Source organism: Tympanuchus pallidicinctus, unplaced genomic scaffold (assembly GCF_026119805.1).
Source record: "Tympanuchus pallidicinctus isolate F22 unplaced genomic scaffold, pur_lepc_1.0 scaffold8, whole genome shotgun sequence".
Classification (NCBI taxonomy): domain Eukaryota; kingdom Metazoa; phylum Chordata; class Aves; order Galliformes; family Phasianidae; genus Tympanuchus; species Tympanuchus pallidicinctus.
This window is the reverse complement of record NW_026294802.1, coordinates 9686693-9830054: the sequence shown is the minus strand read 5'-3', so window position 1 is coordinate 9830054 and position 143362 is coordinate 9686693. Positions and strand designations below refer to the sequence as shown.

At 42.5% G+C, this 143362-nt stretch overlaps 2 protein-coding genes and 1 long non-coding RNA gene across 4 annotated transcripts; 1 reads left to right on the top strand and 2 right to left on the bottom strand.

Moving 5' to 3' along the window:
• Positions 1–26059: 26059 nt before the first annotated feature.
• NT5DC3 (5'-nucleotidase domain containing 3) lies at positions 26060–49037 on the top strand. Of its 2 annotated transcripts, none has more exons than XM_052668775.1 (14): positions 26060–26279; positions 29933–30117; positions 34170–34244; positions 34743–34798; positions 37736–37826; positions 39523–39660; positions 41132–41192; positions 41426–41528; positions 41668–41769; positions 42763–42844; positions 43192–43278; positions 44684–44824; positions 45159–45223; positions 45918–49037. In XM_052668775.1, exons 1-14 carry the CDS (start codon positions 26087–26089, stop codon positions 46177–46179), a joined length of 1641 nt encoding a protein of 546 aa, XP_052524735.1. In that variant the 5' UTR covers positions 26060–26086; the 3' UTR covers positions 46180–49037. The 2 variants fall into 2 exon arrangements, with proteins under 2 accessions (XP_052524735.1, XP_052524736.1); XM_052668776.1 differs by lacking the exon at positions 26060–26279 and adding an exon at positions 27936–28437.
• Positions 27876–28183, bottom strand: LOC128073666 (uncharacterized). The gene is made up of 2 exons (XR_008202799.1): positions 28083–28183; positions 27876–28049 (listed from the first exon to the last, which is right to left on the bottom strand). It is a non-coding gene; the product is annotated as an uncharacterized LOC128073666 (long non-coding RNA).
• Positions 49038–49838: 801 nt separating the features above from the next.
• STAB2 (stabilin 2) lies at positions 49839–127417 on the bottom strand. Its single transcript, XM_052668772.1, has 69 exons — positions 127081–127417; positions 123415–123548; positions 122549–122664; positions 118289–118374; positions 117025–117094; positions 114719–114814; positions 114334–114459; positions 112191–112387; positions 111042–111175; positions 106564–106697; positions 104583–104665; positions 103937–104086; positions 102536–102679; positions 101727–101789; positions 101514–101633; positions 100795–100848; positions 99462–99542; positions 98390–98542; positions 96053–96115; positions 95299–95382; positions 94549–94635; positions 93918–94029; positions 92071–92251; positions 90969–91062; positions 90040–90198; positions 89583–89678; positions 88780–88875; positions 88005–88052; positions 85464–85600; positions 84972–85086; positions 83979–84056; positions 83689–83781; positions 83475–83582; positions 81782–81913; positions 80613–80738; positions 79567–79623; positions 78126–78221; positions 77389–77584; positions 76747–76842; positions 75774–75819; positions 75105–75181; positions 73495–73620; positions 72889–72962; positions 71327–71398; positions 69204–69323; positions 68603–68650; positions 67894–67977; positions 67669–67815; positions 67163–67294; positions 66750–66809; positions 65747–65923; positions 65574–65663; positions 64626–64772; positions 63482–63538; positions 62976–63099; positions 62515–62664; positions 60587–60691; positions 60083–60190; positions 59455–59648; positions 58315–58456; positions 57833–57966; positions 56726–56891; positions 56484–56590; positions 56075–56194; positions 55074–55232; positions 53946–54053; positions 52526–52654; positions 51350–51469; positions 49839–50444 (listed from the first exon to the last, which is right to left on the bottom strand). Exons 1-69 carry the CDS (start codon positions 127162–127164, stop codon positions 50394–50396), a joined length of 7653 nt encoding a protein of 2550 aa, XP_052524732.1. The 5' UTR covers positions 127165–127417; the 3' UTR covers positions 49839–50393.
• Positions 127418–143362: the final 15945 nt, after the last annotated feature.

Sequence of the window (143362 nt, the reverse complement as noted above, 5' to 3'; positions counted from 1 at the left end):
TGGTCTTCAGCTCAGCTGCAAGCTGCTGTTTGCATGGGCTCTGCAGGGACTTGGAGCATTCCGTAGTGCTAAGTATGGGGCAGCCTCAGTGAGCGCAATGGGCTCTTAGGACGTACAAAGCTTATATTCATCTTATATTGCAGTGCAGTTGTATGATTTAATTTCAAATTAATTCAGACAAACAAATGGCCCACCTAGAATAATCCTGTTTTTTAGTTGAATTTTCCATGTACTTCTTCATGTTTGGGAGGTGTTGGAAATATCCAAATAATTTATCAGGATGCTAACTCTGATAGAGCAGATTTTATTTGCAATTGCAATGGCGGGCCTCCTGCAAGCTGGAGAGCACGCAGAAAACACTGTTACATCTTGATGCCCAATTCCTGAAGGTATATGGAAGCACATTCAGAGAAGAGGTGTTACGTCTGCTCTGAGCCATCAGTGCTATTCCAGAGTTGGTGTTTGTGAATGGAGGATGGTATGTAACCTGTGAATGAGCCCTGCTCACGAAATGCAGTCCAAACTACGACCACTGGGTTCATAAGCCAATGAGCTTAATCAGAAATGAGGTACATGTTTATTTAGGAAGAGATTGTGTGTCCGTAGAACAAGCGCCCTAGACAGTGCTGGATGTGGAGTCAGCAGAGGGATTCTTCCTGTTTCCTGCATCTTGCGCTGCCTGCCTCTCCTGCATGCTCAGGCACACTTCCCGGCGGGACTGGAAGAGGGTCCTCAGGTGCCTCTCCATTGAGTCTATGTCAGCCTCCATGTGGCGGAGCAGGTCACAAAAGGACACTGATGTCGTCCTTTCCCCGGTGCTCTGTTCTTCTGGAGGCTGAGGCTGTTGGTCCCGTTTCCTGGAAGTGATGGAGCATGGGCACAGTGAAAGGGATGCAGACTCATTTTGCAGAGCATTGCCCTGCAGGGCTGCGATTCCTGTGCAGCTTTTCCTGCCTCGCAGGACTGCCCCAAGCACGGGGCTCCCACCACCTCAGGCAGGCCCCGTGTAGCACAGGGCTTTCCTGTGGATGCTGGGTATCGATGAGCAGCTGCCCCTCAGGAAGCATCAGCTTCTTGTTGCCATTCCCAGACCTGACGGGACAGGTGGTTAAGCCAAACCAGCAGGGCAGGTTGGAGGTGCTGGTCTCAACTGGATGCTGCTGCTGCTGCTGAGCAACGTGTGGCTTTTTGTCCCAATTACAAATCCAGGCAAAACAGCTGGCTCAGATAATTTATCTAGGTGTTTCTGAGGCTGAAGGTGAACCCAGCAGGGCATGGTAACCAGGGACTTGCAGGGTAGTGGTCATCTGCCAGGATGTGGGCCCATTCTCCTCCTTCCTACTAGGGGTTCCTACTGGGAACATTGCAGCCGTGAGTTCAGGAGTCAGGAGAGGAAAGGCAGCCCTTTGTGCCTGAAGCAGCGGCCTCGCCACAGCACTCGCTTGCATTGCTGCCTTTTCTGAAGTCCTTCCATTGAACGAGCGCTCTAGGCAGTGCTGCATGTGGAGTGCACAGAAGGATTCTTCCTCTTTCCACTATCTTGTGCTGCCTGCCTCTACTGCAGGCTCCCGCGCGCTTGCCGGTGGGACTGGACGATGGTCCTCAGATGCCTCTCCATGAAGTTGATTAAGCCTCCATGTTGCAGAGCAGGTCAGAAACACTGATGTCATCCTTTTCTCGATGCTCTGTTCTTATGGAGACTGAGGCTTTAGGTCCCGTTTCCTGGAAGTGATGGAGCATGGGCACAGAGAAAGGGATGCAGGCTCATTTTGCAGAGAGCATTGCTCTGCAGAGCTAGCCCCTGCAGGGCTACTCTCTCTGCACAATGCATGTTAGTAGCTCACCTGTCCCCATAGTCGTCTTAGTCTTCTCCAGAGGTCACGGGCAATGCTCAGCAGGCTCTAGATGCAGATGTGTTTCAAGACATCTGTGAGGATGCAGGTTACCCCTCTCTGCTCAAGGTTGTCCCAGAGGTGGCCCAGAGTATCGTGCAAGCTCAGGACTTTCTACTTGGGGCCCAGGGACTGCTGCTTTGGGTCCTCTGGTGTGACAACCTTGCTGACCCTGTAGTGATGCGTGTGGGGCATTCCAAAAGGCCCAGCTGGCGGGGCCAGTTGGAGGCACGGTGCTGGGCATTGATGAGCAGCTGCCCCTCAAGAACCACCAGCTACTTGTTGCCATTCCCAGAGCTGACAGGACACATGTTAAGCCAAACCAGCGGGGCCGGTTGGAGGACCTGGTCTCAACTGGATGCTCCTGCAGCTGAGGAAGGTCTGGCTTTTTGTCCCCGTTACAAATCCAGGCAAAATAGATGCAACAACCAGGACGGAATCCACCAAGTGGGGACACTGAGAATGCTGTGGTCAGGAAGAGAGTCAGGTGAGCTTCATCCTGATCTCTCCCGAAGATCAGTCTCAACACAGAAGCAGCTGTCACCCAGAGCACAGCTCCAGCAGTGATCACCAGCGGCTGCCCCAAATGGCTGTGCTGGGTGAGGCTGCCAATGTGACTTAACAGTTAAGACGGATGTTGTGCCGTGCCACAAAGCCTTGTACCTTAGCCTGGCCACAGGGTTCCCAGTGTGCCCTGGTGTATTCTCCAGTGGCCTTTTTAGATTAGGGTTTCATCAAGGCAGAGGGTCAGAGCTCAGAGAATTCGTCTAGGTGCTCTAGATGCCGAGGATGAACCCAGCAGAGCGTGGGCACCAGTGACTTGCAGGGTAGTGGTCATCTGCCAGGATGTGGGCCCATTCTCCTCCCTGGGAACATTGCAGCTGTGAGTACAGGAGTCAGGATAGGAAAGGCAGCCCTTTGTGCCTGAAGCAGCGGCCTTGCCACAGCACTCGCTTGTACTGCTGCCTTTTCTGAAGTCCTTCCATTGAACAAGCGCTCTAGGCAGTGCTGCATGTGGAGTGTGCAAAAGGATTCTTCCTCTTTCCACTATCTTGTGCTGCCTGTCTCTACTGCAGGCTCCCGCGCGCTTGCCGGTGGGACTGGACGATGGTCCTCAGATGCCTCTCCATGAAGTTGATTTGAGCCTCCATGTTGCAGAGCAGGTCAGAAACACTGATGTCATCCTTTCCTCGATGCTCTGTTCTTATGGAGACTGAGGCTGTTGGTCCTGTTTCCTGGAAGTGACAGAGCATGGGCACAGAGAAAGGGATGCAGGCTCATTTTGCAGAGCATTGCCCTGCAGGGCTGCGATTCCTGTGCAGCTTTTCCTGCCTCGCAGGACTGCCCCAAGCACGGGGCTCCCACCACCTCAGGCAGGCCCCGTGTAGCACAGGGCTTTCCTGTGGATGCTGGGTATCGATGAGCAGCTGCCCCTCAGGAAGCATCAGCTTCTTGTTGCCATTCCCAGACCTGACGGGACAGGTGGTTAAGCCAAACCAGCAGGGCAGGTTGGAGGTGCTGGTCTCAACTGGATGCTGCTGCTGCTGCTGAGCAACGTGTGGCTTTTTGTCCCAATTACAAATCCAGGCAAAACAGCTGGCTCAGATAATTTATCTAGGTGTTTCTGAGGCTGAAGGTGAACCCAGCAGGGCATGGTAACCAGGGACTTGCAGGGTAGTGGTCATCTGCCAGGATGTGGGCCCATTCTCCTCCTTCCTACTAGGGGTTCCTACTGGGAACATTGCAGCCGTGAGTTCAGGAGTCAGGAGAGGAAAGGCAGCCCTTTGTGCCTGAAGCAGCGGCCTCGCCACAGCACTCGCTTGCATTGCTGCCTTTTCTGAAGTCCTTCCATTGAACGAGCGCTCTAGGCAGTGCTGCATGTGGAGTGCACAGAAGGATTCTTCCTCTTTCCACTATCTTGTGCTGCCTGCCTCTACTGCAGGCTCCCGCGCGCTTGCCGGTGGGACTGGACGATGGTCCTCAGATGCCTCTCCATGAAGTTGATTAAGCCTCCATGTTGCAGAGCAGGTCAGAAACACTGATGTCATCCTTTTCTCGATGCTCTGTTCTTATGGAGACTGAGGCTTTAGGTCCCGTTTCCTGGAAGTGATGGAGCATGGGCACAGAGAAAGGGATGCAGGCTCATTTTGCAGAGAGCATTGCTCTGCAGAGCTAGCCCCTGCAGGGCTACTCTCTCTGCACAATGCATGTTAGTAGCTCACCTGTCCCCATAGTCGTCTTAGTCTTCTCCAGAGGTCACGGGCAATGCTCAGCAGGCTCTAGATGCAGATGTGTTTCAAGACATCTGTGAGGATGCAGGTTACCCCTCTCTGCTCAAGGTTGTCCCAGAGGTGGCCCAGAGTATCGTGCAAGCTCAGGACTTTCTACTTGGGGCCCAGGGACTGCTGCTTTGGGTCCTCTGGTGTGACAACCTTGCTGACCCTGTAGTGATGCGTGTGGGGCATTCCGAAAGGCCCAGCTGGCGGGGCCAGTTGGAGGCACGGTGCTGGGCATTGATGAGCAGCTGCCCCTCAAGAACCACCAGCTACTTGTTGCCATTCCCAGAGCTGACAGGATACATGTTAAGCCAAACCAGCGGAGCCGGTTGGAGGACCTGGTCTCAACTGGTGCTCCTGCAGCTGAGGAAGGTCTGGCTTTTTGTCCCCGTTACAAATCCAGGCAAAATAGATGCAACAACCAGGACGGAATCCACCAAGTGGGGACACTGAGAATGCTGTGGTCAGGAAGAGAGTCAGGTGAGCTTCATCCTGATCTCTCCCGAAGATCAGTCTCAACACAGAAGCAGCTGTCACCCAGAGCACAGCTCCAGCAGTGATCACCAGCGGCTGCCCCAAATGGCTGTGCTGGGTGAGGCTGCCAATGTGACTTAACAGTTAAGACGGATGTTGTGCCGTGCCACAAAGCCTTGTACCTTAGCCTGGCCACAGGGTTCCCAGTGTGCCCTGGTGTATTCTCCAGTGGCCTTTTTAGATTAGGGTTTCATCAAGGCAGAGGGTCAGAGCTCAGAGAATTCGTCTAGGTGCTCTAGATGCCGAGGATGAACCCAGCAGAGCGTGGGCACCAGTGACTTGCAGGGTAGTGGTCATCTGCCAGGATGTGGGCCCATTCTCCTCCTTCCTACTAGGGGTTCCTACTGGGAACATTGCAGCCGTGAGTTCAGGAGTCAGGAGAGGAAAGGCAGCCCTTTGTGCCTGAAGCAGCGGCCTCGCCACAGCACTCGCTTGCATTGCTGCCTTTTCTGAAGTCCTTCCATTGAACGAGCGCTCTAGGCAGTGCTGCATGTGGAGTGTGCAGAAGGATTCTTCCTCTTTCCACTATCTTGTGCTGCCTGCCTCTACTGCAGGCTCCTGCACGCTTCCCGGCAGGAGTGGAAGAGGATCCTCAGGTGCCTCTCCATTGAGTCTATGTCAGTCTCCATGTTGCAGAGCAGGTCATATACACTGGGTATATACATAATAAAAGAACCTCTCTCCTCCTGTTTCGTAGGCTAAATCTGCCCTCTTGCAGTCTAAAGCCTTTTCCCCTCGTCCTGTTGCTACAGGCCCTTACTAAAGAGTCCCTCCCAATCTTTCCTGCAGGCCCCCTTCTGGTTCTGGGAGGTCACCATCAAACCATTTGCTTTTGTTTAATAGGTTTTGCGTGCCTCCCTGGGTGGAGGTAAGGAGTTACCTGAGCTTTTGAATACATGCACCTCCACCTCCCTTAGTGCAGGTGTTTCATTGTATTGCAAAATGAGTGACAACACTGACAGCATGAAAAGTGAAGAATGCATTATTTGATCTTTTAGCAAAGCATGGTGCTCGACTCTCTTTATCAGGTATGGATTGAGCACGACAGAACTGGTATAACTTGCAGGGTGTTTTGGACCATATTGGTGTTCTGCAAAGGAATGCTCCTACCCAAGCTGGAAAAGGAAAGTCGTTTATTTGTGCCGTACTCGGGGCTACTTTAAAAGCAGCCGTGGAGTTCCGAGGTGAAAAGCGTTCGGCAGAAACCCAAAGTATACAAGCACTGCAGGAATCGGTTTCAAGTAACGCAAGGATTGGTAAAAACTCTGCAGAATCAAATGGTGAACCTTGAGGAACAATTAGAAAGAGAGAAATGTAATTCGGCTTTGTTGCAAATGGCTTTTAAGGAACTGTAACCCCTAACCATCTGCAGTCAGGAAGCAGTATGGACGTGGGGGGAGGTTGTCCAAGAGTTAATTAACTATGGAAGAAAATATGGGCCGGTGATGTCTTCCTCCACTACAGAATCACAGAATCACCTGGGTTGGAAGGGACCTCAAGGATCATGTAGTTCCAGCCCCCCTGCCTAGCAGGGCCACCAAACATACACATTCAGATCAGGTTGCCCAGGACCCTGTCCAACCTGGCCTTGAACACGTCCAAGGACGGGGCATCCACAACCTCCCTGGGCAGCCCGTTCCAGGGCCTAACTCTCCTTGTGAAGAACTTCCCCCTAACATCCAACCTAAATCTTTCCTCCTTCAACTTGGATCCATTTCCCCTAGTCCTGCTGTTATCAGCCCTTCTGAAGAGTTTACTCCCCTCCTGGGTGTAGGTTCCCTTCAGGTATTGATAGGCTGCAATGAGGTCACCCCGCAGCCTTCTCTTCTCCAGGCTGAACAAGCCCAACTCCCTCAGCCTGTCCTCATAGGGGAGGTGCTCCAGCCCCCTGATCATCTTAGTCGCCCTCCTCTGGACCCTTTCCAAGATCTCTATGTCTTTCTTGTACTGAGGGCTCCACACCTGGACACGGTACTCCAGATGGGGCCTCACAAGAGCCGAGTAGAGAGGGACAATCACCTCCCTCTCCCTGCTGACCACCCCTCTCCTGATGGAGCCCAGGATCCCATTTGCCTTTCGAGCATACATTTGAGCCAAGGGAAGTAAGACTTGCAGCAGTCAGCCTTGCCCCCAGGCCTCCTAGCCCAAAGCTCAGTGGGACTGGAAGGGTCTCACTGTCAGTAAAAACAGGTAGGCAAAATATTGATCATAAACGTAATTGTCTCTGGATATTGGGCTGGCAAAAGGGTGTTCCACGAGATCTGACGAATGGATTACCCACTGTCAGGTTAGAGAAATTAGTTAACTGGTGGCCAGAACAAAAGCTCCAGAATCTTGAGGAGAGCAAAACCCCAGGTCCTAGGGCCTCTCCCAGGAAACCTGAGCGGCTATCCAAGCCATTACAAAACTGATGTCTTTGCCCCTCCCAAGTGAGCGGGGTAGAGGCGATGAAGGGCGGATGCGTTAGAAAGCTCACAACAAAGGGAAACAAGATCCTCTATTTAACACCTTCTGCCAAAGGCCTCACCACTCTTGCCAATTATCCCTGTGAGTCACAGTCCAGTGGCTGATAAGGCAGGGAAACACTCTTACCTCCCTGGCCAGACTGTGTCGATTGACTCAGCTAGCCTGTGGCCAGTTTCCCTAACCTTAACGGGATCCCTTAACAAATATCCTTGGAAGGCTAAAGACACCCTGAAAAAGGAATATGAAATCAACACTTGCTGGATTGTTTCCTCATTTTTTAACCACGTTAACAAAGCCCAGAAAGGGCAAGTTGGTGCCTTGTTTTATTTTACAGAAGATCACCGTGGGACCTTGACAGAACACAAAAAGGCTAATAGCTGATTTTACCCATTTGTATTTTGTGACAGAAATATTGAAGATTTGATCATGCTAGAATACTGAATGTACCTCTTGATTACGTTTTTTGGTTGCAGTAGCGTTATGTTTTGTGTTGTTGTGGGTGTGGGTGGTGATTGATATCAATCCTTGGATCTGTTAAACTTCACAGCTGGCTTCAGGGTTTTTACAGGTCATCTTGGCTTACTGGTACTCCCTGCACAGTGATACCATTTCTTTTGACCCCTTCTTTCACTCCTTTCTACCAAACTGATTATGATTTGCATGTAACTCCTCCACAGTGCTTCCAAATTCCTAACAAACTGGTAAGTGAATCAAGGGACCCATCTAATATCTGTTCGATGTGGTCACAAAAGAAATCTATCACAGAGCCTTTTGTACTGATGCTTTTCAGTGTCACACCAGTCCAGGAGTTCCATCCAAAACGTGGTTGTTGGAAAGTGCCTAAGGTTTAATAAGACATGTGTATGTTTCTGGGATTACCCCTCTCTGATGGTTTGTACTGTGGGGGTATCCTGCACACACTATCCTGCGAGAAGTTCTGTGGACTGTAACAACACTTGAAATGCCAAACTAATATTTATATCTCTCAGCATTTGAATTGCTTTGGAAATGCTCAAGTGGAAAGTTCTCCGGACACTAAATCACCTTAGAAAACATTACATGGCAAGTCCACCTACTGTCAAATTAGACTAGACACGTTTTTAGTGAATTAACTGAGGTGTAATATTGTATGGCTATTCATAAACACCACAACCTCTACTGAAGAACTCCCATCTGGTTTTCTAAAATTTGGCAGTTTGTGCAGCTGAATATTTGTGAATCTTTCTGAAAAGTCATCAAGGGTCCGTAGATCCTCTTCATATAGTGCTGTGGTTGTGACTGTCCCCGTGGTGTAGCAGTGCTGTAGATGACACAAGATATCCAGTGTCACATCTATCAGTTTTTGATGTGATAATGTATGTGTGTATACACTCTTTTCAGAGAGCAATAATCATCAGAGAGTGGTATGAAACACATCGTGGCGGTGCCACAGGTCATGAGCTGTAGCATCTTCATTACCCTAGAGGTGAATTATAATGGCTAAGAGAAAGGAGAACGCTCATCCTGATGAAAATTGTTACTGTATGTATCCATGAACCGATCAAACAGAAACAGTTTTGAGAAAAGCAGCATTTTCTCTGAGGTCTGGCAATGGACAGTGATGGGCTGTTGTCCAGAGTGTTGCTTTCTTGGCTGCAGCAGGGATCAGAGTCCTGGATCCAGTTGGGCATGAGCCCTCTGCTGGTGCCCTCCTCCCGGAGCATGGCAAAGTTTTCTGCAGATAGCAAAACTTGCTTCTCAATATAAAAATCACTCTTAATAATGACATTAAATCGGAATGTTTCTTAGTAATTGTTACAGTAATAGCAGTGTTCCCACTTTACATATTTTACTTCTGGCTTCTGCAGAAACAATACAAAAAAAGAAAACAAACACGCAAAAACACCCACTAAAACAGCATCAGATTAGATCCTAAGGAGTTATAGTATAACACTGTCATTTTATCTAAAGAATTGAGGAACCCTTTTATTTTTTTATTCGTCTCAATATTGCAACAAATCCTCTTTGTTTACTTATGAAAAGAGCCAATTGAGTGAGCAGCGAAACAGTGAGCTACAAAATGCAAACAGGAACTGTCTGGGCTCTTACTGACGGGTTTTCCTCTTGTCCTTTTATTTCTCCTAGACTTCTGCAGCTGGCTGCTGTTGAAGAGAAGATACCAGGCTGATCTGAGGTGGCCATTTCTGGGTACTATGGGCATTTGTAGATGCTTTGTTAACTTGATCAACTTGAAGTCTTAGGAGCCTGAATGCAATGGGTGTAAGATACACTTATAATGAAATCCGAAAAGGAGCCTTAGGTACCAAAATGATGGGTCAAATTAATCCCTCGTCACTCATCACTAAAAAAGCAGAATAACTGCTATGAAGCACTGCAGGTTGTTTGTGTTTTTCCAACTTTGCTTCCTTATCCCCACCATTTTGAGATCACTATTCACAGTGGTGAGAGATGGGAAGGTGAAGACCCTAGTTGAATTGAAATCTCCCTCAGCTTGGATTAATATTTCAATCACTGATTTGCTGGATGAAAGCCCGGTAAATGCTAGGCATACAGCTGTTTTTTGAAGCAAGGCAGCAGACTCCCCCTTTTTTGAAGCCTAATCTGTGACATGCTCTCAGCCTCCTTTCTGGACTGAGATCTGTCAGGTATGAAAGAGAGAGTTGTTTGCTCTGAGGAGGTCAGGAGTGAGCTAGGCTTGTCGTTACTTGATGCAGTAAGTTTTAACAATACTAGAGATTTTCAGTGCTTGGGGGCTTCAGAATGAAAGCCAAGATGCTTAGGTGGCTTTAAGGGCAAACAGTTGTTTTTCAGAAGCAGCAGTTATGGAGCTGTTATGCCTGAAGAGGGCACTGGAGACAAATTGTGGTTTTCTGTGGATTCAAGCTCCAGGAGCTTCCAGGAGAGCTCTGACATTTCAAGCACTGAACGTGCAGCTCGAGCACTGAATGTGCAGGAGAGGTGTTCGTACTGCTACGCAAGTCCTGTGAGTCTGAAAAAAGATTGGCTGACACTAGGCAGGCTGCTCACCTGTTCTGAGGTGGAATTAAGGATTTAAAGGACTGGGGTCCAAGTCATTCCTTTAGCAAGCAGTTTTGGTAAAAGTGTTTATTTCAACGTAACACCATCAAAATGATATTAGAAAGAGTCCTCCATCTGTATCTTCCACCGCTTTATGGTTTCAGTATGAAACTATAAAAGACAAATAATGTCTTAAAATTCAGTCTCATACTTCCACAACTTTTAATTTGTATTTTTGCCTTGCTCTGAGTTAGGTAGAAAGTGTTTGTTCTTTTATGGGAACTGCTGAGTCACAGCCTGAACCTCTGATTGATCACCTGAGGCGAGCCATGAGTCAGCCAGAGGAGCACAGCTGAAGGCAATTCACCTGTGCTGCCTGGCTCCACCCCTCCTAGACCTATTTAAGAGCTGGCTCCCAGTGGGGAAGGATCTCTTCTGGAGATTGCCTCTGCTGCTGTTTTGTGAGTGAGCCCAGGATAGGGGTAAGCCATCTATTTATCTTCTTGTTGTCATAGTCTGCTTTGTCAAACTCTCTTGTTTATTTCTTAATTAAAACATCTTAATATTCATTGATTATACAGCTTTTCAAGTACAAGTATCATTTGAACAATTCTCCTCTAGAGAAAATGATTCCAGGGCAGATCCCAGGATTTGCAGCATCTCCCTATTATGAGCTGGCGCTTATTGTTGAAGAATGGGGTCCCTTACACGTTATGGGCAATATTTCCCCATATTGCATAGCAGATTACTTTCAGGGACTTAGCAAGGGTGTGCTGATCGCTATAGAAGGACAACTGGCTACCTCTACGGTGGCATAGCCGCTATTAAGTGCCTTAAATCATATGGAAGTAAGAGGTAATATTTTAGAGAATGAAGATCAACTTTTGAAAGACCGTACTGAAAAACTAGAGCAAGAACTTGGCTTATCAACAGGGAAGAAGCCAGTTCTACATCTTCCCTTAGGTCAAGTTCGTAACATTTCAATAAACAGTGACCAGACTCCTGAATCAACAGTCTTCGTTGATCAGGAAAATAAATAATCCAAATTAGATCTTGAATATCCAATTCTGAACGATCCACTAGAAGTCTGTCCTGTCATAACTCAGAAAACAAAAAAGTGCAGTACAGACCAGCAGGGGTGCCGCCTGATCAGTGGCCCCCTGCCCAGACTCATTTACATGTAACAGCCCGGCCATACACGGCAACAGGACTGATGGATTTAGTACAGCGATTTTGGCAGAAGCCTAGAGAAAGTGTGCCAGCTTGGTTATTAAGACTGTGGGATTCTGGGGCAGAAAGTGTTTTGGTGAATGGCCCAGAAATAGCCAAGTTGGCCACCATGACTGTCCAACCTGCTCTCAGCTAGAGGCTATATGCGGGTAATCAATACCTTGATGAAAACCATTCTATAATACAATGGTTAATGGCGGCCTGCTGTATGGTATGGCCGAATAAATCTGATATACTGCTACATACAGGGATGTGGTTCTCCATGGAGGACCTCCAGAATTATATCCGTGAACTGGGTGTAAGAGAGGCTATCTATGAAGGCACGCTTGATGGCCCTGATATGGTCAAATTTTCAGCAGGGATGAGAGACTTGATTTTACAGCAAGCTCCCTCTCATCTCTATGGTGCCCTAGTCTCTGTATTAAATCCCCTGGTGGCCTTGGAAGCTGTAGTCCAGCAGGCTGCCCAGTTACTGGCCGTCCTGGGAGAAACAGAACGCCTGCAGACTAGGCGCAACACTCGAATGTTGAAAGAAGCAGAGGTCCTGCTGGTAAGTAAAACCAAAATGCCAGCTACTCGAGCTCCTCAATCGGGACCCATAAGGGTCTCCTGAAAACAAATGTTTAGTGATTTAATTTGGGCTGGGGTTCAATTTGCTAAGATTGACCGCCAGCCCAACCATGTTCTTCTCCAGCTAAAGGACTAAAGGACAATCAAAAAATTCCAGAACTACCCTAAGAAATCAAGGGTAAGGGTTATAGAGAGAGTACCAAGAATGACATGGAACCTAGAACATTCTGTTGTTCCAAATAGGAAAAAAAAAAAAAGTCGCCTCAGGTGTCTTGGGCCACAGTGCCTGAGCCACTGGAAGCAAAAGAATTGGCCACACACTCATGGTGTGACAAGGGATGTTAGTCCCCCTAGGGCCTCCAGATGGGACCAGAGGCCCTATGTAGAATTAATGATTTATTGGTCCCGAAAAAATATTCAGAGACTTGTGGCGTTAGTGGACACCGGAGCAGAAACATCAACTATCTATGGAGATCCGAGGAAATTTGATGGGGACAGAGTGATGATTGGTGGCTTTGGGGGACAGACTATTCCTGTCACCCGAACATGGTTAAAACTGGGGGGGTTGGGCATCTCCCACCCCGAGAGTACAAGGTTTCTATTGCCCCAGTCCAAGAATACATCCTGGGCATAGATATTCTATGGGGTCTGGCTCTCCAGACAACCGTGGGAGAGTTCAGACTTCGACAGAGATGTATCGGTATCCGGGCGGTGCAGGCAATATTAAGAGGCCATGCAAAACATGGGCCTGTTTGCCTGCCGAAACCGCGCCGGATTACTAATGTGAGACAATATAGACTCCTGGGTGGGCAAGATGAAATATCAAGAACGGTGCAGGAATTAGAGAAAGTGGGCAGTATAAGACCTGCACACAGCCCATATAACTCCCCCATATGGCCAGTGCGAAAGTCGGATGGCACATGGAGGATGACAGTAGATTACAGAGAGTTAAATAAGGTCACGCCGCCTATTCATGCAGCCGTACCCAATATTGCCTCCCTAATGGACGCATTGAGTAGGGAGATAAAAAACCTATCATTGTGTCCTCGATCTAGCAAATGCATTCTTCAGTATCCCAATTGCTGAGGAATCGCAAGATCAGTTTGCATTTATGTGGGGAGGTAGGCAGTGGACCTTTCAGGTCCTGCTGCAGGGGTATGTGCATTCACCAACGTATTGTCACAATCTAGTGGTGCGTAATCTGGCTGATTGGAGAAAACCTGATGATGTTAATCTATATCATTATATTGATGATCTCCTGATGACATCCGACTCACTGGAGGCAGTAGGACAGGCAGCAGATTCATTAACCGCCTATTTACAACAGAGGGGATGGGCTATAAATCCCCGAAAGGTGCAAGGTCCGGGCCTGTCTGTAAAATTCCTGGGGGTGGTTTGGTCAGGAAAGACCAAAGTACTACCCAGTGCTGTTATAGATAAGGTTCAGGCTTTCCCAGTCCCTACAACATCGAAGCAGCTGGAAGAGTTTCTAGGTATATTGGGTTACTGGCATTCCTTTATACCTCACCTAGTGCAGCTGCTAAGGCCACTAGATAGACTCACAAAAAAAGGAGCAGCTATGGGACTGGGGGAAAACCAAACAGGATGCTTTCCAACAAGCAAAACTGGCAGTTAAACAAGCCCAGGCATTGGGTATATTTGATCCTACCCTCCCACCTGAATTGGACACTCATGTTAGTCAAGATGGCTTCAGTTGGGCCTGTGGCAATGCCAGAGTTCTGTTCAGACCCCCATAGGTTTGTGGTCTCAGGTTTGACACGGAGCAGAAGAAAGATACAGCATGATTGGAAAACAGTTATTGGCTGCCTATTTGGCGTTACAGGCAGCAGAGCCAATAACTCAAGCAGCTGCAGTTATAGTCAAGACCACTCTGCCGATTCAGGGGTGGGTGAAAGATCTGACCCACCTTCCTAAGACAGGGGTGGCCCAAGCACAAACAGTGGCATGATGGGTCACCTATCTCAGTCAAAGGAGCAGTCTGTCTTCATCACCCTTGAAAGAAGAACTCCAGAAGATCCTAGGCCCAGTGACTTATCACAGTGATGCACCAAAAGAAATACTGGTTGCTCCACCAGAGAAGAGTCCCATTCAGGAGGGAGCATATCCTATCCCTTAAGATGCCTGATACACAGATGGGTCTAGCAAGGGCAACCCGAGCAAGTGGAGAGCAATAGCGTACCATCCTTCCACTGAGACAATCTGGTTCAACAAGGGGGATGGTCAGAGCAGCCAATGGGCAGAACTGCAAGCTGTGTGGATGGTTATAACCAAGGAACCCGATGATGGTATCCTGAACATCTGCCCAGATAGTTGGGCTGTGTACTGGGGGCTCACTCTTTGGATTGCACAGTGGGCCACCCAGGAATGGACTATCCACGCCTGACCGATCTGGGGCAAAGACATGTGGTTAGATATATGGAATACGGTCAAACACAGGACTGTATGTGTCTACCATGTTTCTGGTCATCAGCCCCCACAGTCACCGGGAAACGATGAAGCTGACACACTGGCCCGAGTTCGATGGATTGAGAATTCACCATCTGAGAACATCGCCCGCTGGTTACATCAGAAGCTATGGCATGCTGGACAAAAGACAATGTGGGCAGCTGCTAAAGCATGGGGACTGCCCATACAACTATCTGATATCGTCCAGGCATGCCAGGATTGTGACGCTTGCTCCAAGATGAGACCGAGATCGTTGCCTGAAACAACAGCCCATCTTGCTAGAGGACACAGTCCTCTCCAGCGATGGCAGGCCGATTACATTGGGCCCCTTCCTCGCTCTGAGGGGGCAATATATGTCCTGACCTGCATTGACAGTGCGAGTGGGCTACTGCAGGCCTATCCAGAACCAAGAGCAAACCAGGCATATACCATCAAGGCACTCACTAAACTGATGTCTGCTTAAGGGACACCTCAAGTCATCAAGAGTGACCAAGGGACTCATTTTACTGGTGCAACGATACAGCGCTGGGCAGAAGAAAATAACATTGAATGGCGATTCCACCTGCCATATGATCCAATGGGGGCAGGCCTCATTGAATGTTATAACGGTATTCTTAAGGCTGCCCTGAAGACAGACTCCCAGTCCTTGCAGGGGTGGCCTAAAGACTGTATGAAACCCTGCGGGACCTGAATGAAAGACCTTGAGATGGCAGACCCAGTGCTCTGAGAATGTTGCAGATGACATGGGCCACCCCGCTTAGGATCCGAATTACAGGCACTGATCATCAGGTAAGACCCCAGATTGGTAATGAAAATAATATTCTGCTCCCTGCCCCTGAGAATTTAGATCTGGGTACACATAAAATGAAATGGCCCTGGAAGGTGCAGGTAGGACCCAAGAGGTGTGGCCTACTTGCACCTTGGGGGAGATTATTGGAGATGGGAGGCTCAGTAGTCCCTCCAGTAATAGTTACATGGCCTACTGATATTGTGGTCAACACTCCAATCTTTATTGCTAAAGGGACCCCCATCGTGTCCCTGTGGCAGATCAGGACACCTCCTTTGGTGCCTGATATCATAATGCAGCTTCAGACATCCATCCAGAAGGTGTGGTACAGGCGGCCAGGACGTGCCCCAGTACAAGTAGAAGTGTTGACCCAGGATAGAAATACGGCCTGTATCTTGCCCTGGAGGGCAGACCTTCCCCTCCTGGTACCTCTGAAACATCAGTATTACTCCCCGTGAGTCTGAGAGCCTTCAGGATCACCAGAAGGAACAAAATGCCATCAAGCGTTCCAGTGTTGCTGTCAGATCGCGTACAACACCCGGTGATGGTCTGCATGGGACAGATGGAACGTAGAACGGACCTGCACCTCAGTACCTCATGCCTCCAGTCACATCATCGAGCACTGGCCCATTGAAGAGTATGGGCATCCACTGATCATCACTGGTCTTGAATTGTACCAACATGCGTCGCGATGAAAATTGCATAACTGTTGCAATATAGCGGATCTCTGTATTAGGGAGAGCTTACCCTTTAGTTAACCTGATCGTTGGTTCACTCTGTGAAGGGGTGGAGTGTATGGGAACTGCTGAGTCACGGCCTGAACCTCTGATTGATCACCTGAGGTAAGCCATGAGTCAGCCAGAGGAGCACAGGTGAAGGCAATTCACCTGTGCTGCAGGAAGGGGTGGAGCCAGGCTGCACCCCTCCTAGACCTATTTAAGAGCTGGCTACCAGTAGGGAAGGATCTCTTCTGGAGATTGCCTCTGCTGCTGTTTTGTGAGTGAGCCCAGGATAGGGGTAAGCCTTCTATTTATCCTCTTATTGTTATCATAGTCTGCTTTGTCAAACTCTCTTGTTTATTTCATAATTATAACATCTTAATATTCATTGATTATACAGTTCTTCAAGTATCATTTGGCCTTTAGTCTGCTTTATGCCATTCCTCCTGAGATTGACAAAGACACTGCAGCTGGAACTGGTAGTGAAAAGGCAGTAACCTGTATCTGCCCTTTGCCCTGAGTGTTTCTGAACTCTGCCAGCTGTCCTTTGAAGATTCACGTTGTATTCTTGTAGTATTTGGCAGAAGGAAATGGCTTTTATGCAGGGTTTTTTTTTTTTGCCCTTAGCATAAAAGGCAAAAACTATGGAGGTGAAGAATTGTAACTTGAAGATGGCCATACAGATAAAAGAACTATTTTGATCATTACAAAAACCTCCCAGGCTCTGCAGATGCTAAAACCTCTGCGAGTTTCAGTATCACTGGAAATCCACACCTGCAGTGATGTATTTCTGTGGCTAAGAATACAAAACCTAGCACAGGGAGCGCTGTTTCTATGGGAAGAGTTAAGCCTTCTTTGGATCTGTGACCACTGTTTTCCCACAGCAGAATAAAGACTTAAGGGTGGAGTGGTTCAGCACAGGTGCATGAGATGGAGTGTCTACTACATACTCCCTCTGCTTGGCAGAGGCTTCATCTAGGTGCTTTCTTCTGGGCGCTGTGTCCTTGAATTTTGGGTGTCAGCTCCAGCTGGGGGCATGCATTAAAAAGCCAGGAAAGCAGTCACATCTTTGAGGTGAAGCGCGTGCATTCGCACTGTGTGTGACAGAAGCTTTAGTATAGGGGAAGCGAGAAGGGAGAAAGCTGTCATGTTCTCGGTTTGCAGAGCAGAGCTAAAGAGAAAAATAAGGTGGGGAAGGATGCAAACATCAGGAATTCGGGCTCGATGTATTGGGCGAGAGCTCGCCCTAGCGGCCCTCGATTGTCATTTCCATGCCATGGCTTTACATCCAGACACCAAGCCTTGCTGCTGCCTCTTTTAAGAAATACTTTACCATCATGTTTTCCATGGGTTTGGGTTATCTGTGTGTGAACTGCTCATATCTGCCCTTTGGTTGTACAAGAGCTAAATAACTGAGAATTGTTTGTAGACAATTAAACATAAAACACCAGAGCACATTACCCTTGTGTGCTCATCCCCATGAGGATAAGGTTAAGACTGGAAAGAGCTGTTTCTCAGGCTTTTTTTTTTTTTCCCCCAAGTATTCTTTACATATGTTTATGTATCTTCATATGTTTTTAAAAAAGAAACTATTCCTCTGCCTCTTTTTAATTGGTAATTTTTATTTTTATTTATTTTCCCAGGTTAGACAGGTTGCCACCTCCTTGCAAAAATGTCATAACTTTTTGCTTCCCAGAAAGAGGGAAGCTGCCAGGGAAGGTAGCAGACAACGTTTATTTGTGTCAGAGAAAAAGTGCTCATTCCTCTATTTGGAGACAGCATAAATAAACTGTAATAGTCAGAGAAATCAACCTGTTGAATGCACAGCAAGGAGTTCTCAGCAAACAGCCAGAGACAAAATTTACCTATTATCTCTGCCTCTTATTATTACTTTTTTTTTGTTGGGTCAATCCTGGAAAAAGAATGCCAGTGCTGTGTGCTAGGTAGTGGACATGGATCCCTCCGGGGATCTGCTGGTCTTCAGCTCAGCTGCAAGCTGTTGTTTGCATGGGCTCTGCAGGGACTTGGAGCATTCCGTAGTGCTAAGTATGGGGCAGCCTCAGTGAGCGCAATGGGCTCTTAGGATGTACAAAGCTTATATTCATCTTATATTGCAGTGTAGTTGTATGATTTAATTTCAAATTAATTCAGAAAACAAACGGCCCACCTAGAATAATCCTCCTTTTGTAGTTGAGTTCTCCATGTACTTCCTGATGTTTGGGAGGTGATGGAAACACAATTGCGCTTCCTTGTACCGTCAAGACAGTTTCAACCACTGCCTTCTAAAATCCACAAATCAAACAATGCAGTTCTTCAACTTCCGCAAACACCCAGCACTCGCTCTCTCCAGTAGGGGACTCAATTATAAAACTGGTCCCCTTACTCCATTTATGTTCCTGGTTTCTTGTTCAATATTCCCCCTGGCTCGCCAGCAGTGTTTCTCCAGTGAGCCAAAACACAACCCAGGGGCTCTGCTCGGCATCACTTGAGACACCCCTTGCTGCCTAACAGCCACTTTCACAACATGGACATTGAACCATCACAAAGGCAGTGACAATAACCAGTACAATTTATCCTCAGGATCCTTCCTCTCTGCCTCCCTTCAGGGCCCACCCTTCCCTCTGTATTCCTTTCCCACACTTGCATAGCTGCCCACCTCCTTCTTCTCCAATAAACAACATGTCAACGATAAACATAATTTCCACCCGTGAGTAGAAATTAGGCCCTAGAAATTCATCTACTTGTTCTGCTACACTTATAGGATCCTCAGTTAAGGAATTTGTTTCCTTCATGAAACTCCTAACTTTTCTGCTAGTAAAAACAGCAGGCATTAGCATACCCTACTTCCCTTTGACCTAAGGAGACTGCCCTGAGTGGACAAAGTGAAGTATTAGTCAGGTTAGTGTTAGAGAAAGGAAAAACTCTCCAGGTCCCATCCACATTGCTCCCATTCCCTCCGTAATCGAGAGCGCATCCTCTCTGATGCATCTCAGTAGCTCATCTGTCCCCATAGTCGGCTTCCTCTTCTCCAGAGGCCAGGGGCAATGCTCTGCAGGCTCAGGATGCCAGTGTGCTTCAAGACATCCATGAGGATCCAGGTTACGTATCTTTGGGCAAGACTGTCCCAGAGGTGGCCCAGGGTGTGGTGCAAGCTGAAGACTTTCTGCTTGGGGCCGGGGGACTGCTGCTCTGGGTCCTTTGGAGTGACAACCTTGCTGACCCTGTACTGGATTCATCTGAGGTGTTCAGAAAGCCTCAGCTGGCCAGAAGGGCCAGTTGGCGGCACAGCACTGGGCATTAGTGCGCAGCTGCTGCTCATGGGATGCCGTCTTTTCTTCCCCATCCTCAGTAGTTACGTGGCAGGTAGGTACACCAAGTCAGTAGAGCCAGTTGAGGGCACGGTGCTGGGTATCCATGTGCAGCTGCTGCTTATGTGGCATGCCCTCGTTTTGTCCCCATCCACTGTTGTTACATGGCAGGTGGGTAGACCAAGCCAGCAGGGCCAGTTGAAGGCACGGTGCTGGGTATCAATGAGCAGCTGCACCTCAAGAACCGCCGGCATTTTGTTGCCATTCCCACACTGATGGGACAGCTGGTTAAGCCATACCAGCTGGGCCCGCTGGAGGTCCTGGTCTCAACTGGATGCTGCTGCTGAGGAAGGAGTGGCTTTTTGTCCTGATTACTGCAGACATGGCGGTAGCCAGAAGGTTTTGGAAATAAATATACATGTATATCTACTGTCTTGTCTTTGGAATATCTATAAATGGGTCAGGGGGCAGAACATTACCCTTCTAGACTTAACAATTCCTGGAGAGATCCCAGGATTTCTGGGATCTCCTTATTATGAGCTGGCAACCATCATTGAAAAATGGGGTTCCCTGCGTGCTATGGGAAATGTTTCTCCATTCCGCATGGCGGACTGTTTTCATGGACGAAGCAAAGACAGATTGGTTACAAAAGAACAGCAGTTAGCTGCCTCTGCGGTGGCGTGGCCACTGTGAAATGCTTTAGATCAGGCCTAGATGAGGGCCAGGACCTTAGAAAATGAAAATGAAGGATTGCACGACCGCATGGAAAAATTAGAGCAAGAACTCGGTATACTGACAGGGAAAAAAACAACCCTGAATTTTCCGCTAGGGCAGGTCTGTAACATTTCAGTAGATAATAAACAGGTTCCTGAATCAATGGACCCGGCTGATCCAGAAAATGAAAATTCTAAGTGGGATCTCAGTGCTCCGCTTGCAACAGATCCCTTGGAGATTTGTCCTATAATAACTGAGAAAGCAAAACAATACAAGACAGACCAGCAGGGGTGCCCTCCTGATCAGTGGCCCCCTGCCCAAACTCGCTTACATATGGCGGCCCGTCCATATACGGCAGCGGAATTAATGGACCTGGTAGAACGGTTCTGACAAAAGCCCAGAGAAAGTGTGCCAGCTTTGCTGTTAAGATGATGGGCTGGGGGAGAACGGAGCAGGACGCTTTCCACCAGGCAAAGCTGGCCGTGCAACAAGCCCAGGCATTGGATAAACTTGATCCTACCCTCCGAGCCGAGCTGGGCGTTCGTGTCACTCAGGATGGCTTTGGCTGGGGCCTGTGGCAACGCCAGAGTTCTGTTTGGACCCTCAAACAGATCTGGGTTCAGCTGAGGTGCCCTCCCTGCATGATGCATCTCACTGGCTCACCTGTCCCCATAGTCGTCTTAGTCTTCTCCAGAGGCCACAGGCAATGCTCAGCAGGCTCTGGATGCCGATGTGCTTCAAGACATCATGAGGATCCAGGTTACCCCTCTCTGTTCAAGGTTGTCCCAGAGGTGGCCCTGGGTGTCGTGCAAACTGAACACATTCTGTGTGTGGCCCAGGGACTGCTGCTTTGGTTCCCCTGGAGTGACAACCTTGCTGACCCTGTACCACATCCAGCCGGGGCGTTCCAAAAGGCCCAGCTGGCGGGGCCAGTTGGAGGCACGGCGCTGGGCATCTATGGACAGCTGCTGCCCTTGGGATGCTGTCTTTTGGTCACCATCCTCCGTTGCTACTTGGCAGGAGAATAGACCAAGCCAGCAGGACCAGCTGGAGGCATGGTGCTGGGTATCAATGAGCAGCTGCCCCTCAGGAAGCACCAGCTTCTTGTTGCCATTCCCAGACCTGACGGGACAGGTGGTTAAGCCAAACCAGCAGGGCAGGTTGGAGGTGCCGGTCTCAACTGGATGCTGCTGCTGCTGCTGAGCAACGTGTGGCTTTTTGTCCCAATTACCAATCCAGGCAAAACAGCTGGCTCAGATAACTTTTCCTCTAGGTTTTTCTGAGGCCGAAGATGAACCCAGCAGGGCATGGGCACCAGTGACTTGCAGGGTAGTGGTCATCTGCCAGGATATGGGCCCATTCTCCTCCTTCCTACTAGGGGTTCCTACTGGGAACATTGCAGCCGTGAGTTCAGGAGTCAGGAGAGGAAAGGCAGCCCTTTGTGCCTGAAGCAGCGGCCTCGCCACAGCACTCGCTTGCATTGCTGCCTTTTCTGAAGTCCTTCCATTGAACGAGCGCTCTAGCCAGTGCTGCATGTGGAGTGCGCAGAAGGATTCTTCCTCTTTCCACTATCTTGTGCTGCCTGCCTCAACTGCAGGCTCCTTCACGCTTGCCGGTGGGACTGGACGATGGTCCTCAGATGCCTCTCCATGAAGTTGAGCCTCCATGTTGCAGAGCAGGTCAGAAACACTGATGTCATCCTTTCCTCGATGCTCTGTTCTTATGGAGACTGAGGCTTTAGGTCCTGTTTCCTGGAAGTGATGGAGCATGGGCACAGTGAAAGGGATGCAGGCTCATTTTGCAGAGAGCATTGCTCTGCAGAGCAAGCCCCTGCAGGGCTACTCTCTCTGCACAATGCATGTTAGTAGCTCACCTTTCCCCATAGTCGTCTTAGTCTTCTCCAGAGGTCACGGGCAATGCTCAGCAGGCTCTGGATGCAGATGTGTTTCAAGACATTCTCTGCCTGCTTTATTTTCTGTATGCACGCGTTGCCTATTTTTTCTTTTACAGGTGTTAGCCCACATGATTAGAGCTGCCAATTAGGCTACCGCTGTCACTGGGAGCCTCCAAGCAGCTCTGTGGGTTTCTATGGCGCTATTCGCATTACGCGTTCCCAGTTCAGCACCGCTGACAGAACGGTTGTGGCTGCGCAGAGCCGCTCCCTGCCGCCGCGCCGCAGCTGCTCCGTGAGGCGCCAGCTCCTCCCGCTCTTTCTGAGGGGCGGGCAGACGGGGCGGCGGGAACAGGACGCTTTCCACCAGGCAAAGCTGGCCGTGCAACAAGCCCAGGCATTGGATAAACTTGATCCTACCCTCCGAGCCGAGCTGAGCATTCGTGTCACTCAGGATGGCTTTGGCTGGGGCCTGTGGCAACGCCAGAGTTCTGTTTGGACCCCCAAACAGATTTGGGTTCTGCTCTCGGGTCTGGCACGGAGCAGAAGAAAGATACGGTATGATTGAAAAACAGTTATTGGCTGCCTGCTCCGCATGTACAGGCGGTAGAGCCGATCACCCAAACGGCTGAAGTCGTAGTTAAGACCACCCTGCCGAGTCAGGGGTGGGTGAAGGATCTGACCCACCTTCCTAGGACGGCGGTGGCCCCGTCTTGATGTTACATGTCTGCACACTCAGAGATGAGATGTTATGTATGCTCGGGGCCTTCAGCGGTATTCCAGAGTTGGTGTTTGTGAACGGAGGATGGTATGTAGCCTCTGAATTATTCCTGCTCACAAAATTCAGCCCCATCTAAAACCACTTGGTTCATAAGCGTATGACCGAGATGAGACATGAAGTATAAGTTTTTATTTAGAAAGACATTGTGTGTCATTGAATGAGTGCTCAGCCAGTGCTGGATGTGGAGTCCGCAGAGGGATTATTCCTGTTCCCTGTACCATGAGCTGCCTGCCTCTCCTGCGTGCTCCTGCACGCTTCCTGGTGGGACTGGATGAGGGTCCTCATGTGCCTCTCCATTGAGTCTACGTTAGCCTCCGTGTGGCAGAGCAGGTCACAAAAGGACACTGATGTCGTCCTTTCCCCTGTGCTCTGTTCTTCTGGAGGCTGAGGCTGTTGGTCCCGTTTCCTGGAAGTGACAGAGCATGGGCACAGTGAAAGGGATGCAGGCTCATTTTGCAGAGCATTGCCCTGCAGGGCTGCGATTCCTGTGCAGCTTTTCCTGCCTCGCAGGACTGCCCCAAGCACGGGGCTCCCACCACCTCAGGCAGGCCCCGTGTAGCACAGGGGTTTCCAATTGGGTGTCAGACCCACGGCTGGGTAAGTCCCTGGGGAGAGCTAGCGGACCGCTGGGAGTCGGCTTTCCTCGGAAGACTTCACAGACAAGGGCTTTGTGGTTGCCTGCTCCCCACCTGAGGTGCCCTCCCTGCATGGTGCATCTCAGTAGCTCACCTGTCCCTGCAGTTGTCTCAGCCTTCTCCAGAGGCCACAGGCAATGCTCAACAGGCTCAGAATGCAGATGTGCTTGAAGACATCCGTGAGGATCCAGGTTACCCCTGTCTGCTCAAGGTTGTCCCAGAGGTGGCCCAGGGTATCCTGCAAGCTCTGGACTTTCTGCTTGGGGCCTGGGGACTGCTGCTTTGGGTCCCCTGGAGTGTCAACCTTGCTGACCCTGTACCACATCCTGCTGGGGCGTTCCAAAAGGCCTTGCTGACGGGGCCAGTTGGAGGCATGGCGCTGGGCATTAATGTGCAGCTGCTGCTCCTGAGATGCCGTCTTTTGGTCCCCATCCTCCATTGTCACATGGCACGTGGCTAAGCCAAACCAGCGAGGCTGGCTGCCGGTCCTGATCTCAACTGGATGCTCCTTCTGCTGAGGGTGGTCTGACCCCTTGTCTCCATTCCAAATCCAGGCAAAATAGCTGCAATAGCTGGAGCTGAATCCAGCAAGTGGGGACAGAGAGAGAGCTTTGTTCAGGAAGAGAATCTGGCTGAGCTTCATCCTGTTCTCACCCAAAGATCAATCTCAACCCAGAAGCGGCTGTCACCCAGAGCAGAGCTTCAGCAGTGAGCACCAGCGGCTGTCCCAAATGAGTGTGCTGGGGGAGGCTGCCAGTGTGGACATGTGGACAATGTGGACAATGTTGGACGTGACTTTAAGGAAAGATTTCATAATAATGAAAGAATTAATAATAGAGGGGAACAGTGTACTTCAGCTTCACTCCATTTTTGTTTCCCATTAGCAGTACTTTCGGTCTGGCAGACTGAAATACCAGAAGCATGCTTTTCTATTGGCCCACAAAAAAACTACAAATGGGACTGTTGTATAGATTTGGACCAACATGGCTCCTTGACACGCAGGAGTGCAGCCACGCACCCAGCTCGGGCTTGGGCCTCTACACCCAAATCCCAGCTCCACTTCCTCCCTTCCAGAGAGTCACTGTATGGTTAGGCTGGGAAGGGACCTTTAAGATGATGTATGTCCAAACCCCCAGCTATAGGCAGGGATGCCTCCATCTGGACCAGGCTGCTCCAGGCCCCATGCGGGCTGGCCTTGAATGCCTCAAGGCTGGGGGCATCCAGAACCTCACTGGGCAGCCCGTTGCAGTCTCACCAGCCTCATGGTAAAAGGAAAGAATTTCTTCCTGTTATCTAGACTAGATCTGCCCTCTTGCAGCTTAAAGCCATTTCCCCTCGTCCTGTCGCTGCGTGCCCTGATTAAAAACTCCCTCCCCAGCTTTCCTGCAGGCCCCCTTCAGGTCCTGGAAGGCCGCTAGCACGGGTGTGTGGGAGTACAAGGAGCACTGTACCGATCAGCAGCTGTGGAGCAAGACAAAGCATGAAAGGCAAGGGCACGTCTAGAAGAAAAGGAACAGCTCACGGCTCCGAGTGGATAAGCGCCCCGTGAACGGCTGGGGAGCGTCCGTAGAATGCTCTGTTGACATGTAAATGTAGCTGGGAAAGTGGTGGGGCCGGGTGGGACAGCTAGAGAAAGAAAACTTGGGAGGGTGTGTAAGCGATGTGAGAATTTGCAGTGAACGATGTGGATCGTTCCCTTCTGAGTGCGTGCATCAGACGCTGCAAATGGCGCCCACCACGTGGAGCAAACGAAGCGGAGGCTGAGCGAGCCCGGCCCGGCAGCGCCGCCCGACTCCAGTGCGGAGAGATTGTTTGACGCGCGGCCGCAGCGTTCTGCAGGCCAGAAGGTGAGCAGTCGGGAGCTACGGGGAGTTCGCTACCGACGGAGCAACAAGTAACTGCGGAAGCATTACGGCTAAAGCTTCAGAATCAGCCTTCAGCCGCTTCAGCATTAACTACCCTTCTTAAAGGGCTGAGCCAAACGTCCCCGAATTTCCGAGAACTGGGTTCTCTCTGCGCGGAGAGCTTTGGGACAAAGTCGGCACGGGGCTCTGGGAGGCTTCTATGACTAAAGACAGAACGGCTGCTAAGCTCGTGCCTGTTTGGCGCCACATAATGGAAGGGCTTAAGCAAATTGGACGAGGAAGAATTTCTTCCGACTGTTCCCCGTCGCCCTCCCTCCCACCCCCGCCGCTGCCCCTCGGTGCCGAAAGCAGCCTCTGCCCGGACCCGAGCCGCGACTCCGACTCCGCTCCCTTTGAAACACTGATGTCCTGAAACTTGGCTAGATGATGGACTGGGGGAGAACAGAACAGGACTCTTTCCACCAGGCAAAGCAGGCCATTAAACATGCCAACTCAGGCAGGCCCCGTGTAGCACAAGGGTTTCAATCGGGTTTCAGCCCCACGGCATGACAAGCCTACGTAAGTCTGTGTGGAGAGTTAGTGGACCTCTTGCCTTCCATGCCTTCCATATTTTTTCCTTTACATGTGTTAACACACATGATTAGAGCTGTAGGGTGTACCGGTATTAGTTGGAGTCTCGAAACATGTTTGTTGGTTCCTATGGCTTTATTCGCATTATGCGTTCCCAGTTCAGCACCGCTGACAAAATGGTTGCGGTTGCGGAGAGCCGCTCAGTGAGGCTGCAGCGCCTCCCGCTCCGCATGTGGGGCGGGTAGGCGGGGCGGCCGGCACTACCTGCCGCTGGGTCGGGTCCGCCTCCCGCCTTGGTACGGCCCCGGGGCGGAGCCCGAGGAAGTGACTTCAGCCGGCGGCGGCGGCGCGCCGCTTGGGGGTCATGGCTGTGGTGGCGCGGTCTGCGCTGGCGGTGGGGCGGGCGGGCTGCGGACGGCGGGGCCGGGGCCTGCCCGCTGTCGTCGCTGCTGCTCCGTATTGCACCGTAGCTCCGCAGCGGGAGCGGCGGCAGCCTCCCGCTGATATGAGGAGCTACTTGTGGTCGCGCTACAAGGAGGCCAAGCGGGTTACCAAGGGTGAGCGGGGCACGGGGACGGGGGCGCTCCGTGCAGAAGCGACTGAAACACGGCGGCTGGGCCGATGGTGAGCCGGCATCTGTCGTGCCGGGGTGTGCCCTCCGAGTAGGGCTGCTGCTGGCCGGTGCGTTGCTTGCCGGAAAGCGGCTTCAGGAAGGGAGTCCGGCAGCGTGAGGTGCCTGCTGCGGAAGGCTCGTCTCACGGAGAAGTTGTGACGCTGAGAAGTCTTAGCTGAGTTTTTTTCATTTTGCTTGCAGCTCCGTTAAAAGCACCGTGAAGTAGCATGCTAATGCTGTGTCAGTGACGAGCCAGGCGCTTGTTTGGAGTGTGAGGATGAATGTAAGGAAGCCCCTGCCCTGCTGGGCAGAAAGTTAGGGCTGTGCAAATGCCTCAGTTCCACAGAAATCCAGGGAATTCTGTGCCCGTGTGTTGGTGCCCTGCCCTAGGACCCACTGCTTGGTTGCTGTCTGGCAGGCTGCAGGAGCTGTCATACAAAGACAAAATTGGTTGTCATAGGTGCGGCCAGATCTGAAAGTACTGGAGGCTTGTCAGGGTTGTCCCAGAGGCGGCCCATGGTGTCGTGCAAACTGAATACTTTCTGCTTGGGACTGGAGGACTGCTGCTTTGGGTCCTTTGGAGTGCCCTGCTCTAGGACTCACTGCTTGATTGCTGACAGGCTGCAGAAGTCGTCGTACAAAGGCAAAATCAGGTGGCAAGGCACTGCACGGAGGAGCTGTGACTGCCCATCCCTGCAGGCACTCAAGGTTGGATGGGGCCCTAGGCAGCCTGAGCTGCTGGAGGGCAGCCCTGCTCATGGCAGGGGTTGGAACTGAGTGGGCTTTAAGGTTCCTTCCTAGCCTAACCACTCTATGATTCTCTGAAATATAGTTTGTTCCCATCCTTGTTCTGATGCTTAGTGTGATGGAGATGCTTGGACATTACCAAGAGGTAACTTGTTTCAGTGCTGGCAAGCAGGAAAGCTGTGCTTATCTGAATATTGCCGTATTCTTGCACATTTTGCCTTTTGCAGAAGGGAAACAAACAAAATTTGTAACGTAAGACAACCTGAGAATCCTGAGCCATGAGCTCTGGTGATGTCTTTGGTCTGGGTGCAAATAAAATGGGCAGCATTGCAGCAGTGGATTAAGACCAGTACTGCAGTTGTCTGAAAGGTACTGTAGGCTTGGGACAGTGGGATGAGGGAAAAGAGGAGGAGAGAGATTGCTTTTTATTTTGAGTCTTTCTTTTTTTCCTTTCCTGCTTTTGGAGTTATCTTTATTCCCCAACCCACACCCTGTAACACTTTAGAACTGGGGTCAGAGTGTAGGGCAGCATTAAGGGAAGAGAGGCAGGTGCTGGGTGGGTGTGGGTCAGCGGCAGAGAAGGTGAGTGCTTTTGGAGTCATTCAGAATACTTAGTTACTGCCTGAATTCTCAAATGCTTCAGGTGTCTGTCCTTTGTTTTGTTGGGATGACAAGATGACTAACCTGTCCTGACTTTTTTGATCTAAGTTCTATAGGTTCTGTCTGCAAGCTGAAATATGCAATAGCTGTTTGTGATGCATTTTTCAGGCAGCGGCTGGTTAATGGTGTGGTGTTTTGTTTTTTGGGTTGGTTTTTTTTTTTTTTTTTTTTTTTTGTTTTTTTTTGTTTTTTTTGTTTTTAGTTTGTGTGAAATATCTGCTTGAAATGCATCGTCTCACCAGGCTCCACAGTTGGTGTTTGGAAAAAGTACAACACGTGTTCCTACATTATGGTTTAAATGACATCACTTTGAAAGTTCACTTAAAACTCAAGTTAGGACTTCAAGGAATTGAATGATTCATGACCTCTTTGATAGGATGAGAGAGATTGTTTTAATAGTAGCATGTCAAATTGCACTTGGTTTTGTATTTTTTTTTCCTCACCTCAAGTGAACATGACAATTACTTACTGTTTTTTTCGTGAGAGGTGACCGGAGGCAGGAGGAGGTAATGTTTTGGTTGAGGCTTATTTTGTTAGATCCCCCCAGTGACTGTTTAGGAAGGATGTCGCTTTGCACGTCAGCTTGAGCGTGGCAAATTCCTGCTGTCCTACTCGGTGAATGAGATGCTGCACTTCATACGAAACTTGGAAGGAGACCTGGTGAAACTGCTGTTCTGTCTCAGTGAATAGCAGGTGTGTGTGTCTGAAGGATTTCAGATTACTGAAATACCGGCCATCTCTGAAGTGCTTGTAGCATCTGCCTGTTAGCTGTGCAGCGATCTAACGCATTGCTTTTATGAAAGAAGTGCTCTTTCCCTTCCTGTGGGTTGGTCAGATTTTTCAAAAAGAAGCGTGGTGCTTCTGAAAGATGTGCAATAGCCTTGCCTGCCTGTCTCACTGGTTTGGTTTCTTCTCATGGTGGAGCATGCAGTCTGTGTGTCCTCAGAGCTGGCGTCCCTCCTTCTACAGCTGTACCTAGAAAATAACCAGGCCTGTTTCCTTCAAAGTCACCCTTCCAAGTGCAGCTTTATAATGAAAGCCCACTTTTTTTCCCTGCTAGTAGTAAAGGCTGGATAATAAAGTTAGTATACAGGAAAGAAAGGAAAGGGAACTTGCTTCTAATGAGATAACAACCTCTGGAAGCTGTTCTTCCAGGGTTTTAAAGAAAAAATAAATGAAGAAATACAAACATCTTTAATGATGACTGTCGTGTTGACCTTAGAGTTGTGTCTCGGTGTAAAGGGTTCTTGCTCAATCTGCTTTTTGAGTAAACAACAAGAGGAATGTGCCCTTAAAAGCTGAAGCCGTTTACACACATCAAGTATGTGTGAAGAGAATAAGCAGAGTGTTTGGAGTTTCTGGCTTGCTGGAAGGTAAGCGTGCATTGCTATGCTTATTAAGCTGTTTTCAGAAAGCGTGGCATTCACTTACACTACACACGCATCGAATCCTGGAATCATTGATGTTAGGGAAGACCATTAAGATTAGCTAGTCCAGCCGCCAGCCCGTCCCCACCGTGCCCACTGACCTCAGTGCCACATCCACACGGTTGTGGAACACCTGCCTCCAGGGACAGAGACTCCACCACCTCCCTGGGCAGCCTGTGCCACTGCAGCACCACTTCTCCCCAGAAGAAATTGTTCCTATTATCCACCCAACACATCCGTATGGATAGGAATGCAGTAACGTGGTAGCCTTGATATGGCCAGGCAAAAATTTTAACAGCGTCTGGTTAAAACAGTGGTAATTCTGTTCTTGGGGCAGAGCCTGGACCAAATAATGAGAGAAGACAAAGCTCTCAGCGTGACAGTGATAACAACCCTCCATTCCTCAAACTCCGCCATGAATTTTCAGTGTAATTATTAAATAAAAATGAATTAATGGAGTTAGCAAAAACTTTGTGTATTGACTCTGGGGTTTTGTGTTAAGCATGATCTGGAAACACATATTCTGTTTTACTTGATCTGTTTGAGGAAAGCTTTCAAATAAAAACATTGAGTCAATGACAAAGTAGGGATAGCATTTTCAGTAACATAATTTTGCTGAAGGTTAGATGATATATTAGTGTGAATCAGTTTAATAGATTCCATTTTCATTTATATGAAATTTCTATATTTAGAAGTCGCTAATGGTTTTATTACCAAAACTGTGAGGCTGTTACAACTTTTTTCCCCTCTCCTCTGTTTGCAGAATTAGTTCCTTCAATTATGAGTAACATGCTGAACCCGGATGCTATTTTTTCAAACAATGAAATGAGCCTGTCAGACATTGAAATCTATGGCTTTGATTATGACTACACGTTGGTCTTTTATTCTAAGCATCTGCACACTTTGATCTTCAACGCTGCACGTGATCTTCTTATTAATGAGCATAGGGTAAGTAAAATTATTGGGATTACAATAATTTTAGTATTGAAGAGAGTAACAGATCATTTCTAGTTGAGGGAGGTATAACTCATCTTCTCATGCTTCAGCCCTGGCTTGGCTCCTTCGTTACACACTTCATACAACAGCTAACATACAAACCACGGAAGTCCTGATTTATTCTCAGCTGCAGTTTCGAGCGGAGTACAGTCTGGCAGCAGTCAGGGAACATTTTGTTTTCTTCTTTGTTTTGTTTTTTGATTGTTTTTATTTTTCAGTTGGTGGTAGCAATAGCTTTTCTTTTTTTTTTTTTTTTTTTTTTTTTTTTTTTTTTTTTTTTTTACCTGATTGTCAGTTATTGGTGTCACCCCAAAATATAAGAAACTTCCAAGTTGTTTTCAGTGTTTTATGCACCCTGTGATTGCAGCCATGAGTTTCCATGCAAAATATTTTCAGCCCGTCTTCTTATGAGGTCTGTGATTGTGCTGCGTGCCTCTCTATGCTTTCAGCATTTCAGCCCAGTTACCTAAAGGGGCAGTGTGTGCAGTGGCACTGTAACCAGAGCTTGGGTGTAAGAGACCCAAATAAGTGCTCAGCTCAGTAGTCCCCTAAGAGGGAGTGTGTATCTGCTGCTATCAAGCGGTGCATTTGTATCAGTCGCCTGTCAACATCCAGGCAGCTTAGAGGTGGGTTGGGCATGGGAGATGCTGCTGTATGTCAGGAAGCAGGGAAGGGGATACAGATAGGTTGCAGGGAAAACTGAAGGTGTTGGAGGGAAAAGGTCCAAAGCAAGTGTGGACTGGAGGAAGCATAAATAAATAAATAACTGCAGTATAGGAATTGCAGGAAAATAAAAGGAAGAATTCTACAGGCTAAATTAGTAAAACTGTGTGTATATTTTATACAAACTAAGCTTGAAAGTAGAATAACACCATCCATTCATGTTTCAATCCAAAGGTTAGGAGCTATATATAAATAATCTATAAATATCTCTGCAAGAACAAACAAAACTTCATGGGCACTAGAAGCATACACAATTTGATCCCCCTAAAATTTTGGCATGCTTTGGTAGCAATTTCTGTGGAATGAATAAATGCACTTTAGTAAAGTGACTTGGTTCTTGAAAGGGCCTTTATAGTAGCAGTAAGGGGACAATAAAAACATTACTCAAGTTTTTATCATTGGATTGGATTCAGATAGTAAAGTTGTTACTGTTTGTTGTTTCAGGAAGAATTTCTCACGCTGTAGTGAGTGAAACTCCAATTAGCTTCTGAGACAGCTTATTGAAATGTATAACCATAGAATCATAGAACGGCCTGGGTTGAAAAGGACCACAATGATCACCTAGTTTCAACCCTCCTGCTATGTGCAGGGTGGCCAACCACCAGACCATGCTGCCCAGAGCCACATCCACACAATCTTTTGGAGCTTGAGGGAAAGCACTTTTTGTTAATACCAATTCCTTAATGATTTTCTCAATATTATCTGGAAGTTTTTCCTAATGTTACATTGTTGATTATGATAGTGATAGCATGGAAGATGACCAATTTTGGCCATGACAGTGTAAGGTAATTATTCAAAAATTGCAAAATTTTTTTTTTTTGTGGAATGTGGAGATGTGGAATTTTCAAGTGTGCTTGAAAGAATAAATATGAATTTAATGCTCATCTCATGGTTGGCAGCAAGTGTGGCATGTAAGCTCTTGTTCTTGGGTTTGTGTATTCCCCAATGTATGGGCCTTGTGCCACCTTTTTCAGGCTGCTGTTCAGTCCATATAATATATATTACCTCAACCAAAAGCGGTGGTGAAGGGACAAGCAAACAGTGCTATTTTTATCATTATTTTGTTTGGCTTGTAAGGAGGCTTTAATTTGTGTGCCAGGTTAGGCTTAGTCTTTTGCTTGCACGTACTGCCACATGTGCAAAAGACAGCCTTCTGTCGGAATAAATTGAAGTCGTAAAGTCAAGCAGGCAGAAACTTCAGAAAGTCAAATTTCCTCGCTTATTCTTGGTGCGGCCACTTTAGGCCCATGCAGTACATTGTTGTCTTTAATTGATCACAGTCCATATCCTCTCCTGTGCTTTTTTCCCCTTCTCTTGTTTTGCTTCATGTTTCCTGGCTGATTCTGCATATCTTCAGAAACAGTCTTTAGGCTTTCAATTCTGTTTTGAAATCAGTGTTTTCTGGAACCAATAGTAGGGATGGCAGTTGAGAAGCCAAGAGAAAGATTGTGCTCATACCAAGCACAGGACTGTTTTCTTTAATTATAGGTGCCTATCTGCAGCAGTTGAAGAGCAAGTGCTCTTCTGCACAGATTAAAAATTTATTGGAAAAATTGGGATTTTACTGCTTTAAAAATAGCTTGCGCCTCTATTGAGGCTGCACAACTTCTGTGTTTTTTTTTTCCCCCTCAGACTTGTAAGCCAGCTGTATTATGTATGGAGGCTGTGTAGAAAAGTGGAGGGTGTGCCTGAGGTGCATCAAGTTCTCTGAGGTTTGTAGTGTGTGAAAAGGAAATGAAGAATCACCTTTCAGATGGTTAATCAAATAAATGAGGTTTTTTTTTCAAGCACTGGAAAAAATGACTGAAACATTTTACCTTTTGAAAACAAAAGGACATAACCCCTAGCCTAAGACACTTGCCTGACATTTAATTTTTTTCATGCTTATTCTATGTTTAAAGTATGATAAAATCACAATCAACTGAAAATGGGCCATTCTGATAGGTGGTGTGTTCTACCTATGCTCTTTATAAACAGCCTGAGGAAATAATGATTCAGAACCGAACTCTTCTGCATTAAAGAAAGTGAGCATATGTGAAAGCCCCCTCCAGGCTACTGATAATAATTGTTTTCCCATCTATGCTGTAGATAAGGAAGAGATGAGGAAACTTAGTAAAAATGGATGAGTACTGCTTATTTTTTTTATCAGTACATGGTTTTCTGGAAAAGCGAGTCTGTATCTGCAGTGAAGCAACCTGCAAGAGTAATACATTGGGTCACTGTGATGCTCTTCTAAAGTGACTCACTTGGATGGTGTTCAACACCATCCTTGCTTTGAGATCTGATGTGTGTTGTACCCTGAAAGGTACTGGCTCCACAGATGCAAGTCTGATGTTAATGCTGTCGATGTTCATGTGTATGTTTTTTAAGATGTAGCATGGTGAATGTTTGGAGAAGGTGATTGTAAGCCTTTGTTGAATTGTGCAGTTCTATTAAACCACTGACTGGCTGCCAAGTGTCTGTGGGCCTGGCATGTGGTGCTGATCAGCAGCTGTGTCTGGTAGTACCACATGCTCCTACATGAAATTCCTGGGGTCTGCACTCTTACCAACTTTGCTTTTATGAAGTCTGCTACTAGTGAAAAGGCATAACTAATGGTGGTTGCACTCTTAAAGCCTAGTAGTTTTAAGAGCCAGCAAACATTTGAGGAAGTCTGACATTATTGTACACTCCAATCCTGTGCCAGGGAAGAACAGTGCCATAGTTTGAAATTGCTGATCTCAAATATCTTCAGAAATTTTTGTTAAGATGAGATTGAGCATCTTGAATTCATAGACTGAGCTGTCTTCAGTTTGTCCTGCCAGAGTTCAGGGAGCACCTGGACAACACTCTCACATATACGGTCTGATTTTTGGGGTGTCCTGTGTGGACTGAGGGGTTGGACTCAATGTTCCTTATAGGTCCCTTCCAGCTTGAGGTATTCTGTGTTTCTAAGCTTATTTTGTGGGAAAAGTTCAGAGTACAAGGTAATTTAGCAGTTCAAATTTTAATTTAGTCTACTTTCATGGTTGCATCTATTAAAATCTCTTGATCAGAAGACTAATGTTCACAGTTAATTAAAAGGTGGATGTTCAAGTGCTGTGCGTGACTTGGGTTTAAAATATTGGCTTGTCTCATGCTGTGTGTATGTTCCTGTGAGTCTCATCAACTTACTTAAAAGCACTTCTGATGGCTAGCAGGAACGAGAAGCAGATAAACCACAGGCTTTTCAAATTACGCAGAAACAGTTTTTAGGTTTTCTTAAAATAATTTAAAATCAATTTTATTTTCTCTTCTCTTAGTATCCTGCAGAAATAAGGAAGTATGATTATGATCCGAATTTTGCAATAAGAGGACTTCATTATGATGTGCACCGGGTATGTATAAGTATCTTTGTTAAGAGTTACATAGTGTTGAAAACCCAGCCAAAGAACATGAACGAGTCTCTGAAGTCTTCTAATCTCTCATTCTGTGTTGTGTAAGGATTTTGTTAAATGTTTTCCTTTTGCTGTGAGCTTGATAATTTTTTTTTTTTTAATCTTATGTAAAAAGTGTGCTGGGTGTTTTGTGTGGGGAAGAGTACAGCAGGATGAAGTACGCTGCTGTTATTAGAAGAAGATACTTCTTCATGACTGAGTTCAGGACACTGGATGTTTGGTGACTTTTGCAGGCCCTATGTTGAAATCATTAAAGAAGTATTTTGAAATCATTGAGAAAGTATTTTGGAAGCAATAACAGTGGTTGAAAGGAAGGTGCTCAGTTGGTCTGGAAGCAGAATGGTTACAGATAAAATTGCTCTCTTTATTTTTTCTTTTAAGAGTTCAATTTCAGATGGTTGGCATGCAGTTAATGTTGACTTTTTTTTTTCTTGCAAGGCATTATTAATGAAGATTGATGCTTTTCATTATATACAGCTAGGAACAGTGTACAGGTAGGTAAAATTATTGCCTGTATTAATAAGAAACAAAGTATACTCTTGTTTTTGAAGCTTGTAGTTGCCTTTATTAATTCATGCCTTGACCCCTATCTGGAACAGCACAGGCATGAATGAGTACTGCAGCCTTACTGGAGGGGGCTTCTTTGCACCTCTGTGTATATACACAAACACTAGCACACACTTACAAGCTCAGTACAGTACAGCTGAGTTTCGCAGCCCAAAGCTGGTGATGCTGGCAAGCTAGTTGGTCACACTGCTGAGTCACTTTGTTTCCAGCTGTTAAATTGTACTGAAAGACATCTAAAAACACACTGACTTCTCCACTGGTGCTTTCAATGTAAACAGTTGCTGCCGGGTGCCTGTTAGCATGTCTTTAGTGTGGCTGCAGATGTGCACAGAGCTTTCAGATTTTGACAAATCGTTCTGCGAGTGTGATGTAGTCAAAGCACAAGCACGTTGTGTCCACACAGTGTGACACACACAGTGATGCTCAGTGAGTGTGCTGAGTTCAAGTCCCATTGGCAGTCACTGTGCTGTGCTTTCTTGTGTAGCACAGTCTTAGTGTGATTTTTGCTATAAGAGTCTTCAGCATGGCTTGCACTGATGAAGCAGTACATGCTTGATTAATGTGAATGCCACACTTAAATCAACAAGCCTGGGTACGTTTCTTAATTTCACTGGGCAAAAAGTTCTCCTTTGGGACCAGAAGACAATGCAGCCATGAGGTGATTTGCTATGTAAGTGTGTATGATTGTGTGAAGTGATGATGCACTCGTTACTTCTCGTTTTGCCAGCTGCACAGGTAGGTACACGATTCAGTCATAAAAAGGCAACAAGATGTCATGGTCCAGCATTAGGCTGATACTGACAGTGTAGTGGCTGTGTAAAGCTGCTAAACAATCTGTGTTCTGTGTGCATCGTCATTGTACTCGTAATGCAGCTTCACACCATTTGCTTGTGACCTATTCATGCTGTATATTTCAAACAGTCGACACCCGTTGCTGTTTCTGTTTTCTAAGCCCTACATTAACAATATCAGACTAGAGCCAGCACATAATGGCTTATAAAGAAGATTCCAAAGAGATGTTGAGATTTCCTGAAGAGTTCATGTGTTGCCTTTCGCACCCAAAGCAATTCTGGACAGACTTCTTAGCCACATGTATTGGTATTTGAGTCTTTGTGAGAGTGAGTGAAAACTATCATTTCAATCATATACTTTCTTAGTTTTAAAATAAGATTACCTTTCTCTTATGTACCAGCATACATAGACAGCAAATGACAGCAGCAAAGCTCTGTAGTTCTTTAGCTTTAACCTTGTATGTGTTCTGTGTATTTGTTGGCCAATTAAACTGCTGAAAATAGTAGGACTTGGCCAAGCGTGAGAACTTGCACTGAGAGCTTCTGAGCAATTCTGGTACTGTTTTAATAATGCCCATTTTCAAGGGCAGCAGTGGAAGCACTACTTTAGATGAGCCATGATGCTTTTAGTACTAGGTTTTGAGTGGAATAAAATAAACTTAGTTATACAGCTGGACTGTGAACTTTGTCAAGACTATGGATTTTTTTAGAAAAACTCATGTATTGCTTTACCAAATGTCTTTTCTCCTCTCTGGATTTTGCAAATTTTTGTCTTCTCTCTTGATTTGCACTTAAATGGTTCCCTTTTTTAAAAGAGTGCTTTTCTTAGCAGTACTTAAGAACTATTTGGCATAGTTGTCTGCAGAGTAGAACCTGAGTCAATCTGGTAGTATTGCTTGGTGTACATTTAACAATTTTGTTGCATTTTTTTCTGTTTCTTGATGTGGAGTAGATGACACTGAATAACTTTTTAGTATATATATTTTGTAATGTAGATAACTGCTTTGCTCTTGTACAATACTAACTTGAATGCTGCAGTTTTACCAGCAGTAGCGTGGAGCTACACGTAAGTCAACGTAGCGTTGAAAAGGGCAGTATGGGAGCTGGTTGACATGGACCTCTGCTACCACAGCAGCTTGTATGTCATGCCCTTCTTCTGCAAGCCTAATATGAATTATAATAATGGCAACACTGGCTTACACAGTTTTTTAAACACTTTGGGGTGACCAAGAAAAGGAGTCACTGAAATAAACTATCTTGCTTATAAGGCTGCAGGGGAAAAACAAAACAACCCACAAACATAAGTAGACTTGGAGTAAAGGACCAAATGATCTGACTTCTGTGTTCTTCAGTTTTAAGCAAAACCTCCCTGTCCTCATCCTCTACTTACTTTTCTTCTGGTGAGGATTACTGTATTTATTTAGTGTTCTAAGTGCTTAAATGCAAGACACTTGACACTCTAAATAATCAAAACCAACAGAAATACCAACTCAGTCCCTGAACGTGGAATCATTAGTAATTTAGTGTAGTTGGTAGAAAAACTCTGGTGATATGTCTTTGTTCTCTGTTTGTTATTCCTTTTCTGTACTTTAATTACTTGTCAGCAATCCTTCAAGTAATTTTAAATTTTGGAACCTAAATAGTTGATACAGCTTAAACTCTTACTTAGAGATTGTGTGTGTTCTTCAAGGTCATAATGTAGAAAAGTCTGGTTTACACACTATCACATCATCAGGGCTTTAAGAAACAAAAGCAGTGTGAGGAACTACTTTAAGAAGTTGGAAGCTCTAACTACTTTCTATAAACCCTTCAGGCAGAGTTGCAATGGCAACTAATTAGCCTTTGTTTCCTCTTAAGAAAGTAGGAGACTTAAATTTGGAATGCCTTTGGCATGCGTCAGCCTGTTAAAATGTTACTTCTGTAAGGAGAGATGCTGTTTCAACTTAGACTAATGTGTTCCTGTGACATTGGTATTTCAGTAAGCTCCAGATTTAAGTACTGATCTGATAGATTTTTATTCAGTAATTACTTCAGAATTTTAGTGTGACTTTTGAACCCTTTGTTGTTCTCCAGAGGCCTCAGTGTTGTCCCAGATGAAGAAGTCATTGCAATGTATGATGGTTCCCATGTTCCCTTGGAACAAATGAGTGACTTTTATGGAAAGGTAAAAATACTAACTGCTGCTGTTCACAAATGGAATTTTTTTTTTTTTTTTTTAATGGAGTGGGTAGGGTTTGCATTTTGTTCTTGCTCCTACTGTTATATTTTCCTGGTTGACTTATAGTGTTAGATAAGAAGCTTTCTCTCTCATGTGACAAATACCCATTTTCTATTACTTGCATTAATCTTTTTACTGTTCCCTTGCACAGTCATATGTACAGAAGTAGAATATTGAAAAGTCAAGTGACTTTCTCAGTTACACAGCAAGTCTGATAAAGGCTGGGAAGTGAACCATGTCTGATGCCTTACCTTCAACTTAAAATTTCCATGTAGTTCTCAATTATGGTCTCTGGAGCAGCTGCACCAGTTCTGAATATCAGCCTGGAAGTCCTTATAGAGTACCTTGCTCTTCAGCACTATTCTTCTGTTGATCTTGAAAAGGAGGGTGACAGGACAAAACAAGTGGTTCCCTCTGAACATCAGGAAATGCTTTTTCTCTTTTAAGTGTGAGTGTGACTGAGCACTGTTACGTGTTGCCCAGATAGATTATGGAGTCATTTCCTTGGGCATCTTCCTAAGCCTCTTGGCTGTGCTCTTTGGCAACCTGCTACAGCTGCCCCTGCTTGAGCAGAGGGTTGGACCAGGCGGCCTCCAGAGATCCATTCTAGCCTTGACTGTTCTATAGTCTTGACCAATGTGCTGTTTTGAACAAAGATACCTGGTTGTTTTACCCTCTTAAATATTTATTCCTGTACAGTGAGATCCTCTACTTAAATTAAAATTAACTATAGGTACAACTTTTGTGCAGTGGATGTCTGTTCTTTCACTATTGTAGATAGAGCATTCTATCTCTTTTCAGGAAGGCAAATTGTTTTGCAGTCACAGAATCATAGGGTTGGAAGGGACCTCCAGAGATCATCAAATCCAAACCCCCTGCCAAAGCAGACTCCCTGCACCAGGTCACACTAGTAGGTGTCCAGACGAGACTTGAACATCTCCAGAGAAGGAGACTCCACCACCTCCCTGTGCAGCCTGTTCCAGTGCTCCGTCACCCTCACCGTAAAGAAGTTCTTATGCACATTTGTGCGGAACTTCCTATGCTGCAGTTTCTGGCTGTTTCCCCTTGTCCTGTCTCCACACACTGCTGAAAAGAGCCTGGCATCACCACTCTGCCCCCCACACCTTAGATATTTATAGACTTGGATCAGGTCCCCTCTCGGTCTTCTTTCCTAAAGGCTAAACAGACCCAGTTCACTCAGCCTTTCTTCATAGCCTTTCTCTCCCAGTCCTAGTTAACATTTTGTCAAAGCCCAAACAAAAAAACCATTCCCTTCTCCCCTGCCCATAACAGTACTGCTTGCTTGTAGAATTGTAGACCTCCAACAAAGAGGTCTCTAAATACTTCTTTTGACTCATCTGTGAACACTCTTTTATGTGCTCCTGAGATAAAATATGGTTCTTAAAGCAGTGGTTCTTCATGGTAAATTTTCAGAATAAAGCCAATGCTTTCATCAGTTACTTTATTGAAAGTCTGTTTATTCAAAAGAATTCTAATATGGTGAGAAGAGTGGTAGCAAAGGCTGAGCATTTGCAGTTAATCTGAGTTTTTTTTTTTTTTATTAATGGAAGTGCTCCAATTTGAGAATCAATGTCTGACCATTTTTCTTTTTTTTTTTTTTTTTTTTCTTTTTCTTTTGTAGAGCTCACAAGGAAATACAATGAAGCAATTCATGGATATATTTTCCTTGCCAGAGATGACACTCCTTTCTTGTGTGAATGAGTATTTTCTGAAGAACAACATAGACTATGAGCCTGTTCATCTGTACAAAGATGTCAAGGTACTAACTTTCAAGATTTAGGTAAAACTGTACATTTGTGTGTCTTGTCTGTGAGCATCTCACAAGGCTCATCCTGCTGCATTAATTCCAGTGAAATACCTCAACTCTAGGTTTTGTGTAGAGTAGTTATTGCTATAAGACTATAAACTTCAGCACAATGATAGTAAGCATTGGGGGGAAAAATGCAGTAATTTGGCAATTTGTCTTAAAAATCATGTTCTGTGGTAGTTATTTTATCTATAGGTTTGGGGGTGGCTAAGAGGAAAGTGAAGAAGCTCTCATGTCAGTAAAGTTTCTTTTGCTTGTTATTGAAGGTATACTTTTCTTGCTAGCAGGAATTGTAAGAGGCTACGGGGAAATCCACGGAATGTCTGTCTGTGCTGCCTCTGTATCTTTATTAGCATGCAATCATTTTTTGTCTCTTGCTTTCAGCATATCTCTTCTTGCCTGTTTACTTCTTTTCCTCCTCCAAAAAAAGGATGGTAATAATGATTAGAACAACTTGACTGTCTTGATTCGTGAAGATGTACCCTACAGGGAAGCTAAAGTTGTGTTCTGAATATACTTAAGAATAGAAAAGGCCACTCCCAACTTGATGAATTTTTGACTATGTGAACTTGTCATCCAAATCCTTCTTGTAGCCTCTTCTTGATGCCTCTTCTGTGTAGTTAAGTGTATGTGACAGGCCTGAATGTTGAACTTCTAGCTTCTCCAATGGAGAAGTTCCTTCCATCTCCTCCTAATCTTTCCTCCTGCCTACAGTTATGTAGTCAGAAAGCTAGTTTTGGTGGCTCCTGCTGAAACATTTGTAGAAACTTCCATATATTTAACTGTTCAGCATTACCAGCTTCTTTGAAGCTGCCTAAGTGACTTCTTAAAGAATTTGTGGGCTATGCATAGTGCCAGTATGGCAGTGTCACTGTCCTAAACAAAGCATTCTGGTGCAGAGCCAGCTCAGTAGAGATGGCGCATAAATGCCCTCAGAGCTCCTTTTGGTCCTCTGCTTAAGCTTCATTTGCCTGTTCAGTTGTGGGGTTTTTTTTGTTTTTGTTTTTTTAAATCAGGGCATTAGGGAGTGATGATAATGTAAAGCCTGCATTACAGCTTCCCCTTGCCCAAGGAAAGGAATGTATTTTACTCCACAGGACATCAGAAAGCTGTGATTGATGCCTTGGCTTCTGCATAGGGCTTTCACCCCAACTCCCCCCACTTCCCTTACCCTTCTGAGCTCTCTGTCACAGTTGTTACAAGCCCATTTCATACTTCCTGAAAGTATGAAGGAGTTTTCTAGGAGAACAATCTTGCTTTGTCTAGTGGTAGTGTATGCGTAACGAATACCACGTGGCATTTCTGTGAAATTGAAAAGGTAATTCAGGGAATGCAATTGTTATAAAAGCAAATTATTACTATGCAGTTTTTCATACTTGAAAAGCTCTTGCAGTTCTTCAATGCTCTGTTGATTTCCTGACAGGATTCAATCAGGGATGTCCACATCAAAGGAATAATGTATAGAGCAATTGAAGCAGATATTGGTAAGTACTAATGACATCATTTGTCAAGGCTTTTTTTCCACTGATAAGGAAGCCAGAATGGTCAATACGTTATTTAAGATATTAAGTTTCTAAATTTTAAAGCTTGAAAGAGGTGTTACCACTTATCTAGAGTGCCTCTAGTAAGTATAGCTTTGCACTTGGAACCCTTGGTTGAACAGAAAACTGTTCTCTTGAGAAACTTGAGATTAACATTTTTTCCTTAATCCCCACAGAGAAATATATCTGTTATGCTGAACAAACTCGTGCAGTATTAGCTAAGCTGGCTGATCATGGCAAGAAGATGTTTCTTATCACAAACAGCCCCAGCAGCTTTGTGTAAGTGAAGTAATTTTCTGTTCGACTATCAATTTATAAAGGATGGGGAGAGTGAGATTGAGTGTAATTTATCACATTGCACTAATAACAGTTGCACTTCTGTTATATATGGCTGTTAATAACCCTCTGCCCTTTTTAGGGACAAAGGCATGAGGTTTATAGTTGGCAAGGACTGGAGGGATCTCTTTGATGTGGTCATTGTGCAGGCTGATAAGCCAAACTTCTTCAATGATAAGCGAAGGTGGGTATTTGGTAAAGGCAGTTTCAAGCAGCTTGTTGTCAAGCAGCAGTATAAGGCTATAAAGCATGTTATGTAGAATTTTGACTTGGGTATGATGTAAAATGAAGTTGCATTTCATGAAATCCTGTTTTAAGGTCATGACAAAATCCAGGAGCACCCCTTTTTGATGTCCAAATATTACCATTTCTTATCTGAGAAAGTTCCAATAGCTAATGGAGGTCTAATCTCCTGGACTGAGTTAGCCACAGAGGCTGTTTTTAACACCTTAATGTGTAGTTTGACTAAATGTTCCTCTAAACTTGGGAGCTGTTGGTACGTTTCAGAAGTTACATTCAATCTGGAAATGTTTTTGTTGCTTGTGGCTTTCTTTAGTCACATATGGTATTTAAAGGGCAGGCTGGCTGACAGGCTGTAATGTTTGGACTGCTTATTCACTTAGGTGAACGCATTTGTAATGTGTAAGCACTTCTGACACTTGAAAAAGATCTATTTCTTTATATGTACTTAGAATTTTGAAAATGAGATAGAAATGAGATTTTTTTTTCCATTACTCTGTTTTCCATTTAATTTAAAAGGCAGTATTGCTGTAGTTCCAGCCCTTAGTTCAGTGCTGCCTTCCTCAAGTCACTCAGTTGTACAAAGTGAGATACTGGGCAAGTTTTTAAGTATTTTCATTCTTTTTTGCATTCTTTGCTTAATGACAGATCACTGACACTTTCCCTCCTCTGTCTGGGGAGGCTGATTCCCTGCCTTAGTTCAACAGTTGTTCTCAAACTCTTATAGATGTCATCAGCATACTGCGTAGAAACATTCACCTGGCTAAAGCTGAAGTTTTACAGCTTTGCTTTTCCTCTTGCAAAATATTCAGTTGCTAGAAGGTGTGTTTTCCTTTTGAAAGATGAGCATTTTTCATACCAGCATACTTGCAGAAATCTTGTAGGAATTCTATCACGCTTCACAACAGTGTAATAAATGTGTATAATTCTATTCTAGACCATTTCGGAAAGTGAATGAAAGGGGAGTGTTGCTTTGGGACAAAATCCACAAACTGCAGAAAGGCCAGATCTACAAACAGGTACACTTTCAGTGACTTCCCTCACATTCAGTTCAGATTTAATACCAATTTCCTAGAGTCCCAAATGTCTTCAGCTATCACAAAGACTTGGAAATGGTTTTTAAGGTTATATTAATAATTTAAGTAGTTTGAGTTGATTGATTGTATCTTATTCTGCTGTTTACTTGCCTCTTAAAAATGGATATGAAAAGTATAAGTATTACTGAAATGGCATGTGAAATTTGGGATTCATGATCCATAAACTGAGGGGAGGCTTGATATAGAAATATTTTTAAGCGCATACTGAATTCTCTTGCCTGTGACAGTGCAAGTTGCATGCTGTCACAATGTCTGTGTTGTTTCTGTAGGGCAACTTGTACGAATTTCTGAAGCTGACTGGTTGGAGAGGCTCTAAGGTGCTCTACTTTGGTGATCACATCTACAGTGACTTGGCAGTAAGTAGCTTACTCTCATGAAACAGAATGAAGGCTGAGTCTGTTTGTGCTTCTTTCTTCTTCCACAATTATTCAGTAGAATGCTCTTTAACGACAAGTTCTGAATACAACAAAATCTGAGTTGGTAGTAAGCCATTTTGCTTTTCTTTCATTAAAGAAAACTGGTGCCATGGAAGGCTGATCTTGCTTTCCACCTGACTTGTAGCATTTAACTTGCGTGTAGCTCAGGGATTCGTAGAATGGCTTTGTTTGGAAGGGCCCACAAGGATCATTGAGTTCCAAACCTCCTGCCACAGGCAGGGCCACCAACCTCCATATCTAATACTAGACCAGGCTGCCCAGGGCCCCATCCAACCTGGTCTTGAATACCTCCAGGGCCAGGGCATCCAGAACCTCTCTGGCCAGCCTGTTCCAGCACCTCACCACTCTATCTGTGAAGAAATTCTCCCTGACATCCAATCTAGGTCTTCTTTCCTTGAGCTTAACCCCATTCCCCCTTGTCCTACCACTAAGGGGGATGGAGTTTATACTCGTGGTCCAGATACTGATTGTGTCAGATGTAGTAGAAAGTAAATGTGGACATCCAAATGTACAGAATGTAGCTGATCTGGATGACACTTGCTACCAAGTATAATAAGAACTGAATTAACTTCTGTCTTGAATGATAGGTGGCAATCCTTCTGTCACTAATGGTAAGCTGATATTCTTCCCAAGATCTTGAAAGGTTTGCAATCCTGTTCTCCAGGTGTCTTCTTACTACCTTACCAGTAAATATACTGCTTGCTGTCACATCAAAATAAGTTACCATCACTTAACTCTTCTGTAATTGATCGCATATAAATACCTCTACAAATGTGCTTGCCAGCAATGTGGTGACAAAGTTTCAGCAGCAGATGTAAATATTTTTGCTCCAGTCTGCTTTTAAATAGAAAAGTAAGCCTGAGTGTTTCAGAGGACTCAGTGTCAAAGGAAGGAGAAGGCTGGTGTGCTCTTTGTGCTCCTTTTTCCATTGTGCCAGGTAGCAGTTGTCTCACGTTGCAATCATCAGGAGAAACTTGAATAGCTGGAAACATACAGTTTCCCCTAAATGCTTCCGACAGCAACAGAGATCTCATCTGTAAGAAGCATTTCCTACTGTTTCCTTTAAACCTAATGAATTAGTTTTATATGCAGCTACTCATGTGTTCTTTCTCTCTGAAAATGTGGGATTTGGAACATACTCTAAAATTAAAACCTATTGCACATTGGCACAATTAGGTTCTGCAGTTTAATGTCTGCTTATGCAGAAGAAGCAATTAATTTAATACCCTTTGGAATAAAGAATGCTCAAATTCTTCAGTGTCTAAGTAGATCTGAATGTTATTTTTTCTTTCTAATTGCATCTTTAATTCTTCTTGGTAAATAGGATTTGACCCTGAAGCATGGCTGGCGCACCGGTGCGATTATCCCCGAGTTACGATCAGAGATTAAAATCATGAACACAGAGAAGTACATTCAAACCATGACCTGGCTGCAAACTCTGACAGGATTACTGGAACACATGCAGGTTTGTTCTGTGTATGTGTAATCAGTTCTGTACAGCTGAAGGGATACAGCCAAGTTTCTAAATGCTGGGTATTAATGTTGTAAGTACCTTCTGTCTCACTGAAATTTCACAGTTCAACTACAGCTAAATGTAGTTACTTGCGATGATAAGAGTTTTCTCATGATCTTAATACCTTTTTCCACTGGTTGCTCTGGATTGACTCCTGCTTTCAGTTAATTAAAACACGTTAACTTCTGTATAGTGATCTTGGAAGCATTGCTCTTGTTCTGTTAGATGTATTAATGGACAGGTTCATTGATGAGGGTATGCTTTGTTACCTGTCATCACATTTCAGGTTCACCGTGATCCTGATTCACAAATGATTTTAGAAGAATGGAAGAAGGAAAGAAAGGAGATGAGGTAAGAAAGAGGAGTTAAACTATTTCCAGTATTCTTCATGGTAGCAAAGGGTTTGATGGGATGTTTTCCACAGGTTTATCTAGAATTTGAAAGTAAATGAAATAGGAGTAAAGCTTGCTGGAGACTATTAAACTCACCTTCAAACTAACTCCTGTTTTTTGTGTATGTTAAGCTAAACTTTATTTTTTAGTCTTTTATCTCTGGGATAAATAGATGCCATTAGGACTTAGATAAAGGCTTATTTCACTACCTCTAGAAGTGAAAGCTTGAGATGCCATCTTTCTGAAGAAGTAACTTCCCACTGCTTTTAGCAGGAGAAATATAAATCATAGAATTTCCTGAGTTGGAGGGGACACACAAGGATAGAGTCCAACTCTTGGCTCTACACAGGACCACCCAAAAATCAGACCATGTGTCTGAAAGCACTGCCCAAATACTTCTGAAACTCCAGCAAGCTCAGTGTCAGAGCTGTTCTTTTCACTGCTGTGATGACTGTTTCTGGGCCATCTATGTGCAAGAGATGCAAACACTTCTTACATTGCACATTTAAGTGGCTTGAAGCAAAATGGCAAGAATGTAACACGGATGACAGATTATAGGAACTTCTTGCTTCAGGTTCTGGAAACTAGTTGGTGTAAAAAAGATGTGTGCAAGTGTGTTCCTTTCATTCTTTGTTTTCTCTTTTGGGGGACAGGGAAATGAACAGGAATTTCTTCAACGCACAATTTGGAAGCTTATTCAGAACAGATGAGAATCCCACTTACTTCCTCAGACGTCTCTCTAGATTTGCAGATATCTACATGGCATCACTGAGTTGTCTCTTGAACTATGAGCCTGATTACACATTTTATCCAAGAAGGACTCCTTTGCAGCACGAACTTCCTGGCTGGTCAGACCAGCTGTGCACTGGTACATTCAGAATACCCTTCCTACAAGAGACAGTTCAGGTCAAATAAGCACTTGCCTTGTTCTCTCTAAAATGGGCTAATTTGTTGGGGTTTTTTTGTTTTTTTTTGTTTGTTTGTTTTGTTTTGTTTTTGAATATAGATGTATTTTAAGTCACTTAAATCATTACCTTGATTTAGAAGTAATTCATACTCGTTCTCGTAAGCATTGTACTTATTTTCTTTCCTCCTGCTCAGAGATGCAAAACCTGTTCTTACACACAGAGGACATGCTGGACTGCCGAAACAGTTTTGGGCTGGGTGGGAGGAAAGACTGACATTCAAGGGTGGTTGCCTTTGTTTCTTGGTTTGAAACTTGGATCTACAGCTATGTGATTTAGAGAGAGCTATGCTGTCCCTTCAGATCTCTAGCTGCAGTCTGCAGTAGCTCTTGGCACTCAAAAGCGTAAATCCGGTATTAGTAATGCAGTGATATGCAATTACCAGCCAGTTTATGGTAAGATTTAGAGAGATGGTGTATGCATTTTAACTTTGTGTTGCATGCAGCCAGCATGTTATCTGTAACTGATGTAACTGGTATGGTATGTGTGTGCATCTCTGCTGCGCTCTGATGGCTGCCATACAGGCGTGCTCAGGTGGATGTGCTCTTTTCCTGCCTGTACACCTGTGCTTGGATGTGGACCTGAGCCAAAGCCTGACAGCAATGGGAAGCTTGGGCTGCTTCAGCTTCCTTCTGTTTCTTTTTAGACATGTTTCTTAGTTTTTAAACAAACTAAATATCCGCTCTGTGATAATAAAGCCATTTCAGGAGGTCTAGCAGGATGCATTTCAAAGCGAAAGCGGAATTCCATCAGACTTCAGATTGATCCAAAATGCTGCTTTTTACATTTCTAAGTGTCTTACAGTGGCATGCAATGCAGTTTAGGAGCTTCCTTGGAGAGAATGTATTTCACATAGCCTTCTGTAACGGGTGTCTGCATTCAGTAGTACATACGCACAATGGGTAAATGAGTTGGGGGGGTGGAGAAGTATATGAAGAAAGAAAAAGAAATCCAGAGTTAACTGGTGGCATTTTTTTTTTAATTTTTTTTTTTTTTTTAGCTGAAACCCCCAAAGCTGAACTGGGGGTGATGGACAATTTGTATCAAGCAAAATAATTTTGACTGTGCAGGTGAGAAGTTTTACTGAATTAACTAAAATTGGAAGGAAGGCATGAGCACAAACTTTGGGAGGCATAAATGTTCCAAAGATTTGAGCTGAATATCTCTATTTTGCACAAGGAAAACATCTGTTGATGTGTTTCCTCAAACAGGCACTTTATAGAACTGCTATATGGTTGTTTTTAAATTGGGATGCTTTCTTTTCTCTGCATCCAAAAGAAAGCTTTCTTTTTTTCTATTTTGTTTTTTCTTAAGTGGTGCTTCCTGCTCCAGCCATCTTAGAAAGCATGTAAGTGATATAATGGCTTTCAAATGTTAATTAAGGTTTCTTTTGTTAAAAGCATGACAGTTAACAAAATACATATAGAGTTTGGTATCTTTCATTTTAGGGCATCATTTGTTTCCTATCATGATTGTCAGGTAGACAAACTTTTGGTGACCAAAAGTTTTCCTGTTTGTTTTTAACCAGTCTTATGTATACGAATCTGTACTGAATTCAAGATGTGATATCTTGAATGTTTTTTAAAAGCATATTTGCAAAGTAATGAATGTATTTTAATCTAGCATGCACAATTTCATATGCAGTTTTCCTGTATGCTTGAAATCAGTCTGAATGCCTGGAGATGTGCTTGTGGATTTTCTATTTGTGGTTTTCATGAGCTCCTGTTTCAAACTTGACATGCAATACTCCTGAAGTGTGTGTTTGAACAGATGAGTGCACCTGAAATGAGGGAGCTCATCTGACCGTCCTGCTGTTCTGGGGAAAGAGAAAAGATGCTTTTTTGCAGAGTTAGTTAGGCATTATCAGGACAGGTATTGGTGGGGCTGTGCAAGAGACTTAGCAGAATTTGATAATATGAGCTGTTCTGTGAGCTGAGCTCTGGAGCTGGAAGTTTGCCTTGGGTTCCTCATCATCATGCTCAGCTAGAAGTGAACTTGGTATTACTCTGTATAGCACCTTTCTTGTTCCAGAGATCTCAATGCGCTGTTTAAAATAAAACAAAAAAATGTATGTGCTTCATCTTGCTACCAGCGATTAATAGCACTGCTACTCAGTTCTGCATTATTGAATTTAATAATCGCTCTGATGTTGATTCCTTGGAACCTGGCCAGGAGTCAGTTTGTTTGCCCATTTTTTCCATGATACCCAGGAAGGGTTGGATGATGTTAGCCACGCACTGCCCATTTTGTTCCAAGACAGTTGTCTCCTCTCTTACCTTAGAAATCCATCCAATGTCTGTACAAAGCTACCTGACAACAGCTAGCTGAAATAAACCTTGTTTATGTTGCATGACTTGTTGAAATAAACAGCACTGCATGACAAAAAATTAATTATGGGAGAGTCATGTTCTTTTAAAACTATATACAATTTGAGTTTAAGTGGGAGTTCTAAAATGTAGTATTTATTTTTCACTGCTAGAATGTTAGTCTTTTAAAAATGTCTTGCATTTTTATAATGATTTCAAAGAACTGGAGCTGTATACCTCTGTGTTCTCTGCATTATTTATTTGAACCCTTCATTACTGGCTTCAAAGATTTTTGGGTGCATTGAAAGGGCAATGTCTGTTTCTGTTTGTTTTGGGAGTACAGTTTGTTGGAACACTGAAGTAAGAATAATTTTCTTTTTCTGTTCTATCAAAAACTCAAAGAGAATCAATAGTCTGGTAAAAGAAGAGTTTAATGAACTGTGGAAACATTTTGTGATGAAAATACTTAATGATTACTACAAAAATAAATGCTTGAACTTTATCTTCTTGTCCCTATGAATGTTAATTTTTTTTGGTAATGTGGGAGGAGGAAAGAACATGAATTATATTGCTGCAAAACTGGCTAACAAATACTCCCTTAAATGTGTGTATTTTATAGGTGTGTTGTAATATGTATTTTTTAATATCTCTAGGGAAGTTCAAGAAGACACCTCTATAGGAGCAAGAGCAAATCCTAGGGAAATCAGTCTGTGGCCTTCATTCATTGTATATTTACACATGAGGTTCCCCTGGCTGTCCTTGATAGTTGTCATCAGTCCTGGCTTATTCTGACAGGAGGTACTCTGAGGATATTTCAGAGGAAATGAATGCATCCCTCCAGTGCTGTCTTTCCCCTTGTCCTTCCCACATGTAGCAAATATGCTGCAGGTGAACATTACTGCTGTTGAGCAATAGCATCCTCCTTTCCTTGCTGTTTTGTAGTTTCTGTCAGTCAAACTTGGGGTTGATTCACTTGTAATAGTAAGGTGAAAATAGCTGCTGCTGTTACAGCATTGGCTGAATGGCAGCATGTGTGAAGAAGCAGATGTCTTCTGTCAGACCTGAAGATATGGATGTGACTGCAGAGTATCTTCATTGGCTACTTGTTCACAAAAATGGCTCAAGTACAAACGTGTTTCTATTTTAATACTCTCATATAGCAACTTTAGCAAGAAGTACAGCTATGCTTAATATTGCCCTTTGTAGAGTGACATGAGATATAAACCAAGCTTAGGAAAGCTGGAAATGCTGGAGCAGGCCAGCTGAGGCAGATGTGCCAGTATCCTTTTCTGTAAGAATTGCAACAAAAAACCCAAAAAAAAACAACAAAAAAAATCCAACCAAAAAACTATGGCTTTTTTTTTCTTTTTCTTTTTTTGTTTAAAACTATGGATTTAACACATTCTGTTTCATGGCAGCTGGCTGTAGTTGCAGCTGAGCCAAAACAAAGGCAGAGCTGGAGTAGTAGCAAATTTAGTATATTTGCCAACTTATCAGCCTGTGTGTTTGAGGCAATTTAAAATCCTGTACAAAGAATAAAAGCTGGGTGATAAGAGGCCACTGAAAGTCCTGTGCTTTTTGTAGAAAAATAAGTGCCTCTTTTCTCTCGGACTGCTGGAGAGTTGAGCCTCACTTTGGCATTTAGCACTCAGAGTTGATATTTCTCAATCAGTGTTTCTGAGGTTGGTAACTTTGCAAATCCTACAGACTGCGTGTTAAACAAGGCAGAACTCTTATGCTTTGGTTTTTAATTTATAATGAGGTTTTATTCCCTGACAATTGTAGTTGCTGTGGTTCCTCCCCCCAGTAAATGCAAATAGAAATGTATTCTGTAACTGACTAATGCCAAGCTGAGTCTTTAATTCTGATCATAAGGGCCACTCATCACAAGCTGCTGGTCATCTGAATCCTATGAAACAGAAGGGAAAACAAATCAGACTAACATCATGCACGTGAAACTCACATTTTTGGGAAATGTATCCACATAGATGGGTTTTATCCACATAGATGGAAGTATGCAACTGCCATTTTTGCACTGAATAAGCCTTTTTACAAGACTACTCTGCTCGTTAGCTGCTGTATTTACATGACAGTCTTGCTAAATCGGGCCATTAAGGCTACCCAGATGATTCAGTCTTACCCAGATGATTCAGTCTTACCCAGATTTTCCTTCTCTTGTTTCCCACCCCTTTCTCACTGTGTTTCAGACACTGTACAGTGTGCTAGCATGACACTCAGCTGCATTTGCAGCAATGAGAAGACAAAACTGAAAGGCTTTAAAGTTTGTATAGACATGTCGCAGCACCATTTGAAGTCCAGTTTAGTTTGGCTCTCTTTGAAAGCAGCTGGAGCCTCAGTAGTCATTACTTAGAATTGTAGAATCACTAGGGCTGAAAAAGACCTCCAAGATCATCTTGCTTCAACCCCCCCCATGCCCACTGCCCACGTCTCTCAGTGCCACATCCACATGGTTCCTGAACACCTCCAGGGACAGTGACTGCACCACCTCTCCGGGCAGCCTGTATCACTGCAGCAACCCTCTTTCTGAGAAGAAATGTTTCCTAAGATCCAACCTGAACCTCCTCTGGAGCAACTTAAGGCTATTATCTCGTCTTACTTGAGGCAGAGCTATAGACTATAGCCTCATTTAAGCTCCAAGTGAGGCTACCCCATTCCTGGCAGGGCTGAGATAGAAAAGCCAGGAATTTCAATGAGCTTTTTTCCAAATACTTTTTCCAAGTTGATTTTTTCCTTTATAAGATCACCCTTCTTACTATGATCTTAGTTGTGTCCCAAATAAGATTTAACACTTACTGAGAAAAGGTCGTAGGTAGGTTCTGATGGAGTCAGTGCAGAAGAACTTTCATATGAGGGGTTGGTGATATTTGAAGGCTGGGGCTTGTCCAGTGATGTTACATCAGTGTCATCTTTTGACTACATAAAATAACACAGATGATCTTTAAATCCATTCTCCTCCTACGGTGCCTTAAGTGGAGCACTTAACCTTCTCTACTGACTAGTGCAGTGTTGTGAGTGAACTGGCTTCATCATCTAATTCTGTGTCTCCAGGCATGAACTCTGCACTCATGAACTCTGGGTGTCATGTTGTCTTGGATCACTTAATGTTCAAACATTTTACCCCCTTCTTAAGTCACTGTGAAGAACAGGACAGGAAGTACTGCACTGGCATTGTGCCTAGCATGAAAAGTATGTGCTTGTTCTTAAGTGTGCTTGCTGCTGTGATATAAAGATACAAGCATTTCCTCTGGTTCATGGCTCCTTTTTTATTTCTATAGTACTATACATATACATAAGCTAGAATAGGAGGGAGTTTCTGATTGCTTTCCTTGGGATTGATTTTGTATCACTTTTTTTGTATCACTTCCTTGTCTCTGGATAGCTTGGCTTCTACTGGCTGATTTTGCATCATCAAGATGCTCTGTGAGGCTAACGAAGTTAGAGAAAGCAAGCATGAGAGCACATCGGTATAAGAGTTTATACTTCTCAATCTGCTCTGATTTGCTTGTCTCTCAATCCAGCCTTTTTTTCCTATCAAATACCTGAACCTCCAGAGCTATAAAATTATTAGCAGTGCCATGGAAGGGGAGGGGAAAGAGAGTAAGTTCATCTGTAAGTGGTTCAACTGATCTGCTTCCCTAAAGCTGACATTTCTGGAGACACGGCCTTCTGCACTGGTGCTGTTCAGATGTAAGCGTTTGGCCAGGCCTTACTGTTGGTAGTGTCAGCGAGAGCAGGAGCCCTGGTAGTGCCCCCCAGCGTGGTGCAGCAGGCAAAGTAACCGAGTTCCCAAGTCAAATATGGGAGCCTTTGTCATGTGTCAGTGTGAGCAGTTCAAGCGTAAAGTGATCTGAAATGTCTCTGCAATTCTAGCTTAATGAAATGTGAGGATAACTTGGAGCCTGAGATCTGGAAAGCACAGTGGGGTCTGGGAAGTGCGGAGTGCTTGCTTTGCACTCCCCTGCCTCTTACCTTGAAGTGCTGGAAGGCTGTGCTTTGCTTCCTGAATCGGAGGTACGAGTATCCGATGAAGGCCACGACTCCAATAACCAGGCAGATGCCAAAGAATATCCCTGTCCCCGTACTGGCATGGAGATGAGCCTGGAAGCACGGACAGGGTGAGCTATGGGGTGTGCACTGATTGCCTGCCAGCATCCCAGTACTGTGATGTTTCCCTGAGCTACGTCTGAAGTCCTTAGCTGCTTTTGTGGCGGAGTTCCCCACTATGTGGTCTGCAGAGACCTTTGAATGCGACTTTCTGATAATAACTGCAAACTAGAATTTGGATGCTGCGCACTCAACAACGGTTTTGGTACAGCTTCAGCTTGTTTGTGTTTTGAAATATCCAGAATAGACTGTTTTATGCGTATGCATAACTTCTTAATAAATTCCTAGGCAAAGAGCTGAAAGAAATTTACACGTAATCTGGATTTAACCTATGTGGGAAGAATGTTTCCAAACTGGGTTGGTGGTTTGCTTTCTGCAGCCCTGTGGCCTGATACAACTGCAGTCCTGAAGGGAACTGCTGGTTTTGTGCTGGTGATAATTTTGTCTGAAGGTTTTAGGGTGCTCCGGATGTAGTTTCCCAACCACTGTGCTCTTTGCTGGTAATCCTAGGAGTGAAGAGGGGTCTCCAGTGTGGAAGAGACTCTGGCTTTTCTCTATGATGCCTCTGTGTCCTTCTTAGAGAAAGGGTTTCTACATACACGCTGGCAAAAACAATCCCTTAATTATCCTGACTAATATACACTCTGCACTGAAGTATAGTGCAGTTGTACAGCTAAATATTAGAAAATCTTTGGTTGTCCTCCTGCATTTGAGTTATGAAGAAAATAATATGCACAGTATTATCACTGTGGTGCTATGGACTGACAGAAATGGTGTGTTATTTTGAATCGAGTGAAAGGGCCCAAAGGAAGTGAGAGCAGCCCTTTCTGCACTGCGTTGCTTCGCCATGTGCTGTTGGGTTTGGCTTGGCTGCTCTTCCTCACGGATGGGATAACTGGAACCACGGCAGGAATTTATGCGTGCAAAAAAATAATCTGAGTTTTCAAACACTTTGTTTTGGAAAGGAGGAAGTGCCAAAACCAACAGTAACGAGTTTTCCCCAGAAGCTTGAAAGATGCTTTTGGGAAAATTCAAAGGGATCTTTATAAAAGCTTGGGTGTGCAAAATAGCTGAAGAGATTGAATTGAAAAAAAAATATGTGGGAAGAACAAGCTTCGCTAGCACTGTGTTCTCACCCTCTGAATTTCTTTCAATATAACTTTTTAAACTGAAACTGTATACATGGGGGGTAGGGGGGGAACTGGGAATATATGAATATCAGAAATTAATTTGGGATATAAGCCACAGCCACCTCCTACTACCCCAGAAGTCCCTATGTACTTACAGGTGCTGGCGGAGCCCTCAGAGGCTCTGAAATGACATGGATTATCCCATTGGAAGCGACTATATCCCACTCAACAATAGCACTTCCATCCACGTATCTGGTCTCGGTCTACCAGGAGAGAGAACAATGAGATCTGAGCTCTGGCCCTCCTGCCTTGGGAGCTTATTTCCCCAGCTGCTATGTCAGATACTGACAAATTAAGAGAAATCACTGGTGGGCTTGGTTTGAGCCTTCATCCTTATCCTCTATACTGCCTGCAGGCTTTTTTTTTTTCTTTCTTTCTTTCTTTTTTTTCCTTCTCCCTCTACTTGAAAGTTACCAACAAACTTCACGAATGCAAGTGTCTTTAATGATAAGCTGCTGCTCTTGTCTCTCCTGCCCTTTCTCTGTTCTCTCCTGTAACCCTGACTGTCTGAAAGAAGGGTTGACCCAGGGCTGTATCCCCATGCTGCAGTGCCTTCAGGCAGTCTGAGCTGCATCTTTTGAGTTGTGCATGTTGGAGTGTGGCTGCTTGCAGATGTGTATATTCACAGTTTGCCAGCTGCTATCATAATAATGGAATCATAAAGGCATTACAGTTGGAAAAGATCTCTAAGGTCATTCAGTCCAACCATCAGCCATCCCCACCATGCCCATTGACCATGTCCCTCAGTGACACATCCACACAGTTCTGGAACACCTCCAGGGATGGTGACTCCACCACTCTGTGCCACTGCAGCACCACTCTTTTGGAACAGAGATCCAACCTAAACTTCCCCTGGAGTAATGTGAGACCATTACCTCTTGTTCTGTCACTCTTACTTGGGAGGAGGCCAATCCTTACCTCACTACAACCTTCTTTCAGGTCATTGTAGAGAGCAATAAGGTCTCTCTTGAGCTCCTTCAGATTGAATGATCCCAGTTTCCTTAGATTCTCCGCATAAGACTTGTGTTCCAGCAAGCTCTACTGCCCTTCTTTGGATATGCTACAGTCCTAGCTCTGCCCACCCTAGGAGCACCAGTCTTCTCAGTTCAGCCTCTTATTGTTGCTGGCTGTAACCTCACAGTGTTGCTCTCCAGATCAGCACATTAGCTGATTAGAAGGTACAGGATGAGAGAGAAAAAGCTGGGGATTTCTTACAAAGGTACCTGTTCGGTGGAAGGAGCTTGGTATTCTTTTCCCCTGTTGTCTGTAATTAGAAGTTTTTCTCCAAGACGAGTCAGGAGAGTGGTTCCATTTGTCAAGTCTTCATAAAACACGATACTGGCATTAGATAAATGATACTCAATGTCTCGACCAGAAAGTGTCTAAAAATCAGAAAGAAATACAAGGAATATTAATCAGTCCCTTTAATCCACTGGATTTACCTCCAGTCAGAGTGCCTGTGACCTTTTTCCTCTCTGCTATTAATGTTTCAGTAAGTGCAGTACAGGTCAGGGTCTGCTGGGAAACCTGCATGCAAACAGTAGGGAGGATCCTCCAACCCTGCTGGCCTTTGGCTGTGCTGGCACAAAGGGTTTTACTCTCTCGTGACCTGAAGTGATGAGCCTTGTAGATACTCAGAATAGCCTGATGCAAGGCAGAGCTTAAACTCATAGGAGTTGAAATCTCTTGTGTGCTGCTTTTAATAAGTACACAGCTTTATACCTGAGTGGCTTATCACTCCGGGACAGGTGAAGAAGTCATGACCTCATCTCTGTGTCTGGGGTTGCACCTCAGCTGTTGGAGGCAATGTTTTGTGGAAGGAAGGAAAAAAGGACAGGCACAGGAATGAAGCTACGACTAGCCTTCTTTGAAGCATTTGCAAGAAATATCAGAAGTACTGCTTTCTTTGAATAACTGAGCTTAATGAAGCCATGGGAGATTTCATGTCAGACACCTTTACAGCTGGATGACTAAAATTCCTGATGGAAAATTCTCTGGGGTGAGTCAGACTTTCAGTAACTTAGTATTCCTGACTATAGAAGGAAAGCAGAGAGTATGAAATTAACCCTTCCAGAAGCACAGTTCAAGCTATATGGGATTACAAAGAAATCGTGCCATACAAAGACTGTTTTTTAATTGAGATTGCATCAAGATAGAGAAACCCATGAATGGCTGTTTAGAAAGTGCTATTAAAATGAAGAAAGAAAAGTGAAAACATTCTTGCCTGATTTTCCCTTAATCCACTATCATTTGGAGCGAAGAGTGTGGCATGCACTGACAGGTCGGTGAGGTACCGCAGGAATGCTCTCCCTTTCCGAGAGCTGTTGGAGTAAGCCATGATTTTCTGGGCCAGAAACAAAATTCAGCTTTAGTGAAAGGCAATTTTGAGATAAAAAGATGTCATATTAGTAACAATAAAGAGGCTTCGCTTTCTGTCCCCTACACTGGCTGTGCACAACAGCCAGTACTAAGGTACTAAGAGGCATAGCTTAGTGTGGAAATGGTGGTGGTAGGTGGATAGTTGGACTGGATGATCTTGGAGATTTTTTTCCACTTTGGTGGATCTATGAATCCATGACAGTGTTTGGGTGCCGGGACAGCCCGGTTATCCCTGTGCCCGTGGCAGACGTTACCTCCAGGAAGTTTGTGAGCGTGGGGAAGGACATCAGCACTTGCAGCAGGTTCCCACTGCAGGAGGAGCCATCCCCCACGTAGCCTGGCCTGCAGGTGCAGTTCACCTCTGGAATGCACAAACACAGACAGCTATGTGGGCCAGTGCCCTTCTCTAGGCAGTTTTGGTTCTCCTTGTTCTTGGCTGCCAAAAGTACTCAAAACAGGGCCCCCTTTGCGGCGAGGCTGAGGAGGCCATTCTCACCTTTTTCCCTGTAGCAGAAGACATCCCATGTTTCACTCAGGTTGACCCTTTTCCCGTAGTCCACAATGCCGACGTACCCGGCGCCACAGTTTGGTGATGAGAAGGCAGTAGGGTAGCCCACTCGTTGGCCATCCAGCCAGCCAGCTGCACACAGGTGGTACCGCGCCTGCAAGGCCATGAGGGAGAGAACATGGGGAGAGCTGGGTTGTGGGGCCAGAGCTGCCGATGGACAGGGACAGCATCTGACATCCCCCAGCCCACTTTCGGGAATCTGAGTGAACTCCCTGCCTTGCAGCTTGCTCTGCTTTTGCTGCTCCCTGCCCGTCCAGCCCTTTTGTTGCTGCAGAAGGAGTCTGGCTGTGGTCCAGCCTCATATTTTGTGAAAAATGTCTCTTAACCATGAACATCTTCCTTCCTTCCTTCCTTCCTTTTGCAGATGGGAAGGAGTCAGAACAGTACAGTCTGGCTCACCCTACAGAAAACAAGTCTTACAAACCTGAGGTGTGATGATGCTTATCCCACTGACATCAACCATGTGTTGCCTACAGCACACTCAAGAAAAGGAGCGTGGAAATAGCTCTGCTAAATTAATAGTAATCCTAGAGTATTACTTTAATAAAAATAATAAAATCCAAACATAGATCTAACTCGTACATTTCTTATAGAAGAACTAAGAATTACAACTCTCATGAAAACCCTCTGCAAGTCTGACTTTATTCTCTGGAAAACTGGAAACAAAAATTTGGCAACTGAATTGTTTTCAGTGCTGTATGAGCAGGCATGAGCCCCAAAACCAGTCTGAAAACTTCTCTCAGGCAAACATATCCTGGGCTGGCAGAAGAGAAGAAAAGTTAGAACACAGAATTTATTGGCACTGAGCAACCCCCTTGCTCCTCCTTCTCCATTTACACCATGGTATGAGCAGGCACAAACCCTAAAACCAGTCTGAAAACTGCTCTCAGGCAAACATATCCTGGGCTGGCAGAAGGGAAGAAAGGTTAGAACACAGAATTTATTGGCACTGAGCAACCTCCTTGCTCCTCCTTCTCCATTTACACCATGGCTAAATCCACACTGGGGACTCCTCCTGCAGCGAGCTTACATCACCTTCTGTGCATAGAGCAGCTGGTTGTATGTGGCGACAGTGGCTGACTCATTGGCACAGGCTTCCTTTGCCTTCTCGTAGGTCATTTTGTACTGCCCCTGGGGAGACCGTAAATGGAAAACTCCAACTGTCGTGTCTGCAGAGAGAGAGGGACCAGCTCTTACTGATGGGGCTTCCATTTCTGCATTAAAAATCAACTGTGCAATAGGGAATATTGGTAACTTTTATGAAATACAGTTAGGACAGACAGGGAATCACGGGTAACATTTCTACCTGGAATGCCTTCATCTGTTGGTTCATAAACCCAGTATTGCGAAAGTATTTAATGTTCTAAGCTGAGTTGTACTTACATCTCATTGTTTCCAGTGGATCTAGGTAGAGGACTGGGGATCTTACAAACACAGGGATCCAGGCCAGACCCACTGACATCAGTGCAGTGGCACGGGGACAAGGACCTTTCTGTCCCATGGTGTGCCATCCTCACCTTGGAAGTGGAGATCGGTGCAGTCTGCATCAGGGTGGCACTGCCCATTGTTCTGCAAGCAGCGGTCAAGAGGAAGCTGCATCACTGAGCAGTTCAACCCATCACCAATGTAGTTGTTTTTACAGTCGCACTTGCGTTTGTCCTGGTTGGGGGGAGAATGAAAAAAGCCAAGGCAAGTATTTCACTGACATAAAAGTGGTATTTCACACAATATACTGAACTGTTGGAAAAATGTCACTAGATACAGCCAGGAATGGGCAAACAGAAAAGTTGCTACTAACAACCATGATTCAACAGACTGCAAACTGTCACACTGTTGTTTCTTCTTTTAAGCAAAACATTTATGCACGTACCTAGGTGTTTTGCTAAATAAATGCCAAGGCATAATTCCATCCACAAAGCTAATAATGTGCGTTGGGGAATTATATGACATGTAATTAAGACAAACGGATTACACACCAATCAAAATTACATCTAAATGACAGCGAGGAAACATGAAAGGAATTTAGCAGTCCACTGATCATAATAAATTGGGAACTATAAACTGAGGAAGCTGACACAACCAGGGAATGTGATGGTTAGCAGCTGGAATGGATTAACAGTGAGGCTTTTCTAGATAGTTCCTGGAAGACACATCAGGCAAACCACCAAAATGGAACAGATAGATGATCCCAAAAGCACCAAGACAAATGCTGGATCAAATCTCTGCCATGAGTTTTCCTCAAGCTTTGATCTTTCATGCCAAGAATCATGTGGCTGCAGGAGCTATCTAAGGGTCTGATCAACCAGAAAGTGATGTTATTCTGCCAACTGTCCCCAGGTTTAGACACCAATATACACACAGTTTCATGCTGCTAAACTTCTACTGCAAATAGGGATAGCCAAGAAGGGAGAGCTACAAAAGAGGACAGACAGCATGCAAAACATTCTATTTACTGTAGCACCCTTTTCCTCGGCCCTCATCCGAAACGATGCCAAAATGGACATGGAAAGTAGACTGGTGTCACATAATAATTGTTCTGGGAAACAGGGGGCTCTGAGAAGCAAGCAGAGAGTATGATCCATCTGGGAAGGAGACTTCTTGGCACCGGGAAGAAGTGTCTCTGACTTCCCTATGAAGACCCAAATCATTTAACTTACAGGCCCTATGACAGTGCAAATAGCATGTTCATGGCAGCCTCCATTGAACCCATCGGCACAAGGGTTTATAGGAAGGCATGTGAAGCCGTCTCCTTTGTATCCCTTCTGACAGTTGCAGAAGATCTTCACCCCAATCTGTGTGCAGTTGGCTGCTTTGTGGCACCCACCATTGTTTTGTTTGCAGAGGTCTGCAGCTGCACAAGGAAAAAAAAATGCATGAGTAATGTTTGCTTTTAAAGGGTTTGTTCCTCTCAAAGGGAAAACCCCTTCAGTTTGTTCTTCTAAGGCACATTAAAAATACTAGAACATCTCTTTGGGTAAAAATACTATTTGAGTTTCCTGAGGCACTCCTGCAGTTGCAGAATAGCTATCCCTTAGAGCTCTGAAGCGCTTGGCAGACATCCTTGCTTTAAGAGACATAGCACCAACACCCAGAGATTCTGCTTTGCCTCTTGGCAGCCCAGAAGAGCTGCCTTTAGGGGACTCTGCTCCATCCAAGGTGAATTTGGTGGATGCGAGAAATCTGGCTTGAAAGTGACTGTTACTGCAGTGATGCTACTGGGGAGCTGCTTTACCTAGAGCCAGTGAAAGCAATCCTGAAAGTGCAATACTGTGAGAGGGAGCTCACCTGTGCACGTGATTCCATCCCCATTGTAAAGTGGCTTGCACTGGCAAGTGTTGTTCTCCATGCAGACAGCGTTGGCAGAGCAGCTTGGTGAACACACTGGTGGCAAAGCTGTGGGGAAGGCAAAACAGCTGGGATGTAGATGGTATTTGCATTGCAATACTCTTGCTTCATATAGACAGGAACACCCTCATACCCTCAAGTCTTGCTAACAGAAAAACTTGTACAATTTTTTTATGACTGATTAACTCTTCGGTAGTACCTTCCAGGGAGGGAAGCACTCATATGCCCATCTCATGGAGGGGAAACAGGGAGGTGAAAGGATTTGCTCATAATCTGAAGCAGCATTAGGGATGCTGCTTTTGGAACTCCCTTAATCTCCAGCGAGAGCTTCTGGCATTATCAGCATTTTTTCACTCTCGTCTATGCACTCTCAATTCTGTTGAGTTGTGAATGCTGTCAGCACCTATCTCCAAGTAACAGAGTGCAGGGAGCAGAGGCAAATACCCAGCTTATTTTCACAGAGCCGGCCAGTCCATCCTGTCTCACAGAAACATCGTCCTGTCCCTGAATATCCTTCCTCACACTGCCCGTTGTTCTTGCATTCACAGGCTGCAAAGGAAACACATAAAGATCATTTACAGAGTTGTTGCTGTGAAAGCAGAAGATATTTCCATAGAGAAGCCTTCCTTAGACTCCAAATTTAGGTACATTATTACCTAGAAATAACTTTGCTAAGTTTGACCTCACAGTTTTTCACCAGGAGTTGAGTTATGCAGAGGACCTGATTGCCCAGGGTGATTGGACAGCCTCTGTTCTTAGAGGTTCTCAAGTCCTTACAGTTCTACTCCGAACTGCATGGTCTGAGCTTAGAGCTGACCCTGCTTTGGGCACAAGTTGGACTCAAGACCTCTTGACATCCCTTGCAACATGAATTATCACGTGATCTTACAGCTGTAGAACTAGCATTAGTTCAACGTGCATTTGAAAATGAATATTGTCCTGCATAGCGACAGCAGTAGAAAACCTCCCACAGAACTACAGCAGAAAGAAGCTAATGGCTGAGGTGAAGACTCAGCCTGAACCTGTCCTAATAAGTAACAGCTTCAAGTTGTAGGGAAGGCCTCAGCTGGACAGCAATGTGGCCTGAGGGAAGAAGGAGTTTGGTTGCTGTGCAGGAGAAGGTCGGTCTGATTAAGAAAGTCCAATATGAGGTAAGTAAGCTATGCTGCAAAATATGGATAAGTTACACGTAATGCCTTTTTTAGGTTTTATGTATTTTTGCTTATGGCTTCCTTTTATTTATGGCATGTTACCCACTGTGCCCTAGAGGTTCCTCTAATCTATAGGTGATGTTTTTCTCTGCTCTTTTGGTGCTATAATAATTTATATACTAAGTCTGTCTTAAAAAATTATTGATAGCTCTATGTTTTATGCAATGAAGAACCAGCCTTTTTTGTCTCATTTCACTTTCTCAAATATTCTTGTTTAAAGAGGGTAATGATGTGAGATTTGGTCAGACTTTGATTCTGTGAGAACCTGTTTCTGCTGTAAAGGAATTTCACCCTTTGGCTTTCTTCCATTTAGTTTGGTTACCTGATTCTTACTCAACATAAGTACATATTGAAAAGAAGTGGCTGTAAGACTTTTTTTTTTTCCCTGCTAAGTATCACAGTCTGAGTTTCAGAAAAGCAATTCTCATAGAGTTTGTGCTACAATATGCTGTAAGATGGATAAGCTGGTGACGTGAGTATTCCTGAGCAAGATGTGTTACTTTAATCCTAAAGATGTCCAGCTTCTAACCTCCAACCCTGTGTGTCTTGTGAGTGCTGCAGGTATACACAGTTAGAATGGAAGAGTTAACATCAAAACTTCTAATCTGAAGGCTTCATGTTCGGAAAACATTTAAGTTTAAGGGATGTTGTTGATCCTGTTTTCATCTAAGTTACATTTTAAACCACAGCCAAGTAGATATATGAGCAGTTTCTTGTCTGCCGTCCCTCTTCACAAACTGATTTCAACTCAGTGTCCTTTTCCTTCTCTTTTGCAAAAGCAGTGCATGGTCTTGGCCTCCTATGATCCTTGAGGAGCCATTGTGCTAACTAAAATACTGACCAGTCCTCTATGAGAATGAGAGGGAAAGCAGTGCTGTAGTTGATACACCTTCATGACTGAGGCTCTGATTCCATTCCATGTCACTTACATACCACGCAAAAGTAGGAGCTCTGCACAGAAAACTAAGAACACCTCTATCCTCACTGCCTTTTCCTCCCTTTTGAGACCTTGCATCATCCCTCTGCATGAGGAGATACTCAAGAGAAATGCTAGTGTTGAAAGGAGGAAGCATTTTTTTTTTTGTTGCTCAAAACCACATCATAGACAAAATGGTTCAGACTGGAGGTGGGCAGTAGTATGGAAATGAAACATAGACATACGCCTGCAGCTGGAGCCATATCTGCCTGGCAAGCACAGCTCACATGAAGTCCCGTTGAAGCCACTGTAGCAGTGGCACTCTCCTGTGCCAGTGTAGCCATCGTCACAGTAGCCATGGCTATTGCATGGAGTCTCTGGACCCCCTGGGCAAGCTGAAAGGTCAAAAAAAAAAAAAAAAAGGAAATGAGATAATAATAATTAAAAAAGTGGATACTGAGCTCAAGCGCATCCTTATCCATTGCCACTGTTCATTATTAATTGTTTTGTAAAATCTTGAACAAAAATAACGCCTGTAAATGAATCTGCTCGGGTTTGTACAAGCAGCTATGACAGCTTTGACTGCAAATTTCATGCTCTGAGATCCCCGAGGTGCTTTTACAAATCCTGTCAGACAGGTGCTGTGCACCCTTCCAGCCTCAGAAGGCGCAGGCCTTCCTGTCTTTCTCACTGGGTGCTGCCCTACCTTGGCAGTCGGGCCCGAAGTACCCCTTGCAGCACTTGGCTGTGTGGATGACCATGGAGCAGTTCCTGCGGCAGCCATCCCTCCGTAGCCCATAGGAATCATAAGTGCACCGGTAGATCCCCTCCTGGGCATCGTGCATGGCAGTGCAGAGAGGTAAAAAACACAGGAAGGTGAGTGCTATGTGGAGATTTGATTATTTTTTAATCATCGTTTCTGATATGCATTGAATTAAAATAGGATGTAAGAAGCCTCATACATTTTTCCCATACAGCTTGCTAAGCTTGGCTAATGAGCCAGGGACAGATCAGAAGTACTTGCTACAAGAGATGCCATGTGAGGCCAACAGTCTTCCCATGCCCAGCATGCCTTTAGACAGCTTTATGTTATCATATAAGACAAGAGTTGAGTTTTCCCTCTTTTTGCCAAGCAACTTATTCCAGTTTGTGTGTGTGAAGTACAGAGATGAGCAAGTTAGGCTGCTTAAATGCAAGCCTTCAATGTATTACCTTTGGTTTTGTCCCTGGAGGGCATTTGGCACCACTGAAGCAGCTAGCACAGTACCCCTGTTGTACAAAATGGAAAGGAAAATAAGCATACTGGCAACAAAAGAGTATTTTGAGTAGATAAAAAGTGTCTGTTTTGTGTGAGCAGAAAATACGAGCAGAAAAGAATGTGGGTTTATCATGCTTGAAACAGAATATAGCTTTAGAGAAAGGAGAGAACAACAAAATAGTTGCCTTGATTTATTGCCATGAAATGCAAGAAACGAATGTTTGCCCCGGAAGAAATCTACTCCTGATCTAAACAAGTAAGAAAATGAGACAGTGGATATTCTTTAAAAAAATATTCACATGGGGCACATAAGATCTGGGTGTGTAATTTGAAGTACTGGTAATTGGTTACTTCTTGGGAAGCAGAGGCATTCTGAGGGAACGACATCCATTTCAATTAACAAAATAAGGAAAAAAGAGGTAACTGAAGTGGGTGAACTATGCAAAGTTGTTGATTTCCTGACTGAAATATGAATTCCAAGATGTTTTTTAGAATGATTACCTGAAATTTAATTTACTTCTAAGTGATTTTTTTAACATGTTTTGAATTAAGCTAGAGTAAATTTCGTCTTTAAACTATTTTAAAATGTTTTGGTTTGGAAATAATGAAATTAACAGGAGTTTCAGAAGCAAAATCACAATCTGGGGATCAAAGGTGGATGCAAAAGTGCCCAAGCCTAACAGGAAATTTGTGTTTCATCACCTTTACTTTGCCCTGTTCTAGCACCAAATGCCCACTCTCAGAAAAATGCCACCAGTGGCACGTGCTGCAAACATCTGAAGATCGGTGGGTTTCAAAACTTCCTGACTGTAGGACATGTTGAAGTTCATGGAATAAACTTCATCCACGCTAACTGTGTCAGTTTAGGTGTGTTGAGTGTTATTTCTATGAAAGCAAGAAATGTGAGAGGCCAAGAGCCTGTCTCCAACAAGTATGATAGAAACAAAGCACAGGTGAAGGCAACCTGAAGTGATGGAACCTAATCTTGCTAGTGCCAAAGCTGCTCAGAGCATTGACCCACGTCCTTCTGCAGGCAGGGTTTGGCCCATGGGCTGTGCCTTTGGTAAATGATAGTATGGCAGAAACAGATGGACTTACCATGATGTCCACGGTGAAGAAGCTGTCACAGCGGCCCCCCAGGCTGGGGTCCATCAGCAGGCAGTCTATGCCATAGGCAATGCCCCCGTCAAACTCCAGCTGCCGCTGCACAATCTTGCACTGTCTGTCATTCAGGAAAAGCGTGCCCTGAGGGAGGAGATGGGGAGAGAGTGTGACAAATGGTGAGGCAGTTTTCTGTGGGGCCAGACCGGATCCAGATTCTGAATAGGAATCAGGGAGAATTCTCTCCTTTAGAAATGCTCCTGATGTGCAATGGTGTGTCAAGCTGTCCTGTAGGTAATGTTGATGCCTGCAGGCTCTTGAAACCACATTAACTTCTTTTCCTAGGGTTCACAGTGCTAAAATCTCACTGTTGGGAAGATCTTTTTCGTTTCCTCTAGTGGACTGGCCTACCTCAAGTGCATTTTGGCTTGCCTACATTTTCAGAGGCATATGCTTGTCAGAGAACATATGAGTACGATCTGATATGTTTGAGAAAAAATGCTGCTGTTTTGGCTTAATGGGTTGCATACATACCTACAGTCTTATTCTGTAAGCAATTACAAACCAGAGTTTGCACCCAGATGATGTATTTACAAGGTTTCTGCCAAAGCCAGGTCCATCCTAATAGTTTGTATTTCATTTTAGGAGAAGTCAGTGTGCTAGTATTTATCTTTTCAGGTTACTGAGAGCTGTTTTGAAGAAATAGCATCTTACAGGAGAGAAAATGACAATGAAATTGAAAAACTCTTACAAACCAACTAGCGTGCTGAAAGGGGTAGGGTGGATGCACCAGTTTTGTGGCTGTTGACATGGACTGACAACAAGCAATTGAGTTTTGGTGTCACTAATCATTTCTAGGCTCTTTAAACAGGCACAGCAGGATTTATATGAGCTGATTCCATGGCAGAGGTAAGGGGTGAAGGTGCTGGCATGGAAAATACTTACAATCTCTTTGTTATCCCCGCAGCTAATGCTGAGGTTGGAGCCCTGCAGAGTCTTCAGCAAGGTGGAGTGGGGGAGTTGGTAGGCTAATATCTGAGAAAGAAGCAAAGAGATGTGTGTGCTCAGTCTCACTTGTTTCAACCTAGGCAATGCTCCTAAAAAAGCATAAGTCTCACCTCAGCATTGCGGACAATGTGGAATTTGAGATACTGCACCAGTTTGTCCGTGTTGGACTTCTTGAAGAGGAAATCCTGCTGCTCCTGGGGCAGACTGCGGATAGCTGTGTCCGTGGGCCAGAAGAGTGTCACAGGTTTGTGAATGGGATCATTGATCAGCCCAAGCAATTTGTTTTTCTGTAACATGCAAAATACTTTTCTGCATGCATGTAATTAATGCTCTCTCTAAAACAATGTTGACCCTATAAGGTGAATACTGGTATAACTGGGATGCAGTGATTACCGGTTTGCAAATGTTGTGACTTTGAAAACTACTGCTGAGTTACCCAAGTTGAGCTATATGACCCAATTCTCTGAAGTGCTTCAGCTGTCCACCAACACTCAGGCTATGGGCCCAGATAAGGGGTGAAAGACATATTTGGTTTGAACACTGGTCATATGATCTGACTTACTATAGGACAGAGCTGAGCTGGGAGATGAAAGCTGGCTGAAAGTTTTTGGCTCCACTGAGGAGCACCTTGTCAGTGTGTATAATCAATAGATATCAAGATGTTATAATCACAATATGATTGTATAATCAATAGATATCAAGATGTTGTAATCACAATATAATCAAGAGAGTTAGGCAAAGTAGACAACGATAACAAAAAGAGAATAAGTGGAAGAGCTTACCCTTTGGCTGGGCTCACCACAAAACACCAATAGAGGCAATCTCCAGAAGAGACCCTTCCCACTGGGAGCCAGCTCTTAAATAGGTCTAGGAGGGGTGCAGCCAGGCTCCACCCCTTCCTGCAGCGCAGGTGAATTGCCTTCACCTGTGCTCCTCTGGCTGACTCATGGCTCACCTCAGGTGATCAATCACAGGTTCAGGCTGTGACTCAGCAGTTCCCATACACAGTGATGTTGTGTGCCATGTCTGTGCCTTTATTTTTATTTTTATAAAAAAAAACAAACAAAACATTTTAAACATGTTCCTAATGGCTGCTGACTCTTGTGCACTTACCTCTAGCAAATTGCTGAACAGGACATATCCATTTTTGGCTGCAACCATTTCAAGGCTTTCCTACAAAGAAAGCAGTAGCCGGTAGATTAATGTGATAAATACATTATCAATGTATTTAAAACACAGATATTGTCTTATTTCCCCTTTAAGTGTTATTGCTTTTTTTGTTTTGTTTTGTGTTTTGTTACAAAAGCTATTGAAGAAGCCCTGAGCAAAAGTCCTCTTACACTATTCTTAGCATGAACGTACTTCCTGAATGAATTTTAAATATAGCATTTAACTTCATGGGCAGTGTCAAACCGTTTTTATGGAAGGTCTTCTTAGTATCACTACTTTATGTAACAATTGCACAGTAACAACAGTTAGGTAATATAAAAGCCCCATAGTTGAGAATAACCATGAGCTGCACTTACCCTCTTAGAGCCTGGGGGGAAATCCTGAATGTGTGATGGGACCAGGATCTGGTTTATGACATGAATCACGCCATTTGTACCAACAGTGTCACTGGATATAATTTCAGCTTTATTGTTCAAATACAGAGAGTTCTGAAAAGGCAGTTAAAAATATTTTCTGTGGGCTCTTGTTGGATGGTGAGGCTGCTGCCAAATTTCTTTGATATAGTGTCTTTATGTGCAACAAGTAGTGGTTTTAATAAATTATCCCTTGCAAGCATGGAAAACAGTGGAACCAAACCCCAGAGTTGTAAGGTAAAGGAACTCTCAAAGCAAGGTTGACACAACTCCAGTGTTAACATGGCAGATAAGTACTGCACATTTTGGCTAAATAGACACTTTTTTGATTTTTTTTTAATACCACATTTATTCTTATGCATCGGAGATGGTAGGAAAACATTCCATTTTTGAAAAAGGCTGAATGAACCCAGCCTGCTCAGACCCATACCTCTTCTTCACCATGTTACCTGAACATAGCTGATCTGTATGGCGTCCCCCTGCAGAGAAGTGATGTTTGTGAGCGTTGTCAGGTCACTGTGCAACAGGCTGGCACAGCCCACTATGTGGTACCTGAGGATTTGAGCCATCACCCCTTTGGCAAGCCATCCCCTCACCTGCAACAGAATGCAGAGGAATTGAGAAGCAGCTGAGCAAGGTGGCTCCATCTGAAAACTCACAGCCTTCTTACTCACCCTCTGGTCGCTATTTAAAACTTTTGTGTGAGGTACGAACACAGTGAAAGGGCCTGGGCCAGCAGTATCTCTGATGGACAAGGCCTGTCAGATTGGATGGGATAAAAGCAGTACAGAGTCATTAGTTCGCAATGATCACCAGTAATCTAAAATAAGCAGAGAGCACTGCTGAAGTGGGATGAATTCATCCATCTACCATGGCAACAGAAGTGAAGCTAGAATATAAGTCTGACTAGTTGGCCAATATATGTGAATCTGTGCTGTCCTGAGCTTGTGGGTAAACAATTGCTCCTGACATACAGTGGAAAACAATGACAACTGGTAATGCACACCAGCATCCTGTGATGTTTCAGACATCTGGAGATGGTGTAGCAAAATGAAAATGCTGCTGTGGGGTAGAAGATTGATATTCACTCACACCGGAATTTGTGAGAGAAGTACTGGAAAGCTTTATACTGAACTGGTGGAAAAATGCAGTTTTATGCCTGGTAAGGAGGCCTAACATTTCCCAGGAATGCTGGGGATTCTATAGCAGTTAATAGTTTAAATCAGAGCGTCTCTGATGTTAATGGCTTGCGATCGGAACCCAGTACCAATTATATCCAAGGATTTTGGTCAAGGACTTTGGTACACATCAGATCCCTGCCTGTTCCCCTCTGCACATCCTGAGGCAAAACAAACAAACAAAAAAAGCCAGCACTTTTCTTACCTCTAAATGAAAATAAAACTTAGATGTGTTGAAGTTCCTGAGAAGTTCCTGCAATCAAGAACATTGACTTTGTAACAATGCTGCAAATCTGGAGCAAAGTGCATGGAATGCAACTAATTGCAGCACTTGAAAAAAAAGGAAACTTCAAGCTTAGAGTTAATGCTGCCATTGCCCCTCTTCTATTCTTGCCTTGTTCTATAAAATAACAGGCTTCTTTGAAACTTGAAACTACCAGTAGTAATGTGCTAGTGCTGCACTATCAACCCATCAGTGTAGTGGTTTTCTCTTGAAGCTCTGTTATCAGTAAGAGATCCCGTAAGACAAAAACTAGCTTGTCAGTACTGGAAGGCTGCACTGCTGTGGATGTACTGTGTATTATACTCATTTTTTGTTTTGTTGTTGTTATCTAGCAATACCCAATTCTTGGATTAGGTTAATTGCGAATTCTGGGTGAGGGTTACCAAGTTATAAAAAAAATTTAAAAAATAAAGGCATGTTTATAGATAAGTATATATCTATAAATATATGTTTATAGATAAGTTTTGTATTCAATAGCTATGTGAGGAACAAGAAGAGACAGCAAATGTATGCAATACTTTACCCTGTGGATGTTGCCTCGGCATTTAAATCCATCTCCAATGTAGTTTGGTTTGCAGGTACAGGTCCGTTCTGTTAGCTCGGTGTCTTTACAGATGGCAAATTCACTGCACCCTCCATTATTCTTGTAAAATCAAAATTTAAAGTATTTCTTTGTTTCCAGGTGTAATAAAACAATTCTAGTTTATCATTTTTATTCTCATGCATACACATTAGGAGGATTTAATCCAAAGTGGCTTTTAGAAACCAGATCTTACTGACACTTATTACTATGTATTTGTTCTTGCAAACAAGAAAGAATATTTAATGCACCTAAGAAATCACATGACTCTCCTTTTATCCAGATAATGTGCATTGGAAGCAGAGGTGCACCCCAGCACTGCTTACCCTCTGGGAAACTCTGAGCTGAGGGGTTCACAGCTTTGATCCATCACGAGTCTGTGCTCCCCACTTAGCACCTCAGGTTGCAGTAAAGATTTTATCCTGGACTTGACAGCAAATCAGGAAAAAATGAAGCTATCTTGTTTTCTTTTGTGTGCTTGTTTTGTCCTTCTCAGTGCTGCTTATCCTTTGCCATGGGCAAAGTAGTGGAACATCCTTTGGGATCCTTCGGGATCTCTCAGTGGGGCTGGCCATAAGTAGTAAGTTTGGATAGGCTTGCTCTTTTTATTTTGCTAGCTGTAGGCAGACTGTTGGCAATCTTGGATTTGCCATAGCTACTCATGAAGTTTTGCTGCAGAGAGGTTTGGCCATATTGGAGCTAGGTTAGTCTCTGGTCTGACAGTAACAAATCTCAAGGCTATTTTTTTTTTAAAAGGCAGGATTAGTAATGTGGAAGTTGCTAGAACATGGCACAGAAAAAAGCATAGGACAATGACTCATAATTTCAAGCTATTCGTCCTGTAGCTTCTGTCTTTGTTCTTGCTCTTTCATCTCAGCAACCTTTCAAGGTTAGAGAAAGCTTGCTGACAGGCAGGGAGCATAAGAATTATGTTCGCTGTGCTCAGTACACAAAGAATTAATGTGTATGGGAGACTGGGTTTGTCCTTGCTGCAGCCTGCCAAGAGGCAGTGCAACGCAGCTTGTGCAGAGCACTGCATTGCTTGCAAATACATGGCTTGCAGTGGTTGCATGAAATGGAAGTGGCCTCAGGTGAAGGTCAGGAAGGGAAATGCCATGGGAAGGTCTGGGTTGCATTTTGTAAAGGCTAAGAAGGAAAGTAGTTTGTCCTGAGAAGACGCTCTTATTTATTTTTATTTATTTTTAAGCCTGCATGGCTCTGGTCTTTGCTTCATGGGAGTTTTGCCCCAGCTGAGCAAGTAGGCTGGGACCTCCACTGGGAACTTCTACTCCAATCAGTTCTCCAAACAACTGTTTACCCCAGTATGGATTTGACTAGTAAACATCCAGCAATGGTGAGGACTTAATGCTCTGATTTGGCAATTGAAACTTCAGCCTAAGAAGGGTATATGTTTGTTGTCACCTGATCATCCCTCTCAATTAGGCCACCCATGTGGACTCCCATATCACACCAGGGTGTTTAGTGGCTGGAGAATATTGAAAATAAATGGTGGTTTTGACCTACTGTAGATTCCTTTTGCTTCTCAATCACCTTGCTCCTGGAACAGCTACAGCCTACCTACTGAGCATCCCCATTATATATATGTATATGTATTTTATTGCAGGTAACCTGTAATAGTTCACACCGAGTTTTTCCTCATAATAGCTAAAATGTTGGTTAGACCTTTGGGACACGAGCCCTAATTTAGCTAGTGGCTTTTTATAGGAATTCCATCATCTACTGAGAAGACATGATTTACATGCTACCATTACAGTCTAGGATCTGTGTCTCTAGATCTGATTTAAAGTTGTTTTTAAGACTTAGTGATGAGTCCAGGCACTTGTATTATGTCCAGGCTGTGGTCCAGGAAAAACTTTCACTGCATATTTTGTTTCCAAAATAGTGACAGTATGAAAGCAAGTAGTGAAGTAAGAACGTTTAAAGATTAAATAAGTTAATGTGATTTCTAAGCATGAAAGGGCTGGTTTACCTATCTAACTTATACCAAACCTCAAAGTGTAATGCTCATAGCAAGATCTTAAATACTCTCTCCATGTGTTACTTACCTGTGAGCATAGATTGATATATGTGCATCTTTTACCATCTCCAGAGTATCCCTTCAAGCAATTGCAGACTGCCTACAGAGGAAGAATAGGAAACATGCATACACGGGGTTGTTAGATTTTTCAGCAAGTTTACGTTTAATTTTCTTTCCTTTGTTTGTTTGCTTGTTTGCTTGTTTGCCAGGTTAACATTTATGCTAAATGGGAATAACTCATTTCCTAGTGAGATGGTTTACAACTCATTAAACAAAAAGCACTTCACCTGTCTTGCAGCAGTTCCTCAGTTCTGAGCTACCACAGACTAAGGCTGAGGAAAAGCAATTTCTGACAGGATCTATTCCTTCCCCCCCCCCCCAAGCTTGTTCATCTCTCTTGTTTCTCCTCTGCTTCTCTGATCACTTAAAATGACACTTTGCATATCTGGACCGTCATCTTGCTGGCAAAGAAAACTAAAACCCTAATCTGTTTTTCCCATTTTTTATGCTACTTCTTTATTTTTCCTTCCTGTTTTTTTTTTTTTTTTTTTTTTTAAGTGATAAGTCATACCTGCAAAACACCTTTAGAACTGTGTCCTGATGTTACTGATAATTTCCCACCTGCTGGCAGCATATTCAGTGTTTGTGTCACAGTCACTTAGTTGGGCGCTTAGCCTTTCATCTTTGTGATAACTGCGACACGGCCACAATGACTTTGACTTCTCCTTTCCAGTTCTACTGCTTGGTGGTTCTCAGTTTTGAGTGAACAAGTAATACATAAGAGATTAAATTTTCAAGACGTTTTCTTTGGCAGAGAAAAATCTGCTAGGCAAAATATTAGTATCTGAATGACTGAAATTCCTGCAGAAGCACTTCTGCTCCTGAAGAAATTTTGATGTAACTGCCTGTTGCAGGATTACAGTCCTGCCAGTACCCAATATGAAGCTATAGAAGGATGACAAGAAGTGCTGCAATCAGGCAGTTTAGCTTCTCCTGGGTCTGGCACAAAAATAGAAACACTAATCTGTGCCACTTGATTGCCTGGGCAATTTGTTCCTCTTTTTTGCCTTTGTCTTTTCACACTTCTTCCCTTGCAGAGCATGCTGTACTTCTGCATGGGAGTTGCAGAACATTCACAGGAGGAGATGCTGCTATTCTGTAACTATTGAATGATAATTATGATTCTGCCTCTTCTGTTTCTTTGTGAATATATTTGAGCTGGGAGAAGAGCTGGTCTGAAATGGGATTTTTCCATAGGCAGTTTTTATAATAGTAACAAAAATAATTTGTCAATACTTTGAAAATAAAAGGTTTTCACTGGAAAAAATCCCAAGATAAAAAACCAACTGTTCAAAACAACAAAATACTGCTTTTCTCTGCAGTTCTGGATTTCTTTCACTGAAATCCAAGTTTTCATGTTTGTGCAGGCTTCCCCTCAAATGTATTTTTGAAGGAACACACTTTTCAGAGTCTTTGTTATGAAACTCAGTTTTCTATTTAAAAACAAAGTTGAGATAGGGCAATCTTTTTTTTTTTCCAACTGTAAAATGTTGGCAGGCAGTTACTCATCGACACTGACAAAATACTCACTTGATTGGGTCCTGTCTGAGTGCATTCTGCATTTTTATCACATCCACCATTGTTCTCCAGACAAGGGTTGATTTCTTTATGAAACAAACAGAAGCAGTTAAGAATCAATTAAACTCATTTAATTAGATATTTCAGTCTGGGTCTTGCAGTTGCCTCGGTAAATGCTAAAACACTGCCATCAGCATTTTGAAAGCTATACCTGTGGGACTGTATGGCACACAATCTCCTCAAGTCTTTAAGTCTGCTATGGTCAGAGGAACAGGAGTGTATCAACCATTTGAGGTCAGGCTGGAGGGGCTTTGAGCACCCTGATCTAATTGTAGGTGTCTCTGTTCATTGCAAGGGAGTTGGACTAGATGGTTCTTAAGGATCCTTTCTAACACAGACCATTCTATGATTGTAACTTGCTAACGCTTGGGCGATTTGTCTAGTAGTACCAACCATGTGGTGCTGCAGACAAGCCTGTAGGGATGCCTTTGTCACTATGGTCTCTAGTGTCAAGAAACTGCACTTCCGGATCATAGCAGAAAACAGATCTTCCATGCACAGGAAAGCTCACTCCTGTAATTTTCCTACTGTGATACATAAGACATTGGAATGTCTTACCCAAGCAGACTACTCCATCTCCGGTGTACCCAGCTTTGCAGACACACACTCTGTTTCCAGGTGTTGTTTTTCTACACTCTGCGTTGGCAGAACAGCCACCATTGCTGGTCTCACAGGCGTCAATAGCTGAATGGTGATGAGAACCCAGATAAACCAATAATACACTTACATGGCTCTTCTCTTGTTAGATAAAGTGGTCTTAAACACCTAATGGGATTTGTTGACATCTTCTGAATGACTCTCATTTAAGAGATTGTAGATGTCATTTGTACCAAATATTTATTATCTCTTTTTTATTCCTCTTTATTACCTCTAACTAGGGAGGTAATGAGAAGGAAAGCAGGAGATTTGTCTGGTCTGGAAGATAAGAATTCAAATTCAGATTTGGCTTTCGATAACTTTCCAGTTTCTGATTCTGCACATTCTAATCAACCAACAAAAAAGGCCCCTTTGTACTCTTCTCCAGATTAAACAGGAGTCTGAAGGTTTTCTTTAGCTTGCCCTTTTCTGTACACAGATCAAATGGTCATCTCTTATGGACTCTAATACCATCCAGCCCTCCTGTGGCAAAAAGTACTGCTTGTTATTCAGATGGATGCTTGTGCTGTTCCTGTAGCTCTGAATGAATTAGAGGATCACAAACTGACCCTTCTTGTGACCCAGAATGCAGTGAGGGAGCTTCTTCTGAACTCGTGTGGATCAAACCAGCTCGAACACCGCTTTAGTTTTTGCCTCAAATGACCTCAAATTGCTGTTTCAGCATCTCTAACAGCCAGACTGAGGAGATTATTTTCTTGTAGTTGTTTTTGTCTGGGAATCCTGTGCAGGGGCATAAGGATGAGCTTAGAGCCTATAGGGGTGACCTACATCCCCCAGCTCTTCTTGCACTTGTGTATTTCCTATTAGGAGATTAAAATTGCTTTTGGTTGGTTTGGGTTTGGGATAGCAATAGTTCAGGTACTGGATTAAGATCTTGCCAGCCGTTGTCAGTAGACAGATATGTTTCTGTTCCCCAGAGCATTAGTATCTTAATCAGCTAGGGATTAGGTAAATAAACTGTAAAATTGTAGTAATTGCAGCCGGAAATGGTCTATCCCTTAAATCTGGATCTCCAGGCTTTTGGATGCCCACACATGATAAGCTGCTATTGCCCTTGTTGGAGGGTCTGTATGCCCTAAATAAGTTGAATTTTACCACCCCAGAAATCTGTACAAGTTCCAAACGCTGAGGAAATAACATGGCTGTACAGTTCCCAGCAGCTGGAAGTGCTGTTGTGCCCTGAGTTGATCTCTGTTTGCTGAGCTTTGTCGGAAAAAGGAGTAAAAGTCATAATCCAGGTTTCATTACCCTGCAAACAATGGGGCCTGAGTTGTGCACAGGATGTTCCCTCTCCTCTAGTCTCCCTTAGCACGTCCCCTAACTTGCAGGCTCTGAGCCCTTTGTTTGCTATGAATCTGCACCTGTTGCACTTTCACTCATTTCCAGCAAACTGGCAGCAATTCCTGTTTTTAAGTGGTGTGCAGGGGAGTGCTCCTCACTCAGCAGCTCCACTGTGACCACAGTGCATTTCAGGCACTCTTTATAACAGGGAGGAGATGTTGTTCACTTGCCTGTGCAAAATGTCCCATTCCCTGTGAACCCAGCCGCACATTTGCAATAGGCAGTGTCGTTTGACAGGAGAAGGCAGCTAGAGATGTGAAAGGAGATAGGTGACATTAAAATAAATGAATATAACATTCAGGTCTTTCATACATTCCCTTTTGTGTAGAAAGAAATGTTTAACCATATATTTTGATGTAACTACAATCATAGGAACAAACTCAGCCAGACCAAGCTGTCAGAATTTGTTTTAGACGAATCATTTCAAGTATTAAAAAATGAGTGCTTTGGCCATCAGATGTCCTGTTTTCTCATGCAGAACTCCAGAAATTCATGCCCACTCAAAAGCTGCGCGCAAATTTTTGTTTGTGCTTGTACGGTATCACCTTCAGTCTGCAAGTGTGGATTTAAATTTCTTTGTCTGTTACATGGCAAGACGTGTCTCACCTCCCTCTCTTTCTAAATCCCATTTGTTTCCCCTTTTAACATGTGCATTTTGAAAATTTCAGCCTTATTACTGAATACATTGTTAACACTGCCCTTTATCTCTGGAGTAGAAAACGTGAGTTATCTGTACTGCTGAGAAATCTTCAAAAAGAACAAGATAGACCATGGTTTTGTTTTGCCGGAGACCCCCATTTTCTCCTCTCTCTCCCCAAAAAAGTACATTTCATACATACTTGGCGCTGGTATGGCATGTGTTGTTACATGCGTCATCTTTGATTTCTGCAAGGGAAAAAAGTGAAGCAGAGATCAGAGCCTTTCAGGTTGATATCCTTTGAGTTTCCCACTTTTTCATGACTCTCATGCAGAGCTGGAGTCTCTGGCTCCTGTGCCAGACAACCAGCTGCTCACAAGGAATCTGGCATTCCCTTTGGCTCAATGACTCTGTACAGATCAGTGAGTACCACTTAAATTCAGCCACAAAGAAACTGATTGTTCACACATTGCCAGCAAAAATGCTTCACCTGCTGCCATTTATCTTTATGCTGGTAAGTTTTGTGCATGATTGGTTTAATTATGTAAGCTTTCCAAAGGGACTGTAAGTTCCTGTCAGTGTTAGCTATTAAGTTTCCCTCACTACTATATCCCCCTGAAATTTAAAATAGATATTAAATGCTATTATTAATGTATTTTTACAGTTCTTCATTTTATGCAGAGTTCTGAAATAGTTATTTAATACATTTCAATTATGTCTGACTAAGTATAATTTAATTTGATAGAGGAGCTGTATTAAATCAAGACAAACTGATTTATTTGCCAGTCAATTTTTATTGTATTAGTGAGATCATAACTTAATATCCAGTTTTGCACAGCTGAATCAACTTATTGAAACCCCTGAGAGTAGTATCTGAGGACCAAATTCTGTTTGCTAATTTTGCTTTGCAAAATACATAGCCTTAACAAACAGGATGTTCTAGGACAGATATAGGGTGACAGGGCTAGAGAATTAGCTAAGTATGGCATTTAAGTCTCATGAGCAGCTGACTCTTTATTAGTATAGTGACTAAATCTCTGAGCACAGGCCTGTGGGAAGCTGCTGGATATCTGGTAGTGCACTTGGATGCCTGACACTGGTCTCTGGTCACTTCTGCAGTTCCGACCTTTCCTAAAATGCTCACTTCTTTCCCAGAAAACAAGGAGGGCACTTACCACTCTCACATGTCACTCCCCTCCAGCCGATGCTGCATTCACAGGAGCCATCCCCATCGATCCCACTGCTGCATTTCCCATGGACACATGCACACACTGTAGGGAGAGACGGGAGGAAACCAGCGTGTAGAATAAATCCAAACTCAAATCTTGCTCTGATCTTGCTCAAATCTTCCCTCTGATCCCAAATACAGGGACTGAAAATGTATTTTAATAGGAAACATCGGTGAAAAATCAGTGTTTTAGATGATCATTCATGGTGGATGCTGCTTGAAGCCCCAGAGAAGGGGTATATCTCTATGTAGGGGCTTCTCTGAAGAAGGAGATAGTGAGAAAATACAATTACTGGGAAAGATAAAGTTATGAAAAGGCCAAGAGGGCTGGCCAATTAACACATAAGCAATGTAGCTTTCAAGAACATAGAATGGATGCAGATAGAACTAAGGAGGTTTTAGATTTCCCTTGGAGACTTCCCTCGATCAGCTAGAAACCTCATGGAAAGCAGCTTACTTTTAAAACCAGACATGTAATTAGTTAACCACACTGACTTTGCATCACGCAACCCTCAGAATTTTCCTTCCATCCTCCACCCCTGCACCCCCTGAGAAGACCAAGAAAGATGCAGCTCAGGCCACTCAGTACCTTGATCACAGTTGCGGCCATACTTGCCCTCGGCGCAGCTCTCACAGGCCGTGCCGACAAAGCCAGCTCCGCACTGGCAGATGCCGCTGCCATTGATGCCATCCAGGCAGATGCCGTTGCCGAAGCAAGCACTACCTGCCTTGCCGGGGCAGGGCTGGCACTGCTGTCCAAAGAAGCCAGCACAGCACTCCCTGGTCTGCAGTGTGAGAAACTGGATCAGGATAAGGGCAGTGGGGACCCTTAAACATGGCAGCAAGGAATTGTCTCTTGGATCTGATGTTGGATGGAGGGAGCTAGAGACCTGGAGTTTAGTAGTGCTTTAGCTCTGCTGTTTGCAGCCTTGATCCCTACTGTGCTCCCCCAAGTCCCTGCTGAGACTTAGAGCCATAGAACCCTAAAATCATTAAGATTGGAAAAGACCTTTAAGCTCACCAAGTCAACCTACCCCCACCATGCCCTCACAAAATCAACAGGGGTCACCATGGGAAAGGTGGAAAGACAAGCACACAGTGACCTTTTCCAAATTGCTTCTGCATCCCACCCCTTCCTCTGCTCAGGACATCAGCAGCCTTAGTCCCATCTCTGCTGTGTCTAGACCCTAGAGGATACAAGATACAAGAAGGTATGCTGCCAGGGACTACACATACAAGCTCCATGTGTTTAGTGACAATTACAAGGAAAGTGAAGATCATGGATGGGTGTTCCCAGTATCCCTGTGACAGGAATGGTGTACTCACAATAATGGTTTTTGCACACTTTGGCTGGCATCCGATCTGGATGGTGTACAGTCTCATGTTGTTTTCTGAGAAGATGCAGTATTTCTTCTCCCCTGCCTGAGTGAATATTGGAGAAAGAGCTGCACTTCTGAGCAGTACTGATCAGCTGTTTTCAAATGTTTTTGAAAAGATTGGGATTAATTTTTTGCATGCTGTGCAATGACTCATACATTTGTAATGGAAGCTAAGAAGTACTTACAGCAGTAACATCTTAGATAAAATGATTTTCGCTAAAGAATGTGCAGCCAAATTCATTCAGCACCCTGCAGCATTTTAAAAATGTATTTAATATTGTCTCTCCTCAGAATTGAAGTGAATCTTCTTCTGAGGCCTGACTGGCTTTTTTCTTTCTGCAATATTGTGCATTCTTCCTAACCTTCTTGAAAAACCAAGTGTCAAAGTATGTCAAAAGCAGCCATCGGTACATTATCGCCCAGATCTGGACACAGCTGGGGAAGCTTGCTCTTGGGAGAAGAAATGCCAGTCTTGTACATTTGTTAGGAAGTTGAGATAAGCGTCCAGCTACTTGCTGAAAATGAAATGTTAATGGTTTTGAGATTTACCCATGAGTGCTTTAGTTGGGCTTTGCCAACCAATTATTTTAATGGACTGGATGGTACTTGATCTCTTTTGGAATCCTATTAGCAACACAATTAGTCTAATTAAAGATGAAAATTCTAGAGGAAAAAATGTTTATATAATCCCAACAGAGGGTCTTTCCCAGAAAAATTCGGACATCAAGAGATTTTAGATCTCCTTATGGTTGGTAGGGTCCTCCTAAATATCCACAGTTCCCATACATGGGAATTGGGCACCCACAGTCTCCAAGTTTCTGTGTGACGGGTAACTCACAGCACGGAGCCAGGCTGATTTTGCTGTTCTGTACTTTGACCTGATGAGTAAGAAACCTGCTCGGGTAGCAAATATGCTCTGGGTTGTTCTCAACTCCTTCATAGTAGGGAATTTTGCTTGGTAGAGCAACTACTGCAGTTGGAGGATTCTTCATGTGACAAAGCGCTAACTAGAAACTGGTCTTTCTGGATGAAGCTATCTTTAAGATACTCTTGATTCTGCTCCCCTGCCCAAAGGGTGGCTTAGACCAAGGGTGGATTTATGCTGTTTCTGTAAAAAATGTATATAGAATACCAAACTAACTATGATGACTGCTGTTAAAACTGAGGCTATTACATCATAGAATCATATCATAGAATCACCAAGGTTGGAAAAGAACTACAAGATCATCCAGTCCAACCATACATTAGTCACCAATAGCTCTAACTAAACCACGTCCCTCAACACAACATCTAAATGTTCGTTGAACAACTATATACAAAAGGAGATTGAACATATCTATGCTAAGTTTTTATATATATATAGTAAGTATGTACAATAAAAGACTTACTATTTCTTTTGTTCCTGGGGGGCAACTTGATGGTTGTGAACAAATTCTGCACTTTTCCTTAAGCAAAATGAAAGGAAAAGGAAAGCTCATTTAGATACTTTGCAATACCCTTGTAAAGTGATGTTTCCTGAACACCTCCCCACTCGAGTGCAATATGAAATAAACCCTGACCTTGGATACAGCTTGCTTGTACCATGAGGGTAATGGCAACTTGGTGCCACTTTACTAAGGCTTGTAAATGTAAAGTGTGTAGCTGAATTTATTGGAAAATAATATTGCAAGCAAAAGCAAAGACTGTGTGAAGCCTAGCACCTGACTAAGAAAAGCTTGGAAAAAAATTGGGTGATCTATACACAAATACAGGACTGTATCCCAAAGAATATAATTAGGCTACAAAAGTTCATGCCTGTTCAATTTGCTTTGGCCAAAGCACTAATCTCACTTTGTCTGCCTTGTCTAGAAGATTGTGGGCTGCATCAAAAGGGAATTACACTGCAGGTTTGCTATCCTATCTCCACCCTCAGGAGAAAAACCAAAATAACCTTTCTCTGCCCATACGAGGAAACTACATCCTTCCTTAAAGGGATATAAAACCATCTGGATTTCATATATAAAAGGAACAGAAGGGGGAGAGTGCTTTACTCAGAGGGCACAAAGATTTCACGTGCATAGGCAGAGGCGATCTGTTTCTGGAATGAATACTTTACTAAAAGTATTTTCTTTTTCTCCCCACTTCCTGCTTTACTTGACAAACATCATCTGGTAGAACAGATGTATTAAAATGGTACGTAATTATTTTCTGAAAATTAAAGCTTATTAACCAACTTACTCCTGGGGTATTCTAATATTTTCTTATCCAGGCTGTCAGTACATTTTAACTGATGCAAAAATCCTTGGTAGGAATATCCTTCATAGATAATGCATGCATTCCTTACTGGCACGTAGTGTCATGCATCCTGTACATATTAGCCTGTACATTTTAGCCATGTTCTGCTGGAGATATCTTTGATGGGCTTTTGGGAATCTGTACAAACAGAACCACTTACAGTGATAATAGTATGATTAGCATCACATCTGTTCTTCTGGATTTCCAGAACTTTTCCCAATCCATGGATAATTCCTTTGTCTGTTGCAACATTTGCATAGCTTATAGGTGCATCGTTTACGAATAGCTGCAAAAGAAATGCCATCAGTTTTAAAGCAGCAGCAGAGCTCTTATCTCATTGGTGACTGAACAGTAGTGAGTGAAGGAAGGAGTGGAGCACATGGCTCACTTCTGGAAAACTTCTGGAAGGGTGCAGTCGATTTGAAGCACTTTCTTGCATCTCAGTTGATGCTTTTAAGAGCTTTACTGAACTGGAGGGCATGAGATAGATGCAACTTGTTGGAGTTACTTAGCAACAGGATCTGTCTGAGCTGCTTTTTCTACATGGGATGCAAAATATAAACACTTTGAAGAAGAAGAAGCCTGAAGCAAGTCAAGGGCTGTGTTTTCTGCCTTGTTGGGGGGCAGGATGTTTCAGGGAAGAACTTCTTGGCAACTGCTCCTTCAAGGTGGGCTTTCAGCATCACACTGCTATCCCCCTCTCCCTTCATCCCCTCCTCCACCCCACAAGCAGTTGTTTTTCCAGGAATCTGCAGAGAAAGCAGCAGGGCTGATACTGTTTTAGTAAGGAGCTTTCCGTCCTCCCTTGTTTATGCCCATAAGGAGCTCTGTGGCAGAGAAGGAGGAGGACAAAATTCCCTTCTTGTCCGTGCCACAGAATTGGGTGGGTTCCTTAATCTTTCTGTGATTGACTTTCCTATGAGTGGTGTTGAAAAGCAATTAATATTTGTTGCCAAATGCTTAAAGCTCTTAGGTCTGAAAGTGGAACAGATCTGCAGAAAATTAATTTGATGTGTTATAACTGAAGGTAGGTTTTAATAGTTCTTTGGAAGTCAGATTAATGACTACTTTACAATGCAAGCTTGTGACTGCTAGAGATGCATGTCTACCACAGTGGTTTTTAAAATGCAGTACTGAATGTAAAAAGTATAATTGAAATAAAATCCAATTGAAGATCCCTTCGAGGGTGACTTTGAATTATAGATCTGAGAGAGGCATTCAGTATGAGTGGCATACTTTGTGTTGTTAAGCCCAGAAGCTATCATTGGCTGCACGGCTCTTTTTGGCTGCTTGTAAGGCATGAAACTGAATAATTGCAGACAGCAGTACCTGGCTGTTATGGAGGAAAAACCCAACATGGTAGGAGTACCCAAGCATGGTCTCCCTGTGCATGCCATTGTGCAGCTCATTCTTCAGGAGCTTTTCATCTATCAAAATGTGATAACGGATTTGGTCCTCATCCTGCAAACACACAATTAAATTCAGGGTTCTGTAACAAAGCACAAAAAGTTATTTGGGGTAACTTTTCTCAGAGTGTAAACAAGACCTATGAGAAATCCCATTGCCTATTGTCCCCATGTTCTGAACATTCATACTGCTCTTTATTCTTCTGCTCCTTCAAAAGTGTGTGAAAACATGAAGTAACCCAGTCTGCAAGATTTGTGATGTCTCCTGGCTTTGCCCACAGGGTCTCATTTATGTATCATGTAGTAGTCAACAGCAGGGTGAGAAGTCATTCTTAACATAACCTTGCCTCCTGAGAGGCCAAGAAATGGGATCTCTTCACTGTGCTGATCTCTTCTCTGAGACAAAGTTCTCTGGAGGTGTTTTATAAAGAGGATATGAAATTAGGGAGCATGGGAAAAAATGGAATAAACTTACTAGTAAGCAGTGAAAATGAAAAGGACTTCTGTTTGTGTGTAACACAAATCCAACAAGATTGATGTTTTAAAGCTATGTATGTGTTTCTCAGAGATTTATTATAGATACTTATAGTGATGTGGAAATGATGACATTGAAATTAATTAAAACAGAGATCAAAAGTCACTTGAGATGATTTACACTGATAATGCATGATTTCTTCTGGTGAGGAAGCAATCAGGATTCTGTTATGGGACAACTGGCAGGATTCTGTTATGGGACAACTGCTCAGCATTTAATGTCTCGGGATGAGTCATTTGAATGTTGTGCCCTTCAGCTTCCATGCTGAAAATGGGGACTATGGAAGCAGAGATAGAGTGCAGCAGAGTAAGTATGTTTCAGCTAAAGCATGACGCTGGCATAAGAATAAAGGGATACGAGCTAGCCAGAAGTATGCTGTCAAAATACTATGAACTGACTCTGAGAGGGAGGCCTGAAACTGTCAGAGGAGGTGGGATAACTACATCCACTCCAGTGTAGGGAGCCAGTGACTGGGTAGGGCCTGGGCCTAGTATAAGGTTGCTGGCACAGGGCAATGGTAATGGGGTTTGCCAGATGAATTTTTTCTAGCCAGGAAATATTCAGGTATTTTTCTTAACTCTGGGACTGGCCAGAGGTGCTTAAATGTCGGTATTACAGCATTACAGTTTGCAGGAAGTGGTGTGGGATGGTGTTCCAGCAGGAGTGATGGGGACGAATGTCTGGATAGCTGTAAGAAGGAGTCAAATTATTTTGTGATGAATTCGCTAGTGATGACAGGGGATTGGACTTGTTCACCTAGGAAAGCCATTTCAGTGGTATTCCTGGTCATTCCTGTTCTGATCTTCCTTGAGGGACATTGGAGAAAGTCTAGTCCAATACTTTGATTTTTAGAGTTGTTTTAATCCAGAGAAAGCCAAAACCCAGAACAAATAGTTAATTTCTGTCAAGCCAGGAAAATATATGGATCCACTCCTCCTCATCTCTGCTGGTGGTAATAACAAACTTACTAGTTTGTTGGAAAATGAATACCTCTTCCTATTTCTGTATCCTTTCAATCCATCCACTTGAAACTGAAATGAGACCCTCAGGTGTTAAGACATACCCTGTGAGTAATACATACCAGAGTAGCAACCTTTTTATCCCTCAGGTAATTTTCTATGGCACCATTATTTGGGGCAAACACTGTGTATGTGTTTGCAGCTTCTATTTCATTTGCCAGGCCGTATTGCTGTTGCAAAATACATAAAAAACACAAATCACTATGGGATGATCACTGATACTCTGATACCAGTTCAAATTCAAGCTCCTATCTTTAAAAAGTTGTGAAAACTTACAATAATGTAGCCCCTGAAAATGGAGTAGTCGGGCATTTGCTCAAGACGGGCCAGTAGCCTCGGCATGATGGTGCTTCGCAGGGGGGTCAGAACCTAGAAAGAAAGTAGATGCTTTAAAATTTTAATACAAAAGTGTATCCCACCTGTGCAAATGCTGTGGTTGCAGCTGCAAGGAGCAGATGCAGGAGCAGATGTTTTTCTGCTCAAATAATTTATTCTCAAGAGCCATTGACTACATTCTGTTGGATTGTGGTTGCAGAGGAATGAACCCTCTCTGCTTGGCCACGTACCTTATCAATAACATGTATGATCCCATTTGTGGATGCGATGTCACCAGTCACAATGTGAGCACCCTCAACAGTGAGGTTCTGAAAGGACAAGAGGAGAAAAGGAAGGGTTTGGCACCATGGTGGCAATGGTTTCCTGGTGGTTTGTGCTGTGGGTTTTCACAGCTTCATAGACTCTGGCCTGAGGTTCTACCATTGCTCTGCTTTCCACCAATCTGGCCCTGATGTTGAATTCTCTTCAGGAAACCATAACCCGGGGACTTTGTGCTGCACCCACCTGCTGACCAGCAAAGCCACATGGTTATACTGGTTTGGCCATTTGGGGCAGGGGGGCTTGCCCCACCTGAGTCAGAGTGAGCTCCTTTCTGGACCTCCACTGTCACACTCTGCTGTGTCTTTGCGTCCCTCAGGAACAACATGCTTTTTTTCTCAATGTGGAGAACTCTTTCCTCCTGTAACAGGACTGATGTGCTTAAACGTGTCATAGGTATTTCTAGAAAATACTTCTCTTCAGAACATGGAGTACTATATAAAAAGGCTGAGGATGAAGGGCTGTCAGTGGTAACTACTTACCTTTGAAAACACCTCTGTGTGATCTGAGACTATTGAATTGCACATGCAGATATTTGCATGACATCACTTCTTCCTCCTATGTTTCCAGTTTCCTAAAATAAGTTATTGGGTTTCCCTGATGTGTTTTGTCTTAAATTAGTTCACAGGCTGTGCTGGGCCTAGGTTGCACTTCTGTTTTACTACAAGACATTAGGAATAAATAATACTGCCAATGAATTTCAGCTGGGACAATTTGTGGGGAAAATCACATTAGTGTTTTGCCAAGAGGGCCCCATATAATTGATCTATTCCTTTAATTTTATGGCATAGTCTTTTTAAAACTACAGGTGCATAATATCTATCTGGTTTTTAACGTGAGCATGCTGTCAGCAGAGATGTCAGGGTCTTATGTTTGATACCGCAGTGGTTTGCAGGTCATCTCACCCCATTTTCTTTAGATAAGTGTAGGAAGTTGCTCTGTAGGGATGTTGGCAGCATATCAGAAGATGATAAATTCTGGAAATCGGCAAAGCTGAAAGCTCCTGTCAGTAGATGATACCTAAAAGAAATGAACTGAATTTTAAAGTTTTGCATTTTCTCAGGTTTTTTTCTTTCTTTTTTTTTTTTCTTCTCTCCCCCTCCTCCCCCAAACACATTTATTTTGTCTAAAACTGTGGTTTAAAGCAGAAATGGTTTGTACAATGCCTAGTTCAGCTATGTTTTGATCTTAGCTTAGCCTTTAAACATTTCTGGCATGATACAAATAATGTCTCTGTTTTCAGTGGAGCTGCTACAGAGATTTATAGTACTGTAACTAGAAGTAAAATACTATGTGCCTCCCTTAAAAATATCATAGCTGTCTTGCTGTGGGGACTTCATATCAAAGACTTGTTTGGAATGAAAAGCAATTCACAGAAAAACAAAACCATTACGTACTTCAGTAGGGTTGGGATATTACTCTTTGACATCCAAAAATCTTTTTCATCTTCATCCATGTTTTCAATTGCTTGAAGAGAAGGCACGAGGACAGTTAGATTTGAGGTGGTGGACAACACTGAGTTTAACTGAGCATCCTGCATGAAAATAAGAAAAGTAAAAGAATTAATCCTAATTATGACATATAAATAGCTGCCACTGACTTACTAGCAAGGTGGGGTGTGTGACGTGCTTTGTGACTGGCCTGAGGAGGAAAAACTATTAAACTGAGCAATGACTTGAACAGAAGTACTTAGAGCTGAACAAAAATAGTAAATGAGTATCTATATTTTACAGAATAGATTGACAGCATTTAAAGGGCAACAAAAAAGTTCAGGTCAGAATTGATTTTTTTTATCATGAAGCACGTGAGGGAAGTCATATCACCTCCCACCAAAGCTGCCCTGTCTTTTGGGTTCTATTTTATGTTCCTAAATGTTAAAAAAGAAAATCAGTGGGCTAAGTTCTGCTAGTCACTCATAACTGCAGTGACCTGCTCTTGCTGAATGCTCCTGCCTACTTAATAGATAGGAGGTTTGTGATCCGTAAAACAAGAAATCCATGTAATGCAATGTTCACATTTGGAATAAGAATGGATTTGGAATTGACTGGGATTTTTCAAGATGTACAACAGTGCACACCAGCACTTCCATGGGTTTTTCTGCTCTGACAGCCATGATTTTAGCTGGGGGATGTAGGCTTTGTAGTATGCATCATCCCCTATATGTTCATGTCTACCTTAAAGTCAAAGCAAATCTTCACTGGAGAGTATTTTTCCACCTGTTTATATTGATTGATTGGTTGGTTGGTTGATTGACTGACTGATTTTTGTGGGGTAGAAAAAGGAGAGCTGAAGATTTGAATGGAATATGATCTATCTGAATATATGGTTCTCCAAACTTTTCACAAGTTGCCATTTTTGATACTGCAAAACTTGAGGGAGCCATATGAACTTGCATTCTACCTTTCGTACTGTGGCTAGTATGCTGCCTGGCTTATCTTGGATAATCCTTCAATACTCATACTGGTTTTTAAGTCAAGAAGGGAATCAGTTCCCTTAAATAGCTGGGAATTTTGTCTCTGTTAAGATCATCTTTCTTTCTAGCCATCACCAATGTCTCCTTCCAAATATTTAAGTATAAAAATAGCAACAGGCTTCCTTTTCTCAACCTTCTTGACCAGCAAGAAAAATCTTTGGTTATGAAACGTGGTAAACATCACATTCCTGTTCAAGTATGAAGTTAAAAACCACACAGATGGATGTACCTCCCTGTCTTGCTCATGTTTTTAGCTACCGTTATTTACTGTAATTTAAAGAGTAGCAGGAATTTCCGCACTTCTGTTTCAGGAAATGATGTCTGCTCCCTGGGAAAAAATTCTTTTTTTTTTTTTTTCCCCTGCTTCATTATCTAAAGAGCACATTAGCAGGTGAGCAGCCTCTCCTATTATGCTCGTTTCTTTAATTTCATTAGTTTTGCTCCCTTCAGAGCTGCTGGTGCTGCAATCTGAGCCCAGGCCCAGGCAGCTAACAGATCTAAATCAGCCATACTGGCCTTACTTTCAAGTAGTTCCCTGAGCTTCCTTTTGCAATTGCATGTTTTAATGGTCCCCAAACTGTCAAACTTTGAAAAGCATGAAAGCAGCTAATATGCCATGACTGCTGCTTCAAGTGCCACTCATCAGCATATCACTGTTCCTTTCATGTGTCCATATACTTGCTACACGCTTCTTATGTTTTAAACTCTGTAGAAGAACTGTTTTTGATCTTACTTGTACCAATGCTCATTTCAATGGGTAGGGTCTCTAATATTATTGCTGCCCTAGGAATAGGTGATACATATGGAAATAAGAAGTTGCCAGTGTTAATCAACCTATCTAGAACTTCTTTTTTATAAAATTTAAGTTGATAATCTTTCCCTGATCTAAAGCCAAACACATTAATACACTTCATTTCCTGCACTGAAGTCAAGCCTGGCTGGAGACAAAATTTTTTCCTTAGTGCTTGATGTAGCAGCAATACAATGATCAGCCATATAGTAATGCTTTCCTGGCACTAGGCTCAGTGAGAATGAGAGCAGTAGGGCATTGCCTGTCTCTCTACTTGTTTGTAGTTAAATTGCATGAGGAAAGATGAGAGGATCTCCCTGGGGCATACTCAGGCTCTGTGTGTACCCTGGTGCTACAGGGCAGGCCATGGCCTAGGTAGACCCTGCCTCAGAAAGCAGGCTTGTAACTAACTCTTCTACTCATGGAGCTTTCTTGCCTGCTTGAATTTGGGACCAGGAACTGGTTTTCAGAGAGAGATCGAGAATCGGATGATCAGTATGGCTGTTGACTAGTGGGAGAAACACTCCAGTTTCTTCAAATAGCTGAAGTCTCTACAGCACGAGACAATATTGAATATTACTTTGGGGTTTTCATTTCTAAAGGCTAAAAGACTTATGGTTTTCTGTGGACTTGAACATACTAAAATATCAACCATAAAGTTGATAAAGTACTTACATTAATCCATTGGTTAAATGCAGTTGCCTCTGATAGAGTAGATAACTCCTGATTGAAAACAGAAAGAGAGAACAATGATTATGTAAGCTTTAACAAGCTAAATACTAAATACTCTTGCTGTAGCTTGTGGAGTAACCCACTGTGTGTGGCCTTTCTACAACACCTCACATGTAATTCTGCTTTTATTCTACCACAATTCTTGGAACAGATATAGATGATGGTATAAGCAAGCATGGGAGATAGTGCCAGGAGGCATGTAAGATTGCTGCCGATGGCTCAGACAGCTGACACTTTCATTTTTCCTACAATGTTAAAAGCACATTTATTTTTCCAATTTACTTGTTTGGATTTTATTTGTCTGTCAGTCTGCATGGTTTGAGTAATGTGATAAATTGACCATCTCAATTGAGGTAGCTCAAGGCAGAATTTTGATAGAGCTGAGAGCCTGCCATTCCCAGCTGGGATATGAATGCTTAGCATATGTGAAATTAGGACTGCTTAGAATATATGAAGTTAGGACTCTGAGGCTGGCACTTTATAATTTGTCTTAAAGAAATACACTTATATCCATTAGGCCTCTTTCCAAGATATGTTTTTGAACAGAACAGATAATTTCTGTATCAGACATGAGTCTCCAGCAGAAACACTCTGCAGTCAGCACTGTTGGGCATCACATTTTTCTAACTATTTATAATGACTTTGCTGTCTGGTTAAGATCCAGTATAATAAATGTGCACTAGGTCCTGTGCTTGGAGATGATAAACATCTTACTTACATCTGCAGCATTTCCATAGCATATTCTGCCATCTCCTTCATAGCCCTTGGGGCACACACACTCCCAGCCATACGAAGGCTCAAGCTGACAAGTTGCCTTTACACCAGAAAGAGAGAAAGACTGTCAAATACTCAGGAGGCTACTCCAGAGCAAGGATGGCCTGTAAACCCTTCCCAATATACATACATATATAGACATTATCTCAGCAAAGTATTTCTGTTCCATCTTCCATGAGCCTCCTTACCTTCCCATAAGATAAACTCCACCAATTGAGGGCACTAATTCCCTTGTTGTACTAAATTCATGAAACTAAACCCTTTCTTACTTCCTCCAAATACTGAGCCCTGCCTCTTCATCTGATTAACATATATCCATCCTCTAGTTTTCTCTGCTTTTTACTTTATCTCTTTCCCAGTGTTCTCTCTGCAAAGCCCGCAGGTCCATTGAACATACACAGATACTTGTAAAACTGACAGATGTCCAGTTAGAGATGTGTGACTCAGGTAAATGTCTCAAAAAACTATTGCATCCAGATTGTAGTTGCTGATAGAGAAGCAGAAGGCATTCACTCCAGAGAGTGCCTTCCATGAAGGTGGAAATGGGAGCAGCCCAATGCACGTACCTTACTGACGTAACTTGTGTAGTGTTTTTGGTGGCAGTATCACTGCTTGGACTGAAAAGCTCTATTTAATCTTGAGCAAAAATTGCAAGTTTGAAATGGTAAGGAAATTCTATGGTGTGCACAGAAGGTGAGGTGTGATACGTATCTGAACACTCTGTTCAAAGAATGACTTATTACTCACCAGATGATGGCATTTTCCATTTTGTTCCAGGCATGAGTTTATGGGTGTGCATTCAATTCCATTCCCTCTAAATCCATCCTTACACTTGCAGTCATTCTGTTGTTTCAATAAAACACGGCAATATATTATAATGATTAAAACTGTGTACATATTCTAGACGTTGGCAGATAAGTCTGTCCATGTTCCTGCATAGCTCCAGTGACTTCAGTGGAATGTGACTGACTAATACCTCCAGTAGACCTTGATACTAGACACCTAATGTACTTTACAGTATTTGCTCCTGGAGAAATAACACAAGCGAAAAATGGAATGGGAGCTGTGGGAGGCTGCTTTGTGTGGAAATGGGCATGTGGCCTGGAGGGAAAGGAGAGCCTGGGGATGAATAAGGGCAGGAAGTGCCAACAGAACAAAACAAGTGAGAACTGGTGCAGAATGTGAGAAGAATGTGAGGCCTTACCTGACCAGGCCCAATGTATATGCATGTGGCATTTTCATGGCATCCAGACATGGAAGGCAGTAGGCAGTTGTTGATGGCTGAGCAGTCCCATCCATCGCCTGTCCATCCTGGCTGGCAAGCACACACGTGCCCTCCTGAGCCTGTTTGAATGCACTCAGCCTGAGAAGGGAGCAGAGGGCAGAAAAAGTTATCTCCATTTGTGCAGGCAAGGGCATGCAAACCTGGTAGGGAGCAGCTCAGCCAAGGAGGCTCGCTCACCCCTTCTGGCAGCAGGATCATGCCGTAATCTTTTGGGTAAAATTGGCACTGGGTGCAAAGAAGTAGGCTCTTGGCTGCGGCAGTAGAAACTATGGAGCATCAAATCCTCCTTAATCCACAAAACTGCTGTCAGGGACAAAAAGCAAAGCTCGCACTAACATCCAAGCAACATCCAACCCTGGACCAGCAAGGGAAATAAAATTCCCTGTGTGTTAATGTCTCTGAGGTCAGACCTTAGGCCCACATACCCGGATGGGCAAATGCCACCTGTGGGGAACAACTATTCACACAGACTTCTGAATAGCTCCTGTGAGAGAGGCTAATAGTTAAAGATCTTTAATTCCTTACTTGGGCATGTTCTACTTTAAGACTTTCTCGTAGCTGCCTCTGAGTTGAAGGAAAATTCCTTTTTATCCTAACTTTGTTTCCACCAGAGCTATGTTGCTGCTGCTTGGCTGGAACATGTCATGGCTTACCTTGGCTATGGACAGTTAAGTGGCATGCACTCTTAGGTCTAAGCAATAACAATATCCCTGTCAGAGAAAGACCTTGAAACTGCAGTGAAAATTGTGATGCTTCTTTTGGAAATATTTCAGCCAAACCTTGCTCATTACTTTGCTTGTTGCCTGCTTTTTTGTGGTGCTAGGCTCAGAGGAAAAGCCTATACTTACATGTATATTGCAGCCACCTGAATTTAAACTAACACAGGGATCGACTCTGCTGCAGGTCATGCCATCTCCCTCATAGCCAGACTTGCAAACACAGCTATAGAGACAAGAGGAGAGGAAAATCACTGAATGTGTTAGGGATGCTGTAAAATTAAGGAAATGTTTTCTACTCTAATATGTTATTTATAGGCAACTTAAAGACAATTTAAAACTGGTAACCTTGGATTCATGATGCAAACAGTGCATGTTGTTTTATTTCCACACCCTCCCTCTCTCTCATTCCCCTCTCCCCCTCTTTCCCTCCTGAGAATACATGACTGGTTTAATACAAACCAGGGATCTGTTCTCATGTATGAAATTGAGAGTGAAATTAATTCAGTGCTAATGTGATCTTGGCAAAGGTAAGGTAATACTTCTAAATTGATGTTTTTTCTTTCATTGACCCAGAAGATAGCTTTCTATTTGAAGTGCATACAAGACCAAGAGCTCCTTTGTTTCCCTGGTCCCTCCCTCTCCAAGAGGGAGGAATTTCTGAAGCACAGTTATGCAGTATCCAGCATTCTGCTTACTGCAATGACTCATTACTAGTGCAATGAAGCAAGAAGCAAACTTGCTGCATGTGATGGTCAAGGTGGGAATAAGCAAGCAAAGATAGCTGTCTGTAGGAACAGTTTTATGACCAGTTCACTCATGGACTCATAGTGCTACAGCATCTGAATTGTATCTGGGCTGACTTCATTGAGTTATTTATCTCCAAACTGCAATAGTTTTTCAGTAAGGCTCAAACTGCTAGTTCACTAAAGGAAGGTCAGAAATAAAGAGCTCTTGTAGGGCATTGTTAGAAGGAGGGCAGCCTTCTAACAATGGTCAGATCCATAAACATTATCTGATCAGTCTTTAAGATATTGTATGGGATAAGGAACTTACAGCTCTCAATTCTTACCAGGAAGTGGAAATTGATATGGTCTGTGCTTCGCTTATTTGCTGCATAGCAGTAGTTCAGTGGCTGATGTTTGTGTGCTGCTACAAGGTGTGGCTTTGATCAAGAAAGTGGGAAAGTGCTGCATCATATTCAATATTAATTAGATGGAAATTGCTGACTTACCTCACTGCACCATCACTAAGCTGACAGTCTGCATGCTCATGGCAGAGCTGCAGAGAGGGCTCGCAGGGAACAACTGCCTTATCACAGAATTTCCCAATGTATCCATGTCTGCATGATCCAGGAAGACAGATTCCATCACTGTCTATTCGGTTATCACACTTCCCATAAATGCAGAGGCACTCTACCAGAGATAAAACACAGTCTAGAATCAGCTGGGCCAATGCACAAATCAGCAGCACAAACCTAGCCACACTGCTATGACTGCACTGATCAGTGCTGATGGGAGGCACATCAGTATGTCCAATGAGCCTGATAGGTAACACTTCTGCAATCTCAAGTAGCAATTAGTGAAGCCAACCCCTGGCCAGGGTTGGACCTTAGGCAATTTCAGCTTTTCTTACAGAATTTGTCTTTCAGTTTTTGTCCACGTACCTCTGGATCTTAATAAGCCATGGCTGATGAAAGGCAGGCTGTTTCACAGCAAAAAGACTAGAAAAGCATTATAAAGTTGGGGAATATATTTATATTTCATGACACCTATTCTATAGACTTTCAAATAAGTTGCACCAGGGGAGATTCAGGTTGGATATTAGGAACAATTTCTTCTCAGAAATAGTGGTGCTGCAGTGGCACAGGCTGCCCAGGGAGGTGGTGGAATCACCATCCCTGGAGGTGGCCTAGAACTGTGTGGATGTGGCACTGAGGGACGTGGTTAGTGGGCATGGTGGGGATAGGCTGGAGGTTGGACTGGGTGATCTTAGAGGTCTTTTCCAACTTTAATGATTCTATTCAATGCAGTATAGTTTGACACAGCAAGATTAAATTTTTCAGTGTACTGAAAAATTTTTCAGTGTACTGAAAAATTAGCAGTTAGCAGTGAAGATGACTGCTAACACTATAAACTATTTAGTAGATAAGAAATTATTCAATAGGGATGATTATTAGGCAGACCTAACTACAACCTCTTTACAGATTTAGTTGTTCTTGGATTGCATACATTTGTCATTGTAGACAGATTCTGTTTTAAGTGTAGGCAACAGCAGAACAGCAATGAATAGAAAAGATTTTCATTTCAATTACTCGTGTGAGGGAGACAGAAAAGAAATAATAAATTAATATCAAGTGAGATATGACACAGAAAACCCAGTTAAGCCAGTGAGAAGATTTTCTCTAAATCTAGGCTTAAATTTATTCCTTTGAAATAAGAAATGAACCATCTCATCTGCTGTGCAGATTGTTTATGTAGCATTTAGCACCTGCCTTAGTGTATAATAGAATATATTAGGATATAAATGACTTTATACTAGAGTATAAAGGGAAAATTCCATTCTGTCCCAGTATGGAAAGTACTGGGAGTAACTGCTGGAGTTCATGCAGAAGGCAACAAGAATGATTCAAAGGACGGAACACCTCCCCTATCAGGACAGGCTGAGAGAGCTGGGGCTGTTCAGCCTGGAGAAGAGAAGGCTCCAAGGAGACATGAGGGCAGCCTTTCAGTATCTAAAGGGGAGCAGTAATAAAGAAGGGGACAGATTCCTTATCAGGGTCTGTAAGATTAGGACAAGTGGAATAGGTTTCAAACTACAAGAGAGGAGATTTAGACTTGATATGAGGTAGAAATTTTTAACAATGAGTGTGGTGAGGCACTGGAACATGTTGCCCAGAGATGTGGTAGAAGCCCCATCCCTGGAGATGTCCAAGGTCAGACTGGAGGGGCTCTGAGCACCCTGATCTAGCTGTGAGTGACCCTGTCTATTGCAGGAGATTTGGACTAGATGGCCTTTAAGGGTTCCTTCCAATTAAACAAGTCTATGATTCTTGGGCATAAGAAGTGTGGCTGTACTTACTTTTGTCACACTGAGGTCCATATTTGTCAGGGTCTGAGCAGAACTGGCAGAGAGAGCCTTGAAATGCTTCAGCACAAATGCAGGTCCCATTTCCCTCCAGGCCATCCATGCACTGCAATAAGGAAGAAAGGTGATTTCTATGTATAAATTGAAATAAATCATTGTCTCTCTTCTGAAAAGAGATTATAGACCTATTCATGCCTTGTTTTTGAGAAGCAATTAGAAAGATCCTCATCTTTAATGAAAAACATCTTCTAATGCAAAAATTTTTCTTGTGCTTATAGTCACACTGCTGCTGTTCTGTACCTTCTTCCACAGTTTTAAAATAAGAATAGAGATCTGTTACTCCCCTGCAGTGTGCAGAGTAAAAGCCTCAGAGGAAGTCATTTAACCCCAGCTTTTCCTCTGTACTGGGACCAGGCAAACCTGCAGTTCAAGTGATTAAGAGGAGACAGATTCATTTTCCCTCCTCTTTTTAACAGACCCCTCAATTCATGGCCATCACTGGACTGTGCAGATCTTACAGAACCAAATAATCCTGTAATACAGAAATTATTCTTGGGCTTTTGGGACACACTCCATCCTCCCCAAAACTGAGAGAGAGCAGGATGAGGTTGGAGGTTCTGCTTACCTGTCCATTTCCTGAGCAGGGTTTGGAGAAACCTCCTGGGCATGGACTGCAGCTGGGGCCGAAGAAGCCTCTGCAACACTTAGGTTTCTGCAAAATTAACCGAATAGTTCTGTCTGCCATCTGAATGAATGGTTAAACCTGAGTGAGACAGATGGAGCCAGAGTAACTCAGTATTTACAGGGATCTGTATAAGGGAAGGCACCAGCCCCTTACACCAGCACCTAACTCAGAGTTCTGGAAGCCAGGAAAGGTATAAGTGCCTCCCAAGAGGCCAAAGGCTTCTGTGAGGACTACAGGCAGAGCAAGTAGACTGTGACTTTGGATTGTTCGTCATTCATTATTTCTGAATATTGCATGAAGTCTCGTGGCAGGGACAGCTGGGTCCAGGGGATCCACACTGTGCTGTTCTTTGTGAGTGTAGATGAAAGGGGCCATCACGATGTTTGGGCAAGGAGCCCAGTTAGCGTGAGATTGTTGTTGTCAATAACACATGGCAGCTGAAAAGCCTTGTTGGAAGTACTAGTGTATGCATGAGTTGTACAGAGGAGTTATTGCAGGTAGGGGAATCAATACTGGCAAAAAATTGCCTGGTATTTTGCTCTCATCCACCTGTAGAAGGTTTGATATGGAAAGTGCATGGACATCTATCAGCATGTGTATCTCAACCCTGAAGGATAGATCATGATGCACAAGACAACCCTTTGGAAAACTTCTGTGTACATTTAATCTTAAGGAACTGTAACTGTGTACCTTTATTGTTATGTTGCAGTATCTAGTACAGCCAGTTTTTGGATAGGCTGGGCCTTCAATAATGCATGTCCGCTTTGAGAAAGGCTGAAAAACACACAAAATGGAAGCATTAGTATTTATGACCAATGTACAGTGTTGTGGTGCAGTCTTAATACTGGAACACAGTTTAATCAGATAACAAAGCATCTTGCCGAGAAGTCACATATTTTCATTTTTTTTTTTAATGATTCATCATCATGATTTTTCTTAATTTTGCCTGTGGTCATTACTGAATATGGCATATAGGACTAACTACCAGTGGATTTTTATAACATGGGGAAGAAAATTTCTGCAGGTAGTTACTTCTGGGATGCTTAATCAAAAGAAAATTTTTAACAGATCTGTGGTCTAATATAAATGCATCCCTCCTCTATTTTTCATTTACGAACTCCCAAAGCATAATCACAGTAATTCTAATTCCTCACCTCTCTCTCTCACCAAACCCTATCCTAAATAGATCTTTGCCTGAGAGAAGAGTCATAACTGCTATGAAATGTGAGGGATCTTGATACAGCAAATTAAGTAACACTAAAATTACCTGACTCTTTAATTGCTGCAAAAAATAGACTAATCTACTGCCTACATTTATATTTTTATGCAGTTTTCTGTAATACTATCTGGGTTCTTTTTCTTGCTGTATTGGAAAAGCAACAAACAACACATGGGGATGTATACATTTTGTATCTTGGGGAATGTGTCAGGAAACATCACTTACAATTGGTTTTGAATCCGGTGGACAGGGAGACAATGCATGTGAGAAACAACTTGCACAGACACCCTAGATGGAGACAGTTAGGATTACCATTTGGAAAGGCATTATACCAACTATAAAGACACAAAATGCTGAGTGATTGTAAAATTGGCTCTGTTTTTTTCCTTCCTTGTTCCTTCCTCTTTTTCATCTTCAATTTTCTGTCTTCCACTCCCTTCTAAAGACCTGGCAGCTTCCTAAACAAAAGGCAACCGTGGGAAAAAGCTAGCTGGTGTCCTTTGTTTGACCTCACATAATGCATTAATGAAGACTGTCTAAGGCTCTGGTGCAGTCTACACTTAAGAATTTTTATTTCTTCTTAGGAAGACCAAGTTAATTGAGTCTTGTATATAGCTAATGTGTTTTCTTCACAGGCAGTGGAGAGAAATGTATTTTCTGCTTCCATGTGACTCTGCTATGATACATCAGTATGTAGCTGCTTTTGTCTTCAATTCTTAGTTGTCTTTTCTCAATAGCTAAGCCAACCACCAGATGGTGGTGACAGAGACTGGCAATTACAGCACTGAGGAAATAGAAACCACAGTGGCCATTTTAAAGGTGAGTTCTCAGACAAGCTCAGTGTTCAATAACGTCAGAGAGGATGAGCCTTTCAGTGCATAGGTATGGAGTTTGTCAAAGCCATGAGACTCATTACTGCTAACGTGTTTTGTCATAACCAAACTAGAATTAATCTTAGAGCAGGCATCCAGTGTGTTACTTCTCTGTGTTTTATAATGATTGGAATTATGGCATATCCCCCCCACACTTATCACTGGTGCTGGTAGAGACAGAATCAAGTTTTGGTTTGGATATAGTCATCTCTCCTGTCATACAGCACATTAGGAAACAAAGGATCAGATGTATGAAAGCATCTGTGTGTCGCATGGCTGCACACCACAGGTGCCACTACTCAGTTCTAAAGATTCGTGGTTCATAAGTATTTTCACAAATACATTATTAAAATTCTGTGTTAAGCTGTGTAGTAATGTCTTAGGCTTCTACTATTGTTAAGGTTTCTGAAAATCCCTGCAAGGGCCTCTTTTCTCCTTTGGAGAAAAGGTTATTTGCCTAATAACTGTGGAAAATGTCTCCTCTGATGGCGTTGCTCTCTCTGCTGCTCAGTGCCACGCAGTGTCACCTATTGCCCCCTTTCACTACCTAGGATGTGACCTAGAATGTGACTCTGAGGGACATGGTTAGTGGGCACGGTGGGGATGGGCTGGTGGTTGGACTAGATAATCTTAGAAGGTCTTTTCCAAACTTGATGATTCTATGATTCTAACTTTTTTGTGGTCTTCCAGTCTTCATCTGTCTTCTGCGTACTTTGAGCCTCGTAGTTACGAGCAGCATTCAAGTACAGTTACATGGATATGTGTGTATTAGTTCCATATTTAAGGAAGTGCAGTTGTTGTAGGTGTGCGTAACCTCCAGTTCTGACAACCTTTTCAGTGATACCACAAGCTGGGTTTACGAGCTGAGATTGTTCTTGTTTTCTGAGAATGAAAATACAGAATGTCTGCTAAGAACAGCAAAGCTCCATTCTGGTATTCTCCTTGGCATTGGTGCTCTGCTACAAAGCCATCAACATTAAATTGTATTTTAATTATGCATGAAGACCAAAGCCGACAAAGTGCCTAACTTCGCTTTGAGGAAGCGTTTTTGTGCCAGACACTATCTTTTTTTTTCCTTAAATCATTTTTCTCACAGTGTAGAGGGAGGCTTCTGATAAGGAGTTCCAAGTACCATAGTGTCCTAAGTGTGCTCTGCCTGATTTACGGACACATTGTGCAGCTGGCACTTTGGAGTCACTGCCAGAGGTAATAGCTCCTTACTGCCAGCTCTTGTGTTTTCCTTATTAAATTTTGATGCTGTTCAGCTCTGCTGAGAATCTGTTTGAAAGTAGTGGTTCTGGACCCTTGTAAGAGCTCAGCTGGCAATTGTTCTTCATCATTGTACTGGAACTGTTTACTGGCCCTGATATGTGCTTGAACACCATCCAGCTATAGCTCACAGGAGCCATGCTTACTGCAAACTAAAGGATCAGCCTGATGCTCAGGCTTCTTACCAGAAAAAGCACCTGAGTATTATCAAATGTAAAGGCCTGCACTTTGTTGCCAAACTGAATAGGATGTACCAAGTCCCACTCACTGAAATACAGAACAGTGTTGTGCCCTCTTTGCAAATTATCTGTGTTGCATTGCTCACCAGGTGGCTGTATTTCACTGATATATTGATTTCCCCCTTTTTTATGTGTGTTGCATGGAGTAGTTACAGCTATTGTACTTTTTTGGTTTTTCTTACCATTGCAATTTGACTTTTTGTCTCATCACACCGATGAGGCAGAATTGGAACAATGGTGGGTGGGATAAGAACTCCTGCAAGAGTAAAAATGCGACCATTTTTTGCAACAATATCAGTTTCTTCTATTTCTTCTCCACTCACCAAAACTTGTCCCTGTGAAACAATACATTATTATTAATAATATATTAATTCATTATCTCATAACTTCCCAATATTGGATCTTTCCATTAAAAAAAAAAAATAATCTAGTCATGGTTCTCATTTTTAATGTGCTGCCTAGATTTTCTTACACTTATTTGTGGAAGAAGCATGCACATGTCACCCATTTTCTTTATAATCTTTGATAGAAGAGGCACCTAATGTTTTCTTCTTAGTCTGCATCATTATCCTGTAGAAGTGGTGACGAAAAGCCTGGCTAGAATAGAAAGATCACTAATGGTTTCAGCTCCTTAGTTTCAGCAGACATAGGCTTGGGTTCTGTGCTGCCCTCTCTGACAAAGGAGTTTAGAGGGAAGAAAATGGGACACAATTTATGAGCCACCCCAGTCCACAGGAAAATATTCTTTCTGCATTTACTCATGCAACTTCTCTGCCTTTACAATAATTCTCAGATATGAATCTTTTCTCTAGAACATTTACATTTGATTACAGTACTCATAGAACAGAGGGAGTTCAATATATTGATAAGTATTGATAAGATTTATCAAAAGCTCTGACAGACAAATTAACACCTTTAAAAAAGTATTCACTATGTTCATCAGGATCAGAGAATATAGTATTAAAGGGAATTAAAAAATACTTATGTATGCACAGAAAATTTTTAAACTAAAATATGTGAAATAGACTTCTTTATTCCTCTCCTACCCCAAACCACACAGAGCATAAATGAGGACTGTTCCTGGATTGGGGCTACTCATAAGAAGAAAGAGACTGAAGGCTATCTTTACATAAAAAACATTTGTCCTGCATCTTTTACAGTACTAATTTCTAACAGTCACTAGAAATGGTGGGCTGGCTGCTTCATCTTAGCTTAGAGAAAGCTGGCCACAAGTGAAAGTTGCCTTGTACTTACAGTGCTGGTTGTGTTAAAGTTAAGGAACTGCTTTGCCATGCTTTGGATGTGTCCTATTGAGATGAGGCTGGCAATCTCTAGCTGAAATGAATATAAGTGAATTGAAATAAATGTAATATCATCATTCTTTCCAAATGGATTTCACAAAAAACACCATCTTTATTTGTGGGATGAGCAAAAGACTCCATCAGTTTTCTCTATCTCCATGGGTAGCCTTGTACTATCACACCTGTTAGCATAGTGAAGTTAGAGCTGTTACTTTAAACTTCAACAAAGCTAGTTGCTTGCTGCATCTTAACAGCTTTCTGGACTGAAGTCAATGGGATGAAGTTCAACAAGACCAAGTATCAGGTTCTGGGCTTTGACCACAACTATCCCAGGCAATGCTGCAGGCTTGGAGCTAGAAGAAATGGACCTGGGGATGTTGGTCAACTCTTGGCTGAACATGAGCCAGCAGTGTACCTAGGTAGCCAAGAATGCCAATGGCATTCTGTCCTGTCTCATATAAGAAAGAAATAGTGTAGCCAGTGGCAACAGGGAGGTGATCCCCTTATACTCAACTCTGGTGAGGCTGCACCTTGAATACTGTTTAGTTTGGGGCCCTTCTCTACAGGAAAGACACTGAGGCCCTGGGGAGTGCTCAGAGATGGGCCAAGGAGCTGTGAGGGGTCTGGAGCACAAGTCTGATGGGGAGCAGCTGAGGGAACTAGGGTTGTTCAGTCTGGAGAAGAGGAGGCTCAGGGGAGACCTTATTGCCCTTTACAACAACCTGAAAGGAGGTGGTAGAGAGGTGGGGGTCAGCCTCTTCTCCCGTGTAACTAGCTATAGGAAGAGAGGGGTGGCCTCAAGTTGCACCAGGAGCAGTTCAGGTTGGATATTAGGAAACATTCATTCTCTGAAAGAATGATCAGACTCTGGAATGGACTGCCCAGGGAGGTGGTGAAGTCAGTCTCAGTCTCAGTTTTCAATAAACATTCAGATATGGCACTAAGGGACATGACATACTGGGGAAATATTGATGGTGGGTGGATGGTTGGACTGGTAGATGATCTTGGAGGTCTTTTCCAAACTTGGCGATTCTATGATTCTATGACTAGGACATTAATTTATCCTCCTCTGTAGAATCCAGTTTAAGCAAAGTTATCACCTCTCCCTAAATATCGCTGTGATTGCATCCTTAGAGATCTGTGGAAATGTCTGCCCTTAGAAAAGGCAGAGGCACCACCTCTCTCCTTTGAAGCTTTTCTGTAGGTTGCACTGGAGGAGGTTGTTCTTGGAAAACTCCTGCCAAAAGTTCTCTTGAGCTCTCAATCTAAGAAGCATCCACACTCACCTCAGCATTGGAAACAGTGTGGTATCGGACCAGCTCCAGTAGCTTCAGTGAACCCTACAAGAGCAAGAAAGAGGATTTTTTTAGCACTGTGTGAGTAATGCAAACCCAACCTGGTCCATGTGAGAGCATGGAGCTGAGAACTGCATCATCACTGGAATTGGTAACTTCTGCGTCAGTGGTAATGCTTAACTTGTGCCTTGTGCCCTACTGGTCCTTGCCCTTGCTCCTAAATCATCTAAGTGTTGTAAACCATCCCTGGTATATCCAGAGGTACACCTTCAGCCCCCAAAGACTTGTGATTCCATCAGCAATGGCAAGGAGGTACCCTGTGGATATGATGATCCCAGAACCCCACAGGACCCCACAAGTGGTAATCCCCAGTTTGTAGTGCTCTTGTGGCACTCACTCCCATCAGTTATTCCCAGCTGAGGTAACACATCCTAGGTCTGGGTTTGGGACTTTCCCAAGTGGTGGTCAGGGCGAGAGCAAGGGAGCAGGGAAGTGGTTTGGAGCCACAATCACTTCAGATGTGATCCCAAATCCTATTCCTCTCTAGGTATCTTGATCTTTTTTCAAGATGGCTTAAAACTTGATTATGGGAACTTAGTGTAAATGAATACTAAAGATGGAATTATACGTATTTATGAATCTACTATACATTCCACGTACTTCTATTCTCTAAGCCTCTCTGGTGAGTTTGTGCTATAGAAAGACTGTACCTCTGTAGAAAGCAGGTAATCCAGATCCTCAGCTTTCATATTACTCAGAGCATCGTTACTTGGAACAAAGACTGTATAAGGTCTGTTCTCCTGCTGTAAATCCATTCCCAGGCCAGTTTTCTGTTTTGATTTAAAAATGAAAGTGAAATTTGCATATTATTTTTGGAAATCATTATAAGATATCTTTATGGAACTGCTTATCTTGATCCTTACCTCTATCAAAGATGCAAATTGGCTGTATCTTCCATTGTCTTGAAGCACTGACATTATGGTTTCCTGAAATAGGATGAATACAGAATATATTTTAGATAGATTACATAGAATGAATTCCAATTTTATAAGTTACTTTCTGAATCGGTTTGGGTCTCAGTTATTACACATCTGAACGTATTTGGGTTTCTTTAATTTTTGAGTGATTGCAGTGTCTGTAAGCAGCTGAAATGACAGTGCCTTCTTGTCCTCATTGTTATGCTGGCTTAGAGTTAGTGTCTGTCATAGTTCTGAAAATGGTAGGTTCACAGAACATGTAAAAGGTGTGTGTGTTTGACAGGGTATTATTTCTGTATTTCCAATGGAAAAGTACAAAAAAAGAAAATATTTGCATTCTTTGAGAACTGAATGCAGAGCACCAAAAAAACCCAAAGCATTCAAATTGATAAGTTTCTGAATTTTAGTCTTTGAGGTGTTGCTGATTTGAACACAAGTTTGCCAGGAATCTGTGCAAATATTCCTTGTTTTAGTTTGTTTAATTTAGTTATTCTGTTCAGTTGAATGCACAGAGTGTGAATGAACAACTCAGATGCATTGAGTAGAACCATGACGATGATCCAGCTTGGTGGAAAAGGTTTGCCTGGTGTAGAAATTACATTGCTACTTTTCACATTGAATGTTGTCTCTCTGACTTGATGCATGCTGGCATAACAGAGTTTCTCTAGCTGCTGTCAGTCATTCTTTGCATTAAATGAACAAGAAACTATTGTAAAAGAAAGTCCAACATCACACAGATATAGCTTCCTCCTTACCTCTTTGTTGCTTCCAAACGTTGGCTCCATGTTGTCCATGGCTTTGTCAACAATATGCAAAATGCCATTGGAAGCAATAATATTGCCTTGCAAAAGTTTTCCTTTCCTTCTTCCTCCCTGGATTCTAATTCTTAGTTGATTATCCTAAAAGAAGTGAGGCAGTGGGTAGTGAACTTTTATTACGGAATGGGACTGTGCATGTTGAATAGTATCTAACATCCCCTTCCATTACCAGCAACTGGGTGATCTAAATCTGGGGGGGCTAAAGATTGCTTCTAATACCTATCAAGGAAATGGAAAAAAAATCCTTTGAGTTTGGATTGGGACCATGTTATTTTGTTTCAAAATAACAAAGTTCATAAGAGAAGCAAGGCCAAGGGAACAAGCTGGGAGCAGTATACCTGAAAGGGCTCTGATGGCTGCTACTAATAAAAGTCTGTCAGGAAATGGTTCAGAATGTGGTTGTAGTGAATTGGTCAAGTCCTGTAATCTTAAGGGACTACAATCCATTTCCTTATATTATATGTATGTTTAAAACAACAAAATATTGCTGATAGTGCATTGTACTGAAGCCTGCAGGAAGCTGATGGGCCTCAGACAGCAATGATATTTTCCTGTTACAAATGGAATGCATAACCGTTAAAGAAAGAAAACAGATCTCTTTTCTTAGATGTCACTGGCTTACTAGAAAAATGTGAAAAATACATGATTTCAGCCTTCACACAGGCTCAAGCTATTAAAGGACAGTGGGCCAAGAACAATAGTTCTAGAGCATAAAATGTTTTGTCAGCTTCAGAAATGAACTGTGGCATCAGACTGCCCCAATTTTTGCAGATGTTGAATAAAGTGGGTTTCAATGAACTTTACTCCATATTTTTCATGATAAACTGCCATGTGAATTTTACTTGTGTTGAACGTTTCTCTTTCCTGCATAATTCAAAAAATGTCTGGGCTGATGCTCAAAGGAAGGTAGACTCTGCAATGCAGTTGGTGATTGCTCTGTGTGAGCAGTACATGCACGTTTCTAGCACAAACAGTGGGATTTGAGAGGTTAAGGCATGGGTTGATGGTTGGATTAGATGGTCTTATTAGTCATTCCAAACTTATTGATTCTATGATTTTTCCCTTCCATACCACCTCTGAGTTTATTTGGGCTTTTTGAATGCCTCCCTGGCTCTGTCAGTTGTGCCAGCAGATTTAAGATCATTTAATTTTAGAGCCTTCTGCAGTGGTGCAATTCCAAAAGTAACTTTAGTTTTCACTGATATTAGAGGCAAATTTTCCAGTGAGATTTCAAGTTTCTGCAACCTGATATCTCAGTGAGAACAAACCTTTTATACTCCTTGTTGAATTAAAAACGTGAACTAGTATCCTTGCTGATTAGGCTGGAAGTTCACCTACCTTCTCTCCCCTTGATATCTCTCCTGACTTGCCAGTCAAAGTATATATTATATCAGTATTATTCAAGCTAGTGGTATTCAACTGACCAGCGATTACATGGAGTTTCACAAAGTACTGTGCTTTCAGGTTGTTATTCAGAAGGTCCTTTATCTACAAAAACAAAAAAACAAAGGTTAATTTCAATACAGTCTTCTTCCAAAAAAGAGTCTCAGAATGAATGTTTATTTTTTTCCCTCTAACTGTTAAATTCTGAAATGACATGTTTTCTTCTGAAGTGAAATAATAGAGTCTGAACCAAGCAGAGGTCTCTTGTTTTCAGTTCACATCCTACCTATATGCTCCTGCATAAGCAGTAAGGTCCTCCAAAGTTGTCCTGCCTTTCAGTGGAAGGTAGTGGATGTTAAGCATTTTGAAAATCAGACCACTTCTTTCTTACTCAAAACATGTCTGCATCCTACTTTGATTGACTAAATTATTCTGCTTTTCTTTCAAGTAGGAAAAAGACAATGTCTGGACTCTAAGATTGAAAGGTGAGCCAGAAGTAGATTAGAGCAAAAATTTCCTCTGAATCTGTTGAATCAAAAAAGTCAGATTTCTGAAGGAGCTAAATCCCTCTTCTTCAAAATTCTCACTGCTTTTTACTTACATTGGTACCTTTGAGTCCTCTGTTTGTTGGTACAAATACGGTAAAGGGTCCCAGGCTGCTCAGTGGCCACTCATAGACATTTTCTGATGAGGAAAGAAGAAAATAAGATAAATGAATATGGGGAACACAAGGATAGAATATAAGCAAGAGTAGTATCTGTGATTGTTAAATGTTAATTTAAGATTCTAAAATCTGAGTTGTTGAAAGATGAGAAGTAGTTGGCATATGAAATCCAGGTGCTACTGTGTGTGTGACCCAGGATTAAGCAAAATGCTCGGAACATTTTTGGTACCCTGGAATTCACAACATGCAAACCAGGGTGATGGCCATGAGAACAGTGCATCTTTAGAGCTGTGCCTTTGCAGGGAAGCAGCTTCCTGCCTCGTATCAGTTCGGGCTTTTTTGGGGTGAGGGATCTGCTGCTGACAACCTGCTGGGAATGCAAACAACTGCAAACACATAGCTAGTAATAAAAGCTGATGCATTGAGTATTAATTAGAATTTGTTTGCTATCCAGATGGTATTTCCATTTCCAAGACAGTCTGATGAGCCTACTGAGTCTGTAGCTGAAGCCATTACATATTTCTAATAATGGGATCGTTTTCCAGAGGATTAAAATTAGAAGTGAACAAAATCTTCATAGATATTATGGGTATGGTATAATAGAGGATATATCTTGAAATTATTACTCTATCTTGCAACACAACGTGGACTGTTCTGCTGTATATTCTTAGTTTTTGAAAGACATTAATGTGGAGAGAATGTACTGCAAAATAACCCGCTTGCTTAACACGTCTTTAGCTGCTGGTTTGTAAATCATATGGCATATTCAAGCTCAAAATTTAACCAAAGAACATAACATTTGGATTGCTGTTGTTGAAAAATGGTGACATCCAGAATGCCAGGCACTTTTCTGACACAAATGGTGAAGTACAGAAAAAAATGCAACCTAGGCAGTCAATTTCTGTTTTCAAGTGCTGAATATGAAGGCAATTGCCAGGTTTTGCCCTTGACCAGCTTTGTAGGATTTTTACTCTATTTCAAAGATCCATCTTTATTCTAGCAGTATTTGCTCAGGTCTCATATTTTTGACATTGCAGCAGAAGATAGTGAATACAGTTATGTTCTCTTCACAAGGATTTTTTATATTATGACACAATTATGAACAGATACAAAAATCTTTGGCGAGGTGAATGACTCAGCCAAATAAAAGAATCCTTTCTTTTTTCTTCAATATTTTTTACCCTTCTATTTGAGAGTTTGCAAATAATTTGCTTTTCATTTCCCAAGAAAACGGAATTTGTTCACAGATGCACAGCAGTTGTCTGTCCTGATTTCCAAAACGTTAGTCTTGCTACCAGCAGTTTTTTTCCACTGCCATCATCCTTCCTGCTTACTGCTTTCTGGTCCGTTTCCTCCTCTTACTCCTCTGGCATACTTCCAAACCTCATACATACCAGGGTTTTGCAGCTCATCTGATTATAGGATTCTATTTGTCCTAAGCAACAAATTCAATTGCAGGAAGTACTTGGATCTGCATTTGGACCTTGAGCGTATGCTTACAATCTAACTTAAATAGATTTTTTCCCCCCACCTATTGACTGTCACTGTCTTTATCTGATATGTTATCATATGATATGTACAATTTGATGACATGCATGACAACGGCCTTGGTGGCTTTGGGTCTTATGGTATGATGAATGTAAATTCATTATTACATAGCGTGTGATAACACGGGTTAGTTCCTAAAGTCATGTACCTAAAAGTGTTAATGAGTGGCTGCAGAAGCTTCTCCCATGCCTTAGTATGATAATAAAATACTTTCCTAAGACAAGGATAATGGAGCATGTCAAATTTATGCTGGAAAATATAAATGCACTGAGCTTGAAACACTCATTTTGAGGGATCATGAATCATGGCTTTTTGATGAATACAAGCAAAATAACCCAAGAGGAGATGACTGGTGCATGTGGTCACTTACCCATGAGTGCTAGGGCAGATGTTAGCTTGCCTTGCCACCGTCCTCCTGCTTCTGTGTTCAGGTCTTGGAGGCGCTCCATGATGTTTCCATAGCAAACAAATCCATTCCCCACAGAGCCCCTCTGGCACGTACACCTGGGAAGGGATTGCCCTTTCAGCTGTGTGTTGATGCACTGTGGAGTCAGTGGGGCTCTAGCTAAGCATGCTAAGCATGTTTACTTCTCTGAAGGGCATACTTAGGAACAACCATTTTAGTTTCACAACTCTGCTTCAGCAAAAATAAGGTACCATTTGGTGATAGGATGCTGTATGTGTCATTTGTTGGATAACTATATTAATTTGTTATTTCATCACTTGCCAGCTGTAAACTCCTTTTATTCTTGTAGCCTTTTCTATGGATTTTAATAAGCCTCATCTAGGAAGCATAATGAATGTGAAACAGTATCCCTTTGCCACAAAGATACTCTTAAACCCTTCCTGATTAAACAATTTTGGCTGGCGATCTCAGTGTATTATGCTTGTAGATGTGTGTAGAAGCATGGTGGCCACTTTCCAGTTAGGATGGTCTTTTGTCAGTGGGCCAGAAAGTAGCAGTATGTTAGTGGTGTTCACCTTGCAGGGCCACTATGATTGGGGTTTGGCTGTGTGGCACCGTTGGCTGTGTAGAGGACCCTCTGGGGTTTCTGGACATGCTGGTTACAAGAGTCTAGAAGTCTACTCAGTCCCCCTGCCCACAGACAAGGGAAGGTTATGACTGTGGGCTGCCACCCTCACAGTGGCAAAGAGGTCATGTAAAGCCTCCAGCCACTATGTCGGGCTCAACAGGATAATAGTAGTTACACATAAAGGGGATGCTAAAGCAGTTAATCAATCCTTTTGATAAATGTTTGTGCCCCTCTGGTAGACAAGGCAGACCAGGTTGTCAGTTCTCTCAATAAAGCGAAGTGGCTGTGTTTGTTAAACTGCTTTTTGAGTGACACAGACATTTTGGGCAACAAAACTGGTGTTTCAGCCTTCTCATTCTTCTGAATGAAGAAGTAGCATGAAATCTCACGCTTTTTCAGATGTATACTTCATGCTGCTGCTGTCTTTGCACTGGCAAGATCATGTCACCTAAAAATTCTGGTGTCCCTTGGAGTCTCTGGGAGGTGTCAGTGTTATACAACAGACTTCTGGGGCAGCATCAGCACCCATAAGAATTATCAGCACTGCCTTGAGATGACCTCAGCAGCGTTGCTGTCTGGATGTGCTCTGTGTATAAGGTAATGTGTTTCAGCCAAGGCAAAATCTAAAGGAAATTAATGGAAGAACAACCCCAAATGTTAACTTGACATTTTCCGTCTCATGAGTGGTGGAAAAGTGTCATGGAAATTGGATTTTAAGATCATTAAAGTCTCTGTGTCACAAGAGAGGTGGGGAAGAAGTTGCTGATTGTCAACGTGGTTGAAATGTGCTTGTTCTTAAGTGATGATGGGTACAAATGCTTTTGATTTTCAACAAGCAACTCAGGCTTGCTTGTGCATTGATCTTGTATCTGTCTCAACACCTACAGTTTTACGCCAATCTCATCAATTTCTGTTGCACTCTTCAGAAGTGCTGTGCCTATGGGACTGGTTGGAGGTGTCAGCTCTGTGATCTACTCATCTTCAGTACTAAAATTAAAGCAGGCACTTGTCAACGTGTAGCACACACAGAAAGATATTCTAACTATATTTAGGAGGCTAAACAACTATGTTATGTGCTGCCAAACACTGGCTTATAATAGCGCCTTTCCTAATCACGTCTCTAGCTTGTTCATTATTCATACAAGCCCTATTAATAATGATTCACCTTTCTAGACTTTTTTTTCCTAAAGGCATAATTAAAGCAGGAACATTAACCTACGCAACAGGAAGAACTTCTTTATATAAATAATGACCTAATCGTTTTTAATTACACCCCACAGTAATATCAACCCGATTCCAGGTCCTATTTACTAGCTAGGTATCTTACGTCTGGACAGAAATGGTCTTTACCACAGGTATATTCTTGATTATAGTGATCTCATTCTAAAATTCCCACAGTTCCTGCAGTAGGGTTGCATTTAGATTCAGAGGACTTTTAAGTGGCATTTTGGCCAAGAGGTTCAAGCTTTGGCTCCTTCCAGACCTTTGTAAAAATAGTAGCCTAAAAGCATTGTAAATATATGTGACTGACTAGATGAGTTTTATCTTGTTTGTCTGGAGAATCTGGTTTGCAACTGATGCTTCATATGATTATGTTTTGCATTGAATACACTGTGTACTTTAACCTGTTTGATATTCTCAAGATACAATGCATGGACAGTATAGGAAAAGAGCTGATGTGACAATTCCCCAGTCTAACTGGGACAGGAAGCAGAATTGTAACTTTTCTAAACAAGGGAAACTCAACTTTCTATATAAAATTTTACTTTATGAAGCTACTAATTTCTCATTGAAAGCAGAGTCAGAGGTAAAATAAGAGTGGTATTAGAATAGAAAATAATGGAAGCTGGATGAGGGAAAGCCAGTTCTGCATGACAAGCAGAGATGTTATGGTCTCACAAGCAGTGTAATTCTGCACCAGCCAAGACTTCACAGCTTCTGGGCGAGGCTGTGTGTAATTGCTTGCTGAAGCAGTGCTGTAGAAAGTGTCAGCACTCACTCAGAAAAGATCTATTTGAGAACAGAAGTAGACAGCCTTGATTTTCCATTGGGTTGCTGTGTTATGTTCACAAACCATAGATGTTTGTCTTTTCTACATCTTTGTGTATGAGATTTATTCCTGTACAGATCATTTGATTCTAGGGAAAGCAGAAGTAATTATATGTAGGAAGCTAACAGTGCAACTGAGTCTTTAATGGAAAAAAAAAAAAAGTGGAAAGGAAAAAACACGTTTGTGGACTTTGTTACAACTCTGTTTTAGAAGAAATTAAAAAAAAAAAAACAACAAGCAAGCAAGCAAAAACAAACAAACAAACAAAAAATAAACAGAAAAAAGGAAATCCAAATAAGGCCCATGCCTAGCCTCAAATCCCAAATGCATTTAAAATCTGGGGCTGCAACAAAAACGGTGTCATGTGTATCAGAGACAATTTACTGTGCCCACACTTACCAATCAATTATTTTCTTTGCAAAGTTTCTCTTTCATAATTGGATTCACCTTATCTGGAAACTATTCATGGCATTTCACTTTTTTGCTCAATAGATAGGATGTGGGATACAAATTAATCCTTCAGTGTTCTTTTTGTTTGTTTGTCTGTTTGTCTGCTGTTAGAGGTCATGAAATGAATGACATGCAAGGCATTTGGATTGTTTCTTTCCTTTTTTTTTCTCCTTATCATCATAAATTTTTAGTTTTCCCATTCTGGAATTGTAAACACGTAGCTGTTAACAACTGAGTTGCTGCAGTAAACTGGTGATAAACTAGGAAAGAAATGAGCTGATTTATCTGTTGTGGAATTTTGTTTAAAATCTTTAACTCAAGAAAATCTGCATTTTGGTCTTGATTTCAGATAGAAATATTCTTCTATCTTTTAAGTTTTCACACCTGGTGCTGCCGGTGTGCTGATTGTGGCAGCAAAGTGCATTTTGTGTAGTACACTGTGTTCCAGAAATGAAACTTGTTGGAAATGCACAACAGCTTACACACTGGTGATTTTAATTTTTCACTATAAGAATAAGCTGGGTGATGAGGCAAGAACTGGCAATGAGTATACTCTTCGATGCAAACACTTTCTGTCTGTGAATCTATAAAATGATTCGTTAGCCAGCTTATGGCTAATGATCTGTCTTGTCTTTGACATTCTAATTCTTAGCTCCTAAAAGCCAGCACTTCTGGAGCTTTTGGACTGATATAACACTGTTAAGTCTTGTGTTAAAATGGACTTTCCTCCTAATATCTGCAAAATAAATTTCTGCACAGAAAAAGAGATTCTGCTGTAAGTTGTGCAATTTCTCACGTGCTTTGAGGATTCTGCTGAGGCGAGTGTTACTTTAACAGCATGGGGGACAGATGCCCTGGTTAGTACACTAAAAATGGCCAGGGCTCCAGCACTGTCCTGTGGTAATTAATGCTGATTAATTTTTAGCATGCTGCCTGGCATGGTTCTGGCCCACACAACATTTTCCCAGGCAATGCCCAAGCACAGCTGAAGGGATAGCATGTGCCAGGGACCTCTGCCAAGAGGCATTTACTGTGATTTTGAAGAGGAAGAGCCTTTAGCTGTAAGCCAGACCATGCTGTTTGTTCTGAGGAACAGAAAACAGGTCTTGATCCTTTTTAAAAAATGGTGCATTATCTATTGGGCTGATGTGCTATTTTGTTGATCCTTATGCCACTAAATGTTGTCCTTTGTCCTTGATAACAGAACTATTAATAATAACTTTGGAAAGTGCTCATCCACTGGATTTGTTTTAAGTCTGCTTATGATGAGGAGGGAGAAGCTGAGTGAAAGCTTTAATAGGAAGAAATACTCACGTAATCTGTCCCGGAGCAACCATCGAGCATTTAGCTTTTTTGTGGCATGTGTTGTTCGTTTCACAGATGTCTGTCATGCTGCATCCTTTCCCAGGGACAAAGTTTGTATAATGCTCCTTGCATTCACAGTGGGACTGCATCAAAGAGATGGGAGAGGGTAGAGAGAAATTAGACATGCACAAAGCAGAGATTTCAGTATACTTTCTGCTCCTAAGAATTAAAGACCAGTCAATATCAAAGCCTTAGTTAATCACCTTGTGTGTTCAGATGCAAGTATGAAGCCCATCCATATTTATACAACTTTCTTCAAGGCTTTATCCACTTCAGAAAATTAGTGACTCCCAGATAACTTTCCTGTAGATAAAGCCTTTAGATTCACTTCTGTGACTGAGAACATTTAAAGTCAATTTTGATAGGTTAGGCTTTTTTTCCTCTGTTTCCACTTCCCTCTATCAAAAAGAAGTGCCAAAGCATATTATTAACTGGTGAGACATATCAGCAGTACGTACTAGCCTGAGCATACTGGCCACATGTAACTTGGGTGAAAAAAGTTGATTGCCTATGAGAGTCAGGACAGCTCTGGATGACTGACTCCTTTTTCTGCTCTATAGGGTGTACAGGCAAAACAAGCATGGCCTTCTGATGTCTTCTTTTTTTCAGTGGCAGAAGCACAACGCAAATCTGAGCCAGTTCCTGACAGCATGAATAATGTGTAGCCTATACACTGATGCCTTTCATCAGTAGTCCTCAAAGACTCAAGTTACACTAACTTTAGATATGTTTATCTATGGTACCTATGTAAGGACCCTACTGATCCTACAAGTCCCTTGCAGTCAAGACAGAAAATGTATCTGCGAGAAGATTCATTTCAGTGCCTCCACTTATGTGAGACAAATTTGAGCCAAAACATTCTACAAAAAAAGACTGCTATTTTCATTCCCACCTTCAGAGGCTGACACACACTTCTATATACAGAGGGAAAGGAGATATCTCCTGGCCACCTACAGAGCTTACGCCTAAGCTAGGAATAGGCTTTGGCCTCCCTGAGACCTGTGCCTGTACACTTCTGGCTCCTTTTTGGAGATGAAACGTTATTTGTTGCTAGGCAGCTGATGCAGGAAACATCTGGGGCACCGGTTCAACACCAACCTTTCCTGGGCCGTCGTATATGCAAATGGTAGACTGTGCAGGGCAATTCCCATACAGCACTTGGCAAGGGTCTATAGGCAAGCAGATTTGACCATCCCCTCTGTAACCTTCTCGACAGGTGCATTTGTGATGATTTGGTCCAAGGTAAGTGCAGTTGGCATTAGGATCACAGACTTTTGTAAAGCATGGATTGATAGCTTGAGGGGAAAAACAAAGAAAAAAGGTAAAAGAATTAAGGCCCACATTCTAAAAACTGAATACAAAGATTTACTGGAACATCCCCATGCCAAACAAAGCCCGGGTAGACTAAACTTCTCATGACAACTTCTCATAACATCCCAGTCCAAAGTATTGTGGCAGCATGAAGATAGAAGGGAGGAATGTGTTTATACTAACATAGCAACCATCTGTTGTTGCTTTTGTATAGAAATGATCTCTTAACATGGCAAATTGAGTTATAAACAGAATACAATCACATAATGTGCTCATTAAAATATCACATCTATTTCCCTGTTCTCTGGTGGATTTTAACCAAAGGAGGCCAGATAGGTGATACAAGGTCAGTAAAAGCTTTAAGTGCGTGTTAGATCAGTTGGAAACTATTTCTCAATATAATAGGCCTTCACTGTTTTCTTTCCGGTAATTAAACAATATAATGTCAACCATTCAGCTATATGGAAAACTGGCCAGCAAGTTCTTTAGTTGTGTCTTCCACATTGCTGTAGATTCAGGACTGGACTAGAAGCTCACTATCTATTTCCAGAAGCCAGTTTTGTAAAGGCAATGGCATTATTTGTTCTTGTTCATAATTCAGCAATGCTTCTTCACACATCTTTGTGTCCAGTTCAGCACACACTGAAGCTGGAAGGTGGTAGGCCCCTGAGTGAACAAAAAGGTGGTGATACTCATTGTCTTCTCCTCTTGTCCTCCTCTTTGTTCCCCTCAACTGGGACTGGGAGAATTGGCAATGCTCAGCTTCATTCTGTCAAGACTTCTCTTCTGCTCCAGTGTAAAATCGCATACATAGACATTCATAAACTCAAATTGTTCAGGAACAATACCACTTCCAAGCTGAGTCTGAAGCAACTACTGCTGTCCTCTGTTACATTCCTCATTGTCCTAGAGCTGTTTGTCCTCTATCAGCTAGTCAGATGTGTAACACTGACTTAAGCCACAGATGATCCCAGTATTTGAAGGTATTTGGGCAGAGGAACAATATTGTCATGGACTGCATCACTACAAAACGTGGGGGGTAAGAATACTAGCATCCTTCTCTGCTGGTTGCTTGTCTATGCTGCCTGTCAGTAGGACTTTGCATTCCCTGAGGAGTCACTTTCTGAAGTCCTCCTCTTAGGTGGTATTCAAGAGTGCTCAGAAAGGATGGTACGCATTCAAGACTGAGAGGATTGAATTATATACTGTAAATATTCTTGGATAGAATAAGAAGGACTTCTGGTTTTCCAAGTGAACATTTACTAAATATGTTTCCAGCTTCAGATACAGCCTTTTATTCTTCACTGAAATTTGTCTAGAAGGAGGAATTGAAGCTGCAAGATATACTGTAAGCAGAAGAAATAAAATCTGGGTTCTTGCAATACGGTTGAGTATTCAGCAGCATGTTGACAAACCTATGAGAAAAACTTTATGGCAGATTTTTTATTCTAGCTGAGATTATTATCTTTGTTTCATGGAAAACAGGAAAGCTGAACTGAGCTTTTCTATGGAGTTTATGCTTAATGATAAAATTGAGCCAACATATGATGGATAGTCAGTCAGTACAGACCCTTGCTTGATGTTGTTGATTTTTATGAAAGAAAACTGAAGTCAGACTTTAGCAAGTGATGTGATAGGAGTGGATTTGTAAGCACTGATGACCTAGCATCCACAATATGCATTTCAAAGCACTATGCATTACTAGCTTTTGTCTGATTTTTGGACTGATGTGCCTCTGGAGTGTACTTTAGTGTTTAGTTTTATCCAGAAGGAATCTGGTTTGTGTATCTCAGATTGCTTTGGGAAATGCACTGGAGAACAGTTAAGTCATGATGATGGTGAGATTTGTTTCAAAAGTGTACTCAGTATGTGAACTAAAATATTAATGTTGCTGTTTCCAAAAAACTTAGTGTAGATGAAAATTACTCACGTTCACATTTTGTACCATCTCCGTGGTAGTTGGGTAGACATGTGCATTGCAGTCTTCTGCCATCCTCGCCCGAGGTAGTGCATCTTGAGTTTGCAGGGCACTGCAATGCCTTGCATTCAGCTATTGCTGAGGGACAGAGGGTGACAGATTAAGCTGTGTCTGCATATTATGCCAGGAGACACTCTATCCTCCAGTTTACTAGCTGAAAATTCTCCTGATCTGCAGATCATAAATCCTACTGCTATTGCTATTGAAGGGGTGATAATGGTTATGGCAGCTCATAAGTAGGATTTGAGTTTGATTGTATGCTTGGTTGTCTGTACTTACCAATTCAAAATCTATTAGAGCAGTAGAATGTATCTTATATAGAAAACAGACTACTTACGTTGATCACAGCTGAGACCTTGGTATCCAGACAAGCAATTGCATCTTCCATCTCCTGTAATTCCACTGTTGCATACTCCATGCACACAGTTGCAAACTAGATGGAGAGAGTGATTGGATTTAATGACTCAGCATGGTACTTGGAAAGATATATTTAGTGGTTACCTGTAGCAAATAGTTTCCTGGTCAACAACTGTTAAGTATTACTAAGTGCAATTTTCAAAACCAAGTTTTGACTTGAGTTCTTAAATTTAAATTTTTCTGTCAATGAGCAAATCAGTACTTACATCTGCATGCGTCAGCAAGTAACAGATTCTGATTTTTACAGTCTAATAACAGCTTGAGGGCCTGAAACACCAAACTGACCTACTGCTAATACAATAAGTCTTGAAAAATTAGACATGCAATCTTGAGTCCAAATTGAATACAACATGTAATACAATTCATTTTTATTACTCTTCTCAAATGGGTAGCAAATATCTAATTTTTGCTTTAATTCTGTTTTCCTGCCTTTCAAACAAAAGAAAATGAGTAATGTAACATTTTTTTCCAAAAGAGAATTAATCTACTTAAAAGGATAATTGGTCACTATGTGGGACTAGGTCTGAACCACATAGTTTGGTCCTGTTTGTTCCTTTACTCTGCTATATGTGATTACAAACCTTGTGAAAATATGCACACACAACTCTGTATTCAGAGTCCAGTCAACTGTGAGGGCCTTTTACAAGCTGTTTTTGAAACTCCATGTTTTCTTAAAAGCCTTATAACCATTTCAATTACCATTGCAATGCTTTTTAAAAAAGCCCTGTACAGATATACTGAAAAAGACCAAGAAGTATAAAGGTTTATTGGTGACTTCAAGTTATAGTGACAAACTTTGCCCCCTCCTCTACAAACTTAGCCTGGGCTCTTACAAATCACCTACTGTACTTAATTAGTAATACTTTACCCATCTTACTATTCCTGCTATAATAATTAGCAACATCTAAGGTATTGTGGAAAGGCAGTTAGTCACAAATGTACAGTATTTATAAATATTTAAAAAGCTTGGATGAATTCAAATATCTGAAAGCTGAAGTCTAAAATGATTTTTAAATTAATATGCCATTGAATCCTCCAGTACCTGCTCAGAAAATAATTAGGTTTCCAATATTGAATTCATTCAAGTACTCTATCTTTATGAAAACATGGGCTTAGTTGCGTTTCTGTGTAACAACACTGGCATCCAGTGGACAAAAGTGCCTTTGAGTAGGCTGAGGTATAGGATTAGTGTAGAACTGAGTCTGTTCATGACTCTTTCTAGGTGTAATTAATGCAAATCTTAAGAAAATTTTACTTAGAGTTACATAAGTATTAACACTTGGGAAGGGACCTCTCAGTAATTTTTCTTTCTTCAGATAATTTTCTGAATATGCCTAATGTTCAGCAGGGGTGTGAAAGGTAAATAAAAATTAGGAAACAGGCAAAATAGGGGAATACTGTATATTAACTGGTTATCTCTTTTCATACTAAATAGTCCAAATAGCTCTGGTCCTTCACTCAGTGTCCCACTACTTCTAAAAGAAATATGGCCAACCAGCGAAACAATCAACAAATCAAAAATGCATTATAAAATCAATAAACTCCTGCTTTTTCACACTTTGTAAAGAATTATGGAGCTGTGTGGCAGAGAATATTGTGGAGACTGAAAGCAAAACTGGATCCAGTGACAAGGTAATTAATTTTTTGGAGAGGGATGTCCATCAGGAATCATTAATTTGAGTGCCACATGGGTGTTTCTTGCCTTGATACAGAAGTTCTAGTTAGTAGATGTATTTAAAAGTCATACTAAAACTCTGTAAGCCACTGTCAATTATGCATTTGATATATTCCCATCCAATATTTCAAGTGCAATAAGAATTTCCTGTATTTGGATCAAATAAATACAAATTCATCATTTAGAATGAAAACTTGTTCACATGACTGGATAACAGGAAGGCCCTACTGCCGAAGCACAAAAATTATTCTAACTCCTAATTTTTTTTTACTATTGGCCAAAACAAAGATATTAAGGACAATATTAGGGTACTGTTGTAGTGCTACACTGACAGCACTGCCTGCACAGCTCTGAGTTGAATCCAGCCCCCTTCTGAATGAGGGATTCAGTAGCTGCTCATTTTCTTTCCTTATTGTGTTTCCTGAAGCACAGAGCAGCTCTTGATGGGAAACCTTATGCTCCCTGCCCATTTCACTGTGATTTTTCAGAGTATGAATATAGCTTGCGCTCACCTGCTTATCCCCATTTCAATTGAGAGAGCTCAAACTCACCTGATGTGCACTGAGGACCAAATAAATGTTCTTCAGCACATTTTTCACAGGCTGTCCCAGCAAATCCTTTCTGGAATTACAGAATGGAAATTAAAACTTAAATCTGTCATCTATATACAGGTAGATATATGGTTAGCAGCCTGAAAGCAACATCTTTAACCACAAAAAGCAAGCAAACAGCAAGGAAAATAACCAAACCATATCCATAACACTATTAAGGAAATAGAAAATAAATCAGTCAGGAAATCAGAACTGATTGTCTATGGTGCTGAAGAAAGTGTTGTCTTTTGAATATTTTTTCTCTCTACTTTTTTTTGTTTCTCAAGTTAACAATAGAGAACAACAATAAAGCCTAATGCCAAAAGCATTCTTGTAATTATGAAATTGTATTTCCTGCCTACTTTTCACTCTGTCTACTTTTCATATGCCCTCCAAAGATGTGTTTTTGGTGTAAAACAAAGATTAATAAGTACTGAGTGAAGTAGAACAGTGTGAAGTGTGTTTCTCTTTTAAATTATTTTTGGCTGAAGTTATTAAGCACTGCACTTTACACTCCCAGCAGATAAACATAATACTGAGACTACAGTCCCAAAAACACATTCTTTCAATTAAGGCAAAAAATCATAAGTAGTAACATGCCATAAAGAATAGAAAAACTCAAACCAACACGCTTCAAGATTCACATAATCATAGAATAATGTTGGAAAAGATCTCTAAGATCACCTAATCCAACCACCAGCCCATCCCACCATGCCCACTGGCCATGTCCCTCAGTGCCACAGGAGAACTGTTCTTGAAAACCTCCAGGGACGGTGACCTCACCACCTCCCTGGGCAGCCTGTGCCACTGTAGCACCACTCCTTTCTGAGAGGAAATGTTTCCTAATATCCAACCTGAACTTCCTCTGGTGCAACTTCAGTCCATTCCGTCTTGCCCTGTTGTTAATATGGGAGAAGAGACCACCCACTGCCTCTCTGGAACCTCCTTTCAGATCATTGTAGAGAGTGATAAGGTCTCCCCTGAGCGTAAATGTAGAAGAGTTTTTTAATAATTTCTTCTGAACTTGTCTAGGCCACTAGTGATAATGCTATCAAGTTTAATGCACACTAAGCAAAATGAACTCCATGTGGTCTACCTCTGCTGTTTCTGAACTATTTTACAATAGAATGTAGCATATGTTATTTTATATAATAGTAGTCATTGTTATTCCTTAGCTGTACATATATGCAGCTGTTACATTTTTACTCTAAGAGAAAGGCTGTACCTGACAAGTGCATGTTCCATTTCCGTTCCAGCCCTGGGAACAGTGTCCTCTCCCATTGCATGGTGATGCAGCTCCTCCTGGACATGCTGGAAATGACAATGAACAATCAGTCAGTCACCTTGCTCTGCTCGTCTGCTCCCCTTGCATATTAGAGACAAGGACCTCAAAGTGGCTTTGGGCCAGGCAGAGACCTCAGATGATGTCTACTGTTTGCATCCAGCTGAATCTACCCTCTAGAAACTCAACTTCAGCAGAAACCAGCATCTCTCTTTAGCACAGAAAAAAATATTTAATTACTTATTTCTGTAATCACAGGATTGCATGAAAAATTGTTTTCATGTTCCAAAATGCATCATTACTTTTGTCTCCCCAAATTATATTTGTTCTATCTGGAAAGTACTTCCCTGGTACCTCCCATCAGACTGTGATATTTGATTCAAATCCTCTTAGAAATTGAGGTTTGGGTATCTCATGATCCGCTTCACTCCTAATGGTCTGTGGCTACTGTAAAACTTAAGTGCCAAAGATGTGCTATGTTTTTCAAATCCTTAGATGCTAAAACCATGGTTACAGGTGGTGGTATACCAAGTGAGGTGATGTTTGACCACAAACCATAGCCAGACAGAAAGAATGAGAATGAGAGACTACATTACCGAATCAAAATAGTTAATTTTTGGCTGAGATTTTTCAATATTCACTTTTTTTTTTTTTTAAATAAACGATTATCTATAGAAAATGTATATAATAATTGTTTTTGTTCAAATTGTTCTGTCAAGTTTTCCTCCCTGTAGGAATATCCTTATTTTTAAGTTGTGAAGCCTCTCTGTGAATGGGGTTTATTAACTTCTTTACATAAACCCTTCCTTCCTGTAAGCTGTCAGCGTAGCTGGAGTTCCCATTCAGTACCATAATCCCAGTACAGATGGTGACTAAGTGTAGCAAACTCTCATTGTCCTTGAAGTTGCTCTGCTGTACCTTTCTGGTAGATTTATCGGTTGTGTAGAGCCTTGGTTAGCTTTGTGCAGGCTGAAGTGGGCAGCACTGGATTTATGCCACCACTGAGGAACTTAATCTTGATTTAGAGTGGTTAAATGACACGGAAGTTCACATGAAAATAAATCTGATTTGGGTGGAGTGATGACAAATTAAGTGGATGTACATATGTCTGCAAGAAATTTTAGTGAGGACTTTGGCTTTGTATCAATCTGCTAATCTTTGTCTGTATCTTAATGTTGAATCTCTAAGATCTGTTGGTTCTGAAGATCCAGGAAGAATTCTAAGCTTCTAAGGAATAATAGTACATTTAAAGGTGGATGTTTGAGTTTGGTTTACCTTATGCTTGCTGAAATAGAAATGTGTATTAAGAGAGATGAAATAACCAGAAATGAGTTAAACTACATATAAGTACAATAAGTACACGTACTTTAATCTGTAAAGTGGCTTTTAGTGAGTCTTGTTTTTCTGGGTACTGTGTGGCAGGCAAATCAATCTTTAGGACTTGCATGGATACAAACTCTTTAATGTTAGCTATGAATGAAAACAATTTTAACTGCTCTGATGCTTCTATTAAGCAAAGGTAGAGAAAATGAAGCATTTATGGTACAAATTCTGGGAAATTATACTTCAAAACTGCTGACAGTACAGTGTTTACGATTTGTGTTCATTCCACTTCCCCTTGTCTTCACTACATCTTGTCTCCTGTTTTGCTGCCACCACCAAAGGACAGCTTTATCAGAAGCTTAGCACATTACCGCATTGTTCAACAAGTTTGGTCAGGCAGATAAAGCACTTCCTTTCCCCTCGCTCCCAGGGCTGCAGGAGGCAGCACCAGGACTGACATGGGACACAGATGGAATACATTGATGCTGGTACTGTCACTTGGCCCAACCCCAGCGTTTGGGTGAACTGAGAGCTTAATTCAGCTTTCCTAACTATTTTCAAAGGCAGCCCCTTCTTGGATTACTTGTCTTCATTGGGCTCCCCACAGACAGCAGCACTGAGACATGCAAACACGTGCCCAGAGTGGAAACCTGAGCTGGGGTAGGGGGAGCTCCCACTGAGGCCCATCAGTGACTGATGTTGGGCACAAAAACTACACCAGCTTTGGCTTCTGTGGGTGGATTAGATGGAGGGGACCTCTCCCTGGAAACAGCTCTCTCTACAAAGCCATATTCTTTGGCCTGGTTTTGTCACTTATATTCTTTCAAGGCAGGTGCAAGATGGCAGTGCTAAAAGGCTGTGCTCTTTTCCCCTGCGCTGATCCCTTTTTCCTGATGCCTATTAACAAAGAGGTGGCTCATTTCTTAAGGGTCACAGTAGGAAAGGATGCAGACAAAACATATTTCATTCATACCATGTGTAGCAGTAAGGGCTATCATTTAAGGAAGTCAGAGAACTATTTAAGAGCTAATTTTGTCATTGCCATCAGATGTCAAAGGTGAAGTAAACTCCTAGTCAGGGATTTTTCTTCAGCTTCAGGAAGGACTTGCTTTCCTCCAAACATTTCAAGGCATGCTGCACATTCTTAGAGAGATAGTGATAATGCAGAGAGCTGTTTTCTTCCTCCAAATGACAGCAGAAACAATTCTGTGACCTTAATTTTCAGAAACATTGGTTTTTGGGGCTAAGAAGCTTGCCTGAAGGAAGAGGGAGCCTCCTTGTCTCTATGGCCTCCTTATTTCTCCACCCTCTGTCTGCAGCAAAGCAGAACTCATCATCCATTCTAAAAACATCCATACACCTCACGTGGCCTCATGCAACACCCTGAAGTATGGGATGATCAAATGTTCTCCTTCTGGACACTGAATTTCCATTTCCTTTGGGAAAATGGTACATCAGTGCACTGGTGCGTATCTTCAGAGGAAGACTGCATTTTACTCTACACTCCTATTTATTTCTACAGAAGTAACTGTAAATAGGAATTAAAATTTTTATATTTATTTATTATTTTGTTTTAGAAGATAAATGTCTGCTATTTAAACCACTGTGTGGGTCACACTAAGATTATTTATCTATTTTGTGGACAGAAAGAATTTACAGATATTGAAGCGGACACTGACTCTGTTTCCTAAAGCAGGAAATGCTCTCTGTGGGCAGGGAAACATCCTCTGCAGGTCTTGGTGCCTGTTTCAGTAACCTGAAATTTAGAGTACTTGTGGAGATGCTGAAAGATTCTTCCTGAGGAAGGGACTGCTGGAGGAGTGGCGCTCCTAATTGTCGCTTCTTGAGTAATGGCCTTGAACTTTTGTTGGCTGTTCAAAAATAACTGAAAAAAAAAAAGACCCTTCTAGATCAGGAAGTAAAGAGTTAAATATATTGAGAAATACTTTAGATTCAGGAAAGGACATTTCTGACCTAACATTAGAACTTAAAAATTTTCTGTTTGAAAACTTCATTTTTCAAAATCTGTTATGGAGATTCTCCCAGTTGAAGGAGATCAACATTGGCAAAGACTCATGTGGGATGCTGGGTCCAGTTCTGGGTCCTCAGTACAAGACAGGAGTGGGCATGCTGGAAGTAGTCCAAAGGAAGGCTACCAAGATGATGAAGATGAAGGCATGTAAGCATCTATTCTGGATGGAGAGGCTGAGAAGGGCTGGGGTTGTTCAGCCTGGAGAAAAGGAGGCTCAGGGGGATCTCATCAGTATCCTTAAGTACCCCAAGGAAAGATGTAAAGAGGACAGGGCTAGGCTCTTTTCATTGATGCCTAGTGCCTAGGCAAGAGACAGTAGTCACAGACTTGAGCACAGAAAGTTCCGTCTGAAGATCAGGAAAGGCTTCATTACGGTATGGGTTTTGGAGCACTGGTAAAGGTTATCAAGAAAGGTTGTAGAGTTTCCTCCTTAGAGAGCTTCAAAAGCCATCTGGACATGGTCCTGAGCACCCTGCTCTGGGTGGCCATGCTTGAACAGAGGTTGGACCAGACAGCTCCAGTCACCCCTGCCCACTTCAGCTATTGTGTAATATGCAAAAAGTCGTTTTGCAGACATTGGAGATATTTGTTTTGAATATCTCAAAATCCATGGAGCTCCTGAATTTTGGGAAACGTTCAAGTAATTATTCTTTCTAAAATAATCTCTGGATATGTGTTTTGTTTTGTTTTGTTTTTTCTCCAAAACCTCCAATTTTTGGACAAATAGCGCTGTATATTTCTGATCCTGTAGTAAGCTCTGAAAAGCGTAATTCTTATGGAAATAATTTCTGAAAGCAAGAAAAGCCAATTCTTTATTTCTATTCAAATTCTATCTGAAAAGAGTTTACCTGTGCAGTCTGGGCCCCAATATCCCTGGCAGCACTCTGGTTGTTGAATTTCCTTCATACAAGAATGCCGGCATCCAGGTAAAGAAAGACTGTGTGATCTGATTTCTAGATAATACCTAAGGAAAAGAAATTGGAACAATGCTAAAGCACATAAAAGACTTCTGTGGGGAAAAATGAAATTCCCAATCTCCTCCTTCTCTTTAAATGTCAGAGAAGAGCCCTTCAAATTTAGTTGTATCAATGTAATGTAATTCATCAAAATATACTTGCATATCAAGGGCTAAAAACATCCTTGCAGCTCTGTCCTTTGCGTAGTATATTTATATTTTATTCAATTCTACAGTCTTAACAAAGCAATTTTATCTGTTTGGGTTTGAGGTAGCATTTAATTTTTTTCTTTTTTTTTAAATATCAAGGTTCTTTTAAATGCTAAGTTCAAAGTAGGTATTTCATCTTCCCTAAATGTTGCTTTTCCCTTCAGAAAAATATCAGATTTCTTTTGAGATACTTCTTCCTGCTCTGTCTACACTTCTACACAATATCTGGAAGTTTAAACTATCTGTTGTATGCTATAATTCATCTGAAGTATGCAGAATAAATGAGGAAGACATCTTATGATACCACTCAAAGCAAAATCTCTTAGGCATTGATATCAATGTTTGTCTTCCTCTGATGTAATTTGTTGATTAACTTTAGACATAGATGCTTGAATTCTAGTGCTGGTGAAGCCAGTAAATGCTGTCTGTAAATAAATTTCAGTGTTCATTAAGAAAATCACATGGGACAGATTGTTCATAATACAAATCAATCTATTCTAATCCATTGAGAACAGTGCTCATGGTAAAAACCTCTGACAGAAGAAATACCTGCAGTCTGGTATCCCAGTCCCATTGGTAATTTTGATGTAGCCAGCAGGGCACCGGGTTTCAAGGTTTAGAGAGCAAGGTGTACATTGAGTTTCCATTTGAACGAGCAGCTTTTGATCACATCGCTTCTTCATCTGTTTTAGGAAAAGATTAATTAAAAAGGAGGAAAGGGTGTCTCAGTTGATCTAACTCTGCCTCCAGTGGCTTAGCTGACAAGTAACCAATGTAGCTCAGCTTTATTCTCAGTCACAGGCTCTGTCCTGTCAGCAGATATGAACTGCAGCTCTGGGGCTGAACTAGGCAGTGTATCACTTACCAGGGCTTTTCAGTAGCCTTCTCTTCGTGAAGTACATTCAATACATTCATGCAGGATAAACCCTATTTCTATTAGCAACACTTTATCCAATAAATGCTAAATCGAGCAGTTTTAAAAGAGGGATTACCAAGAGAGCAACAGCCTATGGATTATTAATTCCAAAACTGCCTCACAATCCCAAAGCAGGACAGACGAAGATGTGTTGGCAAGTGTCTCCTGTATCAGCGTTGAAACCAAACATGAGGTGTGGAGGAAAATGCTTGTGCTTCTGTGCACGCTGAACATGGCACAAGCCTTTGGTCTTTTCAAAAGGCAGATGTCTTGTTATCAGCACTTCTGTACTGAACTGGAGGATAAAGGAGGATGGAGCACACTGAGAAATACAGCCTTGTCTTTTTTTTTCCCTACCTGGAGAAAACCACAACTCAGCCTAGGAAACCTCACCATAGACTTCCAGCTTAAATACCAAGGCCTCATGCTTCTTGCCTTGTTGTTTCAGGAATGCAAAATCTTACAAGTGAATTGCGATGATATCAAAAAGGAGAAAAGGCTTAGGGCAGTGTCACAGTGATGGTACTGTGCCTTGTAGCTTTAGAAATGAAAGTTTTGAAAACATCTATATACCCAAAATGGTCTCCTTCTTGCTACTAAAAGTCACTCTGTTTAAAAGCAAAAAGACTATGCTCAGCACCGTTCAATGCTGTCTTCTAATTAAGTGTTTCTAGAAGTGAGTTCATAATTCACAGTGAAGAGAAGTAAGGTAATACAAGATATGGTTTTTAAGAGCCAACAAAAAATAATAAATGAAGCTATCGTTACAGGAGAGGAAGTATTGTGAAATGCTCTATTTTCTTGTTCAAGATACCAACTCACTGAAGCAGTACTGACCACACAGACTTCCTATCTGATCCCGGGTGATTGAAGTGAAATCTCTGAATGGGTTTTCAATTAACTAGTTACTTAGTCAATTAAGACAATGTCTGAAGTGCTGCCAGATCAACCCAAGGAAATGCTTAATGTTCATCTTGAAAAGCTGTACCTGCCCACTGCTTATGTGCATGGTTATGTGTGTGTATGCATGTAAGGGCCAGTTATAGCAGCAGCATTGGTTCTGGAATATTTTTGTAAGTTAGTAGCAGTCTGTTTAGATTATAAATTAGCTTCACAGATTATAAAGCCAGAAGGACAATTATATTTGAAGAGCATACAGGACACTGAAGGTTCTGGTGTAAAATTTAGATCAAGCAAGATCTCTTAGAAAGCACTTATTTGATTTGGGAATGGTCAGTTGAGGAGAGACAAGTGTGGTATGTTGTGTCTATCGTAATTCATTGGTGAATGTTTTGCTTCAGTATCCTGTCGTCACTTTTCTAGGTTGCATGTGCTAAGAAGCACATGTGGGATTCTGCAGAAGCTTGCAGTTGGCCTTGATGGATACACTGGCACACAGGTTAAGGTTTCTGTGTGTGCTGCACCCTGGTATTCTGACATGAAGTCCTCACTCCACAGATTTCCCCTCATTGTTGGTTATCATTCCTGTTCTTGTGATAGTAGCATGTTTTGGTAATGAAGATTGTGAGAATGTGTCTCAGACACTGATAAGGATATTTAGTTACACAAGCTTTGAGGAACTCTCCTTGATTCTGATCACCCACTTGTAGGTACATTTCAAGATCTACTTAGTTGCCAGTTTTTAGTCTTCATAAGTGTACGGTTGAAATCTGATTTGGGCAGCTTTCAGGTAGAATTACAATTGGGTGGTGAAACCTCTTTGTGCAGTGCAGAGGCATTTCAGGAACTTTTGAATTAAAAAGGAGACCCTTCTCCGGATTTTTGAGCTGTAATGCAGATACAGCTCGATGATACCAAGGGCCAAGCAGCAGCTTCTGAGCAGAAGCCTTTCAAAGCACTGATTGTCACAAGGCATTGGATGGGCCTAGCCTCAGTGAGAGACCCTGTATGCACCAGAAGAAGGACCAATGCCATAAAAACAAAATCCAGATACCTCAGCTCCTTTCCACCGAGTCGAACTGATATCATTAATGTTGAAGAATCCTCCTGAAATCAGAGCCTTGGCTGATTTTCCCAAGTCTTTAAACAAGTTCTACTTAAGCCAGGCTCCTCACACGTATTTGGGGGAAGCAATCAGGACTTTGAGGTTATGTGAACTGCTGGGCTTGTAAGATAATAAAGTTTAGACTTGAAAATCTACTGATAGGAAAACCTAAAATTATCTCACTGCATCAGTTTTCATCAAAATGTGATGCCCCGAAATTTTACTTTTGAGAAAATTGAAAAAGATATTATAGAAGATAACAGCTAAATAAAAATAAGTTATACCCTTTCCCTACCACCAGCTATAAACTATTTTAAAATAGTAGTGTAATATTCACTGTCTCCTATTTGTTCCTGTTCTCTTTTTTGCCATTAGGGGAAAAAAAAAAAAAAAAAAGAAAAAAAGAAAAAGATGTGCCAGTCCTCAGAGAAAGAACAATAAAGTCCCACATACTTGTTTATACTTAACAAAGTACTTTTCCATTAAAAAAAAAAAAAAAAAAGAACTAAATTGAATGGCCTTTTTCTTCTTTTTTTATTCTTTTTCAGTTTCTCACTGTCCTTTTATTTCCAGTTTCTACACATTTTTTTTTTTTCTTCCTCCAGAATGCAGTAACTTGGAGCATGACTTTTTGAGATAGTATAAATGAGTGCATATTATCTCAATTATCTGCCAAACTCTTGAGTCAGCTTTGTAGAACAACTCTTTCTGCCTCACTACAAGGGTGTGAAAACAGATTTTGTGAAAGTCCACAGATCAGTAGGACTCACATGTGAAATACACACCAGCTCCATGAAAGCCTACAAAACCTTTGTTTAGGTTTGTAACATTATACAATTATTTTCAGTGGCCGAATTCCCTAACACCTATATGAAATAGAATTCCTTCCCTGTATTTGGTAGATTGGCTAATATTCACTCTAGCAAAATTTCTGCCTCTTCTGATTTATAAATTCAATTGGTTTTCTTTTGTTGCTTGTGTTGAATGCCAGCTACAATCCTTGCAAGGTTTGCTATTTTTAGAGACTTTCTCGGCATATTTGACACATCCTCTGAGTCAAACTCTCAGCCAGACCAAACAGATACATTTCTCTTATTTCAGAGGGATGAATTACGTAGCTGTTTGTTTGAAATTCTGTGTCTTATGGTATCAGCAACCACTGAAGTGGTAGTTTTTCTTCCACAAGGTACAGTACCTTGTTACTGTTTTCTCTATAGCAATGAAAGAACAGCCACTCCCATGGTGCAACAGAGACACAAACAATTCAATATTTGAATAAAAATGTGCTTCTTACCTGATCTGGGACTTGTGATGTCAAATGCAGCTTCATTGCAACCAAAAAAGCCAAAAAGTATAAAATGAATGGATTGTTTTCCATTGTGAAGAATTTGAATTGTTTTTCTTCAGATCCCTTTAGACATGAGTACTAAAATCAGGATCTAAAGCAACTAGTATTTCTTTGAGACACTTAGGAGAATAATATAAAAGGACACTTGTCTTCCTAATGGAAAATAAGTGAAAGATCATGTGAAGCTTGCCTGAAGACAGGAAAAATTCCAAAACGTGGTGTCTTTGTCGAAAGTGTTCACTGCAAAGCTGGAAAACCCTTCCCAACTGAATGACAGGATATCCTGACAGGGCTCAATCCATTTATCCCTCTCTCTGAAGTTGCTGACAGTAAAAAGCAAGGACACTGAACTGTTACGACAGAAGATATTTTCTTCTTTTAGGTGGGCATGAACAGGAGACTGGAGCAATTGCTGTGCTTGTTATCATTCCATTTACTTAGCTGTTCTCAGGCAGAGCAAAGCTCTCTGGAAGTTGACTTATCAGCCCTAATAATACAAGGCTGGGCCCCTAGCTGTAGCTGGGAAATAAATTCTGACTTTATCTCAGGGGGCCAAAGGCACATCTTCCAGCTTTGGTTAGCTGGATAAAAAAGGGGAATTTTTCTTATTGCCTTATTTGACAAATTACTTTGTCTTATTTTCTTAAACTAATCAGACTAAAATTAACTGCATTGTTTGCACATTATTAGGAGGATCAGTAGACACACATTTTATACTGCCAAAAGTGACTTCTGTGGATGTTTTCCAGTGCTGCTCTTTTCTGCTGCTCTGGCTGTTCTTGTAGGGGCAGTCTTTCTCACTTCTCAAGTTACTGATGATTTGGCTGACTCTCATTTGCCAGTGTTGTGTATCATTTGGTTTTTCAATCTTTCAAAGTCAGTTTGGAAGTTCTCTTTCATACAAAGCTGTGTTTCAGTGTTAGGTTATGTTGCTGATGGAAGTACGGTGGCTGTAAGCACAGCACTTTCTCCTGCCTTTCTGACAGATTTCTGTTTGTAGTCATGGCTAGATGCTGCATTCACCTTCAGACCACAAATGTATTCCCTGATACAATTGTAACCTATTCTTAAAACAATAGGATATTTTTTTTTTTTCTAGAGAACTCAGTGATGATACATATATTATACACAAATTTATATAGTCATATTACGTGCTCTGAGTGAGTACTGCAAAGTTGCTGGTAGGAGTCGGCAGGGCAAGATGTTTTCTGCATGCTCAGCAGATTCTGTTCCTTTCTTCTATATGGTAAGGAAAATAAATCATTTCTTGTTTGTGCAGACAAGATAGCAGCCAGCAGTTGCAACGTGTATGTTGACAGTACGTATGACCCTGAGAATTGCCCCTCCTTTTTTTCTGAGGTCAAGGCCTTTAACCTTACTTCAGTTTTGCATACAGTGTATGATCTGGCCTGATCCAAAGATTCACTCAGGTTTTTCTCCAGAAAGGCAGAGTTTTGAAGGATCTCCTCTTCTGAGTATTGACAACCCACAGCTTTACTCCATGGGCAGTGGGATGCATTGCACCCTGACTTTCAGCACTCAGCACTGGAATTTAGATACCTCATGCCATATACTTAAAATACCCAGAGACTGGCCTTTTCCCTCTGCAGGAGGATCCCAGGTCCTGTGTTTACTGTAGGAGAGGGAATACAACCTGTTTTTCCTCCTGCTCTTGAACTGATACTTGAAACCATTTTTCAAGGATATATAAATCTGAAGTATGGACTTAAAAGCTATTTTGCCTCAGCCAGGGCAGGCTGAACTAGCCTGGGTAGGGTGACGACCTGGGCAAAGCACTTTTGCCTGGTTGTGGTGCGTGTCACATCAGGAGCCAACAGCTTCTGTAGAAGCTGGAGTGCTGCAAGGCTTCTTGCCTGTTGCCACTTCAGACAGCACAGTGGTGAAAGGAGCTGTAAATCAAGCATGTCCCTTTCCTGTGCTGTAGCTCAAGATAAAAACCAACACAAATCAGCACTCTGTTATCTGCTGTTACCTCCCCTAGAGGCACTTTTGTGAAGCAACCCCTTTTTCTCTTTCCTTCCTCTCCATTCACATCAAGCATAGTTTCTGCTAGCCCCCATGGTGATAGCTTGCCCTGCTGCAGAAAGCCTGGCCACTATTTCCTGTTACTGGTTATGGGAATTTTTCTCATCTGTATAAGTTAGACTGCGCCAGGCTCTGGACTCCACTGTGTGGGTGCTATTGTCCCAGTCTGGGCAAAACACACAGGTTAATACGTTTCCTGGCAAGCATGAGGGCTGAAGCAGCCGGTGCATTGTGGCATTGCTGCAGATGACAGCCTTGAAGTCATCTCAGACTGACTGGTGACAAAGCTGTTGTCTATGTTGATGTGATGTTGGCATGGCCAACTGCCTGCTGTCTCACCCCCTGCTTTTAGAAGCAGTGTTCTGCTGATGGTCTCTGCATATTTTCCTCTTTCTCTGCAGATGTCCAGGCTCCAGAGCGCTGAGGGGTTCGGGCACCTCTTGGAGGCAGCATCTACCTGTGCACTGCCGTAGTTGTCCTCATCATCCTCCAGTTCCTGCCTTTGGTGTGTTCATGTGCTGCCCTGGTGACCTAAGCCCATGTTTCTGGGGTTGTTCTGTTGCAGGATCACAGCAGCAAACTATTGCATCCTCATTTTCTTGTAGCTCTAATAGCTCTTCTGGAGCCTCCATGCTCTTGCAGTTCTAACTCTTCAACCTTCCTGACTTTAGCAGGATTTTTTATTTTAGCTTTGTGCTTTGTCTCTTCCTCTGTCCATTTGGAGCAATGAAGAGGCCTTGGATCTCTTCAGTTGCTAGAAGAAAGTGAAAATTTTGGAAGCCACGGGCTATGGATGTCAAAATTAAAAGGAGTTCGTGGAGTTGGCTCCCTTGGATTTTTTATATAGGTAATGCTGATACAGGTAAGGGGAACGAGCAAGTATGAAGTGATAGTGACTCTGGGTACAAATGCACCTGAAATCTGGGACCAACCTGAGGGGACATCGGGGCCACTCAAATGTTCTCTCTCAGCTGCTTGTCACTCTTGTACCTCTGAAAGCCTTCAGGCTACAAGAGCCTGGTTGAAAAGATAAGTAAGACTCTTTGTATGTGCTGTAATGCTGCAAATGCCTGGTAGTGTGGCATACATTTGTGTGTAACACAGGCCATCACAGTCTTCCTCTGCTCTGCTGTTGTGTTCCGATTTCATATTGGTATGATCTTATTGCCTTTTTACTTTCTGCATCCACCAACTGTTTCTCTCCAAGTAGTTCTTTCTATTTCTGGTGTGAAAAGCGTCAATCAACCAGAGAAAATGCAATGGTTCATTTGTGTAGATGGTTTTGAAAATAATATTTCAGCACATCACAAGGAGATGTTTCCTCAGAGTCAGATGTCTGATGCTTGAGGTTAATTTAAAGGTAAATAGAAATTAATGGAGATACAGACACTAGGGTTGCAGCACTCACCTAGCTCTGCAGTTTTGATAACTCCATTATACCTTGCACTTAAAAAAAAATTGAATAGTAACACGACTTGTGTTGTGTATCACTCTTTGAACGTTTGGAATGTGAAGCAGAAGGTGGCTGAACAACACATCATGAGTTCTCAGCGTTTCATACGAAACTCAGCCCTTTTGGAATATGAACAAAGTACATTTAAAAGGAAGAAATAAAAAAGCAGACCATTTTGAAGCCTGAACACTCATGAGCTGTGTGTGACAAAAGCTGACACCATGTTCCAGGTACATCCCACCTTGCCTACAGGAATGGCTTCTGCTGAGGAAGTCACCGTGTATTCCAACTCATCTGCCTGGAGAACATCTTCACTATGAGGTCTTAGAGAATGAATTGAGGAGCCAGTGCCAAGTGTAAGAGCTAATTTTGAGATAAAATTAATGTGTAAGTGAACATCAGAAAATAAACAAGCTATCATTATTCTCAGTGTGTAGCCTCAGTTTTAGACTGGTCATGGCAAAACTGTCCACAAGGTGCTTGAATAGCTGTGATTTGAGGCTGCACATGTCCGAGGGAAGTCATTTTTCTCTTTGTTTGGAAACTGACAAAGCACCTTGCAGAGGGTAGGAAAAGATAAAGCATGCTCAGAGGAAGAAAGCTTCCTCAGGAGAGGGAGGCCCAGAGGAACGTCTGAATGCTAATTGTAGGTGGGAGGAAGGGGGGCACAAGCCACCAAGTTGCCTAGGAGGAGGCTTGGGGAAAGAGGAGGGGGAAATATTTGGGAAATACTGCTCTGATTAACACAGCTTTAATTGGAATGTAACAAAGAGGTTAAAAAAAAAAAAAAAAAAGTTTGGCAAGTTAAATCGTGCTAGTGCCATACATCTGAGAAAACCAATGATGGCCTATGGAGAGTCTGAATGGTCAATATGGAGAATTTTAGGGGTGTGTAATTTTATCTGCGGGGTTATGACAGGCGTCATTTTGAAACACTATGACTATCAGAACTAATTAATTCTCCAAGCCCATAAGATGCATTAAGATAGAACTGCAGCTGGTATGCTGAGGAATGCCGTGCGGCCGGCAGAGGCCACTGCTTTTATCAATGTTAATGAGGGAGAAGGCACAGACAGCTGATCTAAACCCAAATGCGTTCCCAATGCATACAGCTGATGGCAATGCAGACTGCCAGTCAAGTCTTAGCCATAGATTAGATCCTCATAGTGGCCTCTTCAGCTTTCTTTCTCTCCCCTCTTTTTTTTTTTTTGGTCTCAAAAGAGTCTTTCAGCTGGTGAAATTGTAAACAAAAGGCATTCTAGCTGAGGCCATTGCAGAGAGGGCTTTGCTAGGGAGACACTGAGAGAGCAGCATACATGGCACAAACCTAGACAGTGTTATTTACTATGAATTTTAAGGTGGTGTTAGGTGGGTGAGCTGTTAGGCTCAGCATATAACCAGATATAACCCCTGCTCTTCAGGGAATGACCATAAAACACCACTCTGCTCAGGGTTACCTCTGCTGCCCTTTTGTGCCTGAATAGCATGTTGCTTAAAAAAAACATGAAAGTAGGGCCCTAGCCATAGGTAAAACTCTGTGCCCTGTAGAATGTGCAAATAACTCTCAGAGTTGTAGAAAGCATCGCTCATGCTCAGCTGTGTGACATATAGTCAAGATGTACAGGGGAATAAGTCTGCAGGAGTCCTGGGTGACAATGCTACAGGAATGAAGGGAAGGACTTAGTAACTCAGACATGATGGTACAGATGATATGAAGAGCTACGGAAGCCAGCCTTGTGTTCCTGTATTTGCTCAGCATCATTTTCTGTCCTGTGGTTCTTCAGAGATCATGCATAGACTATGGTCCCATATTGCTGCCAGCTAGCAGCATGGCAAATGAGGAAGATGTTGCCTTGGAGAAGTATCTAGACTTTTTTGAACACCATAACTCTTTTTGGCAACACAGTACTCTTCAGAATCATTAAATCTGGTATTTAATGGACTGCAAATATAACATGTACTCCTCACAAAAACTTGGAATGAAATAAATCATAATGAGATGGTGGATAAATACACCAAAGTAAACCTGTGGACTGAATCAACATCTGCCTGTTTGCATAACATGAGCACATAAGTTTTAAGATGTGATCCATGACTCTTTGTCCAGGAGGAGTCCAGGTACAAGTGGTATCCCCTATAGGTCTGTCTTGGGACTGGTGCTCTTCAAATCTTTATCAATGACATAGACAGTGGGATTGTGTGTACCCTCAGCAAGTTTGCTGATGACGGAAAGCTGAGTGGTGCAGTTGATATAACAGAAGGAAGGGATGCCATCTAAGGGGACCCTGTCAGGCTTGAAAAGTGGGCCCTCCTCTTGAAATTTAACAAAGCCAAGTGCAAGGTGTTGCACTTGGGGTGGGGCAATACCAGGTATGTGTACAGACCAGAAAAAAACTCAACAAGAGCAGCTCTGTAAAGAAGGACCTGGGGGTCTGGGTGGTTGAAAAGCCTGACGTGAGCCATCAGTGTCGGCTTGCAATCCTGAAGGCCAAGTGTAGCCTGGGCTGCATCAAAAGAGAGGAGGCCAGCATGGAGAGGGAAGTGATTATCCCCCTCTGCTCTGCTCTCATGAGGCCCCATCTACAGTACAATGTCCAGTACAGCAGCCTGCAGCCCCCAGTACAGGAAGGACACAGAACTGTTGGAGCCAGTTCAGAGGAGGGCCATGAAGTACCTCTCCTATGAAGGAAGACTGAATGAGTTGGGCTTGTTTAGCTTGAAGAAGGCTCTGGGATGAACTTAATGCAGCTGTCCAGTATTTGAAGGGAGCATATAAATAGGAGGGAAACCGACTTTACATGGTCTGATAGTGATTGGACAAAGGGAAATGGCTTTAAACTAAAATAGAAGAGATTTAGATTAGATACTGGGGAGAAATTCCTTATTCAAATGGTGATGAGGCACTGGCACAGGCTGCCCAGAGAAACTGTGAACGTCCCATCCCTGGAGGTGTTCAAGGCCAGGTTTGATGGACTCCTGATCTAGTGGGTGGCAACACTGCTCATAGCAGGGATTTGGAACTGGGTATTCTTTAAGGTTTCTGTCAACCCATATCAATCTATGATTCAGTGAAACTGGAACTGAGAACATATACTGAGGTTAAACAATATGAGAATGTGGCTCAAACGGGTCTTAAGGGCAAATCTCAGTCAAAACTATTTTGCAATTTCTAATGATTCAAACAGGAGAGAGATGAGCTGTTTCTACATGTCTTGTATTTCTGCTAGAGCTGCTGAGTGAAAGGTCAAAATAGCAGGAAAACCCTGAGATGCCCAAATTTAGAGTGGATAGAGTTACACGGAGTATATGGATCAGGCAAATGGTGAGACAAATGTTGTGGGTTTCTCCAGCCCACAACAGACAAGCAGGTCAGAGCACAGCATGTAACTTTTAGACCTTAGCAGTTGGCTATTAGAACTAGGGGTGTTTGGAAATGCCAAGCATTGTAGCGTGAGGGAATTCATGCTGCTGGGGGAAGCAGCAGAGGCTGTGTTCTTACTGTGGTTTTATTACCTGCTGACTTCCTTCCTTGCTCCAGACAATGCAGAGTTCGTTATTATTTTGGCCTACATCTAGCTTGTATGCTTTCATAGTAATGCCTTTGTTTTGAACAGTCAAAGTTAGATTAATACAGTTAATAATTTACTAGTAATAGAATTGAATTGCAGATAACGATAAGGAACAATCAACCTTTGCCCATTTTTTTTTCCCCTACCTTTTAAATGCAGCCTTTATAGCATTATCCAAACGTGTGGCTTTATGGCTGGAATGAATTGATTTCAGCCTGTTATCTTGTCTGAGGAAAGACACATTAAGATTTGTTTGGAAAAGAAAATCACACAGAAAACAATCATGCCAGCATGATTTCCAGAGATGGGATAACACAGTGTTATCTCTTCTCGCCTTCGTGCTGCGATATATAAACCGGCGGTGGTTTATACCAGGCTACGGGGATCTGCTACGTGCTGTGAGGGTGAGAAAAAGCAGATCCCACAGCAGCCCCTCAGCCTGGCCCGCTGCACCCCGGCGAAGTGAGATGGCGGAAGAGTCCCCGCCGCGCCACCAGGGGGCAGCAGAGCCCAGGCTACGGCGCCGTAGCCGGGCCCGCTGCCGGCCAGCGGGGGACTAATAAATGCTATAGCTGAGGCCCTAGGAGCAGCCCCAGGGCTCGCGGGTGGAAAAACGACAAGGACGGCATTAAATGGACATGGTTTGTATAGAGTGCAGAGGCTGGGAGGGATTCGTTTAGATGCAGAGCAGAGAAGATGCATCCAGGCACCTGCACTGCGTCTCCAGCACTGAGAACCTGGGGTGGCTGTTCCCATCCCCGGATTCCCACCCAGCGTGTAGGTGCTGTGTGTGGTAATTTCAACTGTACAGGAGCATCAACTGAAGTCCCATCTGAAAGAGTCTGCTTTACACCCTTCATTCTGAAACTAAGCCACGCCAGAAAGGTTTTCTGCTTTCTTAGTGTGTTGAAATAAAATGCAGAAATGCTTTCATTTCACTTGTAAGTTACGAGCAGGCACCGCGCCTCGTCTTCATCTTCAAATATGTTTAAAGTTTAGCATATGTGCAGTGTACAAAAAGAAAACGGCAACAGTTTTGATAGTTCTGATAGAGAAGGTGACTAATTAGAAGTAGGAAGAGACCAAATTTAAATGTTCCACCCCAAAAGGATTATTCAGTTCAGCAATTAGAGACTGTAACATAAAGCATGCACCTGAAGAGAGAAAAAACAGGTTATGGAGAGTTTATAAATGAGAAATTTTCTAGTTTTTGAGTGTTTGGCTTATTTTCAAATTTCAGAAATAGAAAGGCTACTTTCTGGCTTTTGGAGATGTAATCATGAGAGCCATGAAGATGTTCAAAGGGCTGTAGCATCTCTCTTTATGACTGATAGTGTGTAGTTATGCAGTGTAGTGCAGAATATCATTCTGTAGGCCAAAGCTTCAATGTCTTTTTGTTTATGTATTTATTTTTAAATCTTAGCTTGCATTAAAACTTCAGGCATCAGGTGGAGGAAATGCATTACAGACGAACACTGTGATGTCACCTCATGAACTTCGCTTTGATAGCATTGGTATGTTAAAGTTAACAAAACTTTAGATTCTGGTTTAACCTCTTGAGCGGAAGGACCTCTTCTTAACAGGAGAGGATTAAAAAGGTAATTCAATATATGGCCTGAATATTTTAGTAACAGAAATTCTCAGTTTGCTTTGCTATGATATGCCTCAGTGGAATATTAAACTGACTATGGTTTTTGATTCTGATCTCCCATCCCATGAAGGACATAGAAGGATTTGGAAGTATCTGGAGAATGAAAATGGCAATGATTAAATCATGACAGAAGCAAAAAATTGTGCAGCAAGTAGACACCTTATATTTCTTGTAGAAAATAATTAGATTTTGAGTAATTTTTTTTTTCTTGAACTCCAAATGTAAGTCTCTACAGTCAACTTGAAGAAATTACACTTTCACCTTTGTGTCTTGCTTATTGGCTCGAGCTTATTGGCCTGTCACCCTGGACTCCTCAGAGAAGTAGCAGCTTGTCCCAAAATCTGCTGATTTTGAGCAATTCAGTACCTAGACACATGCATCTAGTGCCTCTTTAGATGTCCTCAGATTTTCAAGATTGGTGAGTGCTGTGGCCCACGGGAACAGCAGCTGGGCAGCCACAGAGGATGTCAGGAGGAATTCAAAATGGTCTTGGACAGCTGAAACACAACCCAAGGGCATGAGAACGCCGCTGAAAACAGAAAGCATGAAGAGATGCAGAGCTTATGGAACTACTCAGGGCTGGGCATAGGATGACCACAGATGTCTCTTTCACAAGTTCCCACTTGACAAAATTCTACAGGTGTGTGATTTTTAATTCATGGATTTCCTTTCTGTTCTCTAGTAGTTTCTGTGGATTCACAAGCTGAGAAGTACAGGCTGCCAGGACATGCTCATAGCTGCAGATTGTGGAAATTATATCCTGAAGGAAAACAAACCGGTACTTCAAAATCAGTATCTTCTCTCAGAAAAGGATTTTTTGGAAAGCAAGATACCTGTTGGGGAATCACTGTAAAGGAAAAATCACAACTGGTTATTCATCTGATGCAGACAGAGTCTAGATGCTCGTCCACTCCCATCAGCCACCGCTGATTATTTCAAGAGGTGTTATGATGCAAGTTTCCTGTCTGAAATCCAGCCCTCACTGGTTTGGCACTCTCAGCTGTGAGTAGTTTTTCAAAAGAGCTCAGTTCCCATTGTGGCTATTATGACCAGATTTTCAAAAGATTTCAGTACACTGAGCACTGAGCTCCTTTGAAAACCTCCTAATAATTATTTAGGTGAGTAAATAGCATCTTAGTCTAGTCATAAAAGCTGACTCCTTCTGCAAATTCTTACCACAAAGCAATGTGTATTATCAACCCTGCATTTTTGTGTTTCATGTATGTGGTTTCCCTTGATATTTACTTAGTATTTGAGCTCCTTTAAATAAAATTTTTGCAAAAAACAGAATAGCAGCTATAGTTTGCGCTTAAGTGTACTGTTGTTAATTCAGGATTGATACAGTGCAGCTCTTTTCATACGCTGATAGATGCGCCATACAAAAAGTTAGAATGAATGCTATTATTGAGAAAGGTTTCCAGTTTGGTATTAAGTAGAGGAGATATGATTGAAAAGTGAGGATGAATTCTTTAAGAGAGTTTCTTCAGTTACTATCATTCTTCAAGAAAAGCATAGGAGAAGGAGATTATGCCGATGATAGGACAGCAGTACAAGTTTTAAGCACTGTTTCCCTTACAAAGTCGGATTTAACTAATACCTGTCACAGTGCTTAGGAGACAAAATGCCCAAATCCTTGTTCTTGGCAAAACTGAGTGAGAATGGAATTCTGCATTTAACCCTTAATGTATATGAAAGTGCAGGAGCAAAGGAATAATCACACCAAGTGCAAATACTCATGTAGTCTGGTATCCTCTTTCTGACAGTGCTTACTGCTGCATGTTTAAGAGAAAAGTACAAAAAAGCCAAGCCAAATGTAGAATAATATTTCTAAAATATTTCCACTGACTTCCACTCGTAACCAGCTATTTTTACCTGTTTTGTATTCTTACTTTTGTCTCCATAGCATCTTGTGGTAATTGCTTCCACAATATAGTTGTGTGCTGTGTTATAAACTCACCTCTTTTCTTTCAAAGTTGCTGTCACATACCATTGTTGGGTGTCCCTACCTGTTGGGGTGTGAGAAACAGACAGCAGACTGTTGGCACTTTGTGAAGTCATATCACATCCCTCTGCCTCTGTTACTTCTATTTGAGATGCAAGGTTTACAGTTTATTTAGTTCCTCCTCCTTCTCTGAACTGAAACCTCCTTGAGATCTCTATCCCTTGCTCTGAAAATGGATTGCACCAAGCTACCTAAAGCATTCATGATGACTGTGCTTTGTAGATTTGTATGTCTTCAGAACAGGTTTTTTTTTTTTTTTTTCTGTTTTGTTCTCAATTCTCCTTAAAATTGTTAACGTTGAACATGCTTTTAAGCTTGCTCTTGAACACTGGTCTGGTGTTTCAGAGAGGTAGCCACAAGCTTCCGGGTCTTTTCAAGAAGAGGAAATGCTGATTTAAAATCTATCCCTGCAATCAGATTTATTCACTTTGTCAAAAAATATTCTCTCTAAGATGAGAAACTGGCAAAATCTGTTCCTTTCCTTTATTTCCTGTCCATTATTCACTTAGTAATTCTCTGGAAGAATCATTCCATAACCACTGGGTTTTTTTTGGAGAGATTTGCAGGGGCTCTGCACCCAAACTGCATGAATTTCATAAATGGATCTAAGTTGGGGAGCATTTCTTATGCATCTTGCAGTTGATACACAAGAAAACCTGTTGTATATTCTGACAGCAATTTACATCCCATATATTCTGATATTATATATCCTGATAGTGGCCTTTCAAATATCTAAAGGGGGAGATACAGGAAAGAAGAGGACAGACCCTTTAGCAGGATCTGTGGTGATAGAACAAGGGGAAATGGTCGCAAGCTCAAAGAGGGAAGGTTTAGATTGGATATGAGGAAAAAGTCTTTTATAATGAGGGTGATGAGGCAGCGGAATATATTGCCCAGAGATGTGGTTGATGCCCTGTCCCTGGAGGCTTTCAAGGCGAGGCTGGATCACGCAGCACAAACAGATGAACAAATCTATCTGTGCATGTAGCTTTTCACTGCAGAGAAGTTGGACAAGTTGATCTTCAAAGTGTCTTCCAACTCTAAGTATTCTGTGATTCTATGATTTCAGTTACTTGGCCAAGCTTCTCAGATATGTCATCATCTTGACATAATATACTTTATATTTCATCAATAATTTCTTTATCCAAAGCAAAATGTTTGTGCAGAATTAGCCTGCTACTGATTTTTTCCCCTTCGAAGCAAATAATTTATAAGTGTCCAGTTATTTGGTACTGCAGAATTAAGATTAATGATAAACTAGTGATAAAGTGTATATTATATTTCTTTGGAGTTCAGTAAGGCTACAGAAACTGTGGTGTGTTGTTTTTGTGGTTTTTTTTTTTTCTCTTTGAAAAGTCTGTCCAGTGAACAGCATATTACTCTGTCCTTAGAAAGCAAAGATTGCACACAAGATAGAATTACACTATTATTTTGAGCAGTCTTTGAATAATTTGTTTTTTGACTGGCTTGTTGCTATAACCTCATGCTACCTCCAGTGTAATGTTTTAGATTGGATGGAAATTAGATACCTGCACAGAGCTGCAAATATGAGCTGCAGAACGTGAAGTAGAAAATCTCAGATGTATTTGGTGTGAGACTACTCTTTATATTACACGCAAGGAAGTGTACTTTGAGACATAACATTTTGGAAGTTGTATTTTATTCTTTCTATTATTTCAGCCACTTGAGCTTGTCTTTCAAACTTAATAACACCAGGAAAATCCCTTGGTGAAACTACAGTTTATGATACCAGGTAAGGTGTATTTTATTCTCCATTTCCTAAATTATTATTTGTCAGCAAGTGCTATGGATTGCTTGTCTGTAATTGCCTTTCACATGATAGATCTGCTGTCTCTTAAGAGATGCTTTGTCTCTTAAGCTCTCGGTCATGTAGAGTCCTTTGTTGAGGTATTCTGAATATTCTCTATTGTGGTTATTGGTGACTTCAGAAGGGGATTGGAATTTGTTTTCTTTTCCTCGTTAAGGCTTAGGACATATCATTGTATCATTGATAACTCAACTGTGAGTGAAGCAGAAGACATGTCTACACAAGGTCACAACACATTTGGGTGCCCTTCATGCAATGGAAATTGTGAGAACCAGAGAGAAGCCATGCATGCATGAGCATCTGCATTCTTGCAGGCACCTGCTTTTTGTTTCAAAGCCTGAAGAGACCCTTGCTTGTTGCTGGCCCTGGCAGCTCCCTGTGCTCCAGTTCTCACCCCATTGCCACCCTGGGTATGTGTCCTCACCCAGCCCACCTCTGTTGCAGCATGTGCACCTTGTGGGGCCTCAGGCAGGCCAGGGAAATGCAGGTGAAGGGACTTTTTTTTTTTTTTTTTTTTTGGAGGGTGCATAGCTTCTAAAATCTGCTTCTTTCCCCTATTATTGTGTTGGAGAGTGTTCATCATTAATGAGTTCAATACCTCTCCTCAGCAACCTCATCCCATTGGAGTGCTCTGTGATCCTTAAGGGCAAAATATATGTTATAAACATGATGGTTTGGTAGTGATAGATTGGTGTGGGGGGAGAAAATGGAGCTGTGCATGTGGCAACCCCAGCTCTGTTTAGTACACTGTGGTAAGAAAAAGGACAAACATATCAGAAGTTGGTTATAAAACAGTGGTTTTGTGTCCACTCGCCTTAGAGATGTCACAGGTGGGAGTACAAAAATAATTAGTGTTAGTCCACGCTCCTTAAATCAATTGTAAAACAGAGAAAGCTGTACAGTGCTATGATGCAGTTTTTGAAAGGGTGTTTGAAGTCTTAGTTTGTTAGGAAAGTAAGCATGTATCTGAGAAGAAATCCTATTACAAACTTTCAAGTTTTTACCTCCATACGGCCCTCTTGTGGAAAGACTTTTGAAACTTGGAAATTCCACTGTTGGAACTATGGTTAGCTGGATGAAAGCTCGATGAAAACTCAGATGTGCTGTAGTTACATTTCAGCTGTGGCTAAATCTCTGTTAAATGGATAGTTATTTCTATGTAGAGATGTACAAACAGGGCAATCATGTAATAAATTAATTTGAAAATTCAGCAATAATTTCAGGCTTAGAACTCAGACTAAGCAACATGAACTCATAAAAAAATGCTGAATGTGAGGTGCGTTGGCACTGCTACTTCCTCTCAAGAGACAGAGATATGTGTTTTGGCATTAAAGACATCAGATTCATACTCTGGCAACCTTTGTGACATGGGCCACTATAAATGTCTCTCAAAACTTTCGTTTGAAAAGAAGTAGTGGAGTCTGTCCCTAAATACTAACATTCTGTTTTCATCAGAGATCAGTTACTGTAGTATTTGATAAACACAATATGCTGTAAGAAGGTATTTCAGCCACTTTTATCAAAAGTTAATTTTCTAGATTAAATATTCATGTGGATCATTAGACCTGTTAAATACTGTGTCAGAATTTAAAGGAGCTGACTGTGCCTGAGTGCTGGAAGGACTCTGAAAAGAATCATATCCTGTCAAGATAAATGATCGAACTATTCAATGAACTCTTTGACTGGCATTGGTTCCAGTCATGCCAACTGAAGCTCAATTCCTCTTTGTATGTGTGGTCTTGTTTTCACCTTGCCTGTGGGGTGAGAGCAGTTTGATGTGACCTCCTCGCAGGCTGAAGCATGAGTCTAACCTCTATTTACACCCTGTCATAATAGGGAGCTGGCGAACACCATGGCTTGCTGCAGCTCTCCTAATTTTCCCTGCTTTTTTTGTCAGCTAGTGAGAAGTTACACGTTCTAATAATAATCTAATTAGCATAGAGGGTTTATAACATCTTGTTTATGTTGCTTGCTCTATTTTGAACAAAAAAGCAATGGAGAAAATATGCTCCTTTGTCCTAAGTACTGCCTTAGGAACTTCATACGATGCACAGCAATAAGGTAACTGGGTGATTTACATACAGGCTGGTGTTTTTTTGTTTGTTAGTTTGTTTGCTTTGAAATTAAATTTTGAAATATAAACTAATTGCATTGTGTACAAAGCCTGGCTCTCGGACTTAACTTTGAGACAGCACCCAATATCTGGTGTATTTTTTGGCATTCAACAAGCCTTCCCCTAATAAGCTGAGCTTTTGCTTGAGCTGAATGTTTGCACTGACTTGCAGCACATTCATTTGCTGTAACTGTAAAACTGTTGTTTAGCTTTTGTTCTTCAGGGGTAGATTTTCTATGTCCCTGCTACCTCACTACCCCTTTCTGTCTCTTCCCTGAATATTTCTTGGATCAGACCTAGGATGGCAAAGCAGTGATGTCACTGAAGATCTTCACACACAGTGCTGGCAGTGGCTGGCCTGGACCAATAGGGCTCCTGTAGACAACAACAGGAGATGAGTATCGCTTCTGGGTAAGGCGAAGGACAAAACACTTACTGGGGACTCTTCTGGAAAACAACTGTGCATTTAAAATTTTCAGGTGAAATGGGTGTTTCAGATCCTTTTGTAGGTGTTGCTGCATTAGTATGTACAGAGGCCTATTCAGTGATACAGTAGCTGCCTTCTGACAGTGACGTATGACCTCAGTGCATATCAAGTTTGTGACCTACAGCACTGACTGATGGCTACCATAGACTTCACAAGAACGGAAAAAAAGAAAGAAGCCTTATTCATAACCACAAAGAGGTGATTTTAAAGTGAAATAAAGATAGAAGATCTTGATGAATCTCCTTAGACTTCTGAGGGATCATTTCTATATATATGAGGAGATAGATGTGCATATCGTGGTTCTGTTTTATTGCTGCATTCAAAGGAAAAGAAATGCAAATGAAATTGTGTAGTACAGGAAGACACCTAAAAACCTACCAGAGAATACATGCAGATGTAATTTTAGAAAGTAAGAAAAGATACTTCATAAATAAACAAAACAAAACAATATTTTTTTTTTTTGTAACTATACAGCTTTTCATTCAGATTAATACATTCTTTTAAAAGAAAATGATGTGAGAAAAAAGCAAGAGGACCAGATAAGTTCACTGAATGCCCTCTTGTGAAATTCCATACAAGTGCATACCAAATGGGAGATCTGGTGGCAGTTGTGTTGAAGTGCTGTTATGAGTGTGCAGCATATTGAAGAAAGTCCTTATAACTGAGGCTGTGGAGAATACACAAAATCAGGTTGCTGCAGTGTAAAATCCACTGCCTACCTCAGGGTGCTCCTGGACACTGAGGAGATGGGTAGATGAAATTGTTGGTAGTGCTGGGAGGGAGCCTTGGCAGCTCCTTCCTGCAGCATGCTTAGTCTCTGCCCTGCAGGAGATGCTTAGTGGCTTAGGTGGCCATACATCTGATAAGTGATATCAACAGAAGGGCTTTCGGTTTCTACATCATAATACCTCAAAAGAGAAAACTTCCACTTCTGTTTCTTTTTTTTGTATTAATTTGTATTTTTAATATGCATTAAACTCAGACAGAAAAGTTATCCAAATTAGATAATGAATTTTAATCTGATTTTATAACTGTTGCCATTTAAGATAGTAATCCCATACTGATTCCTTTTATTTTTG

Coding starts and splice junctions, on each gene's coding strand:
- NT5DC3 (XM_052668775.1), top strand. CDS start 26,087: ATGGCTGTGGTGGCGCGGTCTGCGCTGGCGGTGGGGCGGGCGGGCTGC. Junction 41,193..41,425: donor AGCAATTGAAGCAGATATTG/GTAAGTACTAAT, acceptor TAATCCCCACAG/AGAAATATATCTGTTATGCT. Junction 41,770..42,762: donor TTCTTCAATGATAAGCGAAG/GTGGGTATTTGG, acceptor ATTCTATTCTAG/ACCATTTCGGAAAGTGAATG.
- STAB2 (XM_052668772.1), bottom strand. CDS start 127,164: ATGGAAAACAATCCATTCATTTTATACTTTTTGGCTTTTTTGGTTGCA. Junction 92,252..93,917: donor TGGACCTCAGTGTGACAAAA/GTAAGTACAGCC, acceptor TATCTCTGGTAG/AGTGCCTCTGCATTTATGGG. Junction 81,914..83,474: donor ATAAAAAGGTTGCTACTCTG/GTATGTATTACT, acceptor GTGTGTTTGCAG/GATGAGGACCAAATCCGTTA.